This window comes from Emydura macquarii, unplaced genomic scaffold (assembly GCF_026122565.2).
Source record: "Emydura macquarii macquarii isolate MOO-44397 ecotype Brisbane River unplaced genomic scaffold, CSIRO-AGI_Emac_v2 contig_1348, whole genome shotgun sequence".
In the NCBI taxonomy this organism is placed as follows: domain Eukaryota; kingdom Metazoa; phylum Chordata; order Testudines; family Chelidae; genus Emydura; species Emydura macquarii.
In genome coordinates this window covers 20,738,570-20,882,748 of record NW_027131485.1, presented here as the reverse complement: position 1 = coordinate 20,882,748, position 144,179 = coordinate 20,738,570, and the positions used below count along the sequence as shown (strand labels likewise).

The following is a 144,179-nucleotide window of genomic DNA, read 5'->3' as shown; positions in this document are numbered from 1 at the left end:
TGAGCACTATGGAAAAGTCTATGAGGAAATCAAGAATTCTGTCTTCACAGCAGGCTTAGAATAGTGTGCAGTAAAGAAGGCCTGGGGGCCACATGTTGAATGAGAAGAAAAACTATTCAATAGCTTATAAAATGAGTACTGTCCTTTCTGTGCAATGATTGAGGCAAAATACCTGTGGGGAAAAAACTAGCATGTGATGATCTAATTAAAGACATTATGCATATGTACAAGCATCCTTTAATACTACCTTTTGAGTGCTTGACTCTGCAACCTTAAAACCTTGTTTTAGTTTTATGTGTGTAATATATCCACACACACCCTTTGTGACAAGTGAGCTCATCTCAGGCCAAAATTTGCTAATACACTAGTGGTTATACATTGGGAAACACGGCTAGCTAGCTGGAAAGGGTGACCTTTCAATCAGCTTGCTAACATCTAATGTTGGTGGTTTTATTTGTACAAGAGTTCCACACACACCCATAATAAGAGGCTAAAAATCAGGGGCTAGAATGCAAGATTATTGTCATCCCACAGTATAGGGCAGTGCACAGATGCTCTGCCCTAGAATGGAATTGAGGTTCAGTCACAATTCCTCTCTTGTTCCTCCCTTACTCTGTGTGGGACTAAGTTACTTCATTTAATCCCTTTTGAGGATACAACTCACTCCCACTCCCCCATTTGTCTTTGGCCAGCTTTGAAGGCTGTTACGTAGGAAAGCAGAGCCTGATTCCACTGTTATTTGCCTTCAGGGAGATTATCTGTTGCACTGCCCCACTCTCCCCTCCACTACATCTTGGTGCATTGAAATGGATCCTATTTGCCTTCAAAGGATGTATTAAAGGGGCTACATTCTGTCTTCTCCACTATACAGAGCACGATCTTGCCCAAAAGGTTTACTTTCTCTTTTTTCATGCAATTTCATCTGAATTCATTAGGAAGCAAAGCCCCTACTGTCTGTTCCCACCAGGAGAATGTAGCTCAATCACACATCATCCTACTACAATGTAAGTTTAGTGACAAAGTGAAACAAATACCAACCTAGTGTAGTATCCATCCAACTTTTCTCAAGGGGCTACACAAGGTTAATGAGCATGACCAATCTTATTAAGGATTCAATGATCACAATTAGCATTAAAACTCTGATCAGCTTCCACCTGTTCATCATTATGACTGAACATCAGTAAGGGTAATCTTTGTTTTAAGAAGTGACTGAAATCCCTGTTACTAGCACTCAGAGCTATCATCATAGAGCATACATGATGTGCATATATGATGGCTTCTGCAGTATTAGTGCTAGTATAATTGAATAGTCTATGCATGCATGTTACCTAACTTGTTCTTACTCAGCTGAATGGGTAGAGTCAATACAGTAACAGATTCTTTATCTGCTTGGATGTGGCTGACGCCCTCATTTGGTTCTAAAGAAGAACTGAAATCATTGTTGGAGATGAAGAGGAACCAGCTTGACTGTCAGATCTCAGGATGAGTATGTGGGTTTTACAACTGGAAAAAAGAACAAAAACAAAACCCAAACTCATGTGTTTATTTGTTAACAGAACAAATCTGGGATGTGAACCCAGCAAGTCCATTTGAAAAAGCCACTCGAACTAAAAAGCACACTTTAAGGCCAAGGTCTCCCCCTAGAAGAGAGGATGACACGTAGGAGTACCAGTGAGCAATCTTTCCTTTCCTAAAGTAAATGCTCCTGTTTTACTAATGCAGCATAATGGTCTATAGTAAGTGAATGAAACAGTATGGTGTGATTGTTTAAAAACATTTAAAGGCTCAGCATTTTAAATTAAATTATGTAAAAAGAGGGAAAATTTGCAGACAATAATGGAAACACTTGTTACAAAATAGCTGTACCTGTCTGCCACTGGCACTCTGTGTGCTGTTAGGAAAGTCACCTAATCCACTGATTCAGTTTCCCACGTGTAAAATAAGGAACAGAATATTGTTTATAGAGCCTCTAAGAAACTTTCAAGAAAGAAGTTATTTAAGTGCAAAGAATGCATTTGTATTTATATGTACACTAGTGTACACACAGAAGTTGTCAAGAGGGGACCTGTGACCTACATTCCTACCACAGCCAAGTCTCCCACTGGCATGAGCAGTTTTGGTTATGCAAGGAATGCATGGGAAGCCCAGCTCCTTTTCCTATTGATATTAATGAGAGTTTTGCCATTCACATCAGTGAGAGCAGCAAAATTTCAGTGTAGTCTCAGAGGAACGTCACATGTCATTTCTTCTACATAGCTGGATACAAGTTGATTTCATTCTCTTCCATCCTCCTCAAATTCCAATATCATTGTGAATATTATACAATTCAAGATGGTTAAAGTAGCCCCAACCACTACTCTCCGCCTCTCTACAGGTTCTTATAAGAAACTACACATGAACTTATTATTGGAGCAAAATTAACTCAGCACTTATTCCATGTCATTATTGTATTTCCCTGAATGCACAAAATCTGCTTGCCTGCCCTCATAAGCATGTTAAATTGACATGCATACAGCCCACAGTATATTTCATCAGCTGTGGTACAACAGCTATTTGTCACATTCTATGTGAGCATTATGGGATCTGAAAGAGTAATCAGCATGAACCTTTATTTTTAAGGTTCTAAAACGGTGCAAAATATTTTATATATATTTAAGTTTTCAAGGCTAGAAACTAGGTTTGTAGGAAATTTTATTTCCTTTTTTGGCAGTACATGAATAAAATAACTATCAAAGGAACAAAACCTTAGAAATTCACATACACTTAAAACAAGTTGAGAATAGTTACCCCATCTGAGAAGGGAGTCACATTTAACCAAACTAGTTAAACCAGCTGTTTAAGACAAGACAAAATATTTTACTAGTTTTAGATTTTCCTTTTCTTCTTTTTCTCTAGCTAAAGAACAGTTTTTTTCATGGAATTTGGCAGGAACTTAACCTTTATTTCAAGGAGATAAATTACTTTTTCATAACATTTTATCATATCAGCAATTCAACTCCACAGATCAAGACAGAGAGGAAATTTTATCAGGATAAATAGAGGGTTCCATTGAAAACAAATTGGTTCCAAATGAGATGAACCAGCCTCAGTGGAAGAACAAGAGAATTCTGAAGTTTCTCAAAGGATTTCCACTTGAAAAATAGGAATGGACAAACTACTTTAAGAAAAAAGGCCTGAACTTTCACTTGTTTCTCCCACAGCCTCCAAATCTGAACTGGAAACTTGTAACCAAAACAGACTTTTAGATTACTTCCTTCACCTCTCCAACTTTTCTGGTTCAGTAGCAGAGTTAACCAACATGTTTTTCAGTATATATTGCCAGAGGGAGTGGCCAAAATTAATGATGGCTGTGAAAACAATGAAATAAGTAGTAACATCATGCAGTCTGCATGTGTTGCAAGGAAACATGTGACTTAAGCTGGGAAATTCAGAACTGATTCTGAATTTCAGAGTTGGGTTGTGTTCAGATCCAAGGTTTGTACTCATCATTAGTTGTAAATGATTGCTGACAGTGAGCACTGTTCTGTCACCTTCACTTATACTTCAGTGGGACAATTCCTATGTATAAGTAGTACTCGAGTATGGGTTACGGAATTAAAGTTGAGTGCAAGAGGATAATAAAAATATTAAACACTTTTTCACATAAGGATCTGTTTAATCTAACTTTTCCTTCATGTCTCTCATGTGCATGTCCTGCCATCATGACAGACACTAGCCTGAAAAGTGGTCCCTGATTTCCTGAAATCTAAAACAGTCTGGAACAAATCCTGAATCCCTGACCCAGATAGTCATTTCTTAGGCTCTGTTCCTGCACATCTGAGTAGTCCCATGAGTTCTGCTTGAAAATGAATGGCAGAATATAGTCACGAGTAAGGACTTCAGACTTTGGCCCTGATTTTCATAACATCCTCAGTAGAGTGATGGTAAAAATCTGCATATCAGCCTGTTTATTTTGTATATACTCTCCTAATTCTTATAAAATAACAATTTGCTGTTTTTTGTTTTTTCAAAGTGACAAATATATAATCCTATGCTTTAGTGGCCTAGTTAGTATCAACAGTTGAGCATCGTGGCATCAGTCACCACTACAGAGGAAGAGCAGTGGGAAGTTTGACAACACTAGTTATTCCCCCCTGGAGTGCTACCAAATTAAACTAAAGTTGTCATACTACATTTTGCCTTAGGGTAAAGAAATGGAGAAAATGTTGCAATCAGAATGGACTAGCCCTTGCGACAAGGCATTTACTAATGCAAATGGCTAACATTTCATAGATAAGCACGGTTTTCTCTCCATTAAAAACTAGCTTCAGATGTTGCAGAAATGTTAAAATAAAATGTAAGCAATTATTCTGGAACAAGTTATGTTTTGTTACATCCTGTTTTTCAACGTAGTTGCTGCTCTTAGATACCAGCCTTAATTTACCCAAAGGCAAGACTAAAATCAGCTGATTCCCCAGAGTTCAGAAGACAAATAGCATCTCAGGAGTGAGAGAGTACATAGCTTTGGGAATCCTGAATAATGTAAACAAGTTATATCTGCACTGATTTCTCCCCAACACTCCTTTCTTCCCTTCTGAATTCTCTGTTGTTGTAAGGATTGTCTCTCTCTCTCTTTCTCCAGATAAAAACTGCACACCCTAGTCACAGAAATAAATCCAGGCAATATGAGAATATAGAATTCAGAGACATCTTTGTGTTAGCAGATGAAAATAATGAAAATAACTTATCCTAATGTCTGTTATTTAGATTTAACTTGTATTCATTTTTGCTCACATGAACAACAGATAAGGTGGCTGAAAATCAGCAGACTATTATTACACCATATCAGCTCCATCCAGCACATCAGGTTTATACTATTAAGGAGTCAAGTCAGCCTCTTTCACCACTGAAAAAGACTCTATTGCTGTTTCAGAGAGGATCTCTTTATGGGAGAAGTACTACAAAATGTATTAGGGATAAGACCAAAGAAATTACCCTTCAAAAAACCTATAGTATTTAGCAAAGAACATATCCCTTCTATAGAAAGCTCAGTATTCTCTATTACACTCTAGGACTTTTCCATAAGAAATGGCTGGGCAAGGAAACAGCGCACTGGAAATTCTAGGGATTTCCTTGCGCAAGATACCAGTGGCTGTTGATGCAGAATTCTGCTTTGCAAAGTGTATCTAGGGATGAAAAATACTCATTGATATCTTACCAGCGAGTCTGACTCCTAAGGAAGGAAAACATAGTGCTATAAGGCTAGGGACTACTGTGAGACATTGAACCACCACATAAGATGACTGGGCAGGAGTCCACAATAGCAGATCCCATTGCAGAATTCAGGGCATGTAGCAGGTTGGAAGGAACCAACCTACTTTGAAAACATTATTGCTTCCAGGAAAAAGACCACAAAAGAAGATGGTTAGGATGTCATTATCATCAACATGGGTGAGGAGTGAAGAAAGAGTAGTTATGTCAAGAGAAGCCTATATTATTCCCCTTTCTTGTAATTCTTCACACTATCAATTTTCTCTCTGATGAAAAGGGACGATGTGACTTAGCATAAAGTAATAATACCGTAGATAAGCATGAAAAGAAAACTGATTATAGGTCAGATTCTGAAGAAGAAGAGGAGAACAGGAACAAAAGAGCAATGACATGCTGTTACCATGAACACCACAGATATTATTTTGCTCAATAGGTTTAATCCCATTAAAGTAGCTACTTTTTCAAATTATGATAGTGCTTCAGCAGAAAAAAGCATAAAACGAAACTGTGATTCACTAAGTGTAACAATGAAAAGCGTTTTAATATTTTGTTTAAATAAAAGGATTCTCTGTGTGGAGCTGTGTTAGGTTTGGCTGAATCTTTGGTAAAAGGGAAACTGTCAGAATTTTAACTAACTACTCAAAATTTTCCTCTTAGTGAGGGAACAATATAATTCCATCCATCAGAGGATCACAAGGTGCTTTACAAACATTACCGAACACCCCTTGAGATAAGGATAGTATTGTCCCCATTTTAGATGGCAAAATGGAGCACGAAAATGTTAAGAGGTTGGCCCATGATCACACAGGGTATGTCTTCACTGCAAGTTAACTCGGGTCATCAGTATCAGACTGAACACCCTGGTTAGCCTAGCCCAAATGTGAGCAACCATATTGCAAAGATATGCCAGTGTTATTGTATCCTTATCGGTGCTGCACTCCCTCCTGTATGTCACTAGGACTTCTGGAGGCAAAGGCCATGGTTCGTTGCGCTGCAGTACACTAAACTGCTCTATGATTCTTTGCCTGTGAATTGTGGGAAAAACTCTCTCTCCTCCTGGCCACATGGAGGGAATTGTAAGAAGGCAATGGTGGACTATTGGTACTTGAGTGATTTAACCTGCCTCCTCACTGCAAAGCAGCAGGACCCCAGCCTGGCATTTGAACTTTAGCCTACAACCTCAGACGAACCAGCTAGCATGTGCAGAAAGCACCACTAAACCTGGGTGTCAAGACTGTGTGTGTGGGCAGGGCCAGATTTACACCTTACGCACCCCTCAGCACAGCATCTTCAGCACTCTCCCCCTGCCTACAGCTGAACTTCATGTTTTCTGTGTGGGCGGGTGGGGACAAGGAAGAGAGAGGCTAGCCGGGTTAGCTCTGCATGTGGGGGCAGGAGGGGAAGAGGGGCTGGGGTCACCAGCTCAGCCAGGCAGGGGGAATATGCTCACCCCTGGGCTCCCACTTCCAGCCTGGCCTCAGGGGAAAGAGGAAGAGCAGGATGGCAGGGCCCCGGGAGAGAGGAGGAGGAGCAGGGAATGGGGCAAGAGTTCCAGCACTCATGCAGGGCCCCTGGGCATGGGTCCTGTTGGCCCATGCAATAATCCGCCACTGTTTAGGTGACCCTAGAGCTCCAGCGTCCCTAGGCATGTGCCTACTGTGCCTAATTGGAAATCCAGCCCTGTTTGTGGGGAGAAGATGGATTAGGGTAACACATGAGTAACAGCTCACATGAACCTTGCAGTGAAGATATACCCACAGTATATCTGTGGCAAGGCTGAAATTAAAACCCAGATCACGCAAGCCTGTGACTTTCCACAGAACAAACTGTCACCTCTAGAGAAAAATCAGAAAGTAAGAGATGTAAAGAGAGGTACCAAGTTACAACTTTTGAGAATCACACCAATACTGAGGACCAGATTATGCCTCCCTTATGAACACTGAATAGTACTTACTTTGCAAGTAGTTCCACTGAAACCAATGTGGCTTTCACACTGTAAAGTACTGCTCAGCATAAGTGTGAAAATTCTCTCCCTTCTCTTCAAGTTCATATGAAAGTACTGAAATAATCAGCCTCCTTTTATAACCAAAATATATGATAAGTAGATAAGATCTCTTTTCTGAAAAGAGGCACATCAGGCATTCTCTGGCCATTCTTAAATACCTGACAATAAATGTGCAGGACTGAAACAAGCTGTGGGCTAGACTGAGCCTGTACAAACTGCCTGAGCAAGGAGTGGTGCATAAGCCGTGCCATCCCAGGAATGTGGAAGGAATTGTGATTCTGATACCTTTGTAAAGAATAATTCCCAACCTGCTTCCTCCTTGCTTTCAGATGGAGGGAGGTAGAAATTTGCAGTTGGCCACTACCAACAGCAAATTGACATCCCTGCATTCAGTTCACTAGTGCGGGTCTGGAGGGCAGAGCTAAGTCTCCACTCCCTGTCACCCCACATTTATTTGGAGGGTGGGGAGAATTAGTGGCAATGTGTCTGTTTACTTCTGAACCTAAGGTCAAGGCGGTCTGTATTGGGACATAGAGCAGAGAGAGGCTGATTACCTTTTTTGCCTCTGCATGGGTATGTAGTCCAAATTACATTCTAGCCCTTTAACTGCCAGCATAAAAGCCAGACCATGGAGCAATAAAGACACCAGAACCATAAAGCCCAAAGATACTAATAGAGCCTGTGAAAAGAAAGGAAAAATCGTGCTTTAAGTGAATTGTGCCTTTTCATTAACTTATTTATGTAGTACCATTAAGTACATGTCCCTTCACAATAAGTAGAACGTGCCAGACAAGTAAGAACCCAGCACCAAAACAGCTTACAATCCAAAAGGAACAAATGGGTTCAATACAGTGCAAAACAATATGGAAAGAGACTGTGCAAACTGAAAGTTGAATAACCATTGTGTATCTGGAGCTTGCTCTGTCCGCTAAAGAATCCTTCTCTGAACTACCATCAAATCAGGCAATTTGCAGGGTGTATTCTGTAGGTGAATGAACAGTTCTAGACAACTGATTTAAGCGTTCAGTGCTTGCATTTGCTATTTAAGTCAGCCAGCAGCTGACTTAAGTGTATGCAAATGTAAAGTTTGCTGCTAAGTTTCTATAAATTCCATGCAATACTTTGTGGCAACCCATACAGGGACTATACTGATGGCAGCTGCCTTTGTGAGCTTGCCAGAGACTGCAGTAGTTGGCTGCTTTCCAGCAAACCGGTAAAAAAAAAAATTACTACAAATTTGTTACAAGCATCAACTGACGTACAAAGTAGCATAATCTGCATAAAACTGCATTAGTGTGCTATCACTTATCACCATTACTAACAGTTCAACTCCAGCAGCTAGAATTCTGGATTTTAACCAATCTGTCTATTTAACATTCTAAAGATGTATTTTAGGATGTGTCTAAGCTTTGTAACAGCCATTATCACTTAAACCATTTTGAGATCATTCTGCTATCTTTGAGTTTTAATATAAATTGTATGTGTTCTCTACTAACATTTGTATACACTTCCATTATCACACAGGAAGAATATTTTAAAAGCATTGTACTGTGCTTTGAGTAAAAGTCACCCCATTAATATAATTAAAATGCATTCTCAGCAGAGTAATGTGGCATAATCTACCAGAGTCAGTCATTTCATAAAACCCTACTTTAAAAAATTATAGTCTTACTTTTGCAAAACAAATTGTGCGGAGTCCCTTTGCAGTTATGGAGAGAAGGCAACAGCAAAGATGTTTAACTCAACATATAGGCCTGGACTCCACACACCCCTGGTGCCCCAATAGTTTAAGTGTCTTTTTGAAGCCACCAGAAACCAGTCAGAGCCTCATTGAAGTCTCATTATATCAAGAAGCAAGAGCATCATAATTGGAAGGTGGTCTTCATTTAATTCAGCTATCAAGATGCTTATGGGATCTGATTACTGTAACTGACCCACTATTCAGGAGGTTACATGACACTGCTTCCCTCCCTTGCCCTCTGTGGCTGATCCACAAAGGGATAGCCAACTACTAACAGAGTTAGTCAGTTAGCTTAAATGAGAGAGGGTTGTGTTGCAGGCCTGAAAGTCCAATATTCAAACCCTCCTGTCAATCTTTGTTGGAGTTGCAATTTAGCCTTTGTCCTTTCTTCACCACATCCCCTCCACCATTGTTTGTTGGCTTCATTCATGTCTAAATTTTAATTGTAAAATTCTTTTAACTGTAAAATTCAAATTTAATTTGTAAAATTCGGACAATACACCTTCAGGTACTGCAGAAATAATAAACATTAATAATACAATGTGTACCCTCTCGCCTCTTAAATTCTGCCTATCAACACTAATAATATTCTGAACTGGATTATATAATGCATTGGGATGGAGTCAAACGCTGAACTGGATTATTAGTTGATTGGAATTACTGTTTTACATCATTGCCTTTAAAACATTAGCAATTTTTTAAACATTCATTTATATTTTATCACATCTATTCAAATACCTCATCATTTGCTTAACTTTTACACCTGTGAGAGAAAAAATTAAAATTTCACATAAAAAACTGTTTACATAATTCTAGATTAATTCTCAAATTGGTAAGAGAAACAGGTTTGTACCATATATGCTAGACACCTGCCAGCAAAAAGGGTACTTTGTCATCTCAGTGAATGAGAAATTAGATGCATACTACCCATTAGTGATGAGAAATGTGCAAATGAGCCCCTGGCAGAGAGATGAAACTATAACACCAATGTGTGTAGGAGGAAAATACCTGTCTCTCTTATACAGTTTATCCAGATTTGATTTCCTTTACATATGTGGAAAGGTAGAATTGTAATTATAACTAAGTTAAAATGTAAGATTAGAACCAACAGGAGTTTAAAAGATGCATGCATGAAGCAGGGAATGTTTGCATCAAGAAACAATACCTGGATTAGACTTCCAAACAGTTTCCTTTTATTCCATCCACACTACCATTTTCTACCATAAATTAAAATAAAATAATGTAGTTTTAAAGTTTAAGGTAAATTCCTGTCACCATTCTGATGAGGATACACAAATCTCATTTTCAAAATGTACAGTGATCATCTGTGGCAGTAAGAAAGATATTTCCCTTTACTCTTTGTGTGTGAGGGGTAGAGGGGTACCCTTAGGATAAACAGCAATGGTATCATATTAACATAGTTAATGGTAATGGTATCATATTAACATAGAGACTTTTGCAAGATGGTAGCAGAGCTTATTGCACTCAGAAATCCAGTGTGAGATTCACTGAGGTAACACTGATTGATACTTAATTCCCTCAGCATAGGCTACAAAAAGCCTGGGGGAAGTCCTGAAGGATCTAGTGCGGTCTAAGTATAATGCCAGAGCTCTACTAACTTCCAAAATACAGTGTTTCCTCAGTTTTAGATGAATAGGGTTTTGGGAAAAACACAAAATTAATCATTTGGCTTAGATGGAAAGCTGACAAATTTAGGGTGTGCCCCAAGCGAAACCTTGTCTTTCTGGAAGACCATGAAAGGAGAGAGTCAGCCAGGAGAGCCTGAAGTTCTGAAACTCTCCTTGCAGAAGTGATTGCCACCAAAAAGGCCATCTTCACAGACAAAGATAATGAAGTTGTAGCCATAGGCACAAAAAGGGGTTCCATGAGTCTGGAGACAACTAAATTTAAATCCCATAAAGGTGCAGACAGAGACACTGGAGGGTAAACATTGATCAGGGCCTTCAAAAAAATTAGAGAAATGAGAGGATGAGAGAAGATGGAAAAATCCATCTACTGGTGGATGTAGTGCAGAATAGAAGCCAGGTAAACTCACTCCGAATTAAATGAAAGGCCCAACAACTTCAATAGTAAAAGATAGCACATGTGATTTCAGTGTGATGGGGTGATAAATGTTCAGACTGTACACACATTGAAAATCTCTTCCACTTTTCTGCATAGGTGGTTCTTGTAGACTCCTTTCTGCTGCTCACCAAGATGATCTGAACCTCTCAGGAGCATAATTTCTCATGAGTGGTTAACCAGACAGAGATCATCCACGCCATAAGGTGGAGAGTTTTGACATTAGGACAGACAGACTTACCCTGGTGTGGGACAGAAAATCCTTGACTATTGGTAAAGTTATTGCCAACTGTATGGAGAGCTGATGCATAGTCTGTGACAATATAATCCATATTGTCTTGGCCACGCTGGTGCTATAAGAATAAATGACACCTTGTCTCACTTCAGATTCCTGAGTACCCTTCAAATGAGAGGAACTAGAGGAAATGCATATAGGAGATGACTGGCCATGGAAGAAGAAAGTTTTCTGTGATGGAACCAAGGCTGCCACCCACTCTCAAGTAAAACCTCTTCACTTATTCAGGTTGGTCACAAACAAATCTATTACTGGGTACCCCCAGTGCTGGAAACTCTGGAGAAGAACATCCTTCATGCGGGACTAAGAAAACCCTGCTAAGGGAATCCACTAGTGTGTTTCTTACTCTTGGAAGGTGAAAGGCCTTCAGGGAAACATTGTGACAAATATATAAATTCCATAGGGTCGCCTCCTATCACTGTTGAGGCAATCTGGTACCTTCCAGTTTGTTTAAGTAAAACATAGCTATGATGATGTCTGTGAGAACTTGTACCACCTGGTTCTCAATGGTGAACATAAATGTCTCACAGGACTGATGAATAGCTCTGAGTCCAGCACACTTTTACATGGAGGGAAACTTCCTGAGGTGACCAAAGAGCTTGTGCTTGAAGCTGACTGAGATAGGTCTCTCAGCCTTTGGTAGATACATCTGTTAAAGTCAGTCAGTTCTGGGACCAGAAATGGAAAACCTTTACACGTGTTTGGTGAGTCCAACCACCAATCCAGGAACTGAAGCACTTGCGTAGTTGTGCATATCTAATTGTCAAGAAGGTGCCTGGAAGGACAATATACAGAATGAAGCCAGGCCTGCAGACAGCGAAAGTGAAGTCTGACATGTGGAGTTACATAAGGCCATGTGGCCCAGGAGCTCAAGGCAGGCATCCAAATTTAGATTCAGGCCTACATGGTAGAACATCTGTCTGATGACTAAGATGCTGTTTTGGACCTTGATGCTGCATGAACTAGCCAATGATCCAGGTAAGGAAAAATCTCAACACCCAAGTGATGCCCATGGATTGCTATCAGCACCATACACTGGGTGAAGACCTTTGGGGTTGATGACAAACTGAAGGGAAGCCCCATGTACAAGTAACTGTGGATGCCCACCAAAAATCAAAGATACTTCCTGTGGCACGGATGTATTGCCAGGTGAACAAATGTGTCCTGTAAATTGAGGGCAGCATACCAACTTCCAGGGAAAGGATAATAGAAGCAAGGAAATCATCCTGAACTTGATTTTCTTGATAAAATAGTTCATCTTTCAAAGATCTAGAATGAGGTGGAGGCTACCTGACTTCTTTGGGACCAAAAGGTACTGGGAATTAGAAGCCTTTTCTTCTGTGTTGGTAAGGAACTTCTTCTATTGCTCTCAATTCTAGAAGAGACCATGGTTCTTGTAGTAACACTGTCTCATGAGAGGGGGTCCCTAAAAAGGGACAGGAAAAGTGGGTTGCGAAAAAGGAGTTGAACTGGATAACATATTCCTCCTTTACTATGCTGAGTACCACTTGTCCAACGTGATGTTTTCCCAAGGACAGTAAAAAAGGGAAAGGCATGATCCGAAGAGAGGAGGAGGTCATCAGTGTGCCATCCTTGATCTAAAAGTTAAAATGACCGTTTCAAGGCTGCAGTTGTCTGGTGATAAGGGCCTGCCACAATCGAAGATGGCTTGTGACATCTAGGAGGTCTTGATCTTCTCTTAGGAGCATATAGAGGCCTCTGATGGAAAATGGTTCTGGAACTAGATCATGGTCTAAACTATATTCTTTCTGTAGCTGGAGTATAAGCTCCTAGTGAGCAAAGTGTTGCATGGAGGTTTTCAATGCGCTCATAGCATCATCTGTTGTGGCAGACAGCAGCTTAAATCCCTCAAAAGGACAATATATTCTTGTATTCTGAATCCTTTTTTGGAATGCCAGAAGCCTGCAGCCAGGACTAACATGGAAACTTCAGTGGCCACAGAACATGAGGCAGTGGCAGTGGCAGTGATTGCTTCCTGAAGAGATATACAAGCTATAAGATGACCCTGAGAAACCAAAGCTAGAAACTAGTCCCTACATTGCACTGGCAACTTATCAGCAAAGTTAGAAATGGCAGAGAAATTAATAAAACTGTGTTTAGACAAAAGAGCCTGATAATTAGCAACCCTCATTTGAAGTGTGGCAATGGAATAAACTTTACAACCATATACATCTAATCTTCTAATTCCTTATCCTTGGGAATGGCCCAAAATTGAGATTGACCAGACTGCTCAATAGCAGTTGTGACCACCAAGGAATCAGGAACTGGATGTATAAAGAAACAGCCAGTCTTCTTGAGCCACTTGGTATTGTCTTCCCACTTGCTTAGCCATTGGAAGTATAGAAGCCAGGGTCTGCCAGAGAGTTTGCTGGGTCTAGCAAGACTTCATTGATAGGAAATGCAACCCTTCCTGGAGCAAGTGTGCATAAAAGTTCCAGAAGGATGTGCAGAGCCTCCTGTACAATCTCTGCCTGGACCCCTAAAGAGGTAGCCACCCACCTCATGAGGTCCTAGAAAACTCTGAAATCCTTGGAGGAGCAGGAGATGTTGTCTCCAGAGCAAATGCTTCATCAGGTAAACGTGAAGAAATGTGGGAAAGTGTGTCTAGTGATTCTTCCAATAATTCTCCCTCCTCCATGGGGTCCAGTAGAGCAGGTTGAGAAAAAGTAACAGGATGTTGAGAAGATGACTCCTGCGCTAAAGAGGAGACTTCCTCCTAGAAAGTGAATGAGACAGAGGTCTAGTGTCTCTCAGGATAACCCAAGACCAATAAAGACATAGAAGGCATAGACTGAGTCATCCTGCAGGGAACCTGGTCCCAACCTTTAGTTCTCATGTTGGAAGACCTGTAGAGTGAGCTGAAAATCTGAAAGGAGAAACAGGTTCTTCCGTTTCAGAGAAGAAACATAAACCTCATCAGAATAGGAATGAGTGGTTCCTGTCAGGATCCTAGGTGGTCTGGGCATTAGAGATAGACAAGGCTGAAGAATAGGCAATGGTTAGGGTAATTAGAAAGCTAACAAAGTATTTGGTGCTGGCATAATCAGTGAGAGTCATCAGTGCCAGATGTGTTGACGGTGCTGGGTAAGCACACTGAATCAGCTGAAGAGGGAAAGAAGAACCCAGCACAGGTGAAGACACTGGTCTCAAAGGCCCTGGTGGAGCCAGAGTTGATGATGTTGCCTCAGATGGGACTGGTGAGCACTTAGATTTCTGAAGCTTCAAAACTGTGCCAGAGGACTTACAGGAAGATTTTCTTTGGCGAGACAGGAACTTAGAGGTTCTGACAGAATCTGGGTGTTTAGAACGCTTTGAATCTGACTGAGTGTGATGTTTGTCTCCCAGCTTTTGATTCAAGTAGGAAGCTGCAGAAAGGGCACTCATTGTTGATTCAAAGTGCCCGGTGTCAGGATAAGGGCTCTTTCATGAGGTGACTCTTCACATGACTGTCTTTGTTTTTTAGTCATGGTGGGGAAGGAGTTACAGATGGGGCATTTGTCCCTCACCTAGGCAGATTAAATAACTATCATGCCCATCTGTGACATGGAAAACACCCCTGTACATGGCACATTCTTTAAACCGCAGGGATTTTTTCCCACAGTAAATCCTCCCAGGAAACTATTAAACTAATAAATAACTAAACTACAAAACAGCTCAAAGTCTTATGACTTCTGGAGGGGACATGATAGTTTCAAACCCATTACAAACATTTTTTTTTAAATGGTAACTGGAAATTCATATGGAAAAGAAAATAGTGAAGATTTTACTTATAAGAAATGTAAGTAAAAAACCTACAAAACAACAGGCAGTGTTCTTTTAAATACAATACTTTGGTGACATTTTTCATACAACTACACAGTGACTAAAAGATTTTTGTAAAAGATTTACAGTGATGTAACAGCATAAATCCTTCTATTAATTGAGATTTGATGAAAACACTAATCTGAATTGAAATGAATTATCTTTTCTTAAAAATTAATACATTTTATACATCATTCGTGTTGTCCATTATTAAGTCTTAATGCTGGCTAAAATGATGAAGTGGCTTAGTGATGTCATAAATAATGCTATAATGATTAAAATGAAACAGGCATTAAAAACCAATAATCTTGCTTAGTCATTTTTGGCATGAAAACTTCCTGGCAGAAAGAGGTGGAAAACAATTTTATTTTATTTAAATAAAGATTGTAAAAGTAGCTCACTATAAAATTACTTGTGAGTGCTTTAAAGGTTTATCTGAAGATGTTCCTCATGGGTGAAATTTGCTCCTGTGCAGGGGGCCAGCATAGAGTGTATTTTGAAGGCTAAAGAGGTGCATAGGCCTTGTGCTGGCCCTCCGCACAGGCGTGAGTTTAACCCAGTGGTACGGTCAAAGTTAGCATCAAGATGGATTCAATAATCAAAAATACATGTGGCAGAAGAGCCTCAGAAACTGCATCTAAGAAAGTCCTACCACTGGGGCATACAGAACACTGCTTCACGCAAAACAATATGAAAACAAAATATCAGAGTCACAAACTTACAGCCATCTTAACTTTACAGACCATTCATGGGTGTTAACAGAATAGCTCTTGCAGATGAAAGATTTGCCAGGGAAGAGCTACTTTGGTGCCTCAGATGTGATAATGTACATTCCTGTAGCAAATTTCAAAGCAACAGCAGCAATAGGTCTTCAATGATCAGCCTATCAATCATAACACAGGACTTCGGCCTGCACCCAGCCTGAATAGGAAATTAGAGAATTGGGAAAGGAATTCTTCCCCCAGACTGTGGAGATGCTTTCTGTCCATCACTCTCTCTCTGCAGCTGCAGTAGCCACCATCTCCCACCCAGAAGACAGGGAAAGGAGGATTCACATAGCAACAGATCCCACAGCCTCACTTCTCCCTCTCTCCTAGCCTGTCATTGTCCCTCTCCCAACCACCGCCTACATGTTGGCATGCAGGAAACTGACACAGAATGGCATTCTATGCCAAGCTCCCCAAAATCCATCCTCTACTTTGCAGAGTGGAATGTGTTAGTTCTACTACTAAGGGAATACAACCATGGAATAGGGGACAGGAGTAGCTCCATAATGAGCACATGTAAAGCATTAAAGCAAGCTACAGTGCCCTGCCTAAAATTCTGTCCTAGCTCTACCACAGCCTACAAAACAGCCCTGTGTGTGTTTCACTCCAGAAAAATGACACTTTTCCAAATAAAGTATCTTGTGAACCACCACTTCTCTTCATTGCCCTTATACTAATGGGAAGACAGGAATCCATCCGTAACTGTGATGGACACTGCACTTTACACTGCTCCTGCATTTCACTTTAAATGGAAACAGAAGTCAAACATAGTTTACCATAAATGTCAATTTTTTGTTAAAAGGAAAAAAGAGACTGAGTACAGAAGGGAATCTGTGCAGTCTTTGCACTAAGTTAGCAGCTCATATAAGCTATAGGAGCAAGAATGATAGATGAAAATAAGTGCCTAGATGTTGACAGTCATAATTTTCATGATTTGGGAGCACGTTTTATCATGATTTTGTAGCTTTTCAGTTTAGAATTCAGCAGAGGTTTACAATAGCTGCACAGATTATTTTTGCTTTAGAGCACTCCAGCCACATATTAGTAGCCTGCCCCTGTCTACTATGACTGAAGTTGGACGTAGTGAGATATCCCTTTCATTAATTCAAGGATAGGGCTGGTGTTTTCCAGAAATTGCAGATATTGCTGCGTTTTTTTCCAAAATTACCTTTATTCTGAAATTGCCGATTCCTTCCGATTTTCCACCTTGTGCTTCGGCTGTTTGAGGCATTTACTACCTAAACTGGTTAAGCTTGAGGATAGAATTAAAGAATTTGGCAAAAGATGTGCTCCATCTGAATAGAAGTTATTTTGTTCAATTTGCAGCAAAGTTCTTGACCATGTTAAAAAGGACCGCATACTCAACCATATTAAAAGGTCCTTGTTATGTTGCAGCAACAGGAAAAAGAAAACAAAGGGCAGAGAGCGGCGACATGACAGCAGCAAAGCAACAGCTCACAATTACTTGTGTACTTGCATGACAAAATGAAAATTAGAAATACAGGGAAAAATAGTACAAGATTGGGTGGAGGCCTGCTGCTGTGCAAACATCCCTTTAGAGAAAACAGACAAACCCAAAACGTGAGAGTTCCTAAACAAGCATGTATGAAACGGGGGCTGTATCCTGCAAGGAAGTACACTGAGATGAGTCCATCTTCCTTGCATCTTTGAACTAAACAAACAACAACTGATCACTGAATTGAAGGATCAGTACATAGCTGTAATTCTGGATGAACATAGAGACACCTACACTGATATGTTGCAAATATTCTAATACAGCTAATGCAGGTTTCAGAAGACTGCCCAGGTGCTGCCAAGCTCATAGAAACTGTGGAGTTAGAGATGTTAACTATTCTAAAGACCCTTGTACAACACAAAATACACTTTTTAAATGTAGTTGCTTATGTGACAGATAGTCACATGCAAATTACATGCAAAAGTCATTCAGAGACAGTTTAAGTGGCATTTTAACCAACTGCATTCATGTGACCTGCTGGGCACACATTACAGCTTTACTATGTGAGTGCTGGCGCTGTTTGTACACAGAAGTGGACCGTCTGTGTGCTCTAATAAAAAAAGCTGTTCTGCAAACCCCCAATCAGACGTGCTCGTTTCAGAGACTACCTTATTGACCATGGAGTTGAAAGCCCAACATTACCTCCAGAACCAGTTGTAACAAGATGGAATACTTGGTTTAAGCCATAGACTATCACTGCCATCACGTGGAGTACCACAAGGGGTTCATTGCTCAGGAAATCAAAGTGGAGGACATGACTGCTGTTTTAGAGGAGCTAAGTGTTTTATCGCAAAGTGAATCACTTGTGGCACATTTAATTTTTATCCAAGTAGAAGCAACTCCACTTGTTCAGACACTATTTAAGTTTCAATCACAGTCAACATTATCAACAGAAGTATACAACATTGCATCTGCACTGCTGGCAACACTCTAGTTCAAAGGACAGAATGCATTGGATAATCTCAAGCGTCAAGTTTTTCAAAGCTGTGCAGAGAAATAGACAGCCAGCATATATATTTTTTCATGATGTGAGAATCCTTGATCTCAAGCAAGTTCATGTAGTCTCCCACAACTTCAGTGACTACAAACAGTTCTGTACCTGAGAATGAATAGGCAGTTTACGTGAACATTGTAAATGAACTTCCTAGTACCAATGACATTTCTCTCTCCAGTTTTTGCAAAAGCATGGACAAATGTTTGCCAAGACTTAGACAGATTGCTTGTATTGTTTTGGCGATCCCATGCAATGCAGTTGATGCTGAATGCAGTTTCTCCAAACTTGGACAAGTGCTAACACTGCAATGTTACCGTATATCATTGGAAAGTATGAAGATGTGTGCCCAAATGAGTTTTAATGTGTCCTACGCGTGTGTCAATGAATATTTGTATGCTGATATAGCTGATGCACAGATATTTACAACAAAACGTTAATTTACTTTAAGCAGAAATGTAATTATTCCAAATTTCCTTGTGCTGTTAGATTGTTGCATAAAACAATAATAAAAACTTTTATTTTAATTGTACAGTCTTGTGTAGCAAGAATTTTGTTTGGTGTTTATAGTGTTTGGTGTTTTTATGTTCCAAAATTGACAATTTTGGTTGTATATTTTTAAAAGTGTCTGTAAATGCTATAATGTATGTAAAGGATTACATATTACTCATGTTTGTCAATATGTGGGGTTTTTGTATTAATATAATGCATATCCGAAATTTCTGAAGTAAAAAGCTTTGAAAATCTAAAATTATTCTGTTTTCATTGCTGGAAAGCACTGGCCACTACTCAAGGACCCCAATCCCCAAAGCAATGCATGGTTCCAAACAGGTATAAACTGTTCAGTTTTGGTGGTCGAAGTGTTGGAACTCTGTGGAGAACTGTAGGTTAACTTCTGGCTTGTTGGGGCATGAGTGACTCATTACACTTCATCCCTATTATGCAGGAGATAGGAGTAACCCTTTGGCAGAAGAAGCTAGATCATAGGACAGACAGGTCCTGAGAGAAAGAGGAAATGCTTAGGCTGGGGAAAAGAAATCCTAGCAGCAGACAAGCATGAAAAGAAGTTGAAGCTGGGTTTTAGGTGATGTTTTGGAACATGCTTTTTGTAAATACAACCAAACCCAAGGAAATGGTAGTTTATAATCAGAGATGTATATGGACTCTATCAGCTTCCAAGTGGCATCCTTGATTTTAAAAAAAAATCAAGAAAACCAAGCACAGAAATGGGATCTACTGCATGAGTCAATTTCTTTCCCAACATGGAACCTCACAGTAGGTATATATTAATAGCATTTTACAGCAACCTCAAATCTGCTAAAAAATCTACACTTCTTGTTAGACATTAGTCTTGATAGACATTAGTAGAAATGTATTCAATAGACGACCAACATAAGTTTGGCACAGCTTTTAATGACAAAGTAAAATTAAGAGAAAATATATATGCTATTTTTAAAAATAGGACAACTGCTCATACATAGAATCTAAACTAACTTCATCTGGGGAACCCAGCATTGGTCCAATCTGAGAAAACAGAACACCATCCAGACAGATGGCAGATATTGCTAAAAGCTACTACCCAGGCATAAGCACACTGAAGAATCATCATTGTGCTTCCATAAATTATTACCATAGCTTTGAGGTGTGGCAAAAGACTGACATATTGGGAGTGGATAGAAGACAGCAAAGCTATGTGGCTCTGATTCCAGCATTAAATAGTCATTGATAGTATGCAACTATTTTTTTTAATGGAATTGGAATTGTTTTCCATACTGCATGTTAAGAACACACTTCTGTGAAGGATGTTTTCCCCATAGTAGGCTTTTCTGCACAAGGCTGTTTTCACTGAAGGTTTTTTTAATAAAAATATTTCTACCAGATTGTCTGAGTTCTTATTAATTACCCAAGAGAGAGGCGAAACTCACCAATTCCTTATATTTAAGATAGCAGGTAACATATTACGGTATAGATCACAGTTGGGCTAATCACTTCCTTTGTTATTCACTTGTAATAACAATGTCACAAGGGTAGGTGAAATACTGTAAAACATAAATTTCTTATATATGTATGAGATGTCTAAAGGTATTTTAAAAACAGATCACTGGTGTGCAACACTGAAACATCACAGTTCCAGAGGCATTGTAATAGATCCTATTGTCTAAATATGTACCTGCATGACAGACAATTTTAGAAGAGACTGTATTAAATTCTCTTTTAGAAACATTATTGTTTACCATGTAAATAAATATTTAGGGAATGCTTACTAAAAAACCTTTTGAAAAAATCAATCGGTGGATATATGAGACACATTTTCAGGGTTAAATGCTGCAATATTAACCACTCATTTTCAAACCACTAAAAGACTTCAGAGCACTTCATGGATTAATTGCCTTGCACATGTTATTTTTAAACTGTTTTGCAATTTTATATAGTAAGTTTAAAACCAGAAGCAAAGCTCCACTTTATGCAATAGTTATATAGTATGGCCATTTAGGACCTAATATTTAAGAATAAAATGTTTCAAGCTTTTTCTCAGCCTCAAGTTTTTAGAAATCTGGGGAAGGCTAATGGAGTTGTCTGTGTAGAAAATTACAATTGTTTTATTTTCAATTTCTTTATCTGGCATGTTCAGTTAGGATTAGGTGATTTGACATATTTAAAATAACTAGTTCTGAAAAAGTTATAAGCAAAAAAGAATAGCATATGATATTTAAAAGCAAGTTATTTTTCTTAGTGATTTAAATGTACAGCAAATGTAAATATTCAGCGATGCACTTGAGCAATGAAGACAGTGGGAACCAGGAGGGAAGTAAGTCAACTAGTTGCTTTCAGAATGAGATTGGTGGAAGCAAGGCACTTAGCTGTGGCAGAAGAAGGCAAATAAGAATGTCTGTTAGAAATAACAATGGTGAGAGTGTAGGAGCCACGTTAGGGGAGAGCAAGAGGTGGGATCCTCATCTTGAGTTTCCCAAATCAGAAGAAAAGTTGGGGTTCAGCTCAAAGCTAAAGGGGAAAGTTTCCATGTGGAAGAAGCAGCCATTATTTTAACCAATCCAATTATTCTTTACCTACATAGGATACTCTGGATCAGTTTGTGCCTTCTGAATTAGGATACAGAGCAACCTCATAAAAATGTAAATCTATTACATGTTTTCAACCTGTACTATTTATTTTCTATTTCCCTTAATTTATAGCTGAATATCAAAACAGCACAGACTCTAGGATGCTGATCATAAAGACTATGCTGGTTTTCTGTATACCTTCACTCTAAAAATTGGAGCTTCTCTGACTTTGCAGACTATTTTGATGCTTGGGGAGAAGCCATATACTGATTATAAAAGGCTAGACCAAAAAAAAGCCTGGAGCTTAGTTTTTAAAACAAAGGCAGAAAGTAGCAGTAAAAATGGTAGAGAGTATTTTTAAATGGTATCATAATTAAAATGTATGTATTATTTTTGCAGGGCATTTAATACACAAGCCAATTTGACCCCTTAGTCACACTCAGAATAGTGCAGGCCCCCTCTCCCGCCCCCATCAACATCCCCAAAATGCTCTTTGACTTTTCCCCTCTCTTTACCATGCCCCCACTACTTCTCTATCATGTTCTATATGTCAACATTTGGATGGATCAATGCTTTTTATAGAAGATGCTACCAGCCCCACCTATTATTAAGGTTGCTTGATACTTCTCATTACAAGACCCTGTTCTCAGTTGCTTGTAATTTTGTCAAATTTTATCCACTTGGGCTGATATTTTCCATTCTAAGTGTCTGTCTAAAGCTGATTTTAGCTGTTTCCAAGAACAAGGGTAGAGAAAAACATGATTTTTTCTTTGAGATACGTTAGTGCTCTTATGCTTTGATTCAGGAGCTTGCAATTTGGCAAACAGTAGTCTTTGCATCAGGGACAAGGATATGCCTGTTGATGTCCCTGTAAAAATCTGCCCCAGTTTGGCCAAGTAATAATGGTTTTGAAAAACCATAAATTACACATGCTTGGCAGAAATTTGCTAGAACTTTGCAGCTAAATTCCCCAGAGTCCATCTGCTCTGGTCATGCTCTAGCCCAGGGCTGAGCAAGACCATCCATACAACTGGAGCTGTAAGTTGCTATGGGCTGGACATCAGAACTGAGAGCAGGGAACCTATCTCTCCTGTGTTTTCACTGTCCCACCCAGAGAGCCCAGGTAACATGGAGAAGGAAGATGCCTGATTGAAACAAAGATGGAACAAGAGCTGACCTAGACTGAGTTGATTGAGACAAGGAGCCAGGAATGGAGGGAATTACAGGTAAGACTAGGAACCAGTGAGGAAACTAAGATCAGATGAGGAGTCAGAGAGGGAAAGCAGAGATGGACTAATGGGACAAGGGGGCTTCTGTGATTCACGCATCTCTGCTTTCCATTTTCAGACACAGCTTGATGTACCAACACACCTAGGCATAAAGTAAGTCCAAGTATCAGCCATGGGGTTAAAGAATAAATGTACAAATGCTAACACAATTAGCAAAATTCATTTTACTTCAGTGGAGTTAAACTAAAGATGAATTTGGCCCACTATGTTGGCTTGTCGTTAATTGTTAAGACTTTTGAGTTTTCCTGACTCTGAGCTGAATATTGAGTGCCCGACAGCTGACAGAAAAGGCAAACATCATGGCCCAAAAGCAATTAGACACAGCATTGTCTGCATTCTCTCTGCACTTGGAAGGGATTTTTTTATTCTATTCATCTGTCACAACTTGATGGAGTAATTCCACAAAGACAGTTAAGTGCCCTTAATATAAAGAAAAGTAGAGAGAGATTTGTTTTGTTTTTGATTTGAAAATTTAGGCACTTTGAGCACAGATTCCATTGTCAAATTCACCTCAATTTCAGCAGCATCTTCAACTGCTGCCGAGAATTTCAAAACACATTTGGAATGCGCCTCTCAACTGGCATTGCACACCTACCATTTGTACATGAGAAACAGAAAGGAGAATATTTTATTTCTAAATACAGATGTTGAACACATTTGTTCTCTGCTAGGAGACTTTAACCGCTAATATCCACAGAACATTTAATTAAAATATAAAGAAAAAATAACTCATCTTTAATATTTATTGAAAGCCAGATCCATAGTATTTATATTGCTAGGCATTAAAAAAGACAATAGCCAAGAAAGATGCATGTTATGTATGACAACTAACAAACCACAATTAGCCAGACAAATAGTAGTGGTTGACCTGACTCATAAGCACTTTCTGAGGTACGTGTATTTGCTAGTAGTCTATCCTCAAACTTTAGTTTATATCTCAGTATCTGAAGCTAAAACTGGAAGAAACCAAGGGGAAAAAAATCACAAAACTGAAAACAATTATGAGCCCAATTAGCTGGGAGAAAGAATTTAATCATAAAGATGCCCCAAAAGCCACAATCAAGGAAGAAAGCCATATTGGTTATAAAATAGAATCTAGGAATTGTAGACAATTGGTAAGGGAAGCAACGAGACACAAGGAGAAATCTACATCCAGGGATTTAAAGGCAATAAGAAGTTTTTAAAGTATATTAGGAATTAAAATAATCCTCACTATGGTATTGGTCCATTATTAGATGGAAATGGTAGAATTATCAATAATGCGGAAAAGGCAGAAATGTTCAATAAATATTTCTGTTATGTATTTGTCAAATAAACAGATGATATGGTCATATCATATGCTGATAATACTCTTTCCATTCCACCAGTCTCTCAAGAGGATGTTAAACAGCAACTAATAAAGTTAGCATATTTGAATCAGAGGGGAATCTCATGTAGGTTATTTTATTTTTGTATTTGGCACTACTGTGACTGCTGTTGGAATATTGTGTGCAGGTATAGTATGCATAATTCAAGAAGAATGTTGGTAAACTGGAGAGGATTCAGAGAAGAGCCACGAGAATTATTAAAGAAAAATGGCCTTTTAGTAAAAGACTCAAGGAGCTCAATCTATTTAGCGTAACAAAGAGAAGGTTAATAGGTGACTTGATTACAGTCTATGGAAAAAATATTTGATAGTGGGCTCTCCAATCTAGCAGAGAAACAAATAACATGAGCCAGTGGCTAGAGGTTGAAGCCAGACAGATACAGACCAGAAATAAGGCATAATTTTTTAACAGGGAGCGTGATTAACCATTGGAATAATTTACCAAGGGTCTTCGGTGGATTCTTCATCACTGGCAATTTTTAAATCGAGATTGGATGTTTTTCCAAGAGATATGCTTTAGGAATTATTTTGGGGGAAGTTCTATAGCCTATGTTCTACAGAAAGTCAGACTACATGACCACAATGGTCTCTTCTGGCTTTGTAGTCTATGAATCCATGAAAATGCGCTGCTGAATACCTGCAACTGCCCTGTAATATGCTGGCTGACGCTCTTGAAAACAATTGAAAATTGGAATCAGTATGTGAACCGCAGTACATGGCACATGCTAGTTACTCAGTGTATAACGCAAAAGAAAGCTTTTAGAGAGAAAGTTCACACAGCAGAGCTAGGAATGGGTGCTTTGTAGCATTGCTTACATGATTTCCTGCTTATTAGCAAGAATATTTGGTTTGAGATGGGGTGACATCACTGAAAAACATTCCCTGAACAGAAGCTACAAAGCTTTCTGTACCTCCTCCTCAGATTCAGTTAAAAAGAATATATTGTTCTGCACTCTGCCTTTATCTCCCCTTCTTTGCAGTTTATGTTTTTTTTATATTTTTTTCTCCTTCATATTATATTGATGATGCATTACTTGGTTCACTCCTAAGTAGTTGTTTCTGGATAAGTTCCTTGGCTGTTCAATATCTAACCTGTATGCTGGGTGAGGAAGTGGGGGAAAGGTTGTTGCAGGAGGTTAATCAGGGGAGTCAGGCAGCCCAGCTCTTCACAAAGATTTTGATGTGGTGTTTTTCATTGTTGGCCTATCTCTAGCTGGGAGCATTATAGTCCTGCTGTGCGATTTATACTTGTAAACCTGCAATATGATAGATACATTTTGTAATTTTACCATTGCATAACTTCTCAGCAGCTTAGCAGCAGAAAAGGGGTTTTGCAGTCCCAGAGAGAATCCTTAGTCCTAGCTACAGTCTAACACCTAAAACTAACAAAAAAGAGTTGATCCATCACATGTTTATGCCAATATATAGACTTCTCCCAGTCATCAGCCTCAATTATTATAGTATGAAATCATGCCTTCTAAATGTGTGAAAAAAGGAAAAATACTACGGCAGGTGTAATTAGGTTACTCAATTTTAGACTGCAGGTAGAACAGCTGAAGCAGGATCAGGCTATATACATACAGAATGTGTCAATAAATTGCAATATATTTTCTATTTTCTATATGATAATATAAATAATACTCATGCTTAAAATATCTTAATGGGGGCCAGCTTTCTTTCTCATACTTATAGCCTTTGTTTCTTTTCATAAAACATTTCCATACCCATCCTGATTTCTACTAATATATCTATTATTCGTATGTGTCTCCTGAATAGTTTTTGCACACAAATTTCAGCCTGTGGCTTGCTCATGAACTATTCACTTTGTTCATAATTCCTGGTGTCTGATTGATTACTTAAATCACATAGTTCTGTTTCCACTATTAGATGAATTGATAGAAACATTTTTAAAATGGAAGATAGAAAATAATGAATAGCACACTTTCTGACACAATATTTGGATGAACAATTATTCATACTAAATTAATGAAACATGGGATTTGCATAAATATTTGTATTCAGTTAAAGTACAGTTACTTACCTTATAGTAACTCTGGTTCTCTGCGATGTTGCAGTCAGTGAATTCTTGTAACCCCTCATTTATAGGAAGGGTGATTCTAGCTGGACAGGCAGTTTTCAAAATACCAAACATGTTATGGGTTTTCTCCAATGTCACTAATATTTCTATCTCTAGAATATCTGAAATTCTGGAATGACTTGAAGTTGTCTTGTGCCAACACCACTTCATCAGGTGGAGATGATGATGATGATGATGATGAGAGGTCTTTTGCTGGTGAAGCAGGATGCTGTCAGGTTTTCTTGGTAGCCCTCTGTCTGGGATAAATGATCTGGCCAGAAAAGCTGAGGGGAAATTAGTCTCTTCCTTTTGCTTGAGTGTAGAGACCAGCTCCTAGAGGTATGAGATGGTGGACCTACTATAATCAATAGGGCCATGCCTCACTTGTCTGATATAGTCTAGTCCAATGCCATTCCTGTTTAGATGATGGTTGGGTCCTGTAGAGAGGGTCAGGAGGTCTCCTTCATGACATCAGTTGAAGATATAGAGGAGAGGGTTTTCTGCTCAAGGACAGCAAGAACATAAAGCTGGGTGATGGAGAGAATGGAGCACTTGTATAGGCAGTGCTAAGGACTACAGCTCTTTCAGTACCGAGTCTTTATTGCTACTAGCAGGTGCCTTGGTGCCAATGGCTGTCTCAGCTCTTTCCAAGGTGAATCATCTGCAATAGGCACTGATGTTGAGGAGTGCATTGCTGAATCTGGGCTCAGTGCTGGAGAGGTCCACTCAAGTGCCATAGGCTGCTCCTTATCTCCAACCCTTGGCAACGTGCAGGACTTGGTAGATTTGCCTGCAGAAGCTTACATGGCCTATCCTTGTGGGAAGACACTAAAGTCCAGATTTTTAAAGGTATTTAGGCTTTGCTGTGCTCAGCATCGCAGTGCCTAACTGTTTTAGGAACCTAAGTCTCAATTTCAAAAGGAATTTAGGCAATAAATCCCCATCAACTGCCTATGGGATTTAAAAATCTGGGCCTAAGATCTGCCTGGAGTCTCTGCTTCTGTGTCTGGGGTGACTCTTTTTTGTGCCATACTTTGATAGTGAAAGTGTCAATGTCTGTAATGCCAATGGATTTGACTTCAGCACTGGTGTTAATGCCAGGTCCTTTCTTGGTGCTTCTCCGGGATAGTCTTTGCGGTTGCTTGTCTGCTAGACAGGGCTCTGGATGAAGTCCGTTTGTCTGTTGTCGGGACTCTGGTGCTTGTCTCCTCAGAATCTGAAGGAATGCTCACAGATTGCTCCAAATGAAGACTCTTCAGCCAGGCATCACATGACTTACATGTTCTTGCAGATAAAGATATGCATATCCAACATCTACTCTGCATATGGGACTCTCCTAAGCGGAAGAGGTACCTGCTGTGTCCTTCTTTCCATAAAAAGAATCCATCACAGGATGAGCAGGGCTTGGAGCCTGCATGAATCCACCATGTTGTGAAGCCACATACAGGGGAATATACAGGGGGGTCAGACCATCAATATTCACGATTCCAGGGAACTCAGGCAGACTTTTAAATCGTTCTCCACATTGCCCAGTATTTATTCTTTAAGTATGTGAAAGCTGAGAAACCAGATTCACATAAGCAAGTCATTGAGAATGGGAGAAGCACTTTACTTGCTGCAGTTTAGATTTGGGGACAGTCTGCTTCAAGGGAAACCTAGAAGTCAGACAGAGGCTGGGACTGGAATCGCTGCTTCAGAACAGAATCACATGGGATGTCAATCAGTTCCTCTTGAGCTTTCAAGGTGCGATTTTAATTTGAAGGTAATTAGTAGTCGAATGGATTTTTTATCCAGTTAAATGCGGTTAGGTCACAATCTGCAAAATATTTTAAAAACTGGGTTCAGAGTATACAGAGATGTTAAGCTACATATTCTTTTATATCCCCAAAGGTGACATCATTGGATGAGATTTCCAGGAGATTGTTCACCATTGAAAACATTTGAAAAATTTTGTTGTCATCTTCTGACTTCCAAATATCCAGTTTTTTAGTAAAGGCATTAATTCTGTTGTTGAGTTTGAGAATGTTTGTTTCTTTTCCTTGTAGTTTCTCATTCAATGAATTTAAACAATCAAACATATCTGCTAGATCTGCGAGTGCTGCCAACCATTTGATGTCACTTAAATGCTTCTTCAGGGTAGAATCCACTACAGTCAGAAACAAACGCACCTCATCCCTCAATTCAAATGTGTTAGAACTCTTCTCCATGACAGCCAGTGAACGTCTGTGTGCAGTAATAATTGCTCATGCTCCGATCCCATTTCTCAACAGACTTGTAAAAAGTCAGGAATTCAGCAGCTTTGCTTTTATAAAATTAACAATTGCTACAGCTTGACTCAAAATTGATTTAAAATAGGGATCTATGTTCCTACCAGAAAGAGCCTCCCTGTGAATTATGCAGTGTCTCTACTCGCCTTTTTTTGGGCCACTTTTTTCAGAATGCCGACAAACCCACTCTTGGTACCGGATATCAGTGCAGATGCCTATACAGCTGTTCCAGTTAATGTGTTCCCCCATTCAGAGGTGTGCGCAGGAATAAAAATGTGACCCCTTTTGGAAGGGCACATTCTATGCGGCTGCCACGGTCTGGGGGCCGGAAGAGCTCATTCTCCCACACGGCCCCACTGGGGACCCTGTGCTCCCTCCTCCTTTGCACCCCTACTGCAGGGTACCCTATGTTATGATCCCTTCCTTGCCTGCCCCACCCTCAGAGGCTCTGCTCACTGCCCCACTACTATTGATTAGGAACATAATCACTCCATATTGACTCAGTTGCTGATTGGTGGAGGCAGAGAAAGGGGTGGGGTGGGTGAACTCCAGAGAACCTTGGTTCCTGGAGGAGAGGCTCTGGCTGCCCAGCACTGCAGCTAAGAGCTCTGTCAGCTCCCACATGGTCCTGGCACCAGAGGAGTTCTGTGCCCCTGCTGATTGGGCCCCTGTGCCTTTGCTTGCCCCCCTTGTGCATGCCCCTGCCCCCGTTATAAAGCCGACAAGGAGCTTAAATATTTCCTCTCCTATAGTATATATCGGTAGTGCTTTGCAGAAAAGAATGTCTTCTTTTACTGTGTTTTCCCAAATGTACAGAACATAGACCAGTAACTTGCTGCCCCTGAAACAGAAGTGGATTCATCAATCTGTAAGGAAAAGAATTGGCTCTTCTTAATCCTTTCCACCAATTGCTCTCGTATGTCATTGGACATATCATCAATACGACGACTCACTGTATTGTTTTATAGTGGAATAGCGCTCAGCTGAGTGGCGGCATCTTTGCCAATCATAATCTCACACATTTATTTAGCTGTCAGAAGAATAAGAGATTTGGCTATGGTGTGAGGCTTCTTTGCCCTTGCAATTAAAAGTGAAACAGCATAAGATGCCTCCAGAGTATTGGCTGTCACAGTTGCTGATTTACGTATAAAAGTTTTTTGTTGCTCAAATTTATGAAGTTTTCTTTCAAAAAATTCCACAGACTCGTTCACGTATGTAGTGTGTTTTGTTTGTAAATGGCTCTGGACTTTATTTTGTTTTAGGCTGTTATTCGCCTAAACTTCACTGCACAAAACACACTGGGGATTTAGATTGCCTTCTGAGCCAGTGTAAGTAAATGCAAATGCTAAATAAGAACTGCAGTATTTTGTTTGGGTTTTTTTTAACTGCATTTACATCTCCTGAATCCTGTTCTCCACCATCTACATCAGCTTCAACTCCCCTCTTCATGCCTCATACAACAAAGCAATCCATTGATTTTTCAAAATTAATTCATTTATTTCAGAACTGTATATTTTTTATTTTTGTTCCTTATTTTTTTCCCCACTGTTACAGTGGAGGCAGGCCATCTTCAGCAATGTCACATTCCATGAAAACAAGGCCGTTGCTTAGGGAAGTGACACAATCACTTTTAGTTGACCAGTAAAACATGGCAGAAGGGTGGGTTTTCTACGAGAGTAAACTAGATATCCATTAAAACACAGCAGGAGGTCTGGCTTCATATTTCATCAATTGTTGCTAAGTGCTAACTATTTAAGCACTGAAATGAAATGCAAAGGATCTAAAGGTTAATGCAATATATTTTGTGATCTCACAATCCCCTTACAACAGTCTTGTGACCCCCTTTTGGATCAGGACCCTCAGTTAGAGAAACGCTGCAACAGATTATGGTGGAGGAGTGGAGGGGGCATGTCACATGGTTTGTTTCTGCTCCTTGAATATGATTAACTCTAGGAATGTGTTTTTCAGCATAAAAAAATCAAATTTATTACTTCAAAATTTACTTTTCATGAATATGCTTGAATATTCTGCTTAAAGACAGGCAGTTTCCTCAAATATTCCTGCCAATAAATTCCTTTGTTAATATTCAAGGAAAGCAAAAACAAAAGATGCATAGACACATGAAGCAAATTCAGTTAAATGATGAAAAATATTCTCTAATCCTGAGTAAAATCTTCTGTAAGATACTGCCTACACCCAAGAGTGTTCCGGGCAGCAAGTGGATCCAATATGTTTTATAATGTACAGAATCTGGTATATACCTTTAAGGATTAATCCTTTATATGATAATAAGCCAATATGTCATTTTGCTGAACTACCTTATTAGCAGATGCATATTTTCTCTTTAAATTATCATTTATATTTAACACCAACACGTATTTTCCAGGAATCACATAGATGTTTGTTTGTATTTTCCATATAGGCTTAAGCCCTGATGTGAATGTATTCATGGAGCCTGCTTTTGTCATCTGTTCTGGGTATAAAGAAAAAACTCTTACGTTGATAAGACTGTTTTTCTTGCACATTACAATCCCAGGCCTTGTTCCAGGGATAACCATCATTTGTCTTCTGCAAATAACAATTCAAATCCTCAGAGTCCTCTGTTTGGTTTGGGAGAAAATGTTAGTTCACAGCTTGTCTCAAGCACCTTTTTATAATAGCAATGAAAAGCCAACTTAATAAAGCCTTACATGCTGGGCTTGTGCATTATCAACTGAATTTATGAATATTGCAGCCATAATATCTTGAAATCACAGCCTTTCCATCTGTATTTCAGTTAACAGTTTGCATGTAGTGTATAAACAAATGCACAGAATATAACACAAATATATCATTTCAGTAAAAAGTAATGACCATAAAAACAGATTCATAGATTTCAGTAATGGTAACTGTTCATGTGTTGGAGGATGTGACCTGTCCCGTGCCCAGAGTAGCCAACTGATAATGCCAAGGTCAGGGCAGGCTGCAAACAGAGAGCAGATTCTCCCAACACTGGTGGGTGGCACTGAAGCCAGACTTCCCAACCAGCCACAAACTGTGCTTCTGAATCCCCACAGAAGTCAGTATATAAATGCACACAGCCCCCTTTACTGCATTTCAGCTCCTGGCTCCCAAATCAGCACTAGGTCCAGTAAAGAGACCAGTTATTTAAACTCTATGCTCTTTACTAAATAGGTTCCCTCTGATCCCAAGGGGTCAGCCACAGTACCAGTTCAATATAAGTTTGGATCTGACCTAAAATACCATGCTGCCAGCCAATCCTTTAGTAACTAAAACTAAAGGTTTATTGTAAAAAGAAAAGAAAGAAAGAAAGAAAGAAAGAAAGAAAGAAAGAAATGTTAAAGGGTCAAAGCAAATCAGATACATACAAATGATTGAAAGTCCATATACATCAGGTTTCTAGAAGAAATGTGGAGTTGAGGCTTGTATAGTCTCCTCTGGTATACATCCAGTATCTGGATGGGTCTCAGTCCTTTGTTACACAGCTTCAGTTGCAGATGACTTGATCCGGAGGTAGGTAGGTGGCTGAAGCTCAGGATAGAAGACAAAATGGTTTCTGTGGCTCAGCCTTATATACCCTTTGGCCCTGGCCATGAGGTCTTGTGGAATATTACAAGAACTAAAATGGAGTCCAGAGTCACATGGGCCAATCCTGGTAACTCTTCAGGTATGCCTTTAGTTTCTTCCTGGGCCCTTTGCATCTGTGAGTGTCTTAATGAGCTATTAAGCAGACTATTGTTCTGCATCCATCCTGTCTAGGGTGTTGCCCAGGCAGCACAATTTGAAATACAGATATCTCAAATATATCCATAACTTCCATTTCACATATTACACATGAACATAAGTATCATCATCTGACTTAGTGTATTATAACCTTTCTAACAGTACCTGACATGGCATATCTCACATGAATTATTATGATTTTGACACACTGATGTTAACCAGTATGACAAATGCTCTCCCCCCCCCCCCATCTACCCAGCATGACACCCCCAACACAAGACTGGTGTAGAAAGGAGTAATCAGAGCTTACCCTTATTCAGACAGCGTGACTGAGGAATTCAAATCAGTTTTTCTTATACCCTCCTAGAAGGAAATCTTTTCATTATCCAACTCACCTAGCTCTGACTATTGACTAATTAGGATAATATTTGTATACAACAGAAAATCCATAGTGTGCATCACAAGTTAATTGCCCAAAACTAAAACAGTTAATTGTTACTATTCCATTAATGTGGAATTTTTGTATGTCAGTTTCTTTAATAAACCACTGATTTGAATATCAAGTTTTCTCTATTACTCTGCCACGTTGAAGACACAAGTGTGATGGGCTATGCTACCAAATAAGCTTTTGTCCTTTGTGCCAATTGTGAGCTGGAGAGCTATCATATTCAAGTAGGCTGAGCTGTCCCCATTTTTACATGAACTTTAGACCTTGTATTTCTCTTTGTTCCTGGAACTGTTATATTGGGTTGCACAAGATAATGGGCAAAAATCTGTCTCAGTTACACTCAGATCAATCTGGAGTAAACGCAGAGAAGCCAATGAAGTTACACCAGATTTACTTGGCGGTAACTGAGATCAGAAATTGCCTGTGGCCATTCAGTGGATGAAAATTGGAATTCTGTTTTTAGGTTTTTGCTTCCTTGAGAAAGAGACAGGCATTCAATGTTATCTTTCTTTGGCATAATGCAGTTAGAAGCACTTTATCTACTTCACTTTTATAGAAAGTAAGCATCAACTGGTTTAAGTAGCAAGATACTGTATGCAGGCCAGAGATAGACTGGGCAATTAAACACACTGCTTCCGTGGCATGATTCATCTTTCACTTACATTAGTATATTACTCTGCTGACTTCAACTGAATAACTCTAGATTTACACTGCTGTATTCAGGAGAAGAGTCAGGCCTCATACATAGTAGTTGCATTATTAGGAGTTGTTTGCTGTATTTTGCTCTTCAGTATATGACTGAGTCCTACTGCAACAGTACCTTAGCCCTTTGGATTTGCTGTATATAGCTTGGTTAATGTGACTAGTAAAGAGTTGTATCAGTTTCACTGAGAATTTTGAGTGCTGTCAAGTTAACCCTGGACTACATGGCTAAGGCCTTGTCTTCACTGCATGCTAACTTCATGCTCCGACTGGTTTCCCCCTTAATAAATCCACATGCCTCTATCACTACCACTGGGCTCACATCCCTGTGTACAGCCTTTCCACCTACCTGTACTCTAACCAAAAGTGGTCTATCTTCATAACCATCTACTCAACATCCATGATCCTACCCTGATTGCCATTTCTCCAAACTTCCCTACCTCCAGCGTTTGAAACAGCAATACAATGACCCCTGATAAGTCTGGTTGATTGTGCAGCCGCCTGGCCATATGAACACACTAGAATCTTGATGCAGCTTTGGGCCAAAGTGAACAAACTCATGACTTTAGCACTACAAAGATGAACCTCCAACTGTACAAAGATATATCTAAGAAGCTGCAGGAAGAAAATAGGGTCAAGTGGACTGGAGAGCAGTGTTAGGATAATTTAAAGGGGCTGAAGGTGAGCTATTGGAAGCTCCGGGATAAGAATCAGAGATCTCCTGGTTCCCCAACAATCTGTGAGTTTTACAATGAATTCGACTGTGTTCTGAACACCCATGCAACCACAGAACCCCATTTCACCATGGACTCATCTATGGAGCCAGGACAGGTGTCATTTGAAGCTGGGATGTCTGAAGACTCAATCCAGGCCACAGTGGACAGCCAGCAAGGAGAGAAGACAGAAGAGGTGGAGAGGAACAAGGGGTGGCCCTAACCTTGGAGAGGAGCTCATCTCTGATTTACAGGAGCAGTTCCCCTCTATGACCCAGGAACAACACAGAGTGGTATTTCTCAAACAAAAGCAGGGGAGTACAGAGAATCTCAGACAAGACAGAGGCTGCCATTTTTGTTAGTATGAAGAATATTACAAAATATTTGGGTTGGTTCTTAGGCTTTAATCCTAGCTTCAGCTTCAACATTAGGGTGGATGCAGTGCCCTTAGCCACTTCCTACCCAGCATTTCCTCTTTCTTTCTCTCCAAATCCTGCAGTTCAAAATAAATAAGCAGAGGAAAAAATGAAAACCGGCAGCTTACTGCAGCTGTATGCAATATCATTGTTTTATTTTGTTTTGGTTTTAGCCTATAATCCTAGCTGTGGCTTTAGTGTGAGTTGATGAAATGTCATTACGCTTGTCCACCTTGAGACCTGCTTCTCCCTCCCTCTCTCTAAATCACACAGTTCAAAACGGCAGGCAAGTCAGTAAAAATCACACAGAAGCACAATACAGTGGATGATTGCATTGTGGGTTCTTTGAAGGGGGTGGGGGCTAAAAAAGATGAAAGATTTGTGGCCATATCCCAGCCAAAATATAAATTGCCATAAAATTATGCTAGAAGGTACCTGCTATCATCCCAAATCACCAGTGCATCATCCAGTTTGTTGCTGGTCTGATTTTTGTCTATTCCTGGAAAGTAAGAGAATAGAAGTTTTCTGAGTGAAAAATCCTAAACAGTATGAGATTCCTAGGTAGGGAAGCCTCTCTATGCTGCCATTGTAACTTGCAATCCCCATCCAGTCATTTATCAGCTCATCTGTCACAAAATGCAGAAATATTTCATTGGTATAAATGAAGGATCTTATCCCTGATACCTGGAAAACTGGTCTTTCTTCCATTCTGGTATCTTAAGAGTACAACATCTTGTAAAGTTCCAGCAGCATTAAAAGGGTACAATGATCACCATTATTGCTATGACTTCAGGTAACTGGCCCCTCCCTCTTTCCCCCCACATTCACTCCAAAAATATTTTTGATAACTGGAAGGTAACATTAACTAACCGTTACTTCTCTGGGGATAAGTTCTTGAGAAGTTTTTAACAGCCAAAAATTTGGTGCCATAATGAAAAAGCCAAGGGAATAGTATTCTTTTGAATTAAAAACTTACTTTTACTTACTTACTTTTCACTCGCGGTCATATAGACCTATAATAAATCTGTATGAAATCAAAGGCACTCACCAGACATTTTTCATCTGTCTGTCAGGAACAAGTGCAATGGTATTTGACTCATTAAGGAATGACCTTGTAACTAGAAGACCACTCATGTCAGTGACAAGATTCTGAATTTGAGTGTGACGTGACAGAGAAGCAAGGATGACTTAATAATGGAGGTGCATAAGGCGCGCTCTAGACAGTCAGAGAAGCACATAGAGTTGGAGAAAAAGCATAGTATGGATGGCAAGGAGGCTTAGGAGAAGTGATAGAAGTAGAAGGGAGCTTCAGAGAATCAAAGGAAAAAGAAGGATCTGTTTTCACAGTATCTCCAACATAATTGTAAGATGCGGGAGTGAGACATGGAGTTTTCACAAGGTCATGGAGATGAACCAGCAGAAATCAGAATGCCCATGGAATCATCTCTGTGTTATCATATAGTACAAAATATGCAGAACAATTACTGGGGAAGCCAGCCAAGGAGGAACAGACTACCAGCACCAGCAGCTTCACCCTACACCTGATCCAATGAACCAGAAAGAAAACAGGTACACTAATGATGTTTACAATCCTTATGAGTGACAAAGTTTCAGTTAATGTTTGCAATACTTTCACCAAAACAGGGCAGCTATCCACCTTTGTCTACTTGGAAGAGTCTGTGATGGAGCTGCATCCCAGTCCTTTCTCCCTCAGGTTTCATCTGTGCAACTTTTCCCAGTCTATCACTAAGAAGTTTCCTCTGGGTGTCTCTTTATCTCTCTAGTAGCTGCATCAAACCCCCCATCCCTGCTATCCTCTCCCTTCAAGGTTAATCCTAGTCCCAGTCCCAGGGTATAAACACTATACTGCAATCCTCCTCTATCAATTCTCCCCCATTGATCCTGCAGCAGCAGATTCACATGGCTGTGATGTAGCCATTGTGATGCGTAGAATGGACTTATATCTTGAACAGTTTTTTGCAAGTCTTCTTCCCTCAGCAAGAGTCAGTATGGAAGGAATTAGGTTTCTCAAATTCCTCAAAATTTCATCTTCCAACCTCATTCGTGGTCAACATTATATTCTACTTCTTTCAAACTCAGCTCTATAAACTTTCTGTAAAAGCATATCTCATTCTGCACATTGGACATGATCCTACTGATGTACTCATCTTGTTCCCAATTGATGCAAGACAGACAATCCTGGCAAGCTGCAAAGTATCTCACTGTTTGTGACAAAATCAAACCAACAGATGTTAAGATTATACTGTAACTTTTGACACTGAAAACTGTTTAGTTTCCTTTTCTCAACTGTTTTCAATGGCCATGTTTCTGCTCCATATAACAGAGTTGTCATCACTACTGCATTGGACACCTATATCTTGGTTGTCACACAGACACACCACTGCCCACGCAGCACCCTTTGAAGATACTGAAAGGACATTGATGCAAGATCAATCTGACATGTGACTTCTTCTGCGATAGAACCTCCTGCTATCAACCAACTACCTGGACAGATAAAACTATTCACCGATTCAATGTCAATGCCATCTATATGCAGTGTCAGCAGCTCATTCATTTCTGTTTTACAGGAGGCATACGTAGCTTTGGTTTTATCACCATTGATCTTGAGTACCATAGAGTCTACGGTTTTCCTCAGCTCTTTCAGCATTAGCTGTAGCTGGTCAGTAGTCTCTCCAAGTAAGGCAATATCATCCCCATACTCAGGATCCTCTAAAGATGGATTTTGAAATTTCAAATCTCCTATTCTGTCCTCAGTCAGCTTTATCATCAGATAATCTAGTAGAATATTAAATAACGTAGGTGAAAGAATGCATCTCGGGCATTCTCCTGATTCTACTGAAAACTAGTCTGTAATACAACAATTAACCCTTCCTCTACTAGGAATACTAAGTCCTCAGGCAACCCATACTGCATAGCAGTATCCACAGTACTGATCAATGCACTGAGTCAAAAGCAGATGCAAGAGTGGCCCTGCAGTTTTCCTCTAAGGGAACCACCCAGTCTGGCTCTCCTCTGCTGGATCTAATCCTTAGATAGCTGTCTCCCCCCAGGGGCCACAAAATAGACTAATTGGGCCTTCAGACTCCCCATTTACCCTTTATTTGCCAGTAAGCAGCACCCTCTGGCCGTTAGCTGGCCAAAGGCATATTCCACCACCATTCTACACTTGCTCAGCAGGTAACTTAGCTGCCTCTTTTCTTGGTGGAACACATCAAGATAAGGCTTCATTCACCAGGGCAGCAGAAGGTACCTTGGGTTGCCTAAAATCACAGTTGACCTGGTTACTTCATTAATGATATGCAAAAGTTCTGGGCCTATTGCAAGTCATTCTAAGTTTCAATCACAATGTGGTCTTGCTGATGTGTGCTTGTGTTCCTGGCCCAGAAGTGGTGGTCTGCATAGGCATCATCTGCCGTTAAAAACTACAATGATTCCCATTCAGTGACTGCTGTTGTGCTATAAGCTATTGCCTCCATCTTCTCCAGCCCAAAACAACCTTTGAAACCCCTGCAACATCTCCTGGTAGAAGCTTGTGCAGAGGCACAAAAAAAGAAACTGCCTCCATAAAAAGCAGAAGCTCTTGGTCCTGATAATTACGTAGAGTAGGATCTATATCTTCAGCACGTAACACCTTACCATCATGACAGCTGGGTTACTGCCAGGGAATTAATTTCATGGGCCTAGACCATTTCCTCTCTCAATTCCAAGAGTCAATAGACAAATTGCACCAGAACACTTTGTGAATGCAAGCATAGAGCAAAGCTGTGACTTATGACACTACATATCTCTGGATACAAGTGAAGATAGCTATATTACTTGTCATGGCAACATACTGTGCCAGTGCAGACATGGAGCATGACAGCCATGTGCTAATATTGACAATGTGGTCATGCAGTAGCACAACAGGTTAACAATGCATTGACAAGCATGCGATTACTTAACCCTGTGGGTAGTGTGCAGTGTAGACAAGACCTAAGAAAGAACAGAAGCTCAGCAAAAATACTGCAGGTGACACAATGGTCTAGACCAGAAGATTTTCTATGAGCGTTTTAATTTCTCTCAGGGTGGTTATTCCTATAACTTGGAATTTTTATGCGTATATGTTCTACTGTGTGATTCTCTCCACTCAGAAATATTCTCTCATTAGATTCTATGCAATCTTCCAACACCTTTGCCTTTGATTACCTGCCCTTCTTGCAATGCTTATAGCCTGTTAATATTGTTGTCTTGCATCTTCTGGTAGACACACACTACACAATGAGATTTCTTTTGATGCTATTTACCAGTCACTGGAAGGACACGTGATGTCTGTGCCTAATTACAAGTAATGCAATTAGTAGCTTTTCCAGGGTGATCCATGTAGATCAAGCTGAGAGGCAACATTTGGCTCTGGATCTGAAGGTCTCCTAAATTTGAGGACTCCAGTCAGGGATTTTGGTAAGAGTTCTTATCAGACACACGGTAATAGGGTTGAGGGGCTCACAGTCTACTGTCAAGATCCTGACAAGGGCAGTCAGGACCATGGGTCAGAGCAGGGCCAAACCTGAGGCTGAGAGCAGCGGAGGAGATGCTCCCAGGACAGGGTAGATACCAAGGATCAGAGTTGAGTCAGGTTTCAGGGTCTGGGTCAGGAGGCGAGGTCCAAATCAAGCCAAGATCAAAGCCAGGAGTTCAAGAACAGGGAGCAGCAATGGTCATGGCAGTCACAGGAGATCTGCACTGTTGCTGGACACTTCCTGGACTGTCCCTTGGGTATATATAGGGCAGGGTGCCAATCAGGAGCCAGGAGGCTGCTGCCTGTCAGACCCTTGAGGCAGGACTTCCCATGGTCTGTGTCCACGGAAGGTTTTGGGTAATGGAGCACAAGCTGGTTATAGCTGCTAGTAGGTAGCATTACAGAGGTTTCCACTGCCTGACAGCTCTGGGACCCACTGGGCCTTACACCTACAAAGAGATTTAGCCACATGACTTTCACTGACACTAAAGGGGAATGTGGAGCTAAATACCCTTGTCTGCTTTGAAAACTTCACCTTGAAGCCTTTAATTCAGAAAAGAGTCTTCACAATAGTCCTCAACCCTCCTGCCTTCTTCAGCAACAATAAGTCAAGTAAGCCCTAATGACCAATTCAAGAGCCTCTCCAAGCATTCATTACTCAGGTTACTTTGTACATTTTAAAGTTCTTCTTTCCTTTATTGCAGAAAAGGCACCTGCATCACCCTCAGGTTTGGATTTGCTTCTTGGCTTTTGACATTCAAGTCTACACAGCCTGTATCTGTAAACAATTTTACCAGCAGTATGAGTAAGTGATGGCACAGAGGCCAAGCCTGACTCAGACTCCCTGAAGATGATTGATGATGCATGCCCCACAAATAAGGAGAAGCTACCAATACAAATGATGTTACTGAGCAATTTGTGTGCTTCGTCCTTTATAGGCTGCAGATTAGCAGACGAGATGTGGCTGTCCTCCAATCTTGGTAATGGTGGCATACTGCAATAAAAAGAATCTTTCTTTGCAGAAGATAAACGATCTACTGTTACTGCTGCATCTGGAATTAGTAGCGGGTAGATGGAGTAAAAGAAAGAAAACTGGTAATGCCAATTACAGCTGCTATTGCCTTGCCAGTTCTTGTCCTGACTTCAGAAGCACTCTCAATTCCTTTCCTCTTAATGGTGCTTCATTTGCCATAACAGGTCCCAACACATACCCCTAGTTTTTGCTTTGTACATGTCACCACTTGCAATTCGTGATTTCAAAGTTTTATTAGTTCTGATACAAGGAATAAGGATGCTCTCTCTCCCACTTGTTACTGCTGCTGTTACTGTTAGATTCACCATCCACAAGCTGCCTTCTGGCCTCTGATTCTTGCTGCAAAGAAATAGCAACTGAAAATATGTGCTTCCACATTCACAAAACTAGAGAGCTGTTTGCGTAATGGTCTGAGCAAACAGCTGAGTGCCGGGAACTCTTGAATTCTATTATTTGTACTGTGTAGTAGTTTGTACTGTGGTGGTGGTGGTTAGGAACTACATTCATGGACCAGGGTCCCATTACAATGCTCTGATATGGATATCCTGCACATAGTTTTGCAAACTCACTTAATCTCTCTCTAAAATGGGGAAAGTAATACAGCAATACTCCAGGGGATTGATTCTCCACTCTCTTGCATGTCGCGTAGTCATTTAGACAAATGTAAAGTGGGCCTAAGCCATTAACAAATCAGAATTCTCCATACTCTTATGCCAGTGTAAATGACTATACAAGGCTCAAAGGCAGTGGAGAATCAGACCCCCAGGTGTTAATTTGCCACCAAACTACACATTTTTGCAGTATTTCTCCAGCTGTTTCTCCTAAGACTGCTAGAACTCCCCCTCTCTCCAAATATTTCTGTTTGTGACTGAATGTTGCTAGTCACGTGACTAGGAATCAATCCTGAGAAAATATGTCACATCATGCAGAATTCATCCTTTGAACGTTGGCTCTCCCCTCAAGGGCAATACACATATTTCATTTTCACCAAGCACAGTTTCGCTTGTGAAAGCTGCTCTATTTCATGCCAAAAACTCATACAATCGTACTTGGGAACATTTTAACTGCCACCCTTTTATTTTTCTTTTGCAAGTTCAGCAAAAAATAGGACAGTTTTCCTCAACATTTGAAATGCTTTTGCACAATAGCTCTAACTGTTACTGTCACATCTTGTGTTGCTAGAACCATTTATTAGCTCTCTGTTACTGACGGGGCAAGGTTCAGTCTCAGAATATTACAATGTTAGGAAAGTGCATGCCAATATACAACATAGGAACACTGGGTACAGCAGGTCATTAGACACTCTTGGTTGCTTTGTGGCACTTGAGTTGTCTTGTGAATACATTTTTATTGAATTTTTATACAATTTAAATTTAAATTACAGGTGTATAACAGTCTCAAACAAACTAAACAGTACATTAGTGTCAAAGAATAGAGCATGTCCTGTGGGTAACAGTATGTAATACAAATACCATATATTGTCAGGAATTAGGGCTAGGTGGTTAGGAAATCATCCATGTGCCAAGATTTCACATTAGAGAATAGTATTCCAGTCTTGAAAAACAGATACAGGCTGGGAGCATGATATTCAGCACAATGACACTACTTTGTGTTATTCTGTAAGGAAGGTGCGTGGACCTGATTCAAGAGAGAACTAAAGCATGTGGTTAACTTTAAGTATGTGTTTAATGGGACTTAAATGTGTGTTTAAGTGCTTTCCTGAACAGGGGTTTCAGATATCAAGGTGATGTGCACAGTGTCACAGCTTCAGTTGAGTACGCCCTTTTGGCCATTCACGACAGCTGTGAAGTTGTCCACATGTTGGATCCCACATGTTTTAAGCTTCCAGAGTTTGAAAGGAGTCCAGTCACTGCCCCTGGCTGGGGGTCTCTGAACACACTCTTGAGGTGCGGATCTTCTATCTATTCCCCTCTCCTGACAGCTTAAGCCATACAGCCCACTGACTAATCCCTGGAACAAGTCCTGATCCCTCAGACTTCCGCCATAGTTTTTAAACACACCCTTTTCCAGAACTTCAACTAAAGGTGTGAGATTTCTGGTTTATCTCTTCAAAGGAACACCTGGAAGGTAAACGCTTAACACAAAGAGATAGATTTTACACAACATTCTAAATCACCACTGTTCTTTCTTTAACTGCATGAGAAATACCAAGATTTATGCAAGAGTAATAAACCCTACACAAGTGTCCCTGCCTCAGTTTCCTCCCCATTCAGGAGCATTCTTTGGGCTGGGCTCAAGGTCATCTGGAGCTATCCAAGTGCCTTCCGTTCGCAGTCCATGAGTTAGGTTCTGATACATGGAGCCTTCTCCCACTTGGCTCTCCTTCCCACGTGTTGGCCAGTCCATCCCTTCCCCTCTCCTGACCAAACATTCTGTGTGGCTCTTTCTGAGCCTTCCCCTATGAAACATTTTATAACCTATTGCTTTGTCACTCTGTCCTACTTGGGGAATTGCCACTCTCCAAACCCCTTCCTGCAGACCAACTTGGCTGAACTTGTTTCCCCATTCAGGCACCCTCCTTAGCATAACTATCCTGTAGTCAGAGCACAGTCATTAAGACTGACGATTCTCCACTCTCCGTGGTTTAGAAGATGTGATGCAGCCCTTGTCAGCTCACGCTGGATTCCACATTTACAAGGACAGTGAGTGATGCAGCAATTTCCATAGCAACAATTTCATAATATCAACAAAAATGTATAAGTTGCACAAACAGAGCCCCCAAATCATTACACATGGTCTAAGAGCCAAAGTCCTAACATCCTGCAAACTCTTACACACAAGTAACTTTATGCACAGAGTAGCTCCATTAATTTCAATGAGACTACTCGAGTGCATAAAGTCACTTGTGTTTGTAAGAGTTTGAAGGATCAGGATTTTAGATAGCTAGAGATCTAAAGACAAGGGATTACAGAATCATTTTCTCAGTAGTGGGCAGACTATATAGTTGATTTATGTTTTTACCCAGAAAATCTGTTGAAAGACAACATGAATGCCCATCTCTAAAGAAAAGTCCAATTGTGCCAAATACTTTGGAGCCATGGCTCCAGGACACTTCATCCTTACAGAAATATTTCAGTTGTCCTGTTGCCAAGGTCAGTGCTGGAATGAATATTAGTCTTGTAAATAACAGCTATTCTGCCAAGCCTTTGTTTCCAGGGAAGCTGTAATTTGCACACCTTTCACTACCTGCTTTTTCTCACAATTACATTTTATTAGCTTAAAACTTCTCATTCATCCCTCTTTTAATAACACTTAATACTTATATAGCATTTTTTTCACTATATGCATTCTGCAAATATTGACTCATTAAATCCCTACATCATCCCTTTCAGGGAGGGAAATATGAGTTATTCTCAGTGTGCAGCTGGGGAAACTAAGGCAGAGAGATTAAGTAATTTGCCCAAATTCAGAGATGGAAACAGAAATCAGGAACTCTTGATTCACAGTTCTGTGCTCAGAACAGTAGATCACTCCTCTTCCACCCATCTTTTTTTAAATTATCCATACTCTCTTCCCTGTCTGTGTCACTGAATATTCTACTGCACTACAAAACCTACTTAAGCAAGCACCTATTTCAATTAAAATAAAATCTTATTGCCTTGTTCTGCCCATGTACACACAGAAAATTATATGAGCACTTATCTTTGTAAATCCTTTAGATATATGGATCTAAGTGTATTGAGATGCTGAAGAGAATCTTACACATGCTTAATGGAGCTTTGGGGGGGAAAATTAACTGAAACAAACTTCGCTTCCCATTTTGCCATCATTTCTTGTGTTTTTAGCAGTAAGTCAAAATAACAGAAAAGTTATTGTTGGTAGTTCTGCACAGATATTATGGTGAGTAGGGTCATAAAAGTACCTAGATACATCGATAAATGCCATGCTGCTCGTGCTACCTTTGAAGTATACAATACTTTCCTCACAAGGAAAAAACCTATGAAATAAGATCTAAGGCATATTTTAAATAATCCCCTTAAAACTTGTCAATTTGTGCCTTGATTTCTATCTTTAAGTAACCAATTTTTGTCAACTACAGATTTTATTTTCCTAAACTTTTAATTTACTTTTGAAAAGTTAGACACTGATATTGGAAAAAGAATTGACTGAGGATATATTCATATGTAAACGGTTATATTCAGGACTTTTTGGTGCAGAGGACAGATGGAATCTATCTGACATGACAATTTTCCTAGTTACTGTTTTGGTATTACAGCAGAATTGCAGCTAAATTCATTGTGCTGTGATGGCTAAGGTTGTGTCAGCACTTTTATTTTAAACCTGTTTTCCAGTGAGTTTTATTAATAAATAAAACTTTAGTCAAGGCTGAAATACTGACATGCAAGAATGTGTTTATCTTCTGAGAACTTGAAAACGAATCTTGGCTTGACTAATGAAAAGAAAGTTGCTGATTTGGAATTCATAATTTGAACTCATAACCCTTCAAATGGCATATACATTTTTAATGAAAGTAACTTGTCAAGCTATTTGTTGAGAATACAGTCTAGTCTCTATTGGTAACTTGCAATTTAAAAAAAAAAAAAAGAAAACCACCTGATATAGAGGTTTTAAATACATAGTGTGAGGGTACTGCTCATTTTCTATGAATATTCAAAGATTTTTATTTTAGCGAACAGGTTTAATTACCTGCTGTGGTTACACAAGAGTCCAAAGCAGTCTATCAGTTATATAGTGCATGTTTACAAAAAAAAATTGCCTGCAGTAAACATTTATTTATCTCATTTTAATTATATTTAGGAGGAGGTTTACCCTATTTGAAAGTTTTTGCAAAAGTACATCAGGACCACAAAACGTCTGAACTGTTCCACAAGTTAACAATATAGCTTGGAGAGTGAGGAGGGGGGAAGGAAAGTAGAGGGTAATCCTGGTTTTCAATATTCCCAAGAACCTGGAATTACTCCAATGCACCCATTTTGTTCCCATCGGTAAATATGCTTTGTAAGCTTCTGTGACACAAAAATATTGGCAAAATTTAATACACGAGTCCAAGGACAGCAGGCCAGAAAATTAAAAAATCAGGATGAGACCTTGGATCTGGTTCTGTCCCCACTTAAACTGATGTAAATCAAGTGCAACAGCACACAAACTCAATACCCATGAGATGTGCAACACCAAACTTAACAGATGTACAAAGAGATTGTGTCATAAAACATAAGCAACATAAGCATCCTTTAAATGTCAGCAAGGTACAGTAACACAACTGGTGTTTCAGATCACCTGAGGAAACCATTTTGCTGCAGAACACTGGATTTCTTAACATTTTTTTCTACTTTGTAAATCAACAATATTTTGGGAGAACTGGTTGAAATCAAGCTCCATACAACCGCTCATACAAGGTCCTCTGCACCACTGAAAGCGAGGTTCTACTCTGAAAAATGACTCTGCATAAATAGCATTATTAGTTCCATGTTTAAGATCTCTCTGTACTAAATACACTCAAGCTAACAAATAAAAAGTTTCTCACTACCAGCCCTGAAAACTGAGCCCGAGATCTGAAAATCAAGTAGGTTTCCCTTCATCACACACATAACCAATAGCAGAAGTCCTACAGGCTCAGCTATGCACCTTTGCAACTCCATTTTCTTTATATGATGCATTTGCAGTGACCATTATCTTCAAATTATGCTCCTCACGGACACCTGTGCAATACTATTGCTTTCAGCAAAGTACTGACTGGAAATTTGTCAGCAATTCTGCTGATCATGTGCAAGACAAAAAAAGACTCCAGTTTACTCACCTGTAGCTGTTTTGGCTTTGTAATGGTAAGGGATGTAAAAGGAGTACAAATATATTTCAGTCTGTAAAGTGAGCAAATGTGACTGAAGAGAATCAGGAGATCTATTGAATAGAAAGGTGCCAGTTTAACATTCTCTTTTTACAGCAGAAATGCATTTCCATAAAATCCATACCACCAAAACCTGGTCCAGTATTATTTGTACTAACTTAACACTCAGGTCTCCAACATTAGGGACCCATTTTGCTGGTACTATTTGGAAACACAATAAGGTACCCTCTGGGCACCCGAGAGCCCACAGTCTAAACAAACAACTGGTGGGAGGGGAAAGAGGTGGACAAAAAGAGGAAAAGACTTTTCCAAGGTTAGCAGCAGAGTCAGAAATAGAACCCATGTCTCCTAAATTCCAATCCACTGGCCTGTTCACTTGATCAGAGATTAATGGGATATAGCCCCAAATGTGGGGTTTAAGTGACATTTGCATGGTGCAGAACGCTTTGCATAGTCCCATTTTACCCTAAGATTAGTTTGTATAATGTGGCAAGCAACCACACGCATTTAGCCTTTTTCTTTGTAGGCTCTTTTTTCTTCCTTGTTATAAACAAACCTACAAGCTAAGAGGAGGAATATTAGAGAGGGATTGCTGAGCAGCAATCGCTACCTGAATGCAACTTGATCTGGAGGTGAATTTACAGAGGCAGACTGTGCCTGAGCTCCTGAGCAAAGAACCGTGACATGAACTGCAGTGGCGATTAATGCTCTTTATGAAGTGGAAAAAGACTCAGATGAGGCAAACACGTTGCTATCAAAAGAAACTAATGTTATTTTTGCTTCAAGAGGGAATGCTGTCAGCATCTGTAAATCACTTCCACATGAAGGAGCATACAACCTTTACATTTAGGACATGTGTTTCCCAGATTTTGTCTACATGCAATGTCTCACACTGCCTCTCCTTAGCCTTGTTTACCTGCCTATTCCTTCTGCTGCCCATTTCATGCCCTTTTGTTGTTTAGCATCTGCTCCCTGTGTCTAATTAATTTTTGTCCAGGGAGTCCATTTAGTCCAGCATGGCTCAGCATCTTTCCATCTCACAAAACAGTCCTTTCTGTTGAATTCCCATGCATTTGGAAGGTACATGCACACACGTGCACACAGACCTCCTAACTTTTAATTATTTACAGTGGAAAAATTCAAGTTGTTTTCATGACAATTGCTGGCATGCAAAGCATAAAATTTCTACTTTGCTGTCAGAAGCTTTTTGTCTCATCTAACCGAGAAGGTAACCAGAAATTCTGATTTCAGCAGGACAGTTTTGAAGGTGCATCCTTTGTCCACCACGCATCTTGGCAAATCCTCTAGTTCTTGTGTTTTACAACTGGGAGTGTCCTTCATATGTTAGCAGGACCTCATTTTCTTTGGCTGCTCTGTTGCCTCTCTGCTACATTGCAAAATAAGTAATGTAAATTAATGTGTCAATCATCTGTGCCTACAGCTTACCCATTTAGCTGTCTAAATTTCTGATTGCACCTTCAAATCAAGGACTTAGCTATCTAAGTGATCAGCCTCAGATGAAAACTGGTCTGAAAATTCAGGTCTGAAAATCTGACCTATATCTTTTTCACTCATACATGATGCTAAAGAATCACAAGCTTCCAAGAAAAGGTGACGCCAAATATAAAAGGGATATTTCCTGGCCCAATGTAAGAACTCCATTATTTCAAAACTTACAACTTTTTTACAAAGTGGAGCCAAATTCTGTTCTATTATGCCAGTGCAACTTCTACTGACTACAGAGAAGAATTTGACCTGACAGCCAGACTTCAGAATAACCTTCAATACTTACCTCATTAGGTTCTCATTCAATGTCTCTTAGTTTTGTGCAGGGTTTCTTGGTATTATCACAGCCAAGACCCAAACCAAGATCCTTGTTGCTTCAACATCAGTACCAGGTGAAGCAAAAAGTCGGCTGGCCTAGGCAGGTACTGCACTAAGCTTATCTCAGGTGGAATTTGCTCAATATGAACAAAAAACAGACACCATTTAACATAAAAAGAGACCTTGGGTCAAACAACTGTATTTCTGTATGTGTATCACACATAGATCTACAGAGAAAATTCTAGCCAGGGTAATATCCGAACATGACGACAAACCCTCACTCAGCAGCAGGAGTGCCAGACATTGGACCCTGCAAGACTTGACACTGACTCTTGCTCACCAAGTGATATCTCCCAGTGACACTACTCCTTAGGGCAGGCCTATATTTACAACACTACAGCTGTAGTGCTTCCATAAAGATGCTACTATGCCAACAGGACAGCTTTTCTGTCGGTGTAGTTAATCCACCTTCACGAGAGGCAGTAGCTTTGTCAACCTGAGGGGCTCTCCTATTGATATAGTGCTGTCTACGCTAGGGAGTTAGGTCAGTATAACTGCATCGCTCAGGGATGTGGATTTTTCACACCCCTGAGTGACGTAGTTATACCGATGTAAGTTTTTAGTGTAGACTTAGCCTTAGTCCCTGGCCCGTTGCTGGGGGCCACAGTTCACAAGTGAATGCATCTGTGACCTCTGATCCAACAACAGCCACGGTGCACAGCTTCCATATTAATCATTATTATTCTTAGTAAGTACAGACTACATGGCGTGGACTACGGCAGATAGTCAAAACTGAGGCACACTCCCACTTGGAAGGAAAGTTACATAACTTGCTCTGTAACTTGTCAGAATTTGGGCCTGTGATATGCACATACCTGTAACAGAGAAATCAGTCCTGATTATTTTCTGGAGATTAATCTTAACAGACTGCTTATTTTACACTTTGTTCATTGGTGTTGATTTCTAGGCTTTTTTCCATTCTTCCTAAAAAGTATGCATAGGTTTTATATACTCAAAGTTGTATAAACCATTAGAAAAAGAGGTAACTATGGGAAGAATATGTAACTGAAAAGGATGATAGTGAATATTAAATAAGATCATACATCTTCATCATCACAAGATATGGGCTCAGCATTTGTCACAATCTCTCTCCTGCTCTTTGTTCCTTAGCAGATTCCTCTCTGAGGTCTAATATAACTATTGAAAGATGCCACCACAGTGTTGGCACTACTAATAATGGGCTATATACTGAAGTCTAAGACCTACTGCTAAGGTGCCACTAAAGCTGCTTTTGTCACAGCAGGGACTAAAATTGCCATTACAATGTAAATTCTCTATGGCTTTCGCCGCAGCACAGGCAACTCATTTAGGCAGCCTTACTGGGTAGCATGGATATACCAAGATGATATTTCATACATTTTCATACAATGAGATATAGAAATTCTCCACTTGTACCTGAATTTGACAGAAGTAATAGTACATATGGTACATTCTGTACCTATTCTGGCTTTGGAACCTGCACTGAATCAACAGAAAATACACAGTCATAGGTCATACAGTGATTTGCCCTCGCAAATCACTACTTTATACTTGGAGAATTAGTACCGTGTTAACTATATTAAAAAGTCATTAATTCAGTACCACTAAGTGCTTATTATATGGTAACATTTGTGATCTGCCAAGCTATTTAACAGCATGCAATAAGAACTTTTAAACCATTAACCAGTTTGTACTTATATTCTTTTAATTTTTTAATAAATTCACTGTCAAGCAGGGTATGATTAATCACTATTCTCCCCAATTCCCCTTCATTTATATTCTTAGCTAAAGCTATCAATCTTTGACCTGACATTAACAGTGATTTGTGTATGACTGTACTCAGTATTCTTAAAATTGGTTAATTGATAAAGCCAAGTTTTATGTGAAAGGACAAAAATAAATTAAATTTTAATTCAATTCACTATGGTATAGTTAATTATTTATAGGGTCTACCTGACGTACACAGTACCATAGTTTCCCCAATATATGTTGCCAGCCATTTATTTAGATAACAATGTTGTCCCTTTTTGACCCAAGAATCTAATCAATGTTTGGGGCACTGGGAATGTTCCACTTGGAAGTAGAAATTGGTGATAATCAGGTATTTCTTTGATTCAGCTTTGTTTATTTCCAAAATATGTACAAAGTCCTGTATCTCTGAACATAGAAGGAATTAAAAAACAGGAAACAGTTTCTTTCACTCACAACACTCAGAACACTCTTTTTGCCTGCACACCAATCCAAAAATCTCTCTCCAGGTTTCTTCCAAGGGCAGGCACCATGATTTCAGCTGCTCTCTCTGGCTGGCTGTGTCGCTGAGTCCTTCCCAGTTTTCCATCTTCTGCCTTCCCTCACATGCTACCCTCCTTCCGCGAGAAATCAAAACTCAGCAAAAAGCCCTTCCATCCACACAATCAAAACTCCTGAGTAAGCTATTAGGTCTTGTTTTAGGTGAGGCCCCTTAACTGCCTCATGAGTATCTTAAATGAAAGGTACTTTCACATATCAGTCTCAATTAGGTTTTAATTCAACAAGGTTTCACCCAGCTTGTACCACACATATCCCATCAAGTCCTCACCATGGAACTGTGTCAACCAACAGATATTATAAAGTATTCCATTATGTCTGAAAACTGATGATTGCACCTCCTGGAAGGTGCTGAATATCGTCAGCTCCCAAAGTGCCATCAATTTCTCTGAATTTCAACACCTTCCAGGAGAGAGCAGGCCCTGAAGAGATGCCAATCTCAAACCTACAATGAATGACGCAGATTCGCTCTATTCGCCCCATCGAGTGGCCACAAAACTAGCAGAGATTATAGTGCACTAAAAAAAATCCTGTCCCTTCCTGTGCAGCCAGCTCCACACACACAGCAGAACCAACACAGTTCCACTCCACCAGAAAAGGACAGAATTTGAGGAGGATGCATACGTGGTATATATTACTGTGGAGCAAGGATTCCAAATCCCCACTGCACACTGCCTTGCAGGGAAATATATGGCAGAGGAAGGACAGGCTAGGAAGGAGGAGAGAAGATCCATCACTTCTTAAACCCATCAACCACTATTTATTCCATAGTACTGAGAGGCCTCAGTCAAGGCCAGGGAACCAATGTGTGAGGTATTAACTATATAAAACACTCAGCAAGGGAGAATTCCTGCCCTGAAAAGCTTACAGAATAATGCGAGAGACAGGGTGAGAGAAAGTAAGTATTAATTTTCCCATTTTTCACATGGGGAACTGAAGCAGAGATTAAATGACATTCCCAAGGTCAATCAGGAAGTCTTTGTAGGGGACTCAGGCTTGAACCCAGATTGCCAATCCAATGCCTGAACAATAAAAAGCATCTTTTTCCTTTCAAAGTTTGGCACAGGCAACAGAGAGGCTACTGCAGCCTCAGAACTTCAGTAAGTTGCTGCAAAGCAGCTCAGTAGCCACTCCACAGCCTGGAAGAGAGGATTCCTTCACCCTGTTCCTCATGGAGTTCCCAGCTACTCAAGCTGTGCTCTGATTTACAGGATTTGCCCTAAAAGAATTCCAGCCAAAAAACAGCTTGACTGGCTTGACTAGCTCTTCTAAATTGGAAGATAAAGGGTGCATCAAGAAATAGAATGGCTGCCATAGCAACATCTCTTTCTCTCAGGTATTTCTAGAGCACCAGTCACTGTGGTATCTAAGCGCTGATTCTATGCCATGGAAACAGTTGCAGAGAGTGAACATTGCTTGCAGACTTGTGAGGAGCCTTTTATGTTATTTCAAAAAGTGAATTTGTGTTATTGACAGAGTAGTAACTTGTGAGGACAGGCAGCAGAATTGTTGTTCAGCTCCTCTTTTTGCACAAGCACCTAGATTGATAGCCATGTAATATTAATAAAACTTTACCTTTCTACAGCACCTCCCAACCAAGGATTTCAAAGCACTTCACAAACATTAATGGCTTAGGCATCACCATATCCCTTCAAAGTTATAAATATTAAGAGCCCAGTATTACATCTTAGGGCTTTGTACACAGTGGGGATGTGATTTCTGAAGTGCATTAACGTATTGCCCTTTAATTGGTCTGTGTAGACCCTGCTAGTGTGAAATACAGATTCTCAGTGAGCTTTAACATAGTACTGTTTCAAACAGCACTACGTTAAAGCACACTAGCAAGTAGGATGACCAGATGTCCCAATTTTATAGGGACTGTCCTGATATTTGGGTCTTTGCCTTATATAAGCGCCTATTAACCCCCACACACTGTCCCAATTTTTCACACTTACTATCTGGTCACCCTACTAGCAAGGTCTACACTGACCAATTAATGTTCAACATGTTAGAAATCACGCTCCCATAGAGTCATTATCACACCATGCAGATAAACTTTTAAAGTTATTGAAGCCAGAGAGATCAAGTGACTATCCAAAGTCATATTGTAAAGGCATGGAATGTATTCCAGACCTTTCAGCCACCAAACAAATTTTCCTTCCACTTATGGGAAGTAAAAATAAACTCACATATTCCTCACAACTTCCCACACCCACTTTTTGTGGGAAGCCACCAATGCTAATTTATTACATTAAAGTATTATCACCCACCTAGTATAGCAAATGAAACATTGTACAATAGAACTTCATTGTGCGTCACACTCAGTGCTTTTAGTTTTGTCCGCCTATCGCCATTATAATCTTTTTTGAAAAGTCTTTTACAGCACTGACCAAACCCCACCTATGTCCCAATGGAAGAACTCCACTAACCCTTGCCTCTATGGAAGAATTCTACCAAAGTTAATAATTAATTAGTTTCCACCCTCCTGCATTAATCATTATTGTGATGGGGGGGACAATTTGGCCCTTTGATCTTTATCAAAAGGCCTCTAAGAGTTAGTACTTATGGAACTCACTCTGCCATATTCACATTAGTGTGCATGTCTAGTACAATAATATTCTCAGATGTTCTGTCTTCCATCTAGCATGTGTGAGCTACACACCACCACTAGAGCAGGGTGAAATTTTTCAGACAAATAGTTTATTCACTAAATATGTAGTCTTAGTTAACCTGAAACTATTCACAAATTTGAAAAGAATTTGCCAAATAGTTTCAGTCCCCCTCAAAGTTTTCAGGATTTAGATGCTATTCACAAAATGACAGCAATAGCAGCAATGGAAAATGGTTGTGGTGGTTTCCTTATAACATTTTGCTCAGTGGTTAGGGCACTCATTGATATATGGGAGACTTGAGTTCAAAGCCCCATTCAACATGATGTGGAGAAAGGATTTGATCTTGGGTCCCCCTCTGCTCAGGAGATAAGCTTAACCATTGGGTTATGGATATTCTGGGGTGAGGTGCTCTCAGTCTCTCCTGTTGAAGCCGTTCCACTGTAAATAAATGATTAAAAAGTCAATGAAGAAAGGACTTGAGCTTGGGTCTCCAACATCCTAAGTGAGTGCCCTAATCAACAGGCTATAAATTCATTCTCCCTCTATGTCCCTGGTCCACTGACTATATATCATCATTCATAATGGCAATTCATAGTCACTCATAATAACCATCATCCTTTGTGGTATTATGATTATCTCCTTTATAAGATGGAGAAAAGAATGGTTGTGGAAAGGTTAATTTGCTCAGAGATGTGTTATCAGGCAATAAGAAACATTGTTTCCATTGTATGTGGGGATTTTGTATGGGAAGTCCAAGATATGTTATTGCTCTGATGCAATATTAATAGCCTGCAGTAACACGAGTTCCTTTTCATAATTGTGCCTAGGAAATTGGGCATGCAGGGCCCATCAGTGCTCCATTCCATATCTATTTTCTTTTCACACTGAACAGAAAATTTACCTTCTATGCAGATTGTGCGCATTTGGAAGATGCAGTATTACGTGAGATGGAGAATTTTGTCAGTTCAAGTTTTTAACTATATTGGATGTTATTCCGACACAAAAAAAATGTTCTAAGTGTCAGATATACTACAAACATAACTGAGTTCTACATACATGCAAGTGAATGGAGGCAAGAAGAAGTCAACTTTTAATATTAATAGCAAAACTTCTGCCTCCACAAACTGAAGGAGCAATTCTGTTAGCCTGGACTGCAGAGAACACTGTGTAATGATCCATCACTCAAGTTGTGGAAGCTATTAAAATTGTTTATAAAATTACTAGAGCCCCAGATCCACCAGGAAGGTGAGTTCTTCAGAACTCAAGAACCTGAATTTGACTTGCCATCCATTGCAGGCGCCAAGTTGTGAAAACCTATGCTGCCCAACTATTGTAAGTGGAACATTGGATTAATAAAGCCCCTTTATTTTATCTGCCTTCTTCTGCAAGTACTACAATATCAGTAACTCTCCTGAGTTCTATCACCTTGGAAACACCATACATGCAGGAAAAAAATCCAGGAAAATGTATACGGATTTACTATATGTAATAAAATGTTAAATAATATTTTGTCCTTATATAGCACCTGATAAGCTCAAAGCACTTTGCAAACAAAAGTAGGGAGGATTGGGGGGAAGTGGTAGATATGGTATATCTTGACTTTGGTAAGGCTTTTGATACTGTCTTGCATAACCGTCTCACAAACAAACTAGGGAAATACAACCTAGATGGAGCTACTATAAATAAGGTAGGTGCATAACTGGTTGGAAAACCATTCCCAGAGAGTAGTATCAGTGGTTCATGGTCAAGCTGGAAGTGCCTATCAAGTGGGGTCCCGCAGGGATCAGTTCTGTTCAATATCTTCATCAACTATTTAGATAGAGAGTACACTTAGAAAGTCTGCGGCTGATACCAAACTGGGAGGGGTTGCAAGAGCTTTGGAGAACAGGATTAAAATTCAAAATTATCTGTACAAACTGGAGAAATGGTCCAAAGTAAATAGGATACAATTCAATAAGAACAAATGCAAAGTATTCCACTTAGGAAGGAACAATCAATCACTTGCACACATACAAAATGGAAAATGACTGCCTAGGAAAGAGTACTGCAGAGAGGGATCTGGGGGTCACAGTTGATCACAAGCTAAATATGAGTCAACAGTGTAACACTGTTGCTAAAAAAGCAAACATCATTCTGGGGTGTTTTAGCAGGAGTGTTGTAAGCAAGGCATGAGAAGTAATTCTTCCACTCTACTCCACTCTGATTAGGCCTCAGCTGGAGTACTATGTCCAATGCTGGGTGCCACATTTCAGGAAAAATGTGGACAAATTGGAGAAAGTCCAGAGAAGAGCAACAAAATTGATTAAAGGTCTAGAAAACATGACCTATGAAGGAAGATTGAAAAAAATTGGGTTTGTTTAGTCTGAAGAAGAGAAAAGAAGACTGAGCAGGGACATAACAGTTTTCAAGTACATAAAAGATTTTTACAAGGAGGAGGGAGAAAAATTCTTCTTGTTAACATCTGAGGATAGAACAAGAAGTAATGAGCTTAAATTGCAGCAAAGGTGGCTTAGGTTGGACATTAGGAAAAAATTCCTAACTGTCAGAGTAGTTAAGCACTGGAATGAATTGCCTAAGGAGATTGTGGAAGCTCCATCACTGGAGATTTTGAGAAGGTTAGACAAACACTTGTCAGGTATGGTCTAGATAATGCTCAGTCCTGCTATAAGTGTAGGGTATAGGATTAAATGACTTTGCAAGGTCCCTTCCAGTACTACAATTCTACAACTGATGAATAAAGCCTCAATGCCCTCATGAAAGACAACTGCATTGTCTTCATGCTACAGGTGGAGAAACTGAAAAAAAGATTGTGGTTAAAATTTTCAAACTTGGGAGTCTAAAATTGGGCACCTAAATTCATACTGGGGGAACCAAGTAAGTGGTTGATAAGCATGTGCAATTCCCCCTGACTTGAATTCTCAGTGCCTCTGAAAATCAGTCACTTAAGTGCCTAATTCAGTCACCTTAGCATAAAAGTGTTGGCTTGAATTGTTTACCTACAGTCACACAGGAAATCTGTGGGAGAGAAACAAATAGAATCCAGATTTGTGACTCCTATGCCACTTCTTACTTAAACAAGCCTAGCCCTCTTTCCTCAATAGGAAAATACAAAATAGGAAAGTACATGTGAGGGATTCCATTTTTCACTCACTGAATTGAACTGCAAAAACTACCATTGACTTAAGCAGCCCAGATGCTGTATCCAATGTACCTGTGTGATTTTGATTTTAAATATATCTGGCAGGAAGAGATTTTAAAAGTGTGTTAAGTGTATTTAGGAAAGGCAGTTCTACTAGTTAATGTTCTCATTAGAAGCTCTAAGTCATTGACAGTATTTACTGCAATCAACAGGAATTAATATTCTTTACTCAAAGAAATAAAAAGAATCTCCTAGTTCCTTGGCATTTATCATTTTGATAGAATAGGCAGATGGGTTTCTTTTTCAATATAGTTTCCAAAGTAGAATTCATATTTAATAATGCTGTGAAAGTATCATCAAGTGAACTGCTAGTAGTTTAAATGAGTTTTGCATCTGTATTTTTTTTCCTTACTGTCCACTGCTGTATCCACTGAACTATGAGTCACAGGCCTGGCCTACATTATACTGTTACGTTGACGCAAGGCAGCTTACATCAACCTAGCTGTGGATGTGTCTATACTTCAATTTCATTCCTGCCAACGTAACTGCCTCACTACATTGACTTAACATTACCACCTCCCCTAGAGGTGTACAGTCAAGGTTGATGTAATTAGGTTGATGCAGTGTCAGCATAGACATTGCATTACTGACATTGACTGTTAATGGCTCCAGGAGCTATCCCACAATGCCCCACCCTGTCTACTCTGGTCACTGTTGTGAACTCTGCTGCTCAGGGGCCAGGTGGACAGGAAGCCACCCCTCCTCTTAAAAGCCCAACAATTTTTTAAAATTCCTTTTTCTGGTTGCCCAGCTTAGCAAGCACACCTAGCAACTCTTGATTGTTGTGTGCAACTGCCCAGCTAACCATGCTGGCCACACACTGCAGATACACTCCTGCCTGGAGTACATAGGAGCTGTTGGATCTCTTGTGTCTGTGGAGAGAAGAGGCTGTGCCAGCATAGCTCTGATCCAGCAGCAGAAATTTATGAACAGATTGCTTGGGGCATGTAGGAAAAGGACTACAAGAGGCACCAGCAGCAGTGCCATGTTAAAAGCTAACAAGTGATCCAGTGTGGAGCCGCAGACCTGCTGCTTTTCCAAAGAACTGCATGCCATTCTCAATGGAGACCCCACCACGCCCCAAACAGCCCCATGGATACTTTGGAGGAGCCAGAGTCACAGGCCCCCACAATGAACAGCAGGAGGCGAAGGCAGACTAGGAAGAGGAGGAAGAGTATGGGGGGGCAGGTGACCATGGGAGCCAGATGTGCACTGAGCCAGGACATATTTTTGACTCCACCGCAGTCCAGTCAGTCCCAAAAGTCAAACACGGATGAATCTGATGGAGGGGAAGGAACCTCTGGTAAGTATACAGTTTGCTTTGAAACTACAAGGACGGAACACCCAAATTAGCAGGACACATCTGTTGATTTATTCTTTTTTTACTTGTGCTAGAAGAAGTAGTGAAACAAGCAAGAGAGGTAGAGCTGCTATCTGTTTTTCATCTTCCTCTAGAGTTAGGTGGGGGGCAGGAGCATGTGGAGTAGTTTATTTATGTGCATCAGGACGTCCCGTGAATCCTCTCTAGAGACCTCGATGAAACTTCCATGGAGGTACTCTGTCTAAGATTTCGGGGAGGGATGGGTGCTGCCCTATTTCTTCCACCACAGTAGGACAAGTTCCCACGCCACTCAGTGATTACTTTAGCAGGCTCCATTCCAATACACAGGTTAGTAGCATTCAGGCCTGGGCAGCATCAGGGCACCAGTTGCAGCAGTTCTCTCTCTGCCTCTGTTACCCGGAGGAGTGAGATATCAGCTAAAATCACCACTGCCTGTGGAAAAAAGTGCCAGTATTCATTACCATTGCCCTATACACATATACTCATGCCTGTGAGCTATCCCCCCTCATTTCACCAACTCCCCCTCTCGCTCAGAGCGTAATACTCACCGTGGCTGGTGCTGTGACTGGTAATGTGCTATATCAATCCCAAGGAAAAGTGAGAATGTAGTGCTTACAACTTTCTGGGATCAAGAGGAGTGAGTTCAGTATCTTAAGTTTCTATTTCTGTCATGAATACACTGGCAATGGTACCTCTGGTTGTGGTATCTGCAGCTGCTGGTATTGTGGCCTTGAGGTCTCCCCCTCCACACCCGTGCAACACCTGAGCCAGATAAGGAGGAGAAAGAAGAGGACTTAGGATGACATATTCCAGAAGATGCTGCAAGCCTATGCTGCATCAGAGAATGAGACCAGGACCTGGAGGATGATCCTTGTGGACAGCAAGGAGAAGGAAAGAGTAGAGAGGAGAAAGGCTGGGGATTGAAGCAGGAAAAGGAGAGGGAGATGCACCAGGACATAATGGGGCTTCTCAGGCAGCAAACAGAGATGCTGTGACTCTGATAGACCTGCAAGTCCAAGAATCCCGTGCTCGCCTCCCTCTACAGTCCATAGACAACCCAATGTCAGGACCTCCGTAAAACTCCCTCAACATTCCTCATCACATCAGGGGTTCCTGCACTACCCTACCACTCCACTGCAGGGAACATTCAAGACAATCACAGCTGCCCATACACTGACCTGTGAAAGACATGATTGGTGTGGTGTGTACCTGAAATGAAAGTGACTGTTCTTTCCCCTTCATAAGTGTGTGTTTCTTTAATTTATTAAGTTTTATAAAGTTCATGTTACAGAATAAAATTCTATTTTTTGGAACATAATTCATTTTTATTTGTTCACAACATATGCTGACTGGTGCTGAGCAGCTCTGACACCAATTTCCTGTTACTTTGTTTTGTCATAGAACCCATAACATCATTCTCAGACAATATTAATAGGTGCATTGATAATGCTATATTCCTACACGAACAGCACTCACTGCACGATTCATACTGGGCTGCAAAAGAGCAAGGCCAGGTCGAGCACACTTCAGCAACACACACTACTCTGATTCACTCTTAAAGTGATCTTTCAAAGTCTCCCTGAGCCATACAGTTCTGCTCTTCTTATAGCCCTTGTATCTGTCTGTTCAAATTCACCAGACAGCCGCTCCATCTCCGATCTCTACCCCAAGAGAAACTTTTCCCCCTTTGCTTCACAGATATTATGCAGGACACAGAAGGCAGCTATAATCATTGGGATATTTTTTTCACTGAGGTCTAATCTCATAAGTAGACAATGCTAGTGACCTTTCAAATGACCAAAGGCACATTCAACTGTCATTCTGCACTGGTTGAGCCTATAGTTGAAGCACTCCTGTCGAAGTGTCAGTGCACAGCTTCATGAGCCATGGGAGCAAGGAGTATGCTGGATCTTCCAGGATCACTACTGGCATTTCAGCATTCCCAATGGTAATCCATCAATCGGGAAAGAAAATCCCTTTCTGCAGCTTTTTGAACACCCTTGTGTTCTTGAAGATGCGCGCGTCATGCACCTTCCCTGACCAGCTCACACTGATGTCAGTAAAGCAACCCTGATGATCCACCAGCGCTTGCATTAGCATAGAAAAGTAGCCCTTTCTGTTGATGTACTCTGTGGCAAGGTGGTTTGATGCTAAAATAGGGATATGCGTGCCATTTATCGCCCCATCACAATTTGGGAACCCCACTGCTGCAAAACCATCCACTATGTCCTGCACATTGCCCAGAATCACAGTCCTTGCTCTCAGTATTTTTTTTTATTTTTTTTATTAAGACATGAACAACAAAATGCTGAAATAGATATTTTTGATCAAGATTTTCAGGAATGACAAGTGATTATGGGTGCTTCCATTTTTGGGTGCCCAACTTCAGACACTTTAAAGAGGCTTGATTTTCAGAAGATCTTGCGCACCCATAGGAATAAATATATGAACATTTGGGAGATGCTCAGTTACTATCTTTATGGTGTCCATGTAAGTACCCAGATCTTTTTCCAATGAAGTAATCCAGCAGGGTGAGTTGATTGATGCTTTTGTTTTACTAAAAGTGGAGAGAGAGACTTTTATTTTATTTTTTTGGAGGTATCGGTGAATCTGGATACCTGATTACCTGAAAGTGGTTTGGCAGAAATAATAGGTCAGGTACTTTAATATCCTCACCCATCTCGAAATCAGATCTTAAATCTTCCAAAAAGTTTCTATGATTGTTACACTCTCCATATATTGTTTCAACTATGTTTACGCAGACAACTGATAACAGGATATTTGTGTGCCACACATGGCAAAGAGATAGTTACAGTGATGTAAAGAGAAACTTATAATGTGGTTTTATAAATACATTTCAAAATTATCAAAAGCATTTGTCACATAGGCAAATTTAGAAGATATACTTTTAAAGAGAACCTTCCTGCAAGGAGGATTCTGAAGGGGGGAGGGAGGACAGAAGAAACTAGTCCTTGTGATTCTGCATTGCAGCGAATGGGATGTGGGTCCTTTTTCAGATATACACAGGATGGGAGCTAATGAGATGTACCAGATTCTCAAGCCTATCGAAGATGAAGGGGTAGAGGACTGGTTTCTTATAAGAATTTAAAAAACTAGCCTTTCCCATGCTGAAATGTGATTTTGTATTTTGTTTTTGTAATGTTCTGCCTCATTGCTACCAGATGATGGAAAAGTAAACAAAAGGGTTCTTTGGCTTCTGTGTCCTAGCTCTATGTATAGTAGAGAAAACCAAAAAGTAGTTTCATTAGAAATATTATAATTAAGTTCTGCAGTCACCAGATGTGCAACAAAAACCAGAAATGGGTTCAGTTCTAAAAATTACATCACAGGCAAACACATACTGTGAGTACAAAGAGAAAACCCACAGCAAAATGCAACCTTTTCTGCCAGACTTTGGGGAAAAAATGTGATTAGTACGTTATTTGAATAATCTAATTTCCCATTATGTCCTTTTTTATGATCACATAATAGTAGGGTTAATGCCGTTTTTGGAGTAATTCAGTGTAAAAGTTCCATTTTCTCTTCTCTTGTAATTAAGAACCATAAAAGTTGGAAATGGGTGGAATCAAAATAATCAATCCCTGCTGGTGCCATACCCCAACTATGACAATAAACACCTAATTCAGAGGTCTGTGGAAACTGTTGGTTGCTCAGCAACACAAAATGTTTTCTTTCGTGTAGAAAGAGATGGCAAGTTAAAATAACCAAGTACAGATTACTAAAGTGAATAGCTTCAGAAGTGGCTTAGTTAAGAATGAGGTGCCACCAGCAACAATCAAAACAAGCACTGGTTTACAATGTGGTCCATAGTTTCTGAGTGGTGACATAATGCATACCATAGTGCTTTGGCTCTCATTTACCAGAGGTGTAAAAGACAGCATCAGCCTGTGATGTTCTGAAATGGTTCAATGCAGACCATTGTTTCCGGAGAAAGTTGAAGCCTGGAAGTTCTTTTGAGTGATAGGCAATCACTGAAATGAGTGAAGTCAGTGTCACAACCTGCAGTGTCACAACCACCATATTAGGTGGTTACTCTCAGAGTCATACAAATAGCCAGAGTGTATGCACATCTAGAATGTCAGCTTTTTACACTTCTTGGATATCACCTCAACTTCTCCTTTGTTCCCTTTCCCAGCCCCTAGCCTTTTCTTTATTTTACTCCCTTTATGGTTTTACTAAGTGTCAAAGATTATTGTTTTATAATTTTCATTCTTTTTAAAATCTACGACCTCTGAAATCCCACCTCCCTGGAGAGACTCAGAAAGTTTTGAACAAGTTCTGCAGCTTTCAACCTTAAAGCAGCTTCAACCAGTTTTCTATCTCACCTCTTGGGTTGCTCAGATTTACTATCCAATTCCATCAGCCCATAAACCATGATTCCTTTATGGCTGGGACCATCGCTCCTATAAAGCAGTGTTTCTCAACCTTTTAAGTAGCAAGTATCCCCTAACTTCTGAACATTGTAATAAGTACCCCAACACTCAATTTTCCACTCTGAGAAATACAATCTTTTCCCCCTTTGCTGCTGAATGACTGTATTTCTCATAAAGCAGGAGAGTTCAGAGTTCTGTAGTGCTGTGCGGCTGTGGCAGATCACAAACCCCCCTGCTGTTTCTCCCCTCTTTCCTCCTCCCCTTCCTCCATATAGGAGCAAAGGTCAACACCAGCCAATCACCATGGTCTGATGGAGGGGTCACGTGGTGTTCTCCTCACACAGGTGGGAACTTGTGAGATCTGAGCAGGTACTAGCGGCCCGCCAGAATGGATAGCAGCGCTCCCCATGGCCATACCTAGGGGGGTGCGGGCCTGGGGCAAGTCACACTGTGTGGGCCCCTCAAGATTTTTATACTGGTAAAATCTGGGGCTGTCATAGTGGTCAATTTCACAGCTCAGCCATCAAATTGACAAGTAAGCCTGCAGGTAGAGCCCAGCTCCAGGACTGGCAAGCCGCTGGGCTCTCCGCCTGGCTTTCTGGGCACCGGGCTTTGAGCCGGGAGGAGGGGGTGGGGGGGATCTGCCACCTGGGCAAATTGCAGGTGGCTGCTGTCTGGCTGCCAGTCCGGGAGGTGGACGATTGCCAGTTGCTCTGAGCTAGGGTGGAGGAGGCTTCCGCGCAAGCTGGGACCCGGGGATGTGAGCAGGCGGCAGGCAGCTGCTGCCCATCTTCAAGCTAGGGCACAGGAGGCTGTCTCTCCGCTCAGAGCTAGGGCACGGGTGGCAGCCACCCAGCAGCAAGCCCAGTTCGCAGGCGCAGGAGGCTGCCGCTGGGCTCGCAACTGGGAGCTGGGATTGGGAGAGATGCGGGGAGCTGCCACCCGGCTTCCTGAAAAGCCAGCGGCTGCTGCCCAAGCCAGCAGCTGCTGCCTGGTGTCCCAAGAAGCCAGCGGTTGCTACCCAGCATCCCAGGACTGGGGCAGCTGTTGTCTACCTCCCAGCTAGGAGGTGGGACCGGGCAGGAAGCCAGCGGCTGCTGCCTGCCTCCCAGGTGGGAGCTGGGACTGGGCGGGAAGCGGGTTGCTCCCGCCTGGCTTCTCCAGAAGTTGGCGGCTGCCGCCCGCCTCCCTTCACTGGGTTCTTAGCCACGTACCCCCTGCCTGTATCTTGCATACCCCCAGGGGTACGCATACCACAGGTTGAGAAACTATGTTATAAAGTATATGCAACACTGCCAAATTGCCATCTGGCTTCATCATGTGACTTGTTCCACAAAGTGGGGGACTTCGTGAACAGAGCTATTTCCCAGTAGAGGTTCTCCGCACCTCAGCCACACCATGTTGTAAAGAGTAACAAAAATCCTCCTTCCAGAATCAGGATAGTCCCTTTCCCTCTGCTCTGTTGCTGCTAATGCCTCTGAGGCTATAACAAGTGCTACTATGCTGCATGCTCAGAAGTGCCATGTGCAGCTGCTGGCTGAAGGTGCCTACTCTTCCCTTGCCAGGTGAAGGCTGCTTCTCAGATGCAACAGAGAGCAGATATTCATAATAGCTCTCTCTGAAGAGCACGGGGAGCCAATGAGAAATGGGACTTACTGTGATGTCCCAGATTTGAGCAGGAGAAGCTGTAGGCCACCAAGTCCAGACAGTAAGAACCAGAGAATGGGGAAGTGGAAAGGCCTGAAATAAGCAGAGTGGAGCAAGGAAGTAGGACCTAGAATGGGAGGGAGCAAGAAGAAAGGGGAAAGTAAGGATGTCTGGAAGCTTCAGAAAGAGAAAAAGGGTGATGTGGAAGTGGGTGGAGAGGCACTGGAGACACAGGAGACCTGGAAGAGAAATCAAGCAAAAACTTCTTCCCCTGGAAACCAGGGCACCTGAGGCTGGCCCTGCCATCCTGATAGCTTTACCATGTGAGAGAGATTATTTTCTGCCATTATTGATGGACTCACTATCATCCCACCTTATATCAAGTCCACATGTCATATCAGCCATAGATAGGAACCTGACCCTTTTCACAGCAGTGTTTCCTGTCACCACTAAACACCACTCAGTCAGTAGGCACTGTTACAGAAGAAGCATACAGCTCTCCCTCTCCATGGATGTGTCTCTACCTACTGCACAGAATAAACTAGAAAATACCTGTTACTTATCCTATAGTAACTGTGGACCTTAAGATGCATTGTCCATTCTACAGTTGGATGCAAATGCACCCTATGCATGCAAATTCATATTCTTTTGGCCAGCAGTCTCTGCTGGAACCATGTCTGCACCCTAAGTGTCCTTATGCCTCCCATCTGTGAGAATCAAGGGTGGGATGACCCCAATCATCCCTCAGCTCCTTCGCCACTACAGAATGCAGATATTACACAGCTCTGTATAAGTTGTGGGGAAAAATATATAGATATATAGATAGATAGATATGAACAACAACTGTTACTGTTACATAGAGCAGTGTTTCTCAACCTTTTAAGTAGCAAGTACCCCCTAATTTCTGAACATTTTAATAAATACCCCAACACCCAATTTTCCACAGGATTCTATATTTACCGACTAATGTGAGCCATATGTTGGAATAAGGGCTGAGTATATAAAGCCGTGATACGACAAATGTCAAATCTAGTGTGGTAGGGTTACCACTTTTACACCAGGGGTGCACAACTCAAGTATGTACCTGAGCTAGAGGTGATGTTGGCCAAAGTAGGAGGCTGAGTGGCATGCCAATGCTGGGGAATATAAAGTGCCACACCAAATTTTTTGCCATAGATTTGAGAGGAGGAAGGGGTGAGAGAGAAACAGAGAAGGAGGATGAGAGAGAGAGGGGGGAGGGGGTAACTCCTAAAATCTGGGGCTGTCATAGTTGTCAATTTCATTGTTCAGCTAAAGCAGTGAAATTGACAAGTTTTCTGGGCACTGGGCTTTGAGCCAGGGAGGGGAGCTGCCACCTGGGCAAGTTGCAGGCGGCTGCTGCCTGGCCGCCAGTCCAGGAGGTGGGCGACTGCCACCCAATCTGAGCTGGGACAGAGGAGGCTTCCGCACCAGCTGGGTCCCAGGGATGTGGGCAGGCAGCTGCTGCCCTTCTTCATGCCGGGGCGCTGGAGGATGTGCCTCGGCTTGAAGCTGGGTGGCTGCCACCCAGCTCGCGAGACGCAGGAGGCTGCTGCCGGGCTCCCACCTGGGATCTGCAACCGAGCGGGAAGCGGGGGGCTGCCTCCCGCCTTCCCCAGAAGTCGGCAGCTGCCGCCTCCCTCCACTTTACTCTGTTTTTCCCTGGGTACCCCCTGCCTGAGTCTTGTGTACCCTCTATGTCATAGTTTCTTAACCTGTGGTACCCCTAGGGGTACGCGTACCACAGATCAAGAAACTATGACATAGAGTAACTGTTTCTTCAGGTTTCATTGTGGATGACTCTCAAGCACAGAATCACAGAAAATGGATACTAAGAGTCTACCTAAACAATGATTGTAAATCAACCCTACTAAAATGAGCATCAGATCTTGAAGCCTCCACGATGGAATAATGCTTCATAATCATATGCACTGAACCCCAAGTAGCTGCCCTACTTATCTCTAATATTTTTCTGAAAGAAGCTACAGAAACTGCTTAAAGCTGTGGTGGAGTGGGCAGTCACTCTCAGTGGTGGGTCTAAGTAATTTATTTCATAGCACAACTTAATATATGTAAAAACCCAGTCTAAAAGTCTCTGCATTGATATGGCATGACCTGGTATTAAAAAGCAATGGGAATAAAACCCCTCCTTCCTGAGTTCACAAAGCACATTTTTTACTGCTCTGAGAATTAGCAGTGATTGCACCTCGATAGAACATTTCCTGGTGAGAAGGGTCCCTAAAGAGTGACAGGGAAGGTGGAGCTGGGGAGGGTCTGGAAATTGGATAGAATAGCTCATCTCTGGATATAGTGGTCTATAATAATGGTGTTCCACACCCCACAAAAATAAAATAAATGATTCCCAAATAGAGAGGATATAAGAGGGAGATTGACTGAAGCTGTCACCACTGCTGACCAAGGAGTCAGATTTGCTGCTTTGACAAGAAAACAGGCAGGTGAGAAAACATGATAATGAAGGGAGATGGTCTCCTTAGAAATTTCTGGCACTTCTTGAGTGGGTAATGACTAACTGTTAAGTACGTATCTATGTACAATACAAAGGAGAGACTACACAGTGAGCACGAAGCTCAGACATTGCAAGTTCTGCCTCAACAGCCACAGGTGGTGAGAAGCAACTGAGGGTTAGCTGGGGCTGCCTAGCTTTTATGCCCCTTGGTGAGAGGCACAAGGACACTCAGGGGGCAGCTCTGGCCACAACGGACACTGCTGGCCAAAATAATTGTGCACCCAACAGTAAACACTTAAAAAATATCAGGTTTCATACATGATTCTGTTCCCATTGACGTAAACAACAATATCCCATTGACTTTAATAAAGGCAAGCTCAGACCCCTAAACAAGAACTGATCCCCATGGCAAAACATGGTGATATGCAACCAGACAGCCTGCAGAGTGTTTCTCTCTCACTGTTATTAATGTAAATTACAGTAAGAATTTGTAAACTCTATAAAAATGAAGACAATCTACTATTATTCAGCTGCACAAGATATTCAATTATGCCCATGTAGAGGATCCACAGATTGTTACTTGCAGAGCTGACGCACACAATTGCCCAGGTAAAAATCAATTCTACTATCACTGATTCCATTCCTGGAGTCTTTTTGGAGTGGGGAAGGTCACAAGATGAATTATGCTCCAAGTTATGGATCTGAATGCAAAATAAATAAGTTCCAAAAGGGAAGTAAATTAGACAAATAGTAAGAAATAGTTACAGGCAAGCATAAACCACAAAACAGAAGAAACCTAAAAAGAGGTAAGTGACATGCAGAAAACAAAAAGAAATTAGCAATTTAAGAAGAAAATATTAAAAGATTTGCAGAAAGAATTTGGACTCATGGCAAATCAAAAAGAACAATGACTTGGTTGCAAACAAGACCTGGGGAAAGGGAAGGGAATTTCAGGAAAATGTATCGCATATTTAATTTCTGCACCCTATTTGCAAGTTAAAATTTTAATTAGGTGAGCAAGAAACCTGTCATTGATTACACTCACAGGTACCAAGATTTCTTAAGTAAAGTTACCTGCATGCTGCACCTCTCACAAAGTCTAAGGCTATGGCTACATTGATGGCGGCAAAGTTGCCGCCGTCAGATTGATTTCTCTGGATCCACTGAGTGATCACTGAAGACCCGCTCAGTCAATCCAGAAATCAACGTACTAAGACCACCTTCACAAGTGGCGTAGCGCTGCGTCGACAGGAACACTGTTCCCGTCAGTGCAGTGCAGAGAAGACGATGTGCAGAAGAGGAGCAGAGAAGTCGATGGGAGTTACGCAAGTTTTTTGCGTAGCTTGCATAACTCCCATGGACTGACGCCAAATCCCAGAGATAAGTGTAGACAGGGTCTGTGTGACAAATTAATGGGCAAGCGGCAAATAAAATGTTCATTCTTCAAGAGTCAGTAGTGAACCCACATAAAAGGTACTTGGAATTGTTGTTTTTATTTAATATAAAATTATTTTTCCACAGATAGCATGAGTTATAATGTCTCTGTATGCAACTGTAACTGAATGGACAGCTTGTTTGAATACAGTTGTAATAAAGGACCATAGTGTGTGGCCCAGAGATATCAAAGATCAATTCAAATTGGGACATGGTATGCCTTACCCTGTCAGGCTCTTAGAAAGAAGATGACTAGGCTTTGCTAACATTAGGTTCTCCATCTTCAGAGAAGGCCAGCCAACTTAAAATTCTCTATTAAAAATTCAAAAGCCTTGCTACCTTGGGTGCTTCTCCAAGCATATCATGCGTCTTACCTCGATTACCACTTCTGTATCATTCCTCCCAGTACCTACAACTCATTCCTAACAGTATTTTCTGTTTTCATCATACTTTTCCACTCATTTTGCCAGACAACAGAAACAGACCTCTGCATACTCCCTAAAATACCTATCTGCATAAATGAAAGGGAATTAATTCTCCTCTCTTACACTGTGTTAATTTTATACATTTTTTTAAAGCTAAGATTAACTTTATATTAAACATATGTTGGCTTGAGGGAGGTTTTCTGGTTCTCTTAGCCCTCACAAGTTAAACCCAGACAAAGAACTCACAGCCTTTTACAGATTCACTCCTCTTTTGGATGCTTGGGATTTTTGGAATTTAGAAGAAAATATATCAAGGTTTTTAATAAAAACACATTTTTTTTCCTAAGTTGTGATGTTTTTTCTATTTTTCTACCAGTTCTGTCCATTGCTAATTACACTGTCATCCTCTCAACTCGAAAATGCTTAATAATCCACTCCCTGCTGTTGTACTTTTAGGGACAGAATTACAAACATTAGCTCAACTTGTGCACCCACAAAACATACATTGAGAAGATCAAAAGCAGGGTCCACCAAACCCATCCAGAGTGAATTGTTTACTGTACATCAGGGGAAGTACTTTACTCCAGTCAAAAAGCCACACACACAAAAAAGTTCCAGCAGTGCTCTCCATCCGGTAGGGATAAGGAATTTTGTAGCCTCCTGGTGCTCACCACAAAGCTACCTTTGGCCTTGATTAGTTCAGCCCAAGTGCTTTATCATAATCTGCCTGGCCAACAATTTACACTCTTGGTCTCCCTAATGGAGCATTTTAGCAAGCCACCACAAAAACTTGGAAGACCTGATTTTCAAAGGTGCCAATAACCTGCAACTTCCATTGGGTTCAACTGGTGCTTCAACTGCGCAGTATGTCTGAAAAACAGGTAAAATATATGTGGGCAAAACTAGTAACCAATTACACTGCATGAACATTTGCCCAAATTGTATGAGTTTCTTTTTTTCATATGCAAAAGCTTTCTTTTTAAAACCAACAGTGGGTGTGCATGGTTGAGACCAAACGTGGCTCTTATTTTCTACTGAAGAGGTTAGCCAAGAATGAGAAGATTCAAATAAATAAAAATATACAGCAGCAACACTAAACTTCTTGGAAGTTAATAAATCAAAACCTTTGTCTGACTTTAAAAATGAAGTTTTATAAAAGAAAGTTACATGCAATGATCCTTATGCCATCCATCTCCCGAGCAGACCTACTGAACACATTTTCAAGGTACCATGGTGGTCTAGTGAATAGGGAACTACACCAAATGTCAAGAAACCACGGTTCTGTTCCTGACTCTTCTGCTGAACTGCTATGCGACCTTGTGCAAACCATTTAGTCTCTCTGTGTCTCTCTTTCCCCTCACATTCTTTGTCTTGTTTATTTAGATGGTAAACTGTGTATATACGTACAATGTAGATACAATGCAACAGGAGGCCCCTAATCTTGGTTAGTGCACCTAAACCCTAATTTAACAGATTTAATAAATTTTATTAAAGGTAATGTTTAAAAGTACAAACAATTCACAGAGTTTACACAAAAAGTTGCTGGACATCCAGGTATAGTGTACAGATTATTGATGAGAACAGAGTTTGGTAAGAACTTTTAACAAGTGCAAGGAATACATAATTTGCAGTAACCTGGATACAGGGGTCAAGGGTTTGATTTGAAAAAACAAGCAAACAGTAATTCGGGAATGTCACTTATTGCAGGGTTTACATAGGATGCGGTTAATGAGGAGTAGATATGTCCATAATAGTGGATTGTCCCTCACTGAGTCAGTGATGTGGTGTAGATAGTCCTTTAATCTATAAATTCCTGTCGGTGCAGAGGAAAGTCTTTGAGTCTTCCTGACACTGATTCATGGTGGCACACCAGCTTACTCATCCCAGTACTGTCTGTGCCCAGTGATGTGTTTGATGTAAATATCTCTCGACCACCTGATGGTGTCGGACACCAGGAGGCGCCGCATCAGCCAGGCGTAGTGCTGACTGACACCACAGGCCCACAGCACACACTCGTTGCAGGGATCCTAAGCACCCAGGGCTCCAACCATCAGGGCATGGGTCTGAACCACATAGCCCTTTGCTCTGAGGATGTGGGCCAGGGGGCGTACCTCTCCTCCTTACGAGCTTGAGCTGCATGAAAGGCTGGGGTCCTGTTTTCAAATGGGACCGTGACGTCTACCATAACAATCTTCTTCTGGTCCTCGTTGGTGATGACAATGTCCAGCCTCAGTGGGCTGTTGGATCCAGGGACGGCGGATGGCTTTCACGAGCTGCTCTGGACCACATTGTACCGCAGTTGTCCGGCTCTGGAGTGGGGCTTGCAGCAACAGAGGATGTGGGGCAAGGTTTCGTTGTACCTGCACTTCCTGCAGCGTTTGTCCTGGTTCCTGTGGCAGACGGCCCGTTCAGCGGGAGGCAGTTGAGTCGGGCCCAGTGGATGAACCGCCAGTCCATGAATCAGGTGAAACTGCCCCATGGCAGAAAGTGCCTAATTCTTGTTGTAATTTTAATCTAGTAAATTGATGCAGATCTGAAGAACATGGCCTTGCAGGTATCAGAGAGACATCTGAGATGATTCAAGAGAATTGCTGTTCTATGCTGTAAAATGTGGAAACTGTAGCTGTACTACTTACCTGGTGTGGTTTCGGCTATCAATTGCCTCAATTTCCTCTCAGTTCTAAGGCCTGACTACCTGCCTGCATTCTACATGTGCGTTCTCCCCAGCCCATGAATGACACGCTGCTACACCCAGTGTTTCAGGCCCATTTTCCAGGGCATCATTTTATTAATTTAACCAAAACTCTCAAAGTTACACAAAACTCACTATCAATGGAGGTTGCTTGAGACTCAGAGGCCTTTCACTCTGATCCCCCCACCCCCTCTACTAGGGTGACCAGATAGCAAGTGTGAAAAATTGGGATGGTAGTAGGAAGTAATAGGCCTCTGTATGAGACAAGGCCCCAAATATAAGGATTATCCCTATGAAATTGGGACATCTGGTTACCCTACCCTCTCCCTACTTCAGGACTAGTCATGAGAGCTAGTAGCCTCCCTCCTGCAGCCCCTTTCAGCTGAGCCCTCTCAGACCTCTATAGGGAGCACCTGACTATTTCCCAGCTGGGTCTGATAATTCAACAAGGCAAACTGGCCCTAGGTTCCTGGCTCTTAAGGGTTTGTCTACACAGCCTGTGGAAGTGAGGCTCCCAACATGGGTCAAACTTGGACTAGCAGGGTTCATGTTGGCGCTCTAAAAATAGCTGTGTAGACAGCACTTTGAAGTTGCAATTTAGGCTCTGAAGTACTGTCTGCAGTGCACAGCTATTCCCAGAGGCTATTGGGCTAGTGGGATTCACATGTCTGTCAACACTGGCTGGGAGTCTTGCTTCCACAGGCTGTGTACACATACCCTTAAGGGCCAGACAACCCTGTTATGAGGACACAGTTCCCTCTCAATGCATGCACACACATAAACACACAGTAATTCTGTACCTCATGGGACCTACACACTCAGAAGTTCAAAGAGAAGCTTCTTATGCTTATGTGGAATAGTTCTCCCTTTGATTTGTCAATTTTATTGCACAAAAATGTAGAAATTATATTCAAAAGTAGAATGAGTACTTAGTCTTCAGAACAAATAAGCTTTACAAAAATCTGACTTTCATGGTGTTGGTATAATATCCTTTAATTAGATGTCAAAGCAGCAACCAACAGACATATCAAGTAGAAACCAAGGGCCATGAACCTGAGATGGGAGAGGAAGAAAAGGAAAAGAAGATATGGTAACACATGAGGTATAAAGACAGGTTTGCTATCACTTAGTTTCCCTGAAAATGCCCTGTCCCATTACCAGATGCTAAGACAAAGCATCTACTAGGGAATCATCAAGAGGAAAATGCTACAAATCCTTTCTGAAGATATACAGCAAATCCTACAGCATCTATGGATTACCATTATGTCTGAGGGGCAAAAAAAAGTCAGAGAGGCAAAATAATCACGTTACAGATGCAGCCAGCTCTCTAAAATGGTTTAGAAAATGAGCCAGTGAATAATGTAATTGAAAAAAGGAGTATTTCTACATATGGCCTCCAGGATTGTGATTACCCTGATAGCAGATATCAGGCAATTCAAATGAATGTACTGGTCTGTCTGTCTATTTGGTGTATGTATAGAAACAGCACACAAGTAAAATGTAAACTGTCAGAAAACACTAGCAGTTAGAGCATACTGCACTTAGTACAACGTTCTCCCTCTTCATTTAAAAAATAACTGCATTGGTGCAAAAGAAATCACTTTATTTAGTCATTAGCATGCAATGTTGGAGGCTGCCAGAAGATGCCACCATGTTTTCTGTGAGGATTCTGCTCAGGGATGGATTCTACAATAAAGGCCAGGGAGTCAAAGCAGGGGTTAACTACAGCCTGTTTGTACAAAGTCTGCATCCACCCTGGTACAACATGAAAACAGAACTCTACCTCTCTCGGACTTCATTTCTCCTATTAATTCAGCCTTTTGTGGAGCATATAGATTTCTGACTGCTGCAGTTTCATGAATTTTGCAGCAAATGCTGTGTACAGTAAGGTGGGAGTAGTTGGCAAGAGAAGAAAGGAAAATGGTCAGTTTCAGAAGAATTTTACAGCATCTTGGATTATATTCAAAATAGTATCAGTCTAGGCTGAATTCAGAAAGCTGGAACTTGCACTGCTAACAAAGAAAAATCAAAGGGAACAATATTAGCATATTGGGAAATGGGGTTAAAATAATCTATTTCTTATTTTTAAATTACTCTGTTTATTAAGGTATAAACTTTTTTTGTCCTTTTCAAGTGTTGATTCTGGTTGGGGGAAGTGAGGCATAGATGTAGTAGCATTAATCTAGTCAGGTGATAAAAGCTCCTTGTTTCCTAATGCTCCTTGTTTCCTAATGCTCCTTGTGTCTTTTTGAGAATCTCCAGTTCCTGATACATTGTTGCTAATGTTATATTACAATATATAATCATGTAAAGCATCGGTAATATCTATTTGTAATAAAAGCCCTTATTTTCCCTTTTCCTCTTAGGACAGCTTATTTATTTTCTCAATGGGAAGGAAGACGTATTAGCATGACTGCAAACTTGTTCCAAGAAGATATGTTAATGCCATCTGAGCCGTTTAAGGCTAAATAGAATAGCCATAAAAGGGCATATGAAGTATCTACAAAATCAGGCATTACATCAACTCAAATTTTTGCTTTTCAGCTGATCGTCATTTTCTGCAAAGCAAATTGCTCAGGCAGAAAGTAGTTCCCCACAGTTTTTCTTCATTTTACAAATTTCTAATATCTATCTCCAAAGATAATAAGAACAACGTGAAGAGTCTGTGGGACAGGAAATCTTGATATTAATTTTGAAGCAGATACCTAGGAAATCAGAATGTCTCATCCATTAGGCATACCGTATCAAGAAAGGAGAGGTTATGTACCTGTACAGTAACCCGAGTTCTTCAAAATGTTTTGTCCCTGTGGGTGCGCCACCAAAGGATGAGCGCATGCCCATGCACTCTTGATCACACATTTATATTAGCAGTGTCCACGGGTCCACATCTGTGAACTATGCAACTTTGAGCTCCAGTGCAGGGGAGGTGGATCCGCCAGCACTCCAGTTCCTTCTCAACCATGAAGCCAAAGACACCACAGCAGAACAGAAGATGGGCACACCCATTAGGACAAAACATTTTGAAAAACTTAAGTAATTGTACAGGTAAGTAACATCTCTCTTTTCTTCTTCGTGTTATTATCCAGAGGGATGCTCCACTGCAGGAGACACCCAAGCAGTATTTCAATGTGGAGGTGAGTGCTGAGGAGGCAGATCTAAGCCAGTTCAGAGGACTGCATCACCCAAATCCATCTCAGTCCTGGAAGCAGGCAGGATGGCATAATGCTTGGATAACATGTGAACTTAGGACCAGGCTCCTACCCTGCAGATGTCCAAAATGGGAATGTCTCTAAGAAGGGCTATGGATGTGAACTGAGCCCTTATGGAGTGGCTCATTACTCTAGGAGTGGGAAGCACTCCAGTAGCACCACAGCAGGGAAGAATGCAACTAGAAATCCACTTTGACAGTGTCTGAATAGAGATTGGTTTTCCCCTTATCCTTTCAGCAAAGGATACAAATTGTCTAGGCAAAGATCTGAAAGTCTTTGCCCTGTCAAGATAGAAGGCAAGCGCCTTTCTGACATCTAAAGTATGGAAGATATCCTCCTCCTTTGAGGCATGAGGTTTGGGATAAAATACTGGCAAACAAATGTCTTGATTAATATGGAACTCTGATGAGACTTTGGGGAGAAAGGGAGAATGGGAGTATGGTAAAAAGTAATGTACAGTGAATCAGCCGTGACTGCCCCTAGTTCCCCTATCCTCCCAGATAAGGTGATGGCTACCAGGAAGGAAATCTTAAAGGAGAAGTGAAGGAGAAAACAGCTACCCACCGGTTCAAACTGAGGGTTCCTCAAGTTGTTGAGGACAAAGTGAAGGTCCCAGGGTGGTGTGGGATTTTCAACATGAGGAAATAGATTAGGTAAGCCTCTAAGGCACCTGGCTGTGGTACAAATACCTTTTGTGTATTATATGCCTCACACTGTATGTGTATTTATATACTAAGTCAGGTATGAATTGAGAGACTGCAAAAATCTAAGTGAGAGAAAATATACAGAAGAAACAAACAGTAACAGGGAGTCCTGTGTATGAATAAAGACAAAGGCTTGGTTTGGTTTTTCTTGGAATACAGAATGGAGAGAGAGATGGGGAAGGGGAGGGAGATGCTTCTGAGCTTGACTTGAGGATCCTTTCCAATAGCTTGATGGTGGTGGTGGTGGGGCCACACCTGATGGGGCCACCAAATGTCCAGTGTCATCCATTGCCCAACCTGACTGTGCCATCAGTATTGAAGGAAGAGTCAATGGCTCCTTGAATACTGGTATCAGCCTTGAACTCATACTGGGACCTGAAAGAGGCATTGGTACTGAAAACAAAGCTGAACCCGGTCATAGTCAGCATCAGTACCGAGGATTCTGTCTCAACAATGCCCTCAGCTCCAAGCAAGACAACACCCCTGCACTGCAGGTAAACTGTGGTGCAGACAACAGTGTCAGCAATGACAGTAAGTTTGCCACCAATCCAGGGGGAGCTGAGGACACTGCAGATGATGCTACAGCAGTTGGATGGTCTGGATAAGTGGTGAATCAGGGACAGACAGACACAGCAAATACATTGCTACCTAATATTCAGTCAGAGTGGAAATTGATGATGCCACCATCTCTGTCGAAGGTGCACCGAGATGGTACTGGAGTCAGCAGTACAGCTTTCCCTTGATCCTGCCTCAGTACCAGAGGGCATAATGACAGCTCTATTCTATCCTGCAATTTGGCATAACATGACACACAATCACTGCTCGGGAGAGGTCTAGGACACTTTCAATCAATCAACAATAACATTTTTAGTATAGAAATGGCACTACTACGTTCATCTTTATCACAGATAAACATCAAGCCAGCCAATTGCTCTTCACTGATTAAAAAAAAAAAAAACACTCCAAAACCAGGATGGGGAGAAACAGTTGAATCTCTTGTTTTTAGTATTAAAAATGGCAATATACTTCATTGCCAATTATTTTAATCCCCTCTATCAAAATACAAAAGTACATTCATGAGCACTGGTGATGTTGTATACTTACGAGATTTTCTTCTGCAAACTGGGAAGTGGGGATTATTCATTTTAATACTGTTTACTAGACTTGGTTAGCATGGTTTAAAGCAGTGCACTCTCTCTGGTAGGTTCTAGCATTTTCTGCTGTGTCCTTCAGCTGATAACGAATGATAAAGTTGCAATTTTCTTTTTCATTTTTCAGGACTCCTTATGCTTATTTAATGAAGCATAAATATGGATAGCACTTTCCTCCTCCTATTTAGTTGAAAATGTTTGGCGACTGAAAATGCACTCAGCCGCAAAAGTGACTGCCTTTACCCAGTCTTGAAAATAAGTTTTCTTGGCTCTAAATATTATTATATGGAGACTAATTGTTTGCTCATTTCTGGGAGGTGTACCTTCATGGTTTTCATGTTCATAAGCCATTTCCTCTCTCTGAAACACTCTATCCACATTAATGTATGGTTATTGCTTTCAGAGAAGGGATAAAAAAAAGCTAACATGTTGTTTAGCTTGAACAAGAAAACATTTTCACGTAATAAAGATGTGGAGGCTTGTACAATTATTGGTTAAGGCTAATATAAAACACCTGTTTTGTGTGTGGATGTTATTCCGTTCAGTAGTTGCTCACACATTTTATTCCCTTTTCTTTTGCAGAAAGGGTGGGAAAGGATGTGTCACTAAACAAAAGAATGATATTTTACACCTTTTCCGTCATTTCATCATTTCTTCTCTTTCCTCCAGTTGGAAGCACAAAGAACTCTGGAGCTGCAAAATTTATCTATGTATTCAAAAAATGCTTTTAGAATCTGAACTGTGAATACAGAAAAACTAAGGATTAGGGGCCAGACTCATTCAAGATGGTCAGGGTGTATACTATAAGCAGCCCTGTACCAGCTACTCTATTTCCATTCCAAGAAGACAAGGAAACTTGCAGAGCTACCCTTTCTCAGCATTTCTTCCAGCTATTAGTTACACACTTTAGGTTGCACTCCGTGTGTGTCTCCAGTGGAGGACAGGTTGAAGCCACTTTACGCTGCTGCAATCACCTTCCTCATGTGTGCTGCTGTCAGAGTTTAGGTTGGCAGAAGGCAGGATAGACCCATAAGCGAAACAGCTACATACCTGGATAACATTTTCACTTTGTCATTTTGTCAAAATGACAATCTCCCTGCTAAGCATCTGCATTCTCCACACCACACATAAAATGGGACTGAGCTAGCGCACACACTATTTATGTGGCTAACAGTTGCTCCAGTTTCATAACACTGCAGGACAGGCCACAGTTGGAAGGCTATAAAAGTGAAGCACATATAACTCATAAAAAAGGCAACTAAGAGTTAACTGGGACATGCCTAGTTTACAACACGAAGAATGGAAATGAGCCACTGTGAGGATATAAAATAAAAGAAGCAAGCTAGAGATGACTAGATGATCCAGGACCTGGCAATGAGACACTGAGCCTTTCTTCTCTAAGTCAGGGGCATAGCCAGAATTATTTGGCAAGGCCTGTAGTTGACAAGGGTGGGCCGGCTGAAAAACAAGTGCTTCCCGAACATCCTGCTTCCAGTCACATGACCGGAAACAGGAAGATCGGGAAGCGACCAGCCAAGAAACTAAGCTGCCCAATGCTCCAGTTGCCAAGGTAGCTTAAGCGGAGAGTCAGCAGCAGAACTTCCGCAACCGATTGGGTGAGCTTGCTTTAAAAATAGGTGGGCCATGGCCCACCCAGGCCCATGCCACTGCTCTAGATCAATTGATCAAACCTGACTTAGGTTGCTAATTATGACCAAAATTCATTAGCATCTTAATACGGTTTGCTGTTCTATGTGAAAGTAGTTAGTGCTTCCAGATCAATTCCTAGTGATCCACTGGACCACAACAAGTGGCCCTACTTGGCCTCCTTGCAGTCTCAACAGGGGGCTCTAGGACTGAATGCACAAAGAATGCATTACCTTGGAAGTAAGAGGAGGTTCACTGGTGGGGTGAATGGCTGCTATGTTATATGTACACTGTGGATAAATAGGATTCAGTCTCCAGGATTGTCCATGTGGTACCTTTTTAACACAACAAGATTCAATAAAGAAAAGTAGGAGAAATTTCAACAGAACATGGAAAAGGAGGTTTTCACCCTGAGGTGCACTAGAATGTGAAACATGCTGCCAAAAGAGAGTGCCAATGGCTAGCATCACAAAATTCAAGACTGGTTTGGATATCCATACTGTATCTGGCTATGGAAAATAATCAAGAACATTTGAACAACATGGTCCATAAACAGGCCAATTATTTCCACTGAGATGCAGAGTATGGGCTGGGCAAACCTACAATTCTTTCTACCCAAAACTATAAGATTTTGTATACAGACATTATTTTTAGGAGCATTAAAATTGTAAAGCATGACTAATCAGCCACTTTACAACTGTTTGCTCTGACTACCGATTCAATTATAAAAAGCTTGAAAATGCCCAAATCTTTATGTATGCTCAGATTAGGGGCAAATTTTACACTGTAATACCCCATTCATTGAAGTTATGGGGGTCAGACAGTATAACCACAGAATTTAGCCAGATGTATTCTGTGAACTCATTTCAGCTCACAAACCACTAAGATTACTTGATAAATATTTCTCCCTCCCACAGTAAGATTTTCTTTTCGCTGTTGAAGATATTCTAAGGGGATCATGAATGCAGTCACTAGCAAAAGTGTAGACATCATAGTTTCTTGAGGAAAATACGTTGGAAATTACTTTTCTAATTACACAGTGCAGGACTCCTTTAAATAATGGAGTGTCCTCACATTACCCCCAACCACAGTTTTTTAAGACCTTCAGTACCTATAGTTGTAAAACTGACATATTACTTTTAAAAATATGATAAGAAAGCCTTAGGACACACATGTAAATATATGTGTATTGTGTGTGTGTATGCATGCGTATATATATATGTGCATGCACATGCATACACCACGCAACATGATTATTAGAATGCAACGTGGTGAATGCTACTGAAGTGTTGGATTGAGTCAGCAGCATCTGTGATACAGATTGTAAAATGAATTACGGACCAATATATGCATCTTATTTTATTTGTTCTTAAAATCTCAGTTTTACACGTTTAGGTACCAAATGCCTTACCAAACTTCATTGTTAGATGACAAATGGGTACAGAACTTTTCCTTCATGCCAAATTGTTTGCTCTTCCATTCCCAAAGCAACCCAGGAAAGCATTATGTTAAAAGTTTATTCCCATATCAAGTTAAAGAATTGAGCAGCATTATCTGTGTTCATAAGAATAAGCCTGCAATATAATATGTGTCTACAAAAAAAAAAAAAAAAAAAAGTGGGGGGAAGCGGGGAGGAGGACAGGCAAAAGGGTAATGGAGAAAAATTAAAATGTCCTCTGTGTGTGTATTATATATACACACATATAGGTATGTAAAGAGTTTAGTGTTTAGGATGTGGACTCTGTTATTGTTTTCACCATATTCATTTGGCAGGAATAGAAAAGAAAGTGTGTAAATGGCAAAGCTTTTGTCATTTTTATCCCTTCGTATGCATTTGGCTAATGGAGCATAACATAAAGGCCTCCTCTTCATCAAGTGCCTAATCTTAGGCTCTTCTAAACCACAGATGACAAGAATGATTATGATTTTTCTTCCCCAATTCTTAAATCTGGGTGTGCCATATTTGTGGCACTGCTGGCTGGCCTCTGTAAAAACTTATCTATGACCATACTTGCATTTCTCACACAACAGCACAGGGAGGGGCTACTACATAATTATACCAGCCTACAAAAAGCTTATTCTATATATTAGAGCTCTTTTAAATGAATACCTATGTCTGTCAAGCCCCAACCGGAAATACTCTCCATCCCCTACTCCCAGAATAATACATAAAAGGTTTGATTTATCATTTTGGTGCTCCCCATCTAAACAAGTGACAGACACTGACTCAGTTGAGGTCTGCAATAAATTAGCAGGGCAACACCTCACTGAAAGAGTTTAATAAATATTACAAGAAAACCAAATTACCAGTAATGGAGCTGGTTGAAAAAAACATTACTTGGAATATTTTTGTGAAGTGTGGCAAATTCTCTCAACTGTTAGTCAGGGGGTCACATTATTTATCTATGATGAGGATTCAAATAATTGCTCATTTATTCATTAAAATGATCATGGATACTGAAAGTTTCATAAATGTTGTCACAAAAGAAAAGATGCAGGAAAATGAACGTGTGTTAGTTATTAATTGTCCTCTACTCACTTTCCTGATTAAAAAGTTACAAGCGATGATAAAGAAAAAAATATCATGCAGCAAATCACATGAGAATGAACAGTTGCAGCCAATCAATCATTCACACATATATTCATATAAACAAATTAGCAAATACTTGCCAATACTGAAAACATACACAGAAACAGAAATTATTTGGTTTGCAAATAATTTTTAACAGAAAAAAGGACTTACTTATTTGACTGATATCATTAAGAAGCAATACACGATGGCATACAAAAACAGTGAAATGATGACAAAGCAAAAAATGCATCCAACTGCAACTCCCATTTCATTCCAGTTAGAACAAAGGGAAAAGTCACTTCCCAGCAAAATATTATTGGTGCACAGGATGAGTGATCTTTCTTGCCTAGAGACCCTCCAGTTTGAGGGAAAATGTTATTGTCATTTGAAATCTTTTTACTATGGCTCCCCACATATCTCTAATTAATATGTAAGAACAGCCATACTGAGTCATACCAATGACCCATCTAGCCCAGTATCCCGTCTTCCAACAGTGGCCAATGCCAAGTGCTTCTGAGGGAATGAACAGAATGAACAATTGTCGAGTGATCCATCCCCTGTCATCCACTCCCAGCTTCTGAACAAGGAACAGCTGCCTAACACTACCACAAAGACAATCGCGATGCTTTATCCCAAACAGGAGTCGCATCAGGAGACAATTCAGATCGAGCAGACTACCTTTTCATCTGCTCTTTTACTCTCACTCTCCTCCTGGCAGGTAGGATAGCATCCCTGCCTACATCCTCAGAGAGAGATGAATCTCTTCTTCCTTAGTACACTCAGCAGAACACAAGAGCTCTGCTCCACTTCCTCATATCTCACTACCAATCAGCACAACAGATGACCCCCCCTTCTCTACCTCAACAGGAGTTGTGGGGAGAAAAGGCAAGTAAGAACCAGACAGACTTACACTTCTTTTTCTTTCTTCTCAGCTCATGTGCTAGATTAAGCCTAAGCTTCTAGAAGCTAGGTGGCTGCTCGCTTATGAGGCAAAGAGACTGTCCCTCAGAGAAGGTTGAGAAGGCAAGCACCCCAGTCCAGCAAGGGAGATTTTCTTCTCCCTGTGGAACAGAGGAGAATTTGCTGGCTGATGAACCACAGGAAATCACATTTATACAACATTAAACTTAGGAAAACTGTTTTCCTACATAAACAAATTGCTCTTTTCTGAACATTCATCCACCTCCCTGCACTTTTCACATTTGGTAACTACACAGGCACATGAAGAAGGTAAGTTACTGACAGATATAGTTGTCTCAGCATTACAGGAGACTCTAATGTGCTCAGCCCATCTTTAACACTTCTGTGCAACATTCCAATTTTCCTTTCCTTTCCAAATACGTACCTTTAAATGTTTAAATCATAGAAGATTAGAGTTGGAAGGGACCTCAGGAGGTCATCTAGTCCACCGCCCTGCTCAAAGCAGGATTAACCTCAGCTAAATCATCCCAGCCAGGGCTTTGTCAAGCCGCAGCTTAAAAACCCCTAAAGATGTAGATTCCACTAGGTAACCCATTCTAGTGCTTCACCACCCTCCTAGAGAAAAACTTTTTCCTAATATTTAATCTAGATCTCTCCCACTGCAACTTGAGACCATTGCTCCTTGTTCTGTCATCTGCTACCATTGAGACCAGCCTAGCTCCTTTCAGATAGTTAAAGGCTGCTATCAAATCCACCCTCATTTTGCTCTTTTGCAGACTAAACAAGCTTAGTTCCTCTGCCTCTCCTCACATATCATCTGCTCCAGCCCCCTAATAATTTTTGTTGCCCTCCGCTGGACTTTCTCCAACTTGTCCACATCCTTTTTGTAGTGGGGGGCCCAAAACTGGACACAACACTCCAAATGCCATCTCACCAATGCCGAATAGAGGGAATAATCACTTCCCCCGATCTGCTGGCAATGCTTCTACTAATGCAGTCCAATATACTATTAGCCTTCTTGGCAACCAGGGCACACGGTTGACTCATATCCAGCTTCTTGTCCACTGTAACCCGCAGGTCCTTTTCTGTAGAACTGCTGCCTAGCCCATCAGTCCCCAGTCTGTAGCTGTGCATGAGATTCTTCTGTCCTAAGTGCAGGACTCTGCACTTGTCCTTGTTGAACCTCATCAGATTTCTTTTGGCCCAATCCTCCAATTTGTCTAGGTCACTCTATATCCTATTCCTACCCTCAAGCATATCTACTACTCCTCCCAGCTTAGTATCATCCACGAAATTGCTGAGGGTGCAATCATCAAGATGCCAAGCTGCCAACTAGACATCAAGCCATTGATTACTACCCGTTGAGCCTGATGACTTAGCCAGCTTTCTATCCACTTTATAGTCCATTCATCCAACCCATACTACTTTAACTTGCTGAGAAGAATACTGTGGGAAACCGAATAAAAAACTTGCTCAAGTCAAGGCATGTCACGTCCACTGCTTTCACCACATCCACAGAGCCAGTCATCTCATCATAGAAGGCAATCGGGTTGGTCAGGCATGACTTGCCTTGGTGAATTCATGTTGACTGTTCCTTTCATTCTAACTCTGTACAAAGGAGAAGAGTTGTTTAACATAGTACAATAGGTATAACTAGTACTAATGGGATGAAATTAGATAAAGCATTTAAACTAATATTTAGAGGAAATTTCCTAATAGAAATAGCCTCCCAGCTAAAAGCCTAGTGGCTTTGGCTAATAAAAAAATTGACTATACTAATCATAAGGATATACATTGCTTTAGAAAGGTGAGAGGCCAACTAGCATATGAGCTTTTCCATCCATAATATCTATAAATCTTTCAATTATGTAATAAAGAAGATTCTAGCTCTCTCATTTAGAGCTTGCAGGGAAAAGTGAGCTTCTGAGCCAAAAGAGAAGTCTTAGAGTCTGCTCTCACATTATTTATTATACAGGTATAAAACTCTACTAACTTCAAAGGCATTACCCTTGATTTAAACTGATTTAAGTGAGAGAGAATCAAACTGTTGGTTTTCCTAAAGAAACATCCTGTTTAGATATTTTTTAAGGTTTTGCACAGTGTTCGTTGGATTTTGAAATATCACATTATGTGGTACAGGACAAAATTAATTTGCAATATCCTTCTGGGACAACCCTGAGTTTGTACAAACAATATTAATCTAAAAATAAACATTCAGTCGTATTTTATTTGCATCTATTGTAGTGGAAGGTGAAGAGCAAGTGTCAGGAAGTGATTTTGCTTCTCTAGGATTTATTTGGGCTCATGTTACCCATTTTAGGCTTCTTCTAATTCCCTTTTACAACAGATTCTTTAAATGTTTGTCATGTTTATTTTAAGTTCCAAAAATGTTTGGGCCTAGACATTATATACAAAATGTATGAATTACACAGAGGCCTGGTCTACACTTACTGGGAAATTTGGTGGCAGTTGACGGGAGATACGCAAGCTACATGGAGTATTCTCCTGTCGACTTCCTAACTTCTACTTACCATAGCGTCTTCACTTTACTGATGGGAAATGCACTCCCATCAGCACAGCATTACTTTTTTTCCGGGGGTGGATTTATTAAATTGACTTCCGGATCAATGGAGTGGGTCTCAATCGATTTCAAAGAACTGATCTGACGGGGGCAAATTCGCCGCTGTCAGTGAAGACATACCCTGAGTAATCCTTACCACAGAGCGCTCCTAACTTCAGGCCAAACAATGCCTATCAAATTAAGTAGCAAGAATAAAGCAGCAGGAGGAAGTTTTGGCTGACAATTAGTTGGTTGGGTACCCACGAGAAAAAGGTAATTCTATTAGCAGCACGTACTTTGTCACAGCAGGTACCCTGCTACCTATATATCTGTATCGAAAACAAGGAAAAGATTAAAATGCAGTTTTATTTTGAAAGCAGGATGTCCCTTTAATAATTATATTCAGACAAAGCCAATAAGGAAGTCTGCTAATATCATGCCCTGCCTCAGGTATATACTAACTAATATTATATATTTCAGATAACATGTTTAAATTCCTCAGACAAGATACAGACAGACTTAACATCCTTCCTAGGTAAAAGCTGCCCAGTTGTAGTGTCTTTTAATTTATTTCTCTATTCTCCCTTTTGCATTTGTGGAATTGTCATTCATTTGTGCTGGTTGATATGATGTGTATTTGCTTAGTAATCAGAACATTCTTCAGACGCTTCAAATTGTGCTCATTCTTTCAATTCTATTCCTCCTGTAAACAGCGCTGCATTGAAAATTATGAAAATATTTTCTCCTTCTCATATAAAACTAAGTAATTACATAGCAATTTTAACTTAATTTACATGTCTGAGCTCTGCCTCCTGTGCATTTATTTGCTTCAAGGGCTCTCCTATAGATACAAGAAAATAAAGCATTTTTACTGACGATAAATAGTACTGAGCAAAGGAAAGCCTATTATTTCAGTCAGTTAGTGGTTCCTATTTACCTGCAACATACAACATTTAACTACTGTTTAAAATAAAATAACAAATATTGAAAATATCAGTCTGCTGTGCTACCAGCAAGGAGACCAGAATTCAGAAATGAGCTGAAGACCTCAGGCCTCAAGGATTAATGATGGTTGAACCTCAAATGGTTCAGAGTTTCGTTTTGGTTCAGATAAGCATACAGGTGCTTATCTGAACTATTTGAAATTAGGATTTTCAAAAGCCCTCAGCATTGGCCTCTCTCTGCATCCAGTGAAGTTGATCCTAAAATTCTTGTTGACTTCAATGGAAGCAGAGTTAGGCCAATGCTGAGCATTTCTAAAAATCCCAGCTGGAAAATCTTAACTGTAAATCTGGATTGGAAATCTCATGAGAACAAGCTTTTTCTATGAAGGCCAAGATTTTTTTTAAGAAGGTATCTAAAAAGTTAGTCTCCTAAATATTTAAGAATGGTGACAGAATGCTGAGAGCCAGCAGCTGACCCAACACTCTGGTCACTTGGAGTATGTCTACATAGTAACAAAACACCTGTGGCACGCCCATGTCAGCTGAGTCGGACTTGCAGGACTCAGGCTGCAGGGCTAATGGTTGAGGCTTTGGCTGCAGAGCTATAAAATTGCAGTGTGGATGTTTGGGGTCAGGCTGCAGCCCGAGCTCCAAGACCTTCCTCCCACACAGGGTCCTGGGTCCTGAGGTTCTAGACCAAGCCCAAACATCTACACTGCAATTTTATAGCCCTGCAGCCCAAGCCAGCTGACGTAGGCCAGCTGAGGTGTTTTATTGTAGTGTAGACATACCCTTGGCACTAACTAGTCCCCCCAGAGAAGCCGTGATTAAGAGGTGGAATACTCAGTTACATAATCAGATTGTGGGCTGGTGAGCTAAGAGGCTAATTATCCCATCAGATGGGAAGATGGTTAAAAACACAGGAAGGAAGTGTAAAGGAAGGAGAGAAAACTAGCAGAGCCTAGGGAAGTAAGATCTCCATCTAGTGAAATCGCTTCCTCTTGCTCTCTCTTTCCCTGGAGAAAGGGCTGAGGAATGAAGGATATCATAGGTAGAAGTGCAGCATGGCAGTTGCGATGGTAGGTTGGAGGAGAGAATAAATAAAAACTCATGGAGGTGCTGACCATCATGAAGCATCAGAGACTGTTTGGTGAGAGAGTAGCCTCTCCTGTTACAGGCACCTAAATAAATTGTCTGATTTTCAGAGGTGTTAATTATCTAGTAGCTCCCACTGACAATAGTGGGAGCTGCTGGATGCTCAGTACTATTGAAAATTGGACCACTTATTTAGGAGCTTAATTTTGGCTAAGATCTCCAGAACTTCTGATTCATCTCCTGCACAAGACACTAAGAGAACACAGTTTTTCTTGTATTATTTTAGCATTTCTGATCCAGTTCTGGCTAGAAATGAAGAGTAGCAAAATACCACCTAAGTGTTTCTGTACTGTGGAAAATGTTTGCTTAGAGTTCAGCTATAGAAATGGGCAAAGATTGACAGCATTCAATGACTGTTAAATTTTCTGAACTGGTTCTCTATTTCTATTGTGGATGACCAATTTGTGTCACAAGAACACAGATGTTGATTCTTAGAAGAGATATAAAAGAGAACTGGTCTTGACTCATCACCTCACAGCAAGTGGAACAATTCCCATATTTTTCAACCTAATTCCCCACAGTTTCAATTAAAATAGGTGTTATAAACACATTTTTCCTACTGTCATGCATTTATCATAAAAATCCTTAGAGAAAGCAAGACAGTACTGGAGGTAAACAGGAAAGCAATCTGAAGTATGAAAGGGAAAAAAGTGATAAGAAATCTATGTAAAAAGCTAAAGAAATACTGTATAGTTTTCAGTTCATCTTTATGGCTCTAGCTTTTCCAGTCCCATAAATGATGTCAAGTTGCTAAAATTTTGAGCAGTGAAAATATAGCAAGCCCACTAGCCATATAAGCTACCTAAAGTACAATTGAGAGTTGGTCAGTTGGCCTTGTTTGTCATTTGAGACACACAGAATTAATTTGAGGCTTCCACTTCCATTCTGTTCTATGTAGTTTCTCATATTGTCCTCCTCATTGTAGCATCTGAATGCCTCCCAGCAGTGCATCAGTTTCCCCTTTGTAAAATGGGGATAATGATACTTACCTTATTTGTAAAGTGCTTCAAGATCTACTGTTAAAGGCACTACAAAGGAGTTAAATAATAATAGCTATTATTAAGAGATATGACTAACAGCCGTAGGCTTGTAAGGCTTGGGAGTGTTAGAAAAACACTACTTGACATCTAGAACAAGGGGACACAGAATGTATGCTTGCTCTGCAGTAACCCCACCATGACTGAACAATTGTAGTATTAAAAAAGGAGTCTCATCCAGAAGTGGGCCAAAGGAAATTAAATGCAACAGGAAGCCTTGAGGGAGAGAGGCTCAAAAGGGAGCCTGTCCTACAGAAGACATAGGGACAATTCCTTTATTGAAGATATAGGGGAAGGAGGATAATTTAAGGTTCACAGATGGGGGGCTAGAATATTTTACATTGCTTCTCCCTCCACCCCACCCTGAAATTGTTTAAATAAAGGAATTTTGAAAGCACGAAATCACCACAGCTTGGAAGAAACGTGCCTGAATTTGTAGCAGTACAAAATGTACCCAAGCAACCTTCACATTTATTGAAGGTTTATGTGTAGCTATTTCTCAGTATGTGAAGATCTTATCAAACCCTACTAAAGATCACAACCAGATAACCTTGGGGATGAAGTGGAAATCATCTTTTCAATTTTCTAAGAGATAATTGAGGAATAATTTTAGCTTTATGTCTTTTTTAAAAAGTTGTTACACCTTGTGGAAAAGCAGTGCCATTCCTACAGTCCCAGAACTTGAAGTCACACCTAAAAATCCATGAAAAGGTTTTAGATTTATTAGATATGCAGCTGAATCATGCAAGGAAAGATTCAGTCTTTGCTCTTAGAACAATGCTACTTTCTTACATATATAGAAATGTATCAGTTTGATAATAAAAATATATCTGGGTAAAATACTTCATCTCCCATTTTTCATTATCCTCATACTCTTCCTCCTGTTGAATACGTAGGATTGGAAGGATTTGATTTTTATTGGTAACTATTGTAAACATCAATTTCACTGTACACACAAATTAAAAACAATAACAATCTATATTTACAGATAGACTAAGTAATAAAAAGGCTGCTTGTGGACCTTATTAGGATTTGATTTGAGAATATTTACTTTATATAGTTTGAGATGTAAACTCACAATTTATATTTTAACAGTTATAAAGCTTTAACGTCTTGAATCTCCGCATCTATTGTCATTACATAATTATCGGACCCCTCCCCCACATAATTCTACATAATTGTTAAAATTTAAATTGATAAAAATTGGAAAAAATCCTTATAAACAATAATTGATATGGGCCATTGAAATCATAAAAAAAAATCAAAAATTGAATTCTGCGAAACCTATGTATATCACATTGCTATGAAGCTCTTATGTGCGGCAAGATTTACTAGCTGGATCCCTTAGGTTGAACTTTCATCTTTCTACTAATAGGAAGATAAAATACAGGGGGGAAAATTAAAACAAAAATTATTCACTTAGTTCATATTTGGTGAATGAGTCTCAACAGGCAATCAGACATTGATGGATAGGAACCACCATTCCCCAAGAATTCTTATGTCCTCCTATAATGCTGATTAGACTTTTCAAAATATCTAAGATTTGGTATTTTAAACAGGCAAGAGCATTTTATAATAGGGAGAGGAAAACATAACATTATCCCGTGTAAGAAAATAATGCAGAGATGAGGGAAAGCTCAGCTATGAATCATAATAGATTGCTAACTAACCTTGCAGCATATTCTTCCAGCCAACCAAGTATATAAAGGACAAAGCTTATAGGGTTTCTCTATTTGTTCAAGCTAAAACATTCATGAGCCTGCAGTTCTAAACACAATAGCAAGCTAGCTCCTGGAGACACAGCCTTGATGCTCTGCAGGGACATTCCATTCTAAACTGACACATTTCATTACAGTTTCACAGTATTTACAGGTCATTTGGGGCATATTTAGGGCTCAGCTGTTGAAGCTGATCAAGTATTGGTGGTAGAATAATATATATTTTACACTATCCTGTGGAAAAGAAGATGGATTTTTCACACTGCTTTGTTTCTAAATGTTCTTAAAGTTCCAAACAAAAGAAAAAATTGCAGCCAAAAATAAGGTATGAGGGGGGAGATTGTCATCTTTCCAGCTACAACTGGGTCAAAAGGCGCTCAGATTTCACAGCGACAAACAAACTATAAAAATGAGAGAAGGGAGTCTGTAAAGCATATTAGAGACTGTTAGTCAAATATACACAAAATAATATTAGGAAAATGAATATATATTGTTAGAAAATATAAATGAATTTTTGTTTTTATATGTGTTTATGCAGACACAGAACTTCGGATTTTGCTGATGAGAAAACTGGTTTGTGTGTTATCAATAAAATTCTTGGCCTATGCAGATAACAGGGTATAGGAGAGAGATGTTACCTTTGCAATAGATCAGGTGTACACCCCCCAATAAGACAAGCTTACAAAAACAGACCAGTAAGAAGAAGAATAACCTGCTGTAAGATAAGGACCATTGCATGGAGCCAGTGGGAGTGACAGCAAAGAACAGATGCGTTAGGAACCAGATGGATAAAACCATGTTTTAGTAGAATAAGCACCAAAAAAAGTATTAATTTAGGTAAGTTATTGTGATCTATGCATGAAACTGTTTTAATTAGGGGTTTAGAATGGAATGTATTTTAATAAGGGCACAGGTGAGGTAATTTGGTGAATTGAGTTTGCATACAAGATATGGAACACAAGATAAAAGACAGATGATTTACAATAAAAAAGTGGAGAAGACAAAGGGGAAGAATAGCCAGAAACAACAGAGACCAGAGATTTGAAAAGAATCACCTTATCCTCAAAAGGAGGAAACTTGATCATTTACTTTTCTTGCCTAACCTGTTTTTTAACATACGATAGACAAGATTTTCAGTAATCCACATCATATTTGACTTGGCTGTCTGGGTAGAAGCAAGAGGCATGGATAGCTTTAAGGGAACTATGGGTATGTCTTCACTGATGGTGGCAAATTCGCCACGGTCAGATCCATCTATCCAGATCGATTGTGCGGCAGTAAAGACCCGCTCAATCGATCCAGAGGTCAATTCAATTAATCCACCTCCTCAAAAGGCATAGCGCTGCATCGACAGGTACATAGTTCCCATCGGCACAGTGTAGTAGAGATGGCGTGCAGAAGAAGATTTAGGAAGTTGACGTAAGTTACGCAAGCTACTCTGTATAGCTTGTGTAACTCCCATCGACTACCGCCAAATTTCCCCGTAAGTATAGACCAGGCCTGTGTTTTTGTCTTCCAAATAACTGGTCTGGTGATCAGACGCTGTTTGTTGCTGGCTTGGTATATCTTATGGAAGAAAAACCGCTAGTACTGGGGGTCTGCCTGCCCCCTTCTTTGCAGTTTTACCCTGTTTAAGCTATCTCAGCGTGGCTTCCCTAGAGGCCAACATCACATATATCCAGGGATTAGCTCTTTTTGCCACACCTTTGTACTGGGAGATTATGTTCAGATGCTTGTCCACTATGACCCATAAATCTTTTACAGAATCTCTGCTTTCCAGGATATAGCTGCCCATTCTGAAGGTATGGCCTGCTTTTCTTGTTCCTAATAAGGCCTCTTTATACTGTGAATGATTTGGAGACAATAGCCATTCAATAAAAGGCCATTATCTCATCTGATATGCTGTTGATTCAATTAAATTATTCTCTAGCTTTATAATTAGTTTCAGGAAGTTACTGCTATTCCAGCTCTTTATATATGACATTCAGACACCACAACAACTGCTAGAAGGTCAGTTAATTTGACTGGAAAATACTATTTTGAATTTATTATCGCATAAGCAAATAGCATGTCTCCTCATTCCCCCACTGCCAATCAGAAACAGTTTGCGAAAGTGGCAGCAACAAACATTGACTCAGATCATAATAGGTCACATTACACACACACACACACACAAACGCACACACGCACGCACACGCACGCCTGGAATGCATTGGAAGACACAAAACATCAGGAGAAACCTTAGCGCCTTAAGCAACGCTAACTATATACCTGTGGAGTGTTATACCTCTTATAAATCGATAGAATGACTCAAGTATAAAAAAAAATACAGTTGCAGCCAGCAAGGAGCTTCATCAAGAGAATATATTTATAAGAAAATAAAATGAATCAATATATTTTAAGCCAGAAAAACTCCCCAGCTCAGGATTCAGCTCAGGCCTATGAACACTGGTGTGGAGTCATTGCGTCCCAAAGGCACTCTCCCCCCCTCTGCCTCCCAAGCAGCCAACTTAATTTTTTTCAGGGTGGATAAAAATTAAAAGAATTGGATTTTTCTTTATTTAAATTGGATTTTTTATTTTATTATTTAAATTATAAGATTTTTCTTTTTAAAAATAAAATCTGTTTCAAATGAAATTTCATCTTATTGCAAAATAAGTTAAGGCCTAAATTTATAATCTCTTAAAACATTTAAATAAAAAATAAATATGTTGAATCCGTAAGCCGCTATCAAAATCTTGGCGTTAAAGGCTGCTTTTCTATATGAAAAAAAGATATTTTTCCCCTGATTATAACTTTTGAGGTCAAGGTTTACAAATAGGGTACAAGGTCAGCCTAAGTAACTTAGAAGACAGTCTCATTTTCATGAGACTTACGCAAATAAGCTCCAGTCACTTTCACTTAGGCATATTTGAAAATTTTCCCAGGCTGTCCTGAAATAATTAGTTTAATTCACTGACTACAGTTAATCCCCTTGTTTAATAAATCATTTACTCCTAAATGATACACATGTTTTGATGAGACATTTATGTATCCAAAATATTTAAGGTTGTTTTGTCTAATAAAAATACATTATAAACGCTGTTTTGTGACTTTAATAAAATTCCAGTTACCATTCTAATGCAGCTTGACACAAATCATGAGAAAAAAGTTAATTATCTAGTAAATAAGCAATATCATTCACCATTTTCTAATATACTAAAAATGTACAATTAATAAGAAGCTGAAAATATTAAGTTATATAATTGCTGAAATAAATTAATATAGTTACTGAGTACCCTCCTAGGTAGCAAAATATGTACCAAGTCTAGTGTAAAGGCTCTCTTTAGTAATGTTTTTATGGTTATATCAACCAGTGAAAATGTACCTTTCTTTAAAAAAATAATTGAAGTACAAACAGAAAAATTGATTAAAATTAAAGGTTTAAATCAAAGCTATCCACTTGGTGACTTAAATTGCCTTGATTTAAATCAATCCTCCCTGATTTTTTCTCCTGGGCATCTGCCAAGCAAGGAAAGGATCACTGAGGTTAATCCCACTTTCATCAGGGACTAGTTAACACTCCAGAACCCCCTCAACACTGATATGGTGGGTAGTTTCATCTATTAAATTATGAGTTTTGACTCCTACAGGTGTGATGACAAAAATTTCAGTGATTGCAGCTCACCTGCCAAATCATGAATTCCTCAGTTAAAAGTACTGGGAAAGTAATTGAGTACAGTAAGCACTAGCCAAACAAATAGATCAATTTTCTGTGAAAGGCAGATTTCAATATTATTAATTTATACTCTGATGAAACACATTACTATCAGTCTGGATCTCTTTGTTGTTAATCAGTGGGTTGTAACTCCTATTTCTATCCTTGTGCCCATTACTGGATAGAGTGTTCGATTTATGACAGCTCATGGACAGCTCATGGAGTGTCTACAGCCTTTTGCAATGATATAAATGTATTTGTCTAAAAGCTGATTCAAAATATACTGGTGCCATTTTCTCAACAAGCCTTAAGATCAAGTCACTGGAGAAAATATTAAGTTATCATTTTAATTAAATGATTAATGAACTATAAAATATTGTTTCATGTGCATAGGAATGCTCCACCTAAAACTTTCAGTTAGTAAGGCTCATAAATTTGGAAATACTCATGGAAATGTGAGAACCTGAGAAAACTCCCAAATAAAATAGGCCAAACATTTTGTTTAAAGATAAAGAAGTTATTTTAAATGTGTTCTAGCATGCTGCACACTCTCTCATTGGACAGACAATCTTCCTTTAATTATACAGCTTGAAAACTCCGCCAGAAAATGAAGAATGTGCAAATCAACTACTCTCTTGTGTTTCCCTTACCTAAGTTATCAAATTTTCACTTCTGACACAGGAACTTCTAGAGATCACGACACCAAAGATGCCTTCTTATTTGTCAGTTACACACAGTGGGGTACTGAAATGTTTGGGTGGCATAATGGAAGGCAACATAATGCTTCTATTTTGGTTTGTGTTTATTGGATACATAATTATAAGCAATAAGCACATGCACCTTTCCACCCTTCTCAGAAAGTTACCTTTCACACTTTATTATTGCTTATTAAAGCCTACTGCTGGCTTGATTGAAGTGTGTAGGCTGCACTATACTTACCTGCAAATAAAGCACCTTCATTTGATTATTTAAGTTGTTTCAGTAGCATTCCCTATTATTACATGCTTCCTTTTCACACTGTGAAGTTCACATTTTTAACTGCTTTTGTGTTTCATTTGTAATCCTGTTTATTGGTGACACAAAAGTACATTTTGGATAGTAATGGCTGTCGTTCACCTTTCACTCTTTCCCTCATGGGATGCAATTCAACTCACATGTGATTAATCCATTTCTGAAAATCTTTCAAGAACATCTCAACCAAACAGGTTTTAATATTTTAGATTCTTAGGGAGTGGAGGGGAGTCACATGTTGCATAATAAGGGCTGCAACTGTCTTCTAGAATTGCCACATTTTCATTTGTGAGCACACATACACAGTCATAGAATATAAATAATTATGTATATGTAATCCATATGCAATAAACATCTAATTTATATACAAATAAAGTATTGTCAATAGGCACACAGTAGTAAGACGTGTAGGTAAGAAAATTGAGTAATAGGAAATAAATTATATTTTGAGTACATCAGATTTGTATAGGTATAATATGTTGTCAGTCTAAATTAAAAAATGCATGCTTATTTAGGAGTCCAATATTTTCATTATATTATGAATAATAATTTACCACTAAAATATCCCAGTCACTGAGCAGAGCAAGTACTATAGGTTTCCTGCTTGCAAACTTTATAACCTAAGAAAAGGCAAATTTGAAAAGTCGTAATACCAACTTGTATAGCGTTTTTCATCCATAGATCGCAGCCTTTCTAAAGGAGACAAGTATCACCATTTTAAAGATGAGGGAACACAGACAGAAAGAGGTAAAGTGACTTGTCCAAAATCACACAAAAGGCTGGTGGAAGAGGGGTGAACTCCCAGTCCAGTGTCTTTCTTGTCCACTCTGCTTTCCAGTTTTCAGACTGATGTTAGATAACAGCATAGGAGGAATAAGAGGACAAGAGTTATAGAAATATTATGAATTAGACTGAGCCCATTATGCACAGCAATGAGTAGGCACTGATGTAGACTTATACCTCTGCAGGGAAAGTACAGAGAAATTTGTGGAAAATCTCTATTGTTGGCCTCTTCAACTTCTTCCTCAAAGCCAAAGAAGGATTTGTTCCTCTCTTCAGAGTCTTGACACAATTTATGTCAAGAACATTTTGATCTTAGATATTTTTTCAGAGCTTGGCAGAACTCTAAAATGCTGCCTTCAGATTCAGTGACTTCCAGACACTAACCATGTGATCTCTCCTGTCAACAGGATTTCAGTAGTAGTATTTTCTGTAGTTCTGTTTTAAAAGTCTGAAGGACAAATTGGCCCAGTATAACAAAAGGTATATTAGAGGTAAAATCATGGTGATCACCTTGCTGTCATCTGTTAGTCAGTTCTCCTCAGGAGGTGAAAGAAATTGTCAAAACAGCAAAATGATCTTTTCCTGCAACTCCTGCCACAAACAAGTGAGGGGAAAAGATAGTTGGTGGTCTACAATATTCCACCTTCTGCTATTGTTTGAATTAGGATTTCCAAAATTGGTTTGTACTACTTAAAATATTTTGATCAAGGGAAAGCCAATTTTGCTGCTCAAAAATCTAGCTTTCATCCAAAGGAGTCCCTCTAGCAGCAAATCTGGGCTTTGCATATCAGAAGTAGATACATCAGAGATATACAAATCCAAAGACATTGAGAGTTTTCAGGATTGTAAATTTATTAATTACTGCTGTACCTGGATAAAGCTTCTCCTAATGCAGGCGGACACATCCTAATGATGAAATTCTGAAGAAATTGCTTTTCACTACGTTGTTTTTTGAAGTTTGCAACAATGCAGCTTTTAACCCACTACAATGCAAAGCAACAAAATGCAGAGAGTAAAACAGAAAATGTTAACCTCACCTTCCAGTATAGATTTAAATACCTTGCAGTCAGTGATAGACAATTCCATAGACAGACAAGGTGGGTGAAGTAATTTCTTTTATTGGACCAACTTCTATTGGTGAGACACACAAGCTTTTGAGCTTTCAGAGCTCTTCTTCAGATCTGGGAAAGGTAATCCCTTAGCATCACAGCAAAATGCAAGGTGGAATAGATTGTTTAGCATAAGTAGTAAGCACGTATTTCAAGGGACCATTTAATGTAGAGTGGCCCATTAACACATCTCCAGTAATAGGGCAAAAAGAGGTGGTAAGCAGGTTACAGATTGTTGTAATAAGTCATAAAACCAGCATCTTTGTTTAGTCCATGATTTTTATTGGCCAGTAGTATAATTTTAAGCTCCCAGGCTTGTCTTTTGAAAGTGTTGCACAGGTTTCCTTTGAGAATGAAGATTGATAGGTCAGATATCTAGTGATCGCTTTGTGAAAAGTGTTTACCCCAGGTACTTTTATATTTTGTCATTATCCTGTGCTAGTTCATTTGAAAGCATAGTGATTGTGTGGTTTCACCCACACAGTTGTTATTGGAGCACTTAGTGCACTGGATGGAGGTATATACCATGTATTGTGATAGGTATGTGTAGGATCCATGGATCTTGAAAGGTGTATTGTGGGGGGTGTTGATTGTTGCAGTGGAGATATGTCTGCAGGTTTTGCATATGTTGTTTTGTCAGGGTCTGGTGCCACTTCGAGTTGGTGTGTCCTGGTCTGTGGAGATCTTGCTTCTGATGATGAGTTTAGAGAGGTGGGGGGTTGTCTGAAGGCCAGAAGAGGTGGTTCAGGAAAGATTTCTTACAGAATGGAGTCCCCATCGAGTGTGGGTTGGAGTTGTCTGATGATACCTTGTATGGGTTCTAGCGTGGGGTGGTAGGTGACAAATAGGGGTGTGCAGTCAGAGGCAGTTTTATCTCTGTGTTAAAGCATGTTTTCACAGGGTATTTGGGTGGCCTGTTCCATGATGTGATCTACTTCTCTGGTGAAGCATCCTTATTTGGTAAAGACAGTTTTGAATATGTTATGGTGTACATCCAAGACTTTCTCCTGGAAGCATATTCTGTAGTATCTGAGTGCTTGTCTGTAGATAACAGATTTCATGGTGTGCTTGGGGTGGTTACTGGATCAATGAAGGTAGGTGGGGCGATCTAAGGGTTTCTTGTATATAGTTGTCTGTAGAGTTCCATTGTTGAAGCTGATCATGATGTCCAGGAAGTTGATGGTAGTGTGGGAGTGTTCCAGAAAGAGTGGTGGTGGTGGTTAAAGTTGTGGTGGAAATCTCTAAGGGATTTTAACCAATCTGCCCAGAGGATGAAAACATCATCAATGTATCTCAGATGTATCATTGGTTTCATGGTGCATTTGTCCATAGTTAAGCATACAGCTATCTACATAATAGTGGACTCTTGTAATGAGGATTCATGGATCTTTCTTTACCTTAACATTCTGTACCTCTGACCTCAATGTAAGATTACTATATTAATCCCCACACAGAAAAAGGAAAGATTTCCCAGTAGTAGGTAGGGGAGTAAGGATGGTCTTGTGGTTAATGCACTGGTGTGGGACTCAGGAAATCTGGTTTCAATTCCCAGCTCTGCCACATACTTCCTATATGTCCTTAGGCAAATTACTTGATCCCTCTGAGCCTCAGATCCCAATCTCCAAAATGGAGATAATAGTTCCTTTCTCCAGAAAGTGTCTTGTCCATTTAGATGGTAAATTGTTTGAGGAAAGGATTGTCTTATTGTGATTGTACAGAGAAGTGGTGTGTTTATACACAATGGAATTCCAATCTCTGTTGGAGCCCCTAGTCACTCAGTGTATGTCTACACAGGGATAAAAGACCCAAGGCATGACCATGGCTGGCCCAAGTCAGCTGACTCAGGCTCATGGGGCTAAATATCAGTGTGCAGACATTCGGGCTCAGACTGGAGCCCGAGCCCAAGCCCTGGCACCCTCCAACCTTGCAGGGTCCCAGAGCTTAGGCTCCAGCCCAAACGTCTACACTGCAATTTTTCAGCCCCGAAACCAGAGCCCTGTGAGCCTGAGTCAGTTGATCCTGTTACTCACACAATCTAGGCCACCCCTCTCCCACGGGCTCAAGGCATAACCTGATCAATTTAGGGCACCTACCCTAATTTAGGGCATAACCCTCTCAGGGTTAGTGGGAACTTTTCCCAACAAAAAGAGCCTTTAACACAGTAATATCCTTAACTTAAATGTATTAACAATTAATTAACAGAATACACTCGCTAAGCATACAATGCTCACCACTCCCAATAAAGCAGATGAACTTTTCTTGATGGCCAATCAAAATTAGATAATCCGAGGCTCCAGCTTCTGCACAGTATGGTCGGCAGGGTGTTGAGGTTTGGCAGCTTCGAATTCTTGGGTTGTGTCCCTGAGTTAGGTTCCAAAGAACTTTCTTTTGGACCCCAGTTTATAAAGTTAAACTTAGGTTCTGCTAATCTATACCTTAACAAATCATTTTTACTAAAGTATTACAAAACAATTCTTTAACACATTACCCCCTACATGCAAGAGTCAATTCAAATGTTGTGAAAACCAGTTATACAACAGACAAATGACTGAAGATAAAAAGGGAATTATAGGTTTCCCAACTGCTGCTAGACAGAGTGTTATCTTGCAAAGTTTTTCTTTAAACATCTTAAGGACTATCTGTTGATCTGGGTCACTGTTGGTGTTTAGGACTAGAGTGCTTTCTTAACAACCAAATGTTTTATTGTTTTGTACAGTTTAGATGGGATGTGACTCCCCATTTTTAGCTAATGGCTGCTGCTGCCACTGTTCTTTACTGCAAAATGGCCTCAGACCATCTAATGGCTGCTGCTGCTCCTTACTGCAAAAAGGCTCAGGTCCCAACCCAGGCCAGACGCAGGTTTTTTATCCCCACGTAGACGTATCCTAAGACACAATACATAGAAACAGATACTCTAATAGGGCTTGTCTTTACTGCAGTGATAGCTTGAGGTATAAATTAAGTGTGGCCTCTAACCTGAACTTACACCCACTCACAAAAATCTCTAGCTTGAATTAAATAGTGCTTTAAACTCTAGCTAGCTAGCCCACCAGGAGGTATGGGTTGAAGCTCAAGCCAATAATGCAGCAAGGATGCAGCCACAGGCTACAGCTTGAGTTAGCACAATTCATTAACTGCTAATCCAATCACTGTGTATCTTGAGTGTTGTTTCGTAGTGCATATGTCTACACCATAGCTGGGAGGTGAGATTCCCAGTACCAGCAGATTTATGTGTGCTAGCTCTGCTGGAGCTAGCATGCTAAAAATAGTAGTGTGGAAGTGGTGGCATGGGCAGCAGTTTGGGCTACCTGCCTGAGTACATACCAAAAGGGTGAGGTAGGTTGTATTCGGGTTGCTAACCTGAGCCACTGCCTGTCCCACTATGGCCACACTGTTATTTTTAGTGCACTAGTTCAAACAGAGCTAGCATCTGTATGTCTACCTGAACTGTGAATCACACCTCCCAGCTGTTGTGTAGACAAACCTAGTGTGGCCTTCTCAGTCAAGCTAGGTTAGCTTAGGTGTAGTCACTTAAGCTAATTGTTTCAGGGGAGACAAGCCCTAAGTGTGCAAAACTGATGGACAGAAGAACAACTAAATTAACCAAAATATTAAACAGAAATTGGAAAAATATATATGGATATTTAGATTAATCAATTTAACATAACAGAAAGCATGTAAATCGGTGAGTAATTAAATAGCTTAATATTCAATTCAATTATTTGTTCCCAGCATCCCTCATAGCTCTGATACCAGATACAACCTTGTACACAGCAGTCTGTATGATACAAAAAAAAAGGGGGGGGAAACGTTCTTTTACAAGACTCCTATTCCAAAGAAATCTGCATTGCAGAGTCATCACCAGAGTACATAAAGAAAGGACAATTTAGGAAACACTACACACTAGGAAATTCATTCTGATCTGCTACATTAAAAAAAAAAAGATATAGATTTCCTTTCTCTCTTTAAACAGTTATCTTTTTTGGATTCAAAAGCCAATTTGGTACAGTCAATGATAGTTTTAGTTTCCACCATCTGGCCATCTAGAGTAAAATGTCACCAACTTGTTAGCATAACAGTGAGAAAGGAAAGATGGATCATAGTGATTGCTCTGTCCTTGTACAGTGATCAAAGGATCATTTGCCAACAGAAATAATTTCTTTCAAAAGCAGAAATCATACAGCTCCATCTTGTGGAAGATAAATAAAGTTTATGTTTATACAGCTCAGTTTGGGTCCCAAACCTGACTTATGCCCAGGGGATTTTTTTAGATGTATCAGCCAAGATTTTACCTACTGCAGTTTTTTTTTCCTGAAAGCAAGGACATATATAAATTATGTTACTTCAGAAAGTATAGAAAACAGTTTGGATTTTTTCCATTTTTATATTTCTGTCCAAGTTTATCCTGATGTAAGGTTCTCTTAACCAAATCCAGTTTATATTTCAGCTTATTGATGCAAAATCCCATTTGCTCAGTTTTATTTTCCTCCCCTCTCTTTCTGCTGTAAAAGACAGAACTCCTCTGAGAAACAGCCTCTGTAAGCATGCCATATATCAGCACTGAAAAGAATAGATTATTAGCCTGATTGTTCTTCTCAGCAGTGAGTAATCACAGTCCATTTTAGAGGGCTCAAATACAGTGTAGCACTGTTTCTCTCATTCCACATAAATCAGAGGACACAAGACACATTTTGAGTCACTTGGAAGAGAGTAAAGTGATCAGGAACAGTCAGCATGGATTCACCAAGGGCAAGTCATGCCTGACCAACCTAATTGCCTTCTGCGATAAGATGAATGGCTCTGTGGATGTGAGCAAGCAGTGGACATGATATCAGAAGCTATGCTAAAGTCAAGATATATGGTTTCCCACCATATTCTTTCCAGCAAGTAATAGAAGTATGTGTTAGATGAATAGACTATTAGGTGGATAAAAAGCTGGCTAGATCATTGGGCTCAATGGGTCATGATCAACAACTCGATGTCTAGTTGGCAGCCACTAACAAGCGGAGTGCCCCAGGGGTTGGTCCTGGGGCCAGTTTTGTTCAACATCTTCATTAATGATTTGGAAGATGGAATGGATTGTCCCTCAGCAAGTTTGCAGATGACACTAAGCTGGGGTGAGTGGTAGATACGCTGGAGGGTAGGGATAGGATATAGAGTGACCTAGACAAATTGGAGGATTGGGCCAAAAGAAATATGAAGTAGTTTAACAAAGACAAGGACAGAGTCTTGCACTTAGGATGGAAGAATCCCATTGGCTGCTACAGACTGGGGAACTACTGGCTAGGCAATAGTTCTGCAGAAAAGGACCTGGGGGTTACAGTGGACAAGAAGCTGGATACGAGTCAACAGTGTGCCCTCATTGCCAAGAAGGCTAGTGGCATATTGGGCTGCATTAGTCGGAGCACTGCCAGCAGATCAAGGGAAGTGATTATTCCCCTCTATTCGGCATTCAAATTGAAAAATATGAACCTGAATTCACTGAACCACTATTCACACTCACATTTTTAAGTTATCCATTGCCATGTTATCTGGAGACCTTTTACATAATTTTTTAACTACCTAGATTACTCATGGGAAGTGTGGCTTGGTCTACACTTACCTCGGCGATTTGGCGGCAGTCGACGGGAATTACGCAAAGAACTTGCGTAACTCCTGTCAACTTCTGTGCTTCTCTTCTGCACACAGTCTTCACTGCACTGCGCCAATGGGAACCGCGTTCCCTTTGACATAGCGCTATGCCACTTGAGGAGGTGGTTTTAGTACATCAACTTCTGGATCGACTGAGTAGGTCTTCACTGACCACTCAGTTGATCCAGATAAGTCGATCTGACAGCAGCGACTTTGCCGCCGTCAGTGTAGACATAGCCTGTATGTCTAAAAATACACTGATCAATGAAGTCCTATACAATGGAAAAAGGTCACTGGCCATTAGCATGTAATCCAGTATAAAACATTCACAGGAGAGATGGGTTCCTGGAATGGTACTGTATACTTGGAAGCAGAACACATTTTTCACCAAGAACTGTCTAACACTGTCTTTCACTGACTAACAAATTAGCCTAGCTCATTTTCACAGAAGTCTGCTGAAAAGCAGTACGCAGCATGACTCACAGGAGCATTTGCATGTGTCTGTGGGAATATATTTCTTATTCATTTACAAACAGAGATGCATGAGTGGCCACAAATGACCACAAACATTTCCCTCAAGTCTTCTTATTTAATTAAAAGGATAACTGTTTGCAACAATTTTTTTAAATTAGTTTTTAATTTATTCTCAATATAAGAGCCAGAAGCCTTAAGTGAGTGAGGAAGAAGGCATGCACTGGAGCCTCTGCTGGTGCTCACATGCACCACAACTGCATGGTGAACATCAATGTTCAGGTGCAGAAGTTTCTAGCCAGTTCTATTTGAACAGGACTGATTTTATTGTTTAGATTCAGCTACCTTGGTATCTCCTAAACAAAGCAAGTTTATTGTGTCATTATAATATTGTAACAGCAGTGTTCTTAAAAAGAGATAACAGAACAAAACCCAGCTGGTGGGTATTCTCCTTACCATATTACCCTCCCTTGCCCGCCAAGATTCAGAAATAGCTGTCTCTCTGTTCATAACCAAATAAACACAGTAAAGTAGAAAAATTCCTTATAGGACTGTGAAAACCTATGTTTCTGTGGATCTAGTGTGCCAAGACCAAAAAATAAAAATAAATGAAGGACAAAACAGTTTCTGGAAGAGTCTCTTGATTCTTACCCCTCACTGAACATTCCATCATCTTATGAGAAATTGACCGAGACTATTCATCACTGATTCACTCCACTGGTTTCATCTCCCATGCTGAGATACATTCTGGCAATGCCCCCTCCCAGGTAAAAGTCAGCAATAACTCACTAGCAATGACTTTGCAAGAAAAATATCCTGTCTCTTGCACTAAAATTCTGGATCTGTATGAAGTTTTACGTTGGTATTAACTTTTGAATATTTTTAAAGTTTTAAGTGTTTTGGGCTTCTGAAAGGTAAAACATTGACAACCCTGGGAACCAAAGTCCTCTGTTTATCTATAGAACAGACACAACTCAGGCCAATGGCAGTTCAATGCCCCACCAACCCAGGAGCCAGCTCTGAAAGTGGAAGGCTACAGCAGTTCATTCTCCTTACCTAGTCAATCCTTGCACTGCTCTACAGAACTGCCAACAAGGTTGCCAATTAGTGTCAATCATGATGGGCTTTTTTGTGAAGTGGACACCTCTCCACTATAAATTGCACGGATTCTATCAATTAATTTCACATTGGTATTCAAAGAGATTTTATATAGTAGGGGCTTTCAATTGCTACCAACGTCAGCTAGATTCAAAATAGTAACCCAGAGGTACAAAAGCTTTATATCCCACTACCAATCCCATCAATTCCTCCCTGTATAATTTTCAATAATGTCCTTATGATTTTTGAGGAAGGGTCAAGTAGCCTACATTAAAAAGACAAGGCCATTTGTACAGTAGGGCTGCAATTATTATCTGAATATATTGGGGTGAAAATTATATTAATTAGAAAGAATATAATATATTAGGGTAGTATTTCAAAACTTCTGAAACAAAAAAATAGAAAACAGAACACACAAGAAGCTGCAAATACCTCAAAACTATGCAGTTGCTTTAAAGTCATAATCTGTGTTGATTTAATTTACCTAGCAAGTCATCTGGCTAGCAATGAAAAATCAAATCATGCCAATGAATGTCAATAGTTTGATAGGTGAAGGAAAACTATATAGGCTATGTCCTTATATTACAGCGCTGATTGCCATTAAAACTCAACAATTAACAAGACACGGTATCACAGCTAGGGTAGTATTTCCTTTTCAAGGTTTAGGAATAATTACAAGTAGATATTACATTTTTAACGTGGAAATTCTGGTTGGAAAGCAGGCTAATGCACCACCATATTGTACCAGGACCTGCTCTGCTCCACTCATTGTCTTCTCCAGTATAAGTAGAGCCCTGCAAATCCGCAGATATCTACTTGATATCCACAGATCTTTTTTTTTTTTGCAGATGGTGGATCAGATGCAGATCTCAAAGGTGGGGAAATAGCTGTCTGCAGTTCATAGCCTTTGAGGCTACTTCCCTGCCTTTGAGATGGGGGTGAGGGCTGGTTGCCAATCAGCTGTTCAGCTGGGCTCCCCCTGCCGGCCTGATCGGCTATAGGCAGGGGAACCCCGTGGAACAGCTGATTGGTGTCCCACAGAGGAGCCCTGCCAAAGAGCTGATAGATACATGTTAACCTAAATGAGAGCTTTGGTTGCACAAGGAATCTAAGATCAGACTCTAAGGTAGCATGAATTAAAAGGTAAACATCTGGCAGACTTCACAGGTATCCAGATATAACACAAGTGCTCTTGCTTTACTATGCAGGAATATGATGAGCATCGTTCTGTGAATTCTAAAGGACTTTAATCAATGCTCAAGGGTTTTCTAAGGACCTCATAATTCTCTTTTGCAGGATTATAAAGAGTTGCAAATGGGATCACAAATAAGGCCCTACTTGTATCACGGGTGTGACATCCTGAACCGCCACATTCACCCTTATAGCATAATTGTGTATTATTTAATGCAACATATGAGATGTTTTTGGAATGCTTGTCATGTACTGAGCATTATTGTTACAGTAATGTGTCTGTTGCAATGTCGTGTGTATGGTTATGAGGCTCCACTATGTAATATTCCTAAATATGTGTCCTCATGGCTTGAAACAAATCCAGGCAAAATTCACCAGGAGCAGAGAGACAGTTTGCACCTTATTAAGGTGTGTATAGAACAAACCCAGCTCAGCATTCCAGGAACAAAGGACTGGCCTAGGCATCAAAAAGGAACCACAATAAAGTGATGCTCACTGACTCAGGACATGGATGGAACCATACAAGGACATTGTTTGTCACCTGACCCTGAAGGGTGGGGTAAAGCCCCAGAGGGGAGAAGAAACATTTTAAAAAGGAGAGACATTTGCCATGTTCTCTCTTCTACCTCCATCTACAAACAACACCAAGCAACTGAAGTGCTGACCCAAAGGGGAGAATATGGCTGAAAGGGAATCAGTCAACTTGTGGTGAGAATCATCCTAGTTTGTAAGGTTGTGAAAATGTTAAGCTTAGTTTAGAATACATTTTGCTTTTTTTCTCTTGATCAAATCTGACTTGTTGCCCTTTGATTTATAATCACTTAAAAATCTTTCTGTAGTTAATACATTTGTTTGTTTGTTTGTTTTTATTTAAAGCAGTGCATTTGGTTTGAAGTGTGCTGGAGACTTCACTGGGAACAACAAGGCTGGTGTAGATCAATTTTTTTGTTAAATTGACGAACTGATATGAGCTTACAGTGTTCAGTGGGCAGCACTGAATATTGTAAGATGGGAGTTCCTAGGGCTGCATCTGGGACTGGGGTATGATTGGGGCCATTCTGTCGTATAATTGAAAGAGCGGCTGGCTAGAAGCACTCACTCACTCAGGTAGGAGCAGCTTGCTTGCTGGCAGCTATGCTTGAACATCTCAGGAGTGGGGGTTCTGAAAGAAGAGCAGGGTAAGACAGGCTCCAGGAGTGGGGGATTGGGGTGACACAGCAATACACCAGTCCAAATTGCACTAGGGGAAAGTCACAGTGGAATGATTGTGGAAAAAATTGCAGCTGAGTTGCGGACAAACTATGGAAAAATCATAGAAAATTAATATTGGGCCTTATTATTTGCAGTAATACAGTCCATTATTATTTTTCTGCACTTTTCCACTGTCGGCCATCTGGGGCTGAGAGCAGCGGCTCCCACTGTCAGCAGCCTGGACCGAGAGTGGGGGGCTACCGAATCTCCCACTGTCACCCTGTGCAGGGCAGGGCTCCTGCTGTCAAAATTGTGCTGAAAGCCTAATACTGCAAGATCCACAATTTCTGCAATATCACAAATTAAGTAAGGCCTTAGTCATGGAGTAATGCTTCAAAGGCTAAGCTCTATATTGCAAAATTTTCTCCAAAAATTTCAAAATCAGGAGTCCCACCATCTGGATAATGACACACCCCTTAAATCCTGGCACTGTATATGCCCTTTTAGTCATGTCTCTCCTTTTTTATGGAGTTTGGTGCTCCTTCCCCATTGCCTTTCCACAATTGTAAGAGGCTGAATACTGAATTTGCATAATTTTACAAAGAACAATTATTTATTTTTCATTTAAATAATCCTAAAATAAAGTTATTTGGTGTTCAACAGCTGAATACATGGCATGATTTATCCCAGTAGGCCATAGTGGGACAGGCTGTACAGCTTTACACTGTGATAGGGTCTCCAGAGAAGTCTTGCAAATGGAATACGCCCAGGATGGGGTTTGGCTGAATCAATGGTCTGAGCACTGTTCCCTTTCCAAGCCACCACTTTGTGGTCTACATTGTCCAGCTTCAACCCCTCAATGAAGCAAGAGTTCATGGCAGCTTAGGTGACTGCAATCCTTCTTCTGGGCAGACTTTTTTCCAGTAGGGAAAAGAGAAACATAATCCAAGATTGAATCATTCCCAAAAAGTCTTATATTATCCTTGTAACAGTAGTATTATTCACTTGGGGTGCTCAGTTTTCAAACATGGTTCCTAAATAGGGATGCCCAGTTCTGTATTAAGGCGCTCAAAATGGCAAATATGTGCTTAGAATGAGTATTTGGGAATTTAAGTAATAATTTGAGCACTTAAATGAGGAAGTGGCCTCCCAGATTAGGCTTTCAAACTTGAAAATTGGGCTCTCATAAATCCCAGTCCAAATGTCTGTCAAACAGTGCTGGTAGCGTTGAGTTTTGATATAATAAATAATAAATTGTGAAATTCATAATACATGAAGGCAGCCCCCGAAGCCAAGAAATAAAGTGCACATGTTTGCTTTATAATGAAAGCTTAGTACTGAACTAAAAATAATATTGTTTGTTTAATCTTTAAAATAATAATTATGCAGAAATACGGTATAGGAAAACTAGAACTGATCATCATATATAGAATGTGGTTATTTTTATAAGTTAAAATTCATTAGTTTTGTTTTTTACACATGGATTAAACAGCTATGAAATCCTCCATGTTCCTGAGAGCTCATGATTGTTTGGCAACATAATAAATTATTAAAAAGTGAAGATTTATAAGCTAATAAATGGAGTTGATAAAGGTTCATATTACCATGAATAGTGCTTCACTTAAAAGAAGTCAGAATGAACTCTAAATCAAAGATGAAAAGGGAATTTTCTTGAAAATAATAATTATCTGAGAACTCAAGCATTATGAGAATTCTTCAAATGTTTCAGGAAATATATGGTGTTTTTAAATAAGAGGAGAATTCACTTTTTTATTTTCTTCAAGGTCTTCTTAAAAGTGCCATACAAAAGCTACAAACAGATAACATTTAAGAGTTATAAGTTTAGAAACTGTTTAGGAAAGGAGCAAAGATTGCATGTAGAAGTTCTTTGCTGCAGACTGTGCTACCACAGTATTTTTTAATGTGTAGTTGGCTTCCGCATGTCCTAAGGTAACAACAAAAACAGATATAATATTAATCTACCTTTTACTATAATTATTTGCAGCTACAGAATAAAAGAGTCTCATTGTACAATATCACTTGTGTTTTAGATATTTGTATTGCTATTTATGTCCGGTCACTGAACCACTGATTTTCTATTTTATTTTAATTCAGAGTATTTAACTGAATAGAGAAGAATAAGAAAAACTATGCATCCAACAAAGTGGGTTTCTGCCCACAAAAGCTTATACCCAAATAAATTTGTTAGTCTTTAAGGTGCCACAGAACTCTCGCTGTTATGCTTTAAAATGTTACTGCAGTAATTGCAATATCAAACTGAAACTGGTAAAAACAATGCTGATGACTTTGAAGGTACAAAGTTTTCAAGTCTTCCCTCTCTCCTTCCCCATAGAATACCTTAATACCAATTAGCAGTAGGAAAATAGGTAATTTGCCAGTCTCATAACCAATCAGATCTGCACATCCAAATGCTGGATAAAGGCACTCTATTAAGGCACCTATGTGAAGAAAATGGGCTCCACTTATGACCTTTTTCATGCCTTCACCAGCAATACACAACTTGTGACAGGAAAAGTAGTTTTATTCTGAAAATATTAGACAAATCCTCATCCCTTGCCAATAGGAAAATAAAACATCAAGCTAGTTACACCCTGGATTTTACCTTTGACTCCTTTTTAAAATTATATTTATAGTACTACTCTCAGAAAACTACAATCACTTGCAATGCTGGGACCTGATTCTGCATCCATAGTCAATGTAAGTTTTTTCACCAGTTTCAACATGAGCAGGATTGGTCCTTACACACTGGCTTCTTGGAAATCAGTTTCTTGGTTAAATAAAGAGTTTTCTCTTCTCTCTCTTTAGTTACTTTTGAAAACAAAATTTCCAAAATAACTTCTCCCTATAACAAAAGATCTTGAGTTTTCTGTTACTATGAATATGTTTGATTATAGATCTTGTCCTTGTATTCTCTTTGGTCATACACATGCACAAAGCAACTCAAAACTGAAATATTGAAGCCTTTGTCTTCAGGACCATATGAAAATTGTACATTTACTAAATTTGAAGTATCTCTTTTCCTAAAATAACCTTAAAAGCTTGAGGCCAGACCATTATCTCCAAGTTATGACCTCAGATAGGCACACAGCATCCACTGAGTGCAATAAAGTTGTGTGTACATTTCTGATTGGAGAATTTGCCAGTAGTCTAGCCTCAAGTTTTTCTACAAAGCCATTGACACGTCACTGAGACTTATTTAATGATATCAGTGGGAATTCCACATGTTGGTCTAGGGTAGTACAAGGCTCTTATAATTCTTCCAAGAATCAAACAAACTTTTGAAAAAGGTCCAAAGTAAAGGACATTTGTTAAAACTCTCATAGCGATAATTTAAAAAGAAGACTTGGTTAAAATGAAGTCAATTTCTTAACAATAAACAGCTTAATTACCTAGAAGATAGAGCTCCATTTCTGTAAAAGATCAACACAGTTTCAATAGAAACTCCCTAATTTATAAATTAAAATGGTTTTCATGCTGCCACCCTGTGCTCTTTTTAGCACTTCAATTCTGTGAAATTGCACAAAGTCGGACATATTTTGTTCATTATTTATAAAGAAAAAACATTAGACCTGTAAGATGCTTAATTAACTTGTTGGTTTCATAAACATAAGGAATCTGGTGTGGAACAGGCTGCAGAATCTCAAATATCATTATACTTTCTGCCAGAAAGTTACTCAATAGCAACTTTTTCTTAGATGTATGGAGGTTTGGCAGGGGAAGGGACGGCAAGATATGAGGACAGAAGAAGCTGAGAGAATCCGCAACTGAAGAATAGGGTTCTAAGTACCAGGCTAGGATGATAGAATAGGAGAAAGCAATTAATTAAAAAATAATGTACTGGATTCAACTTGAAGGAATGTGAGACAGGTCTCAGATACCATATTGCTCCAGAAGGAAACTATCTAATAGTTTTATGTTGGCATAAAAAATGTGTACGCCCTTTGTCCTTGTCTGCACACCTCCCCAATGAATTACAATGCTGGAAGGGTTTCAGTACCATTTTCTTTCTTTTCTTTGTAGAAGTAATACACGTTTAACTGTACACAATAGTTCACTGTTATACTGTATATGGCAGCATTTCGGACACAATTCACATAATGGGTATAATTATGCATTCCAGGCACATCTGGAAACATAAGCAAAGTAGTATATTAGGGAGCACATTTGGGAGCATACAACGGGAGCAAATGTGTTCATCAAATATGTGACAATATGAAGGATGGAGGAGAAGGGATAAGTTTAAATGTATACAATTTTATAAATGGTTTTCAAAATTAATTTCTGGTATCTGCTACCTCTCTCTGCCTCTCTACCCATCCATCATTAACTGGCTGATTTCTTACACCTCTCACAGCAGACCAAATAAGATATTATTCAATAACAAATATTAGTGCTCAATATACAAGTGTAAGACACCAGATGAACAATCATTGATGCATAAAACAAATCAAGATCAAAGCTATTAAATCATCTACACAACAATTTGTAAAAGTTAACCAAACAGACAGTGGGAGAGGGAAAGAAGAATTAGAGCCCCATCCTCGCCTACAGAGAAACACAGTTTCCTATCCATCTTCCATCAGTAGTGGCAGGGTTTGTTCTAATGGAAGAAGACAATTTGTGCTTCATCAACCCACAAATCCAATTAGATCTGTATTAATTATGGTGTATTTTCAAGAGGCCAGGGGTCTCTCCTTGCATATGTCCTCTTGCCTCCTATTGTATAACCTGGCTCCATCAGCTCCTGCTAGAGAGCTTATTTTTTTCAGGGATTGTACCTTCCAGTGATTTTCCCAACCTGAAGGCCCCCAAAAGAGAATTTCTGCAGCTTAGAAGGGAAGTAGTCACAATTTAATAAAGCTTCAGGCTGCATTATACTGTCCCAGGTTCTCTAGCATTTCTGCTGCAAAGGGCAAGAAGAATACAGGAAACTCTCACACCATCTCATGTCACCAGCCTGTTCCCTTCAGATTCAACAAACCCAAATCCAGTAGATCTCTGCAGAGCTGGGGGAGGCAGTCTAACTAGACTCTCTCCTTCACACAATAGGCTTCCTTCCATACCCAGTGTGTGTGTGTGTGTGTGTGGTGGGGTGGAGGGGGATGTGTGTGGCCAAAAACCATTGACGATTTACTCCCAAATTATTTTTGGAACAAATGTTAAAAAAGGAGCTTGCTTGTCATGGCCGTTCCCTAATGGAATATAGGAAGGAATACGTTTGGGGGGAAATATATGACCAAGGTTTTGAGGAAAAATAAAATAAAGGTTTTTAATAAGAGGTTTAAACCAAAGTCTGTTTAAATACATGTGGAACAGTAACAGCTTTTTGATTGTCTATCTGGGAGTTTTAGTTCCAAGTGTTATCTGCACTAAATGAATAAATAAAATAGCTTTTAATTCCCTTGGCCCAATCATGTTTGGTGTAATTCCACTTACTTCATTATATAGTTACACCAGGGATGAACTTGGGCCATGTCTAGTCCCTGCCCTGATATTAATTGTAGCAATTTTGGTCATCTAAAGCTCCCAAGTAGACTACATTTATGGCATTTACTAAATCTTATAGTTAATATCACAGTGATTTAAACTTTGTCCAAATTTCTTAACCAAAAGCAGGTTTTACCAGTTTGGAGGACAGGGATCCAGTGGGGAAGGTAAAATGCTGATTAATACTGAATAGTGGTTCAGCCATTGCTAATTTTTCCTCTCATGATTCTTTCTTAGATGGGCCTAATGCAAAACTCACTGAAGTCAATGGGAGTCTTGCAGCTTCCGGAGTGTCATTAAAGTACTTCAAATACTTCACTCAGAAAGAAAAAATTAAATGCACAACTATAAAATGGGAAATAACTGGCTAGGTGGTAGTACTGCTGAACAGGATCTGGGTGTTAAAGTGGAAAACAAATTGAATATGAGTGAACAATGTGATGCAGTTGATAAAAAAGGCTAATATTCTGGGGTGTATTAACAGGAGTGCTGTATGTCAGAAATAGGAGGTAACTGTCCCACTCTACTGACCATTTTTGATGAGGAACAAAAATGGGCTTAGCTAATATATTGTGTCCAGTTGTGGATGCCAAGCTTTAAGAAAGATGTGGACAAATTGAAGAGAGTCCAAAGGAAAGCAACCAAACTGAAAAAAGGTGTAGAAAACATGACCTATGAAGAAAGGTGAAAAAAACCTAGATCTGTTTAGTCTTGAGAAAAGATGACTGAGGTGGGACCTGATAAATCTTCAAATATGTTAAGGGCTGTTATAAAGAGGACTGTGATCAATTATTCCTCATGTTCACTGAAGATAGGACAAGAAGTAATGGGCTTAATCTGCAGCAAGGGAGATTTAGGTTAAATATTAGGAAAAGCTTTCTAACTATTCAGGTAGCTAAACACTGGAATTTGCTTCCAAGGGAGGTTGTGGAATCCCCATCATTGGGGGTTCTTAAGAACAGGCTGGACAAACACCTGTAAGTGATGGTCTAAGTTTACTTGGTCCTGCCTCAGCTGGCACAGGGCTGGTATTGAGGATGTCTTGAGCTCCTTGCCAGCCCTATATTTCTATGATTCTATCCGAATTCTTAAATAAGCACAAAATCTACAACTTGTACCATCCAGCTGTTAAATACAAAAATAAGACAGGAAAGCAGGAGGAGGAGAAGGAGCTCTAAGAACATTTAGGTAGTTGTAATTACTATGAAAGCCACTTTTATCACTTCAAGCTTGCCTGTATCATTGTGACTTGAACTATCAGTGAGGCAACATCATGATATATTGTAATGGCAGAACAAAAAAGCAGTGATGCCTGAAGCACTTCGAAATTCAGAAAATCACAGGAAAATTAAACTAAAAGGCAGGATATGCCTTTTTTCAGATCTTTTCTTTCAAGGTACTTTTGGGTTAATTGGCTTCCCAGATAGGTGTCTAAGTAGCACCAGAACTCACAGAACCACTACAACTGTAAGAGATAGCTGTGCTATTTTCTTATTTTTTTCTGCCAGTAACTACATTTTAAACCTCTTAAACATTGATTACTAGAGATCTTGGAAAATCTGCACACATGCATGAGAATATCAGCAATTTAATTCTTTTTCCAAGCTATATGTAGACTGATACTCATGTCACGTATTTGGAAAGTAAGGCCAAGACCTTCAAATTTATCAATGACAGTCCAAATTTATCAATGACAGTAACTGTCTTTAATGTTGTCAAGATATGAGTAACAGAATGCTATTACCCATATGAATGGTAATTCACTAAGAATATTGTATAGCTTACGTATGTTTATTTCTTCTACGTGAAATACAATAAAAAAGTTCTTATTAATTTTATTTTATTTGTACCTGATGAAACCACAAATATTTTTAAGTTTAATTTCTTGCTTCCTCCCAGTAATCTACTACTGTTGAACTATAACTGATCGCAGTCAATCCCAACCAACCCAAACAAGTATTTTAAAGATTTTTTTCATTGTAACTAATTTAAAATTTGTAAGATTTAGGTTAGCTGAATACATTTAGAAGATATGTTATGCACGTAGTTACCATTGTGAGATGACATCAAAGTAATGTTTCTTTGACAAATTGGTATTTTTTTTCCTATCCCAAAAATATATTAAAAGCTTTTAAGTTTCAAGAAGGCTGTAGCCTCAAAGACTGTTTCAGAAATAACATTGCATTTTAAACATTAACCACCTGCTTTTTCATTCTTTGAGTGCCTCCTTGTCAGCTATACTGTCATAATGCAGAAGTTTACATACAAAGCTAACACTTTGATTCACAGCAGTCTCATATTTAGTATGCTTTTTAATGTCCCTGTTTATAAACAATATTTCATGCTTGCTTTTTTTATTTTAAAAAGGTGACCTTATTTGCAGACTCTGCGTACCTGCTTTGTAAACCCATGTGGGCATAATAATATAATAACAGAGATTCCATTAAATTTTTATATAGACCTTCTGTTGCACTTGTTTATGTATGGCATTGGCATTATTATTTCATAGCTCTCCTTTCGACCCATGGAAGCATAAGTCCATTTAGTCACTACATTTGAGTTTTTGTCAAATGTTCTCTTGCTTTCAGAGTGAGAGTCCTGGTAACACAACTCCAATGCTGCAAATCATGTTAAATTGAACCTAATTCGATGTTAAATTATTTTTTTAATGGTCTAGCTTTGTCTGTTCTGATACATTTGTGAGAAGTCTGGTTCTCTTCTCTTCAAACATAAACAGAGAAAACATTCAGAGGTTGTTAATTTCTAACCCCTTCAGTGATCAGCTAACAATATGCAGGCATGTGATCTAATTATCCAGATTGTGGTCCCTGTAATTTCAATTGTTGCTTACAAAAATAACTAAACTTCAAAACAGGGTAAAGGTGTAACCTTTAGATATTTAAATATTTGCCTTTATACATGATCTGGGAGATTGTTTTCCCTATAAAGGTTGTTCCACAGCTACATAAAATTAGGTAAATGAGACGCCTGTATTTTCTGAAATTATCACACTGCTATTAGCACCAACAAAGGCTTAATTGTGTCAGTGTGAAGGGGTACACATACTGTAGACTGAGGCCTGGCCTATACTACAAAGGTTGGTTGAAAGTAGTTGCCTTTTGTCACCACAGGTTTGCATGCATTCACATACAAATTTGATTCCAGCTTGCAGAACCCAGCTTTTCTGTTGCGCAAATAAAACCACATCCCCAAACACTACAAGTCCTCAGCTGATATTTTTCCACTGGCTGCATGCCAATGTGGATGCTGCATTACCTGTGTTGGTGAAAACAGTCCTCCAGCAGCAGCCCCGTAATGCCTGTCTCTGGGCTGCTCTGAACTCTGCTGCATTATGGTCACAGTGACCAGAAACACACCCCCTTTAAAATTCCCATTGTGTTTTGGAAATGCCTCCTTTCCTGGGATAAGCACATTTAGCCCACTTTTGTGAGCAGACAACTATAGCTCCTCATAAAGATAAAGCTCCAGATAAACCTTGTACTCCTGCTCAAACCAGGAAAGAGGTCCTATATCTTGTCTCCATAGGCTGAGAAGAAGTTGTTCAAGAACAGTTGTTGGGCAATTAACTATAAAAGGGTTAGGATATCCATGTGGACATTACAGAGTGGATGAAAGTCCTGGAGTATGACAGGGACATAAATCAACAGAATGGAAGAAACATTATGGAATGTTTGAAAGGAAATTGTGAAAACTTCACACTGAGCTCCCATAATTCTCCGATCACATTCCTGTAACCAACAATGCAAGGCAAAAAAGAATCACAAGGCACTGTGCCAGATGGTGTCACAGAAGACACTAGGATTCCTACCCACTGTATCTTCTGCCAGCACAAACTCTCACAGTGAGGAAAAGCAAAACCAGCAGAAGCAGTCAAGTGTGCATGAGCTGTACCATTTTGGTAATGTCAGTATCTGTAAGGTGACAAAAGTTCTGTTGGCCAAACTTTCTGGCCTACCCCTGGTCTAAATTAGGCAGTTAAACTTGCCCTGCCTACAAAGAGAACTAGGCATACTGCCCACTCCACCTCAAAGAAGCTGTCCTACCCACCTGGGAACCCCACCCTGGGCTCATTAAGGCAGAGATATAAAGGGAAAGGTATAATAGGCTGGAGGAAGAGAGCCTGAGGAAGAGTGAAAGTCCTCTTTTTCCACCTCCCCAGATGATTGAGGAAACAGGTCCAGCAGTTTTGCTGACCAAGCCTAAGCTAGACAGCACAGAAATCTTGAAAAATTGACTGCCTTGTTTACCCAGACTCCATCTGACCCAGGCTTTGCTCCCACAGTGCCAAAGGAGCAAAACCCTCCATGAACCTGAGTCTTTTGAGCATTCTCCCAGAGTGGAGAAATCTCCAGCAGGTGTAGAGCTGGTTCAGCCAGCTCCCAAACTAGTCTCTCTGAGCTCCCAGAGTATGTTATGCTTTGACTATCCTTATCTGGCAGAAATCACTTTCAGAGCCACATCCAGCAAGTACAGAAGTAGCCTCAGGATTAAGAAGATATAACCAGCTTTCTTGCAGCCTCCAACCTTTGCTGAGCATCCAGGCCTTTACATTAAGGATTATTTATTTTCTTTCCTCCTTGCTCTCCCCTCCCCCTTCATTGAAACAAGCAGCTCTCTTGGTTTGGTATTTTGTTCTCTTGTTGGACCAGTCTGAAGAAAGCCTCTGTCTTGATTTCCTATACACTGGCAGTGTGGAAAAATGCTCCATGCAAAGGCTTATTCCTTAAAGTGACAGGATATCACGTTTTTTTTTCCCCCCCCTACCCTTTTGCTCGTTCTCTAGCCTATAGGCCTACGCCCCACCTACACACATACACACAAACCCAAAACAACATCTAGCACTTAAGATGACTTTGGAAAAGGAATTACTACCTCTACACAACACTAGTCTATAATAGAAAGCAATCTTCAGTCAAGATATATACATAAAATTGGCATCAGCTAATATGTCTAATAGCAAAGGAACATGTGGTGTTACGTTTTCTTTTCAATATATTGGTCAAACAAAAGTTAAGTTTTAGCTCCAGCACAGACTGATTATTGGAAACAGATTTTTGTACCAAACAAATTAATAAATTCAAACAAAGCCTCCTACTTAAGAAGGAAAATTATACATATGTCTCTGAATGAAAGAAGTAATACTCTGAGTCAGGATTTGAGCAAAAAAATTAGACTGAAGCACAGGCTGGTGCAGAGTCACAGCAGACTCAGAGGCAAACCAGCAAAGGAAGAACCCTATCCCTCCCACACATATTTGATATGGATTAGAGTTATGGAGAACTATGGCATGACTGAACATGCGGCAACTTTAAGGCTCTCGCTACAAGTGAATGGCCTGTTGATTAACAGATAAGAAAGGGAATGCAGAAGCACCTGGAGGGGACAGTGATAATTTAGTGTGGAACACAAAGTTATGTGCATAATGAGCAATCATCAGCATGGAGAAAAGCAAAATATATGGGGAAGATAGGCAATTGTTTATTTAAGTTCAAAGAAGCATTTGAAAACCAAACCTGCTTGCCCAGTGAAACAGATATAGCATCAAATAGAAAGGGAACACTCACTGGATATGGGAGACAGTGAATAAAGTCTGTGGTCCAGTGAAGTAGAATTTGAGTGCCATCGTTGTCAATGTGTTGATGTAATGTGATATTAGGACTAGAAGGAAAGATTGTGGAAGAATGGGGTTTCTTTCTCCCTCCCCCACTCCAGAGACTGAAGGTCACCGATGTTGGGGATGTGGAATGACAAGACCGCGGTGGGGTAGGGGAAGCCAAGAAGCTGAGTAATGGGGGAGAGAAAGAGGAAAGATAAAGTAATGCATCATGCCATTTTAAGGTATACATGCTCTTCTGTGCAGAGAATTTCTCTATTCTGGCCCAGGATACAGGGAATCAGGATTAGGGCTTCCTTCATCCTTATCCAAAAAAATAAAAAGGAGAAGTTGCAAATAGCTTCAGCAAGAGCAGAAAATCAAAGTCCTGAACTTGATCACTGGACAAGCAAGGTGATCATTTCCCCAGCTCTTCCTTGTTTCCTATCCCTATGTCTGGGCTTGGTCAATTTAAATGCCCTCTTACTCTCAGGGCCCCTTCCTCAGCTCTCCACAGCCTTCTTGATACTTCCCTGCTGTGCTGAGACCCTAATTAATTCCCTTCCTGCCTGCCTTCATGTGGCATATGCACAAAGGCACCACAAGAATTTTTTTTTTTGTAATTCCTCACTAATCCACACCAACAATAGAAAAAGAGCTTTCTCAGCAAGAACAAACCAAATTATTTTGGTGTTTGTAGGCCAATCTCTTTTGAAGATATAAACCTAGGAAAAATGTTCAAAGAGTCAGACTTCTTTAAGCACTGTAACTTCAAAAATCCTTTTCTCATTTTATTTTCTACATTTCCCAGTAAATTTCCTCTCTGGGATGAGAAATGTCATATGAAATTTCAAAGGCTTCTTCTGGATATTAGGAAGGAAGGTATGTTTGGAAATTAGGACACTAGGATGCCAACTCTACAGAATGGCTACCGCCTCTCCACAATAATTAAAGGTTTCCTTGAGGATCTTAAGGATATATGTTAATCGTCTCCTTTCACAGCTGACTCCAGAATGTACTGCAAATTGAATTTAAAACAACATTAAAAATAGAACTGCTCACAGATATATAATGTTATGCCCCTCAGCAGGAAAACCAAAGAGATGTCAGAATTTGGTACATACCTAACTTTTCAGATACAGTTAAAGTTATTGAATGTAAAAGCCATTTGACTGTAAATGCAATCAGAATATACATTTCAGTACTGCCTTTTATACTGCAAGATAAATCCCAGGGAGCTCATTCAGGCCTACAAAGGATGCTGACAGAATGTTTCAGATACCATGTACTGAACAGTGTTTTGGTATTCTTGAAGTGTTTCTGTGAAATCTGACTCATTTAAACTGGAATACAAGAGACCAGCAAGTATTGCACCAGAAAGGAGAGTCAATATTAGTATCATTCAACCATTTCCTTTAAAATAGGCCGCTGATATTGGGCCAATCTCCCATCTTATTATGCAATATTATTGTGGCTGCCAAACAATAAAAGATTACAAGAAATTATTGAGACTGACCTGAACTGTCTATATTTTAATCCCTTTGATTTTGTACCCAAGTTCTCGCTCTCCAGGGTAGTTGCAGTTGGACATTATTGTTGCCCAATTTAGCCCAAGTGTTAAACCAATATTCAGGGCCTTGCCCGGTTGTTTCCATTCAGATGAAAAATTGATCAGATAAATCAGGTGTTGTTGTGCATACTTTATAAATGAACAGGATTGCACCAAAGAAAGTTCTGTTTTCCTGAACACAGTAGAAAGCCAATCCTGCCTTCCTAGTGAATATTCTGCCCAAAAAAAGGGTCTCTTTCTTGGCTTCCTCCCAAGGCCACACTCACACTTCTCTCACTGTCTGCTCCCTGCTTTCTCATTCCTTTCATATACACAAACATATGCACCTGCAATCAAATCAATGTCCCAGCCCCTGCATTTGCCATTAGTTTCCAGGGAAACCCCTTGGGCCATACGGCTTAGCTTCCACTGAGGCCTGGCCATGCTGGTCTATGCCTTTAGCTGAGACAATAGAAGCCACTACCAAACAAAGGAACTTTTAATTACTCCCTCATATAGCCTTAATGAAGGTTGTTTAGTACGCCATTGACTTCTATACCACGTCAGTGATTAATGACTGCTATTAACACCTGCCAGAATAGATTGTTCAATATTTTTCTGGCATTGCTATGTGCTGTGCACTGGTGGCTGCACTAGCAGTAGATGAAGTGACTCCTGTATGTATGGCTTGTACAATAGGTGAACACCAGAAGTGTTCATTGTCATGAAAGGCACAGAAACGTATCATTTCTCAAAAACAAAACAAAACAAAACAAAAACCCAACTGATTATACTATAGCTGTTCTTTTTCCCTTGTATCAGGCCTGCTTGAAGTTACAAAACAAACAACCCTTAGAGAGTTTAACCTAACTAAACAGAGTTTTAGTATCCAAAAAAAAAGATGTTTTCCTTTAGAGAGCTTTTTATAATTAAAAATTGATAAAGACTTGACCATTTATTAAATGTTTCAAAGCATTCAATCTATTATGTCTCCTTTGCAATGGATTACATTAGGATGTTTTTCTAATAATAAAAATAAAAGAATTAACCATCCCCTCACCAAGCCACCCACAGCACTGTGCAATCTTATGGAGATTTTCAAAAGCACTCAGCATTGGTCTAACTCTGTTGCCCTTGAAGTCATTGGAGGTTTAACTTGATTTAAATGGGAGCTATTTTAGCTGAGTGCTTTTGAAAAATCCTGCTCTAAAAATACAACAGAAACTAATGAAAAAAATCTTTAAATTCAAGCTGCTAAACAGCACAAGGGGAATCAGGAAGATAAGGAAGTACAAAAAGTAGCCATTAAATTATCATTTTGGGGAAAACAGAAGTTTTTAAGTGGATTTTTAAAAAGTGGGAAGAAATGACTGAGGTATTTCAGGTTCCACACCATAGATCCCATCACAGTGAAGATGAGAGCTACCATTGACCTAAGGCATGACAGAAGAATCCCTCACAGCTGGTGGCATCTAGCCTACCCATCAGGACAGTACTCAAGAGGGTCGCAAGTATAGCCAGAGTGTATACTTGTAATGGCTTTAAACACCAGTTGCATGCATGTATAATCTGTGGGCTGCATTTGGAGAACCCAGTGCAGGAAGATGTAATTTAAAGCTCCTCACACAAGTCATGTACTCCAGAGGTGATTTACTTCCAAGGAACTACCCTGCTCTTCCCTTTCCATGAAATTTCTGCTGGGGTGAGTTTTCTTTTACTCCTGCTGAGACTCCACATGGGCTCTGCTACAAGATTCCCCAGGCCACAACCATTTTTGGACAGTACTGCCCCCATTCATGTCATTGTTCCATCCCCCAATGGCCCTTCTTCCCATAACAGAGACTGTAGTCATTTTATGCCAGGTCCAGGTCCCTCCATCAGGTTTATGCCCTCCAGTAAATTATACCCTCTAATAAAATACTGAAGTTAATAGTCAGAGTCAGAGAGTCAAATTTAGCTTTCGAACTACAAGAAAAACATATGAATGGTATTGTCAGAGATTAAAATGAGAAATAATTGAAGGCCCTTCTCCCTAGATAAAGAGAATTGGTAAAACAGAGATGCAGAAGTTATTTCTGTAATTTTTCTGTTAAAATATTGAGGTCTCACACATTTAAAAGTATGATATTTCCAAAGACATTCACAAAACATGAAGTTTAATCATCCTACCACTATTTAACCTGGGCAAAACTGTTCAAACTAAACATTAAAAATTAAAATTAAATAAACTGAGGATGGCAATCATATAGATCCAGATTCAGCAATATCTTAGATCAGAAACTGGAAGCAAGTCTCGGCTTGTTCTGTTGTTTAAACACTCAGGTGAGGGTTGAGCTAAGGGTTCAACTGCAGAAAATGTTTTCCCAACATGGAGCTTCTGCTCAAGTTAGAATCTTTGTGTTTTCTTGAAGATTTGAACTTATTTGGTCTAAAAAAGAATTCTGTCTGCCTTCCACTCACTGAGCCTTTGTTTATTACTTCACTTAACCACAAGAAATTATTACTGCAAAAACAATAAGAGAAGGAGGAGAAATCTCAGGCTCAGCATAAAGTGAGATCCCTGAGAGTGTAAAACTAGTTTGCTTCCCTACATCTTTCAATTCTGTAGAGAGGAAAATACTGCTTTCATATTCCATTCATACACCAAAAAGTTTCCCTAAGTCATCTCCCTTTAGTTTGATGGAAAAAGAATTTATAGCAGTTAAGATAACATCTATCCTCATATTCCACTGTCAGTACACAAGTGTATTGTATTATTTCTTTTTGAAGGATGGCACCCACATCTCAAGACTGTTAGAAGTTTTCACACATCCCTGAAGTCTTATAACTTTGTCTCCACTTTTGTGTTGATTAATACCCAGAAGAATAAACAGAATATTTTTGCTTTAAAATTTCCCCTTAAAAAAAAACCAATTAACTTTTTTGTCTTTAAATATCATCGTTAAAATACTAACGTTGCACAGCCGCTCAAGGGGACACGTGCATATCTGGAGGGAAATATCTAATTGATCCATGTGGAAAAAGGAAAGAAAATACAATCCAGGCATTTCATAAGCAGAATTAAAAAAAAAAAAAAAAAAAACTTTAAAGGCGTTGAAGACTTTAGCTCCTAAGGGGTTCTCTCACTGTAAACAGCAGCAGTGGATGGTGTTTATAAGCTATTTACTTTGTATGCTATTATTGACTGACCTAACCTCAATACTGCTGAGCCTTTTCTTTGTAGGGGAGTTATTTTCTTATAGCTTCAGAACAGAAATTTGTAATTCTCAAGAGATCATAAAGCATGTTTGTTTTCCCAATGAAGGGAAATCCTGAACTTTACATTTTATTAGTTTCCAAAATTAGTAAGAAGTACTTTCACCTACCTGAAACTTCAACCTTCACACACCAAATTTTGTGGCTTTACAATCACATCTTCCAATTTTAAAAAAAAAATTTCTCTTCCGTGTTGCTGTACACAAAACACACTCACACTGACTGAGATGATAACAGAAATAGTGAAACTGGCAAGACAGGAAGTGCTGTCAAATGCATAAGGTAAAACTAAAAAAAGAGAAATTTTTCTCCCTCCTCTTTTAGTGATAGGAATCTTAGGTTTATTTAATAGTAAGCTAAAATATTCAACCTGAAAGGTCATTTTTTAGTTGATGGAATCTAACTATTTTGTGGTTCCCCTCAAAAAAGTAGAGAAAAAACACATCTCTAAGAGCTGGAGACTCACCAAGGTTATTACATAAATCAATAATTCAATGCCTAATTTATTCTCTAATGTAGGATATCTGTGCAGCTCAATTTTGATGGGTGCATGTAGCTGCAGAAGAATATAACACACTCCTCCAACTTGTGGGGTACACATTGCCACAAGTGCAGAGATTAGTAGCTCCCACATGATCACAAGAACTTGTTCCTTCCCTTATGCATCTTTAGGGAGAGTATTTTGATTAGAATCAGTCATGCTGCAGGCTTGCTTCTCATTTACACATGAAGGATTGTGCAAATTAAGAAGAATGTATAATGTATACATTTAATGGCTAGTGATAGTGAGCTGACTAGACACAAATTGCCCTAGATACAAACTCCCTAAAGTGCAGTCTGTCCCAACTGAGGCTCTGCCTTAGCCCATTACCGGTAGAGGGGTTAAGCTTCTCCAAGTTTTGGGTCTGTTTGATTGCTGAGCTTTGATTCAGGACCATCTCTAATGCTAACATATCCACCATAATGAGCCACCACCCTTCAACTTCTCTTCTAACATTGATTTTCTCTTAGTTTATTGTGAAGCTATAGTGAACTTTCCATAGTTAAGGATGCAATTAAGTTTCCATTATAAGTCCAAAGAATCTACCTAATAATTTATACTGGCCTCATAATAGGTACTTTTTGTCTGGGACTGTTTAAAAACAAACTTTCCTATAAAATTTGAAGTGAATAGGACCAGGGGTTTGTGAAATATGGAAACCCAAAACAGAGCTGTTGAACAAAGTTCTAAAAAGTTGCTACAAAATGTTATTGATACAAAATAAGCTTCTTTTATTCTGTAGTGCCCATTTTCAAAATTCTTAATTGAATGAAGAGAGGATTGGAAGAGGGAGGTTCTATAGTGGTAGAATTAAGTTAGTTTGGAAGCCTAGTTTAAGATGTTAACCACAAATTCTATAGTTATGTATCATTTGGAGTTTGTAAGGTGTACAGAAATTAAAATATGCCTTGAAAATATGTTGTTGACAAATTATCTCTCTCTTTCTGCCCTTTTAACTATGTGGTGGCAATGACCCTTATGCACATTCCAAACCTTATCTTCCTTGTCAAGTTAGAGTCAATTGGACCATCCCAACAGGTGGGACATATTCATTAAGCTAAAGCCAAAATACACAATTCCCAGGAAAGGAACGCTCTAAGGATTAGATAAGGAATTTTCCAACTGTCATTAGTTTCTCAAACCAAAGACTGCCAATAATTTACTTATGGAAAAGACTTCCATCGCTATTAGTCTAGCTAAGATGACAGACCAGAGCAAATGTCTCCTTTCCTGTGCAAAATACCCTGTTGTCTCCTATATGTTAATTAAGAACCAATGGAGAGATAAAACAAAACATAGATTTAAACCAGTCAGGAATAACTTACTGGTGACTCAAGAACTTGAAAGTTCTAGTGGTCAAGTAACAATATTTTAGATTTTAACTGATATGATATGCATACATTCCTTTATAAATCCTAACTAATTACCTAAAGTTATTTTTAAAATCTCTTAAGCAATTACTTTTGATATTTTAAACTTTTCCCTTTTGGACCAATCTATTCAAACAACAGGGACCACACTCTTAGAAGAGCCTTAAAAGACAAGGGCATCCTTACCACACTTCCTGTATTTTTCCAAGGAGTAAGTGTGTAGGTACTAAAGAACTGATGATTGAGGTCATAAGTAAAATACAATAAGAAACATTGGTAATTTGCATTGTTCCTTCATGAAAGTGCTGAGCCTCACCTCTAGTCTATAACAATTGCTTGCAAAACTATTGGTACATACGTAAAACAATGGCTGTGTCTACCCTTGAGTGGTAAACTTGATCATATACTGATATGGTTCTAGATGAATTAATAAATTGTTAATTGGCTAAGAATAACCAAGTGTCCTGATTACAGAAATACTGTTCAAAGATATGAAAAGAACCTACCATTAAAATTAGTAAGCTAATGTTTCCTAGACTCAATAACTCTTGGGATTAATAGAATCATAGAAAAGTAGGGCTGGAAAGGACCTTGAGAAATCATCCAGTCTAGTCCATTGCACTGAGGTAGGAACAAGTAAACTTAACTGATCCCTGACAGGCATTTGTCCAATCTTTTCTTAAAAGCCTCCAGTGATGGAGATTCCGTAGCCTCCCTTGGAAGCAAATTCCAGTGCTTAACTACCAGAATAGTTAGAAAGCTTTTCCTAATATTTAAACTAAATATCCTTTGCTGCAGACTAAGGTCATTACTTCTTGTCCTACCTTCAGTAGACATTGAGAACAATTAATCACAGTCCTCTTTATAACGGCCCTTAACGTATCTGAAGACTTATCAGGTCCCCCCACACAAACCTTCTCTTCTCAAGATTAAACATACCCAGGGTTTGGGTTTTTTTACCTTTCTTCATAGGTCAGGTTTTCTAAACCTATCATCATTTTCGTTGCTCTCATCTGGACTCTCTCCAATTGGACATAGTACTCCAAATGAGGCCTCACCAGTGCTAAGTAGAGTGGACCAATAACCTCCTGTGTCTTACATACAACACTCCTATTATTATATCCCAAAATGATATTAGCCTCTTTTAAATTGTATTACATGGCTGACTCATATTCATTTTGTGATCTACTATAACCCCACATACTTCTCAGCAGTACTACCACATAGCCAATTATTCCCCATTTTGTAGTTATGCATTCATTTTTCCTTCCTAAGTGAAATACTTTGCACTTGACTTTACTGAATTTCATCTTGTTGATTTCAGACCACTTCTTCAATTTGTCAAGATCTTTTTGATTTCTAATCCTCTCCTCCAAAGTGCCTGCAACCCCTCCCAGCTTTTTGTCATCTATAAATTTTATAAGCATACACTCTACCCTCATTATCCAAGTCATTAATGAAAATATGGAATAGTACTGGACACGACACTGGTGCTTGGGGGAACCCACTAGATACGCCCTCTCAGTCTGTCAGCTAACCATTGATGATTACTCTGTGAGTTTGGTTGTTCAACAAATTGTGCATCCACTGTGACAATCACCAGGGTTCCCAGAATTGTGAGTTACTTTGTTACCTCTCTCAATCTCAGCAAGTGAGAGTTTTGTTGCTGCTAAGCTGTGTGACAACTCCCTGACACACCAGCTTGTCTGCCTTGCCAGCAAACTCTTCACAACTCTGCGAGTCCAAACATTGTTTTTCAGGTAAACACTGAGCGTAATGAAGCCAAATAAACTGTAATTCAGTTTCTCTGTATTAGTATAGAGGAGGAAGATCTCCAAGATTACCGTTATTGCTGTGGATGTTAACAGAACCTTGAGTCAGTACTTAGGAAAGCTTATGTTTTATGGACCTGTGTTCTGATACTTTGTATCTGATTTTATTATTTAAAAAATTACGATATATAGGAATGATAAAAATAAATAATTCCAAAATAGCAGAACCAAGGAACACTAAACTCTAACTCTGCAATCAACATTCTCCAAGAGCCATAGGAGTGCTTCAACAATCACTGTGTTTAGAATATATTTAGGAGGGTTAGTCTCCACTAAGCAGATTGAGGCCTTGCACTGGCCTTCCACACTACAGGTGAATTCCACGCTAATTCAATAAAGCAGCATAAACAAACTGAAAAAGCATAGGGGAGAACAATACTTCTCCTGCTCAAAAAAATTCTCATTATTCAGTCAAAAAAACTCTTTAAAGCATACCTATATTCTTTAGGTCATTTTGTGTATTTCATTACATCTGTACTTGAAAAAAGTCAGCATGTCTTTCATATGCTGTTTCTGTGATACTTGTATCACAGAATGTATTATATATATCTTTATGTACTTTGAAATTGATTTTTGCCACCCACTGCATATTAGATTATCCCTGTAGAATTAGCAGTAATGTATAATGTTTCACATTTCAGCTTTGCATTCTAGTTTTGTATTTTGGTGATCAATAGATTTAAAGGTTAATTTTAACATATTCACAGACACTTATTCTCCTTGGTATCCGTATGCATTTCTCTTGATACGCACATGAACTTCCTCTTAGGTTTAATGAGACTTACTCCTGAGTACAATGTAGGATGAATAAAGACCCTTAGAAAACTTACGTAGCTGTTCCATATAGGGAACCAAATTTAAGAAACTGAAATCTTTTTCCCTGAGGAACAGTAAAGTAACCTTTTTGGAAAAAGTCTCACATAAATTTTTCTCTCAACTACAATAAGTTTCTGATCAATGCTTGAATTCTTTGTGGATTCCTACCTGTTCATATAATTCACCTTGCTTTCTCATTTTGTACTGTTACAATAAAATTAGTAAACCTAGTCTAACTTTCTAACTAGGCACAGTAGCCATTTCTCAGATATATTACCTGCTTCATAGTATTTCCAGCTATGTCTAGTCTGACAGTTAATTCACTTTGTTAGTTTAATTCTGTTGTTAATTGGATTGTAGTCTATTGTAATTCTACCAGTATTTATGGATCATTATAGTTGTGATGCTTTCTTGCCAGTTTTCTGGTTTATCTTAGGACGATTTAACACATTTTTCTTCCTTGAATGCCTTTTTTATTTTAGAGCCAACAAACCATTGTTTGAAAAACCTAAAAGTTTCTTCTTTAATGAAAATGATTCCCTATCAGGGAGCAGAGGGGAGATGGTGCAAGGCTCCCATGAGCAATGGGAGGAGTTGAAAAAATTGCATTATTTAATGTTTTCTCATTTATGAACTGTCGTCTTTATTAGATTTTTAAAAAGTCTGGACCTTCTAGGTCCCTGACTCAAACAGACATCTAAATGCCACCATATCACTGTGTACCTACATGTTCATCTTTAAGCTTCTGCATTAAGATGAGGTACTTTTACGTATATAAAGGTATAAACATATCAAGCAGGGTTGAAATGAATATCACAAAATCTGGAATGTTTAGTTTTTACTGCACTCTTCCCAGCAGGAGAAAATTAACTTTATCTGAGAATTCATTTAAAAGGTGTACTGTTCTGTAAAGAGATGAGGAGCAAACTCCTAATTTATCCTTTATCTGAAGATACAAAGGAACCAAGCACTCTGAGATCTGTGAAGGGTCTTGGCCAGAGAGCCTAGGCAGCCATGCTAGAAAATAGATTTGTTGAGAAACACTTTTGTGAACACGGAAGTCTAACTTGTTAAATCAGGTTTTAGTCTTAGAAGCATATTTTTACTTTTGTTTGCTTGTAGCCCTTTCTACCTTATGCTTGATATCACTTAATCCTATATCCTTTTGTTAAATAAACTTTTTACTTTTACTGTAAATCAATTCAGTGCACAGATTGAAGGGAAGGGTGTGCTAACCCCAGTTAAGGTGACAGGCTGCAGTGTATTGTCTCTTTAAAGGAGCAAAGAACTTAACTTTTATGGAATTCAGTAAGGGGGCTGGACACTGCAGGGAGATGTCTCAGGGGAACCTGGAAGTTGGGGTTCACTGTTTGTTTACTTGGTTTCATTAAGCTCAGTGAGTCATAAGAGAAATTGGGACTCATGATTTAGAGCAAGTTTCTTCCAACGGAGCACTCAAACTAAAGCTAAACAATATTACTGAATAAAATAATACTTGGTCTCATGATAGCTATTTTCTGAAAAAAAAATCAATACCAAAAAATCAATACAAGGTCAAAATGACCTGGTATTAGTTTAGGAAAACTAATATAGGGGAGGAAAAGAGGTGCAAGGTAGCTTTGTCTTCATGGAAATAGCTTCTCTGAGTAAAAAAAGACTTGATATATGGACTTCTAAATCATGCTATATAAGAGAGCCTGAGATGCTCCTTGCAAATTAGATTAGATAGGTATATGTAAAAGTAAGTAAATAATGTTAAGTAGGCAAAGAGGAGAAAAGCAAAAATTAGGGAATTGCTTACAAGAAGGAAAGCCAGTTTATCAGACATTCAACTATAGAGCTAGCCTTGCACAGGATAACAAAAGAAAAAGTGAAAAGATGTGCAACAACTGTTTCTCAAAAGAGCAAACAAAAATAAGATGAAGGCAAGAACTGCTGCCTCATAGATAGTCCTTTCAAATCAGGGAACTCTAAAATAATTTCTAATACTGTAGTTACATGACATCACAGAGCTTCAAAAGCGTAATAAAACCTAAGGGAAATGCAACAAAAAAGATATTTATCCTTATGTTATAGGAATGCCCAGCAGTAAGACAGCTTTAAAAACACATCTGGTAGGTAATAAAGGGAATCAGAACTGTCATTTTTCCCCCAACTAAGTTATGTTTTTGGAAGTTCAGAGAGCAAGCAAAATCATCCATAAGATACTTGATATCAGTTTAACAGATGCTGACATATTGTTCTCAAAAACTGAAAAGCTAAATTCTGTTTTTTAGAGGAACTGCTTATTTTGAGATAATGTTTCTTCCTTCTCCATAAGATGAATAAAAAATATCTAGCTGTCATTTGGTCAGATTCATATCAAGTAGTTAACATTTACTGTACAGTCTATAGCCCTTTTCATCACCAAAGCACTTTACAAACATTAACTAATTAATCCTTATGACATTCTTGCAAAGTGAATTAGGTATCTCTATCTTCTTTAGATGTGAAAGCTGAGGTAGCAAAGTTAAGTAATTTGCCAAAGGTCACAGAGTCATCAGTGTCATAGGATTAGAAGTCAGTAGCTCCTAGTGTGCTGTCTTATGGTTTAAACTACAAAAAAATGCTTCTTCCTGAAATAAACATGAAAGGTAGCAGATATAGATTTTCTGGCATCATCTACAAACAAAACTCAAGTTACTTCTCAGGAAGGCATAATTCCTTCCAGAACTCCCTGGTACTGCAGGAGTACCAATACTACTCAACTCCCTCGAAGTGTACTGCATACTTCCCTTCTGCAAGTAAAGTCTGATCTGTTCCACTTCCCAGTGTTGTGAGAGTTAAGGCCCAGGCCATCATCTGTTTTCTTCTTCCCCTAGAATGCTTTGCACCATAGGAGGAAGTCATTCCATTTTGGTGATTCCAGTGACTGCAAATACTATATATAAGCTGCTCTGAGGGAATGCTTGCTCCCTCTTCCTCTTTACACAACTGCAGAACAACCAAGTATAATCTGCCCCAATTGAGAAATTTTTATATCCAAATACTTTTGCACTGAATATTTTCCAGGTCTTGGGTTGTTCGTAAATTGTCCTCATTATGTCACAGTATTAAAACAACCAGGCAAAATAAGCCAGCTATCAAGAAACAAACCTAAGAGTTCTTGTAACATCTAGTTATGGCTAGCAAAGTCCCTCCAAAAAGTCTAAAGTGTTTGATTTTATCCTCTCTCTGGAATTTCTGCAAAAGACCCCATGCCATGAGCACTCGTCCTTGACACCCAAGACAAGGCAGAGAAGAAATACAACAGTCAGAATGAATGAATACAAAAAACCTCCACAAATCACTATCTGGCAGTTCCCCTATTTAAATGGGAAAACAAAATGCTTCGTTTTTGTCACCATATGATGCTCCGGGGCTATAAATCAACAGCACCCCCAAACCCACTCTCCTGATCAAAGATTTTGTCCAACAAGTACTTAACCCAGGAGAAAATCTAGACTTTTTGGCTTTTTAAACAAAGACAAAACCCATCCCTAAAATGAAAGAACACAAGGGGAAAATCTATTTTTTCCTTAGAATTACCTAAGACCAAGCCATTTTCTCAAAATGAAATAGAGAAAACAAGATACCACTACAACAGGAATAAAGCCTACTTACCAGAATCAGTCAGAAATGCTACTTCTCCCACCAACAGCAGCAGCCAGCTACAAAATGGCCTTCTTAACATTACAAGTTATTTGGCTATGCCAACTTTAAAGGGCCAACTGCAGAAAGGCTTGCTGGGGGAAAACGTTCCTATAAGAGGACACCCGTGAGGTAAGTTAGTAGTGATAAAGAAGTTTTCACTGATGTGGCATAGCTCAATGTTGAAGAGGTGTGTGTGAGAGAGAGAGAGAGAGAAGTCTTTAAATGCCTTCCTTTGCTTTTTCTCTTGCTGAGAAACTTGATGCAGCTTTAGAGTAATAGTTCTACCGAGGAAAAAAAGTTAACTTTCCTAAGGCTATTTATACCAAATGCAGCCAATAAAAGCTGGTGGATCTTAATTCAGTCCACAGATTGAACAGATAACTGTTTACATTTTAAAAAAATACAAATAAAATAAGGCTGTTGTTACATTTTTGTTATATAGCCTGTTCTTGATGAGAGTTCTGATAGAGAGACCAGAAAAATAGAATGGGCATGGGAATATTCACTCCCAGAAATGATTGCTCTAGGTTAGAGTGCAGGCAAACTGTTGCAATGGTGTAAGAAATCTACTATTGTTTCTGTCAGCACTATAAGAATCCAGTTGCTAAACTAACAAGGCTCCTGAAGTTCTCAGTCTTGTTGTCATGTTTAATGAATATTAGCTTTACATTTTTTTCTTCAGAGACAGGGGAGGGTGAAATTAATGAGGTATCAATTACCTTAGCCTCAAAATTCAGAACATTATTTCAACCAAGAAACTGCAATTACCTTCAGCTATTAAGGTGTTAAGTAACCTATTATCAATGTGTTCCTACACTGCCAGCAATATTCCTTTTCACTAATAGGTTACAACAAGCACTCTAATTAGAAAAGTCAATTATACAGTACAATCATTTCACATTCATAGCTTACCAATTAATATGAAAAGGTTTTTAATTGTTCTGTTAGTGCCTTTTCTTATAAAATAACTCTCTTATTGGAGAAAATTAAATTTGATAATATGCTTCAGAAAAAATACAATACTACAAAAGCTTGTGTAAGACTGGTGTGTTATACTAAACAGTAAGGGTGTAATGACTTTTTATAGTGAAGTTAAACATGTCAGTTTTCTCACTTCTGGTTTAACTGCACTGTCCACAAAATCTAGAAACGTATTACTCCAATTTAATATCACTGGTCTGTACTGCATGTAAAGTTGGATTTTTCTGGTTGGTTGCTTGGTTTTGTTCAAGTACCAAGAGTTGGATCCTCAGAACACGTTTTTGAAAGCAATATGTAAGCTCCCCAAACAGAGTTGCATAAGAAAAAGCATACCAATTCTTTTTCAACATGATGTTTTAATGGATATTTGATAATCACAATCTGAAGTATAACAGTTCCTTACATCTCTATCTGATTCTCCTACCAGCTAAAACACAAGCATTTAAGATTTACATATCTTTTTTTTCTCTGCAGGATGTTTTGAAAGCTAATGTATATTTTTGTAATAAGTTGTTAGACCTTACTAGAGACTTGCTAAGGTCAGTCTGTGAGTATGAGTATTCATAAATTCATAAATCTCCAACTATTACTTTTAAATTTTACAACTGTTCTGCTGCTCAGGAAAACATGAAAGGACAGCTGTAAATAAGCATTTCATCTCATGTCCTATAACTTTATAAGCATAAATTTGAGCCAGTGTCTGCAGTCCAACTGCAATAAAAATGATCTAAGTAACATAATTGCAAGTTTATTTCTTTCCATTAAACTCCTGAAAACCTAGTGTTATAAGGATAAATAATTTAATTCTATATTTGCAGTGTCATTTATAAGATATTAAGGTTTTTAACATTCTTCACCAATGGTCCGAAGATATTAAATCTTCCATGAAAATTTCAAAACATCATATCTACTTTACCCACATGGTGTCTAAAACCTATATAGGTCATCATCCTGCAAACTCTGACTCATGTACATAACGACTTTTGTATATTTTTGTGTTGACACCCTTCCTATTGTATCAGCAAGCTTCAATTCTGTTAATTCTTAAATTGTGAATCTGCAAAATAACTTTCTTACTAAATGAACAGTTGGATAACTCTGAGTAGATATGGTCATTCCCATTAGGAAATGTTTAATAGATTTGAATTGATCCGCAGATAGCATTTCTGTCCACTGCTGTCATGAATAGTACTTCAGAAAGTATACTTTTTTTACCTTCTATTTTCAATTGTTTGATATGTTTCTAAAACAAAGAAAAACCTGGTTAAACTTCCAATGTTGTTAAAGGGAATGCAGTGGATCTAATTTACCTAGATTTCAGTGAGGCATTTGATATGATTCCACATGGGGAATTGTTAGTTAATTGGAAAAGATGGGGATTAATATGAAAATTAGAAGGTGGATAAGGAACTGGTTAAAGGGGAGACTACGACGAGTTATACTAAAAGGTGACTTGTCAGGCTGGAGGGAGGTTACTAGTGGAGTTCCTCAGTGATCAATCTTGGGACCAATCTTATTTAACCTTCTTATTACTGACCTTGGCACAAAAAGTGGGAGTGTGTTAATAAAGTTTGCAGATGACACAAAGTTGGGAGGTATTGCTAATACAGAGAAAGACTGGGATATCATACAACAAGATTTGGATGACCTTGTAAACTGGAGTAATAGAAATAGGATGAACTTTAATAGTGGAAAGTGCAAGATCATGCACTTAGTGACTAATAACAAGAACTTTTGCTATAAACTAGGGACACATCAATTGAAAGTGACAGAGGAAGGGAAGGACCTGGGCATATTGTTTGATCACAGGATGACTATGAGCCACCAATGTGATGTGTTCATGAAAAAAGCTAATGTAGTCCTAGGATGCATCAGGTGAGGTATTTCCAGTAGAGATCGGGAGGTGTTAGTACCGTTATACAAGCAGTTGGTCAGACCTCATCTGGAATACTGTCTGCAGTTCTGGTCCCCCATGTTTAGGAAAGATGAATTCAAACTGGAACAGGTGCACAGAAAAGCTACTAGGATGATCCGAGGAATGGAAAACCTGCCTTATGAGAGGAGACTCAAAGAGCTTGGCTTGTTTAGCCTCACCAAAAGAAGGCTGAGGGGACATATGACTGCTCTCTATAAATACATCAGAGGGATAAATACCAAGGAGGGAGAGGAGTTATTTAAGTTCAGCATCAAGAACACAAGAACAAATGGATATAAACTGGCCATCAGGAAGTTTAGACTTGAAATTAGACTAAGGTTTCTAACCATCAGGGGAGTGAAGTTCTCAAACAGCCTTCCAAGGGGAGCAGTGGGGACAAGAAACCTAGCTGGCTTCAAGACTGATCTTGATAAATTTATGGAAGGGATTGTATGATGGGACAGCCTAATTTGGCAATTGACTGATCTTTGACTACTAGAGATAAATATGCTCACTGGCTTGTGATGGGACATTAGATGGAGTGGGTTCTGAGTTACTGCAGAGAATTATTTCTGGGTGTCTGGCTGGTGAGTCTTGCCCACATGGTCAGGGTTTAACTGATTGCCATATTTGGAGTCGGGAAGCAATATTCCTTGAGTGCAGATTGGCATAGACCCTGGGATTTTTTCGCCTTCCTCTGCAGCATGGGGCAGGGTCACTTGCTGGTGGATTCTCTGTACCTTGAAGTCTTTAAATCATTACTTGAGGACTTCAATAACTCAGTCATTGATTAGGGGTTTATTAATGGAGTGGGTGGATGAAGTTCTGTGGCCTGCATTTTGCAGGAGGTCACACTAGATGATCATAATGATCCCTTTTGACGTTATAATCAATGACTCTATGAGTTACAGATCGGAAAATAATCGTGATACTAAAATACTTTAAACAGGCACCAATAATACTTTTTATAAAATATTCACATTGTGAAGGAAAAACAGGTTAGAGTTAAGGTTGTTCAGGATAGCTTAACTATGAATATCCATATTTTAAATGGCTAGATTTTAATATTAACAACTTTCTAGTTTTCTAACTGTGGGAAGGAAATTAAAACTACAACCAATCCATTAACTTTTTCTCAATTCCTGTCTAATTAATGTTTTTGTTTAGGAATTTCCTCATTATTGAAAAAAAAATGAACTGGTGAATGACAGAAGCTATATGGGGATTCCAAGCCCTTCCATGGTCCGGGGGAAGTCTGCAGGGGCACCAAGAGAGCCTAATGATCAGAAGAGCAGAAGTTTCACCTCCTTATATTAGAACAGAAGCCTAAAGTTAATCTGTGATGTTTAATTGGAGATAGTGATTTATTAGACTGCTAAAATATTAGCAAATGCTTCTGAGCACATTTACTGTTATTTGTACTGAAATAGCCCCTAGAAGGGAAACAAAGGCACAGAAGGACTAGATCCAAATAGGCTCATCATTGCAATGCATAATGTTTAGATGCCCTGCCACCTAGCTGAATCCACAGCCATCAATTAGGCACCCAGACTCCCTATACAATGCATGGAACAAGTTAAGTGCCTTAAGAATGGGATTCACAAAAGCCAACACACACAGAGGGGAGCTGTCTGAGCTAGCCAATAGCAAATGCTCAGGAGAAGGTGCTAAGCCCTGCCCCTCAAAAGGCCTTAGGCACCTAAGCCCAGGCCAGAAGGAGAAATCTATCTCCACCGCTGGGATTCACAGCCATAAACCCTCTCCTAGTGTTGGGTACATAAACTCTTTCTCACCAAAAAAAATCCAGGAAGGAAGAGGTGGCAGTGGTGCTGCTGCTGTTGCTGGTACAATCCTTAATCCAGTGGTTAGAGCACTCTCCCAGGATGTGGCAAATCCCCCCTCTGCCTGATGTACAGCTGTTCCATCTTATATAAAATGCATCAATAGTCATTAGAACAGGGACTTACACTTGGGTCACCCACATCGCAATGAGTGCAGTAACCACCAGGTTTATGGAGTCATGCTCACTTTTTCTCTGTCCCTATAAATATTTAATTACTCATACAAAGTGAAACAGTTTCAACAGGAGAAACTAAAACATACACCATAGCCAGCAATTAGGGCACTTGTCTGCAATGTGGAAGACCCAAGTTCAAGTCACTGCTCTACATCAGGTAGGGCAAGGTGCCTAAATCCCTTTGTGGCTCTAGTCTAAAGTGATTTACACAGCATATCAGTGGCAGGGCTAAGATTAGAACCCACGTCTTCCAACGCCCAGTTCAGGGCCCTATAGACCACACTGCTTCCCCTACTACTTAACTAATTTTTTTTAATCACAATTTTTTTTTTAACCAAACAAAGGCACTTGTCCCCACTTCACTATATGCCAAGTTTCATGTTTGAAACTTCAGCTATTTTTGCTGAAGCAAATTTAGATTTTTTTATTTATAATGATAAAAGTATCTTTTTACTGTCCTTAATGAAAAATCATGTGAATGGTCTTTACTTCAATTTGCGGGAGGGGAAATAATTTTCAGGCAGAGATCAACAATTGAAAGTGTCGGCTCTTAAACTAAATGTTCTGGAAAGTGCATATTTTCTTTATTTTACATCTGCATTATGTACAGTAAACCTTTCTAACTTTATTGATCTTAAAAAAGTAAAAGTTGTCAATATTTAATAAAAGCTTACTTTGGGGGAACTTTCATAATTATATTTAAAATTCATTGTGACTATGCTGGTACTATAGTCTTAACCTTTAATCACTGATAATCTTTGTCATGATTTGTAATAATTTGTCATCTGAATACTGATTCCTTGAGCAACAACCAATTATTTCAGGGAAGTGGGCTGGGGACATACTCACTAGAGAGAGATTAAAGTCCTTGCTGTACTGATATGAGATATTTTTATAGTATTAACTGCAGAACTTCAGAGTTGCTAGTTTTTTAAGATTCTTCAGCTAATGAATTTAGGGACTAGCCTTGTAGGAATTAATGTTCAGAAATAGGGTTAGGCAAGATGAAAAGCCTGAAGGATGTAACATAGCAAATGATAGTCACTATGTGAATACTGTATAAAGCAACTTTCTTCAATTAAACTTTAAAGCGTGTGTGTATCTGCAGTGAAAATCCACGTTACTGTGGTGTAATGGTTTTATTAGCATGAATTCAGAATGACTATACTACTCATAAATGACAAAGCCACAAGTCATGTAGGTCATCCCAAACTAGTGCCAATAAAACCTTGATACTACATCACACTATCATGTATTCTCCATGTCACCAGGCAAACTATTTTATAAACATCTTGGAAATGGAGCCATATGATAATATGTCATGCATTTGACCATCTCACTGTTTCTGCCTGTTAATCATCTCCATCAGGACTACTTCTAAGCCTTTACCACTGATTAAATATCAGTCAGTCAGGAGAATAAGCTGCCCCTTGTTAGGAAGTTAGAAAACTCTGTGAGCTCAGTTTCAGTATATACCCATATGTATAAACAAATAGCACTCATCATGCCTTAAGTGGAATTATAAAGTGGCTAACCTTTAAAATTAGAAGCAACAGCTGCAGCTACACAACACAGGAGGGCAGCAAAGTTACCATGAACCAGCAGCAGTAAAGGCTGCTTTATCCTGCATAGCTAAAGCTGTGTGAAGGTTTTAATTTCAAATGACTTTCTAAGACTGTTCAACAACTCGTAGTACAAAATTTGACACATTTCTGCTTCCTAAATACTAGTCCTCACACAAACATCTGATTAAACGGTGTTTTAATGTACATGCAAATATAATTTAGATGAGAAGGGGTATCATTCTGAATATCATACTCAATGTACCATGAGTTGTGCTGTACAAAAATAATCTAATCTAAGGACCAATATTAGGTTTGTATATCTAATTAATTTAAACAGACACTGTAGGTCAGTGGACTGTCAAAATACTACCCCATCCCTTTCAATCCACAAAGGTATTTGTAAAGTCCTTTTAACGGTTTTGATTAAATCCTACATAGCAAAGGGGGACAAAAAGGCACAATATCCCCTTCCTGGCCTAATTTGCAAACTGAGGACTCCCTAGTATGGGGTAATCTCCTGCTCCCTCCATCTGCCAATTTAAGGAGTGTACTAGGTTGGGTTCAATGTGTTCCAGTGATGCCCAGCAGGCATAAAGGTCTCATGGAAGCCATTGCAGATGGTCTACATAGCACAGCCCTGAGCAAGATCAGCCCTCAACTGGCCACAAGATCAGGAAGCTGCAAAGCTGGCTTTGAACTACATTTGTCCCTATTCAGCAGCTGTGTTTTCTTTCTACTGAGAATACTATGCCTAGCTTCAAACCATGCTATGGGGAGACAGGGTGATTAGTAAAATCAAGGAGATTACTTGAAAAAGTGAATAAGATCTTGGATTTTTAATAAGAATTACTTTTCATTGACTTAAAAAATTGACTCAGGAGCCTACAGATAATCAAAATAGGCAACAAGGGGACAAACTGCAATCAGTATTAAAGAGCAAACAAATTATCACAGAGGAAGGATGAAGTGGAGGTCAAAGTACAGGCAAAGTTATGTCAATCATCAGAAAAAGAACAGAAAAGATGTTATACTGTTCCTAGTGGACTTGAAAGCAGAAAATTGTACTATAGCCATGAAGGAGAACTCATCGCTTCAAGTACTCAATTCTGCTGGGAACAGTCCTGTTTTCATTGAGACTACACCCATGATTAAAGGTTTGAGGATTGGACAGTGAGTTTTTTCAAAAGTGTAACCTACAAATGCTAACCACCAGGAGTCATTTAAGTGTATGAGAAACATGTGAAAGTGTTTGGGTGAATTATGCTGAAGTGCTGAATCCACTCACCTTTTTGTGATTCATGGAAATCAATGGGATTATTTGCTTGAGCGAGGATTACTTGTGTAAAGGAATGCAGAACTGGAAACCTAACTAATGGTACCAAAGACTTGCATTCCTACAAGAAACATGTGTCATATTTGGCTGATTCACCTACATTTTATGAAGCACATTTTTATTCTTTGAATGTGTCTTGTATTTTTAAATCTTAAAACACTCGGTTTGCAAAACCCTATCAGATTATTTTGGCTCTTCCTGAGAATGGGGGTTGGAAAGGATGCATTTAAATTTCTTATTTGTTGGTGAGGGAGTTCTTTAATGTTATTTTAGATATTTGTGCCTTTTATTATACATGCATATAGGAAAAAAGTGTGGCAGGTGCAAAATTATATTAAATTGAAAAATAAAGAAGAAACGTAGGCCCTCAGAATGTTTGACTGTATTACAAACTTCTTTAGGAAGAAGCTATTCAACAGTGTTTTTTTCATAACTGTTTTTTATAAAGCTTTGTCTGAGAAAGCTTAAAAAAAACCCTCTCGTTTCAGAAAGCAACTGAAACATCTCTGAAAGCAACTTCACAAACAGGACATGATTTACAGAAGTAATAGAGAAAGGTCAGTTTTCTTACTGTTATAAACTTCATGATAGGACATAGCCTTGAATAAGATCAAAATTGCATTCCCTATGCCAAACTAAAGTACATGGGCTGTAGTAGCCCTGACAGATTCTGCTGGGAGATCAATGTGGAAGCAGACTTTGCAGAGTGCTTCATAGCATGCAAGGGTGCAAACCCACTGCATGGATTCCTGGCATTCTGCATTGCTTTCTAGCACAGAGTAAAAGAACCACAATGGTTCAGCAGCCTTCATGGACCTCTGTGCAGAGCAGTACTTGTCCCTAACTTTCTGCAAATACAGAAAATTTGTGTTGTGGAAATACAAAGCACAGCTCAGAAGGGAACTATAATTTAGCCTCAGCACCTGTATCCTGCCTATGTCAGTACAGTATCAGTTGTAAGGTACATTAGAGATATTTATATCTGATGATGGTGCTGAAACATCTGGGTCCTAGTTTGGAGCAGACTACTACAAAAGTCAGCAGGAAAACTCTCAGTGACTTCAATGGGAGCATGATTGGCCTATATAAATGATTTGGGTTTTGCAGCTTAAACCTGGTATTCATACAGGAAAACATTCTTAAATATTTTGGTAGCTGCAGGAAGATATCTGTTTTAAATCAACCTTGAGTGTGTTTGAAATTGTCTTCAATAGTACTACCTGAGTGAAGATTACTTGAAGTAAGGATTGCAGTTTGTGATCTATGGGGCCAACTTTCTAGACAGAGGCCTGGTCTTCACTTAAAAATTTGATGGACCCAACAATGTCACTCAGGGTATGAAAAATTCTGCACACTGAGCACACTAGCTAAGTCAACTGAACCCCTTGCATAGAAATGGCTAGGTTGACGGAAGAATTCTTCCATTGACCTAACTACCACTTCTCAGAGGTGGATTAACTAGTGACAGAAAAACACCTTCCACTGATGTAGGAAGAGTCTGCACTATAGCAGCACAGCTGCAGTGCTGTAGCTGTGCTGCTGTAATATAGATATTAGCCTGATAATGGACTGAAAACTCAATTCTCTGTCCCCAATCTCAAGGCAAGTTCAGCTCCCAATGCAATTTAAAATAGTATCAGGGCTACTTTAAGTTAGTGATGGCCCTTGGGGGACTGTCTGGTGGCAGGGGATCACTGAAATACAGAACACTCAGGCCATGCACCCCTTCTCCAGCCCATAAGCCAGGATCTGGCTGCAGCATCCTAAATGGAATCCTCAGGTAGTTAATTAAGTCAGTTTTTCAACCATTTCACATCACTGGAAGAACACAAAGGAGTCATAATGGAGGGGGGTAAGATCTGGCCTGCTGTCTCTTAATAGAACTACTTGGTGAATAAGGATTATTCACATCTGAAACATAGTAAAATTTATAGCTTTAAAATGTAATTTCCTTGCCTGTCTTTCTAATGCTACCTTATTAAACCTGGAAAAAAAAACACCTATTTTTGCTATTCATGTTTTTTTTAAGTTTGGTATTTCACTCAGCTTGGACAATGAAAATAAACTGAGGCCTGGTCTACACAGAAAAGTTTTGACAGTATAGTTATACTGGTCTAGTGTAAACATAATCTTAGTTTGTTTATAGTCAGTTCCTATTTTGTGTTTCACGCAGTTGCACAACGTTGCAATGTGTTTCAATCACACACTGGAGAGAGGTGAATATAAAACAAATTTCAACACACCAAATGTGGTTTTAAAAAAGCCAGTATTTAAGTTTGAAAAAAATAATGAATTTTAACTATATTGTAACTTTTACACTTGTATGATTAAAAGCAAAAGTACTTTGGGTTAAATTCAGACCTGATATAAAGTGAAGTCAACACAGCTATGCTCATTTACCTCAGCTCTGAATTCTGCCTTTGGTGGGGAGGAGATTTTTAATCAAGCTCCTCATTAGATGCACTTTCTGCAACCCTTATTCATTTGAGTAAGCTTCTTGACTTCAATGGAAGTGCTTGCATAAAAAAAAGTTACATGCATGAAGTTTTGAAGGAACAGACATTATTACTAGTTGTACTTTAAAAGTATAGCCACTATGGCTTTTTAAAATCTATTTAACAAGCAATGTTGTCCTCTTTCTGGGTCTTCTGTTTTTACTGAAGGAAAAAAACCAAACACCCAAGAAACAGTAGGTTGCAATGTTGTTGTAGCCATGTTGGTCCCAAGTTATTAGAGACACAATGTGGGTAAAGTAATACCTTTTATTGGACCAACTTCTTTTGGTAAAAGAGAGAAGCATTTGAGCTACATAGAGGATCTTTTTCTGACCTGAAAAAGAACTCTGTGTAGCTTGAAAATCCACACTCCTGAGTGATGCAGTTATATTAACCTAATTCTAAGTATATACAATGCTATGTCAATGGAAGGGTTTCTCCTGTTGACATAGCTACTGCCTTTCGGGGAGCTAGAGTACCTACATTAACAGGAAAAGCTCTCCTGTCAGCATAGGTAGCGTCTTCAGTAAGCGCTAGAGTGGCGCACCTGGACACTGCAGCACTATAGATGTAGACAAGCCCTAAGAAATGGTAGGAGCAGCTGTAGAAGCAGTCAAAGCAGAGACTGCTACTCTGGGAGAGAGGGCATAAAATGGGGCCTAGCCAGCATGAGAACTGTGCAGGGGTGATCCCTCACACACACCCTAATGGCACTAAAATCCATGTGGTATCTCCCCCTACCATGTGGCCTTGAGGAAAAACTGCAGAAAAAAACTACCCAAAGACTCCAACCACTAACAGCAGCTGCAGAAGCAGCAAAACCAGGGATCTTTGGACATTCCGAGGACTTTCTACAGTTCTGACTGCACTTTGTGTCTCCTCTGCTGATTGTCTATTTTCTCCAACCCTCTCCCTCTTTCAGTTTGTTCATACCAGCTTCACTCCATCTATCACTCTTCCCCTTTTCCCCCTGCCTTGTCCCCCTCATCTTCCCTCCCTTCAAATGTCCCCTCTCCCTTGAGTTTTCTTTCTGTTTACCTTGTTCCCTCCTAACTAACCCACCCAACAAAGCAACACAAAGACAAAACCACCACCATGGTACTAACAATGACATTTATGGCCATCTCATTGTTATTCAGTTTTTCTGTTATATTGCTTTCCCCACCATGTGTCTCTCTTCTCTATGAAGACTGGAAGCTCTTCAGGGCAGATACTGTTGCTACCCTGTTTGTACAGTGCCTAGCACAATGGGGTCTCCATTCTTTGCTAGTCCTTGCACACAACCATAATAAACATAATTAATCATAATAAGGCAACCCAATGGATAATGCAGATCATAGCTCTGCCATCTGGGAAATTCAGTTTCAAAAGTGGCTTCAGCATCTGAGTCCAATTAAGGCTGAGTCCATCACAGAGGCATAATGAGCATTATCCAGCCTTCAAGCTAATAGAAAACAGATGACACTGCCACTAACTTCATAAAGAGCCACTCACCCCATTCTCTCTGCTGGAAGTACTGAGCTTTGATAGTGAATTTTCCCCAGATAGGGATGTGGAAGGGAATACAAAAGAAATGTCTACAATGTTTTAAAAAGAATATGAAATAAGCTCTACAAAGCTTGTCTGACTAAAGTACTATTTTTCTCATTGAAGGCCTTCCTCAGCTCTTTGCAAATCAGTAACAAAAGGTTAACTGCATAATATATAAGAACTTACCAGCTTTCAGGAAAGACTTGTCATTACACAGACTTATAGGTAATTGACTTTTATTCTCAGCTTCTTGCTTATATCTTTTCTCTCCTCTAGTAATGATTAATAACTTGTCAAAAATATAAAAACAATTAGTCGTCAAAAGCACATATCTTCAAGAAAAGGTTAGTGTTAAAGATTAACATTTTTCTTTGATTCCCCCAGTAAATTACTGATCCAGATAAAAAGCCAATCTCCAACTGACTCATATCACATTACTCTGCAGGTGATCTCATTTTCATAGAATGTTAATGTCATGAGGTAAAATCCTGTTGTTTATGCATTTTTTAAGGTGTCACTGTTTGAATAAGTAGATGCCTGCCTTGGTACATTGGTAATGGACTACACTGCCAATCTCGCCTACGACATCAGTTTGAAGCCAGCCTAGTGTCCTGCAAAGTACCCTGAACCTTCATGGGGCTTCTTAAGGTAACAGGGCCTAGAAAGATCACCATTAAGATAGTGACTATGTTAATGGAGTTGTGTTCTTAGCCCGGTGGTCAAATTTTCCCATAAGAAAACAATTGCCAGATTTTTTTTTCCACTCATTGGCAACAACATTGGCCATCTTAACGGAGAAGATGAAGATCTAATGAATATGGAAATGTAAGGCGTGAGGCACATTGTCAGGACATTCTGAGCAGTCTTACACTGTCACTGTCTATATCGCACACTTGTTATGTAGTTAAAACAAGGAGTTCAGTACACAAGGCTATCAATTTAGCACCTTTCATAAGCATGAAACTCAAACAAATTAATTAAACATAATTTCACTGTTTAAAGAGTGCTGTTTTTTAACAGACCTGAGAAGAAGGCAGATACTGAGATGGATAAGAAAATAAGACCAGTAAACAAACAAAAAAAATAACCTCTTTAATTTAATTACTGACTGAACCTTGCTTTGAATTTTTTTATTTACGGATACAGCATAAAGATGGAATTAGTTAATATGTTCCTTATTTCTCAAATAGCAAATAATGCACATTTAAAATTTTAAATAATCTAAACTGGTGCGTTAGCACAAACATCAAATAACATACATTAAAGCCTGTAAAGGTAAAGCTTTGCATTCATACAGAAAAAAAAGGTGAGTTACAGGGGTTACATAGTCTCTTCTACAAGGACAAATTAGCTGCCTAATGTAAAATACGTCCTTGCTCTCTAGGGAAAAATGGGATTGTAATATTTGACTCCTGATCCAAAAATCACAGAAGTCAGTGGAAAGATTCCAATTAACTTCACTGGGCTTTGAATCAGGCCTTTGCAGATGTGATTGCCAACATGACCTCTATGTTGAAGACCCTAGGGAAAAATGCAAAATGGGCCTGTCATGAAGTTAAATGTGCTAAATAGTAGTATCTAAGTAAAGTAGATCACGGCAAGGGGTGGAGGGGGGAAGGGGGCAGACCAAATAATGGGAAATTTTGAAACTAAAATAAAAATACAAGTTACTTTTTCATTTTAAAGCTCTTAAATAACTGTATTTGTAAAAGAAACATGTTAGTTTGTCGGATATCATCTAGTTGCTAGAAATCTATTAATTCAGTGCTAATAAAAAAAATATAAAGCCTGATACTTACAAGAGTAAGGCTTTGCAGTATCACATTTAACTTCAAGGATGTCACCCCCAGGGGAAGATTCACAAGCTTAGGCACCCCTTTCTGTTACATAGTTAAAACTACATAAACATTAAAATGTACTGAAACTCTGGTCAGCTATTTTTGTATACATGAATCTATAATATATGTGCAAATATGAATTAATAAAGCAGTATAGTATTTTTCTTGGTACTTGGCTTGGTATTTAAGGTATATATAGTATATATGGTATATAAAGAAGTACGGTATTTTTCTTGGTACTTTGTCAACCTGACAAAATATTTTTGCTGCTCTGTAGTTGGAATGCAACAAAATACCAATTATTTTTTGCAAGTAAGTTTTATATGGAATGAATCTAATGTACCTATTAGTGAACATGTTTACTGGTTGCATACAAAGTGAGCTTTACTTTTGAGGCTTCAGTGTTTGATATAGATAGCATATGTTGCAGAATACAGAATTATATAACTGTGTATTCCCTTGGTCAATATTTTCCTTGTCTTTTAATCCTTACATACCCATCACAGCTAATATAATGCTCTTGCCACTTCATCTGTTCTATTTCCTTACTGCTTTTTTCTTATAATTATACAATATAATAATAGTTAAAGAACACAAGTAAAATACAAATCTTTTAATATAATTCAAATAATTTAAAATAATTACACAAAAAACAAAACACAACAAAATATATTAGGCTTAGATATTACTCTTGTAACAAATCTGACAAATGACAGCCCTCTAGTGGTTAAATACATGTATGAGCATACAAATTGTAATGTACTAACAAACCATACTTCTAATACTGTACTTGGGCTAATTAAGAAAGTATACGTAATGTCTAATATTGCCAGACCAAAGCAAATGATCAAGCCTAAAGTAGTCTACTATTGTATTTGGGCCACTTAGAAAAGTATCTGATTTCTAATACAGACAGACCAAGGGAAATGGCTGAATATAAATCCTAAATTATAATAGGCAATACTTCCCACATTTCTCTACCGTATTACACTATATTGAAGAAGATATCATTAGTGGCCTGCTGAGTAGACTAAATATAAAGTTCTTACACACCTAGCGTAAATAAGTACTTTCAGTGGCAGAACAAACTCACTTCTTCACATTTGGATCTGTCTCTTTTATGTCCGTGTATATACATGTCAAGGCAGTATTTAAAGTCTGTACTACTTTCCCATATGGTTGTGGCAGACACCCAGAATGAACTGGGCAGCTATAAAAATCTATAATGTATTGGTTTGTACTGATGCTAGGCCCAATGTTAGGAATGATTTAATAAGAAATCAGTAAGCAATTTGTGTGGTATTTAAGAAATGGCTCTGGAACAAAGATGTTTCCAAATAATCTTCTGATCTGAAGACTTTCCTCAGTTTAGGTTATCCCAACCCAAATACAGCATATGCTCTGAAAATGTAACTCTAAACCAATAATTATTGTCTTTAATATCTACATTTCTAACATAATCCGACTCAAATCTGAAACTTGATGTGAAAATGTCTTGGAGTTAATCAGGTTATTCCCTGAAGTCAGAAAGCAAACACACGGGGGAAAAAAAGGGAATGTGATTTTTGCGTGTCTCACTTTTCAGTGTACAACCTTAAAAAAACATCACCAACTCTCCTAAGGACACTAATAAAATGTTAAAATGGTATGACTTACTGCATTCCCTTCTGGCTTTTCTGCATAAAATTAATTGACAAGGTAGAATACCAGCAGGTCTTCCCCCCCATTTTCTTTGGCCTCTTCACCATAATAAAAAATAAAAACAGTATTGGAAGCATGGCCTGAAGTTTGCTTTTTTATGATTTGATATATATATTATGAGGCACCTATCAAAACACTCTGGTTCTGCACAAATGCATGCAATTATCCCCGCCTATAATGGAGGTTTGCTTAACTTCCCAGCATAACTTTAAAAAAGGGAAGACACTTGAAAAACATATTTTGCATTTAAAACTAATTAAATTATTACACAAAGAAAGTATTAGCCTGAGGTAGCAAAATGAACTGTTTGTTTCTGGTCACCATGTCCCTCAAGGTTTTAGAACTAGTAGATCTTTCTCTCTTACACCTAGTTTTTATTCATAAATTAGAAGAGGAAAAACAAGTTTTCCTGCTTTTTCAATTCCCATTTGGTTTCTTACCTTGAACTAGTCATTGAACTGAACTAATTTAATAAATTGAAATTAAGAAAAAGATTCTGTGTACCTGCAGAGGAGGCATGGGCTCTCAAAAGCTCATTT

At 39.4% G+C, this 144,179-nt stretch overlaps 1 long non-coding RNA gene across 1 annotated transcript; it reads right to left on the bottom strand.

The window, feature by feature from the left end:
* Window positions 1-57,247: 57,247 nt before the first annotated feature.
* LOC137155344 (uncharacterized) lies at window positions 57,248-128,325 on the bottom strand. Its single transcript, XR_010920435.1, has 3 exons — window positions 128,236-128,325; window positions 57,780-57,993; window positions 57,248-57,663 (listed from the first exon to the last, which is right to left on the bottom strand). It is a non-coding gene; the product is annotated as an uncharacterized lncRNA (long non-coding RNA).
* Between the last annotated feature and the right edge of the window lie 15,854 nt (window positions 128,326-144,179).